The sequence below is a fragment of the Rhinoraja longicauda genome, chromosome 41 (genome assembly GCF_053455715.1).
Source record: "Rhinoraja longicauda isolate Sanriku21f chromosome 41, sRhiLon1.1, whole genome shotgun sequence".
NCBI classification, from domain to species: Eukaryota; Metazoa; Chordata; class Chondrichthyes; order Rajiformes; family Arhynchobatidae; genus Rhinoraja; species Rhinoraja longicauda.
In genome coordinates this window covers 15258048-15402226 of record NC_135993.1, presented here as the reverse complement: position 1 = coordinate 15402226, position 144179 = coordinate 15258048, and the positions used below count along the sequence as shown (strand labels likewise).

The 144179-nt window shown below is 48.2% G+C and overlaps 1 protein-coding gene across 1 annotated transcript; it reads left to right on the top strand.

Annotated features, from left to right (window-relative positions):
- Nucleotides 1-38445: 38445 nt before the first annotated feature.
- Nucleotides 38446-109787, top strand: LOC144611845 (adhesion G protein-coupled receptor E2-like). The gene is made up of 14 exons (XM_078431147.1): nucleotides 38446-38611; nucleotides 38893-38973; nucleotides 45650-45687; nucleotides 46831-47008; nucleotides 56803-56922; nucleotides 74586-74770; nucleotides 76964-77128; nucleotides 95909-96109; nucleotides 98292-98512; nucleotides 103777-103843; nucleotides 105143-105234; nucleotides 106037-106205; nucleotides 107833-107910; nucleotides 109169-109787. Exons 1-14 carry the CDS (start codon nucleotides 38446-38448, stop codon nucleotides 109199-109201), a joined length of 1794 nt encoding a protein of 597 aa, XP_078287273.1. The 3' UTR covers nucleotides 109202-109787.
- Nucleotides 109788-144179: the final 34392 nt, after the last annotated feature.

The window sequence follows — 144179 nt, the reverse complement described above, 5'->3', positions numbered from 1 at the left end:
GGGTCTCTATTCCATGGACCACAGGAGGATGAAAGGAGATCTTATAGAGGTATACAAAATCATGAGAGGAATAGATAGGGTAGATGCACAGAAACTTTTGCCCAGAGTAAGGGAATCGAGGACCAGAGGACAGAGGTTCAAGGTGAAGGGGAAAAGATTTAATGGGAATCTGAGGGTTAACCTTTCATACGAAGGGTGGTGGGTGTATGGAACAAGCTGCCAGGGGGGGGTAGTTGAGGCTGGGACTATCCCATCATTTAAGAAACAGTTAGACAGGTACATGGATAGGACAGGTTTGGAGGGATATTGACCAAGCGCAGGCAAGTGGGACTAGTGAAGCTGGGACATTGTTGGCCGGTGTGGGCGAGTTGGGCCGAAGGGTCTGTTTCCACATTGTATCACTCTATGACTCTATGACTAGTCGGGAATACGGAGCTGTACTGGACTTGATCTTAGGAAGTCCACACGTTCTAGGAGCAGCATTAGGCCATTCGGCCCATCAAGTCTACTTTGCCATTCAATCACGGCTGATCTATCTTTTCTCTTCAACCCCATTCTCCTGCCTTTCCCCCATAATACCTGAACCTATTCATCAAGAATCTGTTAGTCTCCATTATCCATTGATTACCCCCACAGCCGTCTGTGGCATTGAATTCCACAGATTCACCTGAGAGATTCCTCCTCATCTCCTTTCCAAATGATGTCCTTTTATTCTGAGGCTCTGGCCTCTGGTCCTAGACTCTCCAACTCATGAAAACATCTTTTCTACATTCACTCTATCCAGGCCTTTACTCTTTAAATCCAGCGTTGCCCTTTCACGTGTGGCCCTCCACATACTGCTCAAGAAAACTCTCCTAAACACTTTTGAGGAATTGCACCCCATCTAGACCCTTCACGCTATGATTTTCCCAGTCTCTATCGGGAAAGTTAAAACCCTCTACTACAACAACTTTATTTGACCTGCAGCAGTCTGCAATCTCCCGGCACATTTGTTTTTCTATTTCCCGTTGACTATTCGGGGGTCTGTAGTTCACCCCCAATAAGGTGACCATCCCTTTCTTGTGCCTCAGCTCCACCCACTATGGCCTCACAGGATGAACCGTCCGTAATGTCACCTCTGAACACAGCCGTGACATCCTCCTTAACCAACAATGCAAACCCCTCCTCTTTTTCCCTCACCCCTGTCTCTCCTGGAGCTCCTGTACCCCGGAACATTGAGCTGCCAGTCCTGCCCGTCCCTTAACCAGGTTTCAGTCATGGCTCCAACGTCCCAGTCGCTCGTACATATCCATGCCCTAAGCTCATCTGCCTTCCCCGTCAGGCCCCTTGCATTAAAATACATGCAGTTTAAACCAACCCTCCTTCCTCGCTCTCTGCCTTTCACCTGCCTATTCTGTCCACTAACCTTTCCCACACCACCCTCCATACCAACTTCTAGCGTCTCACGTGCCTCTGTCCTGCTCGAGATCCCACCCCCTGCCAATCCAGTTTAAACCCTCCCGTGTAGCATTAGCAAACCTTCCCGCTGGGCTACACATGTGTGTGCATGTGTGTGTCTGCTTGTGTCTGTGTGTCTGTGTGTGTCCGTACGTGTGTGTGTGCATGTGTGTTCTGTGTGTTTCCGTATGTGTGTGTGCACATGTGTGTGCATGAGTGTGTGTTTGCGTGCGTGCATATGTGTGTGTGTGTGCGCATATGTTTGTGCGTGTGCATGTTTGTGTGTCTGCATGAGCGTGTGTTTCTGTGTGTGTGCATGTGGGTATGTGTGAATATGCGTGTGCGTCCATGAGTGTGTGTATGTCTGTGTGTGTTTTTGTGTGTGTGCTTGTCTGTGTGCATGTGTGTGCGTGTGTGTCTGGATGTATGTGTCTTTATGTGTGTGTGCATGTGCTTGTCTGTATCTGTGTGTGTGTGTGCGTGTGTGGGTGTGTGTGTGCGTATTCGTGTGCGTGTGTGTGTGTGTGTGTGTGCGTGTGTGGGTGTGTGTGCGTATGAGTGTGCGTGTGTGAGTGTCTGTGTGTGTGTGTGTGTGGGTGCGTGCGTGTTTGTGTGTGGGTGTGTGTGCGTATAAGTGTGTTTGTGGGTGCGTGTGTGTGTGTGTGTGTGTGTGTGTGTGTGTGTGTGTGCGTGTGTGTGTGTGTCTGTGGGAGGGTGCAGTGAGCATTTGCAGTGAGCAGCTGCTTCAGGTGGGGAACAAGAGGCTGGGGACATGAGCTGAACTTGACATTAACACGGTACATCAATCTGTCCCTCAGCCACAGACTCCACACTGGGTGACCCGTGTGTGATCCACACCGTCCTGGATCAGCCCTGGAGGAGCACGGGTTGTTCCGGCACTGGGTGCATCAGTGGGATATGGATGGGTGATGGAAATCTCGCAGTGGGATGGTACAGATTTAACAGGTAACGTGAGTTGATCATTGCTGGGAAATTGGGCACTGATGGAGAATGTAAACGGGGTAACGAGGGGGTGTGAAGGGGAGATGTAGGGAGATGGGAATCATCAGTTGGTGCAATGGGACGGGGCATCAATACTGAGAATGGGGAGATCCCACATTGTGGAGAGAGACCGGGGAAGACGGGAGCGGAGGGAAAACTACATTGGATTGTGGGGAATGATGAACGGGACGGGCAGGGTGAGAATGGCCCTGATTCTGGGTCTTTCTCTGGGTGAACAAACTCCCTCAGTTCAGGGGCTGACTCTCTGATTGTTGTTTCAGTTCCGGTGGATGGAAGATTCCGGAGACTGTCGTCACAGGAGATCACTGCTCCGGGCAGTACCCAGGCTGGCTAGCCGGTAGGGTCAGAGTTTACAACAGATGGTCTCAGTTATTGTGGGGGAGGGTCAGACTGACGACCCAGATCTCTCCAGAGGGCCCCTCACACAGACACGGACCCCAACCTCCCAGAGCGGGTCCCCCACAGTCACACAGACCACGCTCCGGCCCTGGATCCTCACGGAGTGCGGTGGGGAAGCTCCAGCTTCCTGGAGTTTCGTGGCAGTGGGGCTACGGATCCCACCCGCCCACTGTCCCCGCTCCAGATCAGCAGTTTCAGTGGAGGAGCCGCTCCCAGGGAGCTGGGCCCGTCTCAGGACACACACAGTTCAGCAACGAGGCGGAGAAATTAAATACACACAACATTTAGCACAAATGTGCTCATGCTGTGTGATTGAAGCGTTTGTGATGTGTCCTGGTTAAAATTATTGTAACCAACCCAGTGACATTTCCCATCAGGCTGATCTAAATACTATATAATTAGTCATTGGTCACACGGCACAGAAACAGGCCCTTCGGCCCATACTGACCATGATGTCCCATCTGAGCTACTGATTCGGCCCGTGTCGCTCATCACCAGCTGTCAGCACCCATGGGGGGGGGGGGGGCTTGTGTTTCCAGTCCAGACCCCGGCACCCCAGGGTGTCAGCACCAGGAGCCGGTCTCAGGGAGCAGGGGCTGCTGTGGGGAGTGTGGGTGGGGAGGGTGAGGGCAGCAGTTCACCACTGACTGAGGCAGGTCAGACCCGACCGTGGCTTGTGATCACTGCCTTACACTGGCTCCACATTCACATTCCCCACCGCACTGTGACCGGGTACATTTTACAATGTTTATAATCCTCATTCCAGGTCCCCATCCCAGCGTGGGAGACGGGGAGGTGACCAGGACAGTCTGTTTCACCACGGGCAGTTACATCTGCAACTGGAACTGGGGGATCAGGGTGAAGAACTGCACCGGTTACTTTGTGTATCAGCTGTGGCCGTCACCCCTCACCAACGCTGTGTATTGTACAGGTAGGTCCCCGTTCCACAGTCACACGGGCTGTTGGGGTTGTGGAGATATTCTGGGATGTCCCGAGTCACCAACACACACAGTGGGCTGAGTGTTCAGGTCAACTGTCCCCTCTCCCCCTCCCCCTGCCCCTAGACCTGTCCCCTCCCCTCCCACCCTGGTCCCAGCTTCATCCCCTCCCATCTTTGCCTCAGCACGGCTACTCCACCCCCTCCCCCCACCCACCTCACTCCTGGCTCAGACCCCTGCACTTCCACCCTGACCCCAGTGTAGTTCCCACTCCCTGGCCCCACACAGTCCCCTCCATGCCCTCCCCCCTCACTCTGCAAGACCCTCACTCATGGACCTATCTCTCCCCTCCCACCTCGCTCCAGCATCGCAACTTCCCTTCTCTCTCCCATGCTCCGTTGGGACTTCCCCATTCATCTTGCCGGGTTCACAGTATGTGATGGACTTCCTATGATTAAGTCCAGTACAGCTCCATATTCCCGACTCTGATCGAGGGTCCCAGCCTGAAATGTCTCCTATCCATTTCTGCCACAGTTGCTGCCTGACCCACTGAGTTACTCCAGCGTTTGTGTTTTGCTGAACATTCCTGCATCTGCCATTACTCGTGTCTCCAACCCCATATCTGGTAGGATCATCTACATATTGGCTCAATAACCTCTCCTGAGCGCACTGTACAAATTTCACCCAAACAAAGCTCTTCATACAAAGTCACTCCAAGGATGTGCTGGCATTGGAGAGGGTCCAGAGGAGGTTTGTGAGAATGATCCCAGGAAGTCACTCCAGGCCAATATTGTGGACGTTAAATCCCCCCACTACTGTAACCTGTTGCACTTACAGCTTCCTGTGATGAGTTGACCATTTGCCTCTGACTATCAGGGTGGGGGAACTATACGACACTCCATCAATGTGTCTGCCTCACGTTAACCCACATGTTCTCATGTGTCCATCATTCTGGTGCCTCGTCCCTCCTCACATTGTATTTTCCTCAGCTCAACCCTCTCCTGTTTTACAATCTGAAACCCTGTGAGCTGGAATGTTCCACACCACCCTGACATTGATTGAACCCAGTTGCAGTCATGGACACCCCTCACTCACCCACGTTCCTATCTGTGGCCTCAGTACATTGCCTTCATTCCCCAGGCATTAAATTACCAGCAGTCGACACTGGCCATAAACAAAACCTTGTTACCTCCACCCACCACACGTGTGTCCCTGCCTTCCAGCTCGTTCCCTGAACCCTTGCCTCCCACATCCTCCCCCTTGAGCCCCTGTCACTTCCCTCGGTGCTGCCTCTCTGCCCCAACCCCTGTGCCTCACTGGTAGCTGCGGGCTCTGCTTCACCATTCAATCGAGGCAACGAGGACGTTTCACTTTTCAACGTGAGTCCGCATTGTGTAACAGATCTGTGTGCGCTTGTGTGTGTGTGTGTGTGTGTGTGTGTGTGTGCGCTTGTGTGTGTGTGTGTGTGTGTGAGTGTGTATGTGTGTGTGTGTGTGTGTGTGTGTGCTTGTGTGTCTCTACGTGTGTCATAGAGTGACACAGTGTGGAAACAGCCCTTCGGCCCAACTCGCCCACACCGGCCAACAATCACCCGGCTTCATTCCCCGAACTTTAACTTTCCCAATATAGACTGGGAAAAGCATAGCGTGAAGGGTTTAGATGGGGTGCAAATCCACAAAGTGTTCAGGAGAGTTTTCTCAAGCAGTATGTGGAGGCCCCCACATGTGAGAGGGCAATGCTGGATCTAGTATTGGGAAATTGGGAAGGGCAAGTTAATGAAGTGTGTGTGGAGAAGCCTTTTGGGACCAGTGACCACAGTTCGATTAGGTTTAAGACAGTTATGGATATGGACAGAGATGGTCCACGTGTTAAAATGCTCAACTGGGGTAAGGCCAACTTTGAGGGGATGAGAGAAGGTCTCGCTCAAGTTTTCTGGAGCAGGTTATTAGAGGGGAAAAGAACATCGGCCATGTGGGATGTTTTTAAACGTGTGCTGAAGAAAGCTCAGGATGTGTACGTCCCCATTAGAGTGAAGGGCAAAACGAAGTCACCAACACACACAGTGGGCTGAGTGTTCACAAACCCCCCTCACCCCAACACACACCCCCCCCCCCCAACACACACCCCCCCACCCCAACACACCCCCCCCCCCAACACAGACCTCTCCCGCAACACAGACCCCCCCCCCTCCAACACAGACCCCTCCCCAACACAGATCCCCCCTCCCCAACACAGACCCCCACCCCAACACAGACCCCTCCCCAACACAGACCCCCACCCCAACACAGACCCCCCCCCAACACAGACCCCCACCCCAACACAGACCCCCCCCCAACACAGACCCCCCCCCAACACAGACCCCCCCCCCAACACAGACCCCCCCTCCCCAACACAGACCCCCCCCAACACAGACCCCCCCCAACACAGACCCCCCCCAACACAGACCCCCCCCAACACAGACCCCCACCCCAACACAGACCCCCCCACCCCAACACAGACCCCCACCCCAACACAGACACCCCCCCAACACAGACCCCCCCCCCAACACAGACACCCCCCCAACACAGACACCCCCCCAACACAGACCCCCCCCCAACACAGACCCCCCCCAACACAGACCCCCCCCAACACAGACCCCCCCCCAACACACACCCCCCCCCCAACATAGACCCCCACCCCAACACAGACCCCCCCCCCAACACAGACACCCCCCCAACACAGACCCCCCCCCCAACACAGACCCCCCCCAACAAAGACCCCCCCCAACACAGACCCCCCCCCAACACAGACCCCCCCCAACACAGACCCCCACCCCAACACAGACCCCCCCAACACAGACCCCCCCCAACACAGACCCCCCCCAACATAGACCCCCACCCCAACACAGACCCCCCCCCAACACAGACACCCCCCCAACACAGACCCCCCCCCCAACATAGACCCCCACCCCAACACAGACCCCCCCCAACACAGACCCCCCCCCAACACAGACCCCCCCCAACACAGACCCCCCCCAACACAGACCCCCCCCCCAACACAGACCCCCCCCCAACACAGACACCCCCCCAACACAGACCCCCCCCCAACACAGACCCCCCCCAACACAGACCCCCCCAACATAGACCCCCACCCCAACACAGACCCCCCCCCAACACAGACACCCCCCCAACACAGACCCCCCCCAACACAGACCCCCCCAACACAGACCCCCCCCAACACAGACCCCCCCCAACACAGACCCCCCCCCCAACACAGACCCCCCCCCAACATAGACCCCCCCAACACAGACCCCCCCCAACACAGACCCCCCCCCAACATAGACCCCCACCCCAACACAGACCCCCCCCCAACACAGACCCCCCCCAACACAGACCCCCCCAACACAGACCCCCCCCCCAACACAGACCCCCCCCCAACACAGACCCCCCCCAACACAGACCCCCCCCCAACACAGACCCCCACCCCAACACAGACACCCCCCCAACACAGACCCCCCAACACAGACCCCCCCCCAACACAGACCCCCACCCCAACACAGACACCCCCCCAACACAGACCCCCCAACACAGACCCCCCCCCAACACAGACCCCCCCCCAACATAGACCCCCACCCCAACACAGACCCCCCCCAACACAGACCCCCACCCCAACACAGACACCCCCCCAACACAGACCCCCACCCCAACACAGACCCCCCCCCCAACACAGACCCCCCCCAACACAGACCCCCACCCCAACACAGACACCCCCCCAACACAGACCCCCACCCCAACACAGACCCCCACCCCAACACAGACACCCCCCCAACACAGACCCCCACCCCAACACAGACCCCCCCCCAACATAGACCCCCCCCAACACAGACACCCCCCCAACACAGACCCCCACCCCAACACAGACCCCCCCCCCCAACACAGACCCCCACCCCAACACAGAACCCCCTCCCCAATACAGACCCCCCTCCCCAATACACACCCTCCCTCTCCCCAACACCCCCCCTCCCCAACACCCACCCCCTCCCCAACACAGACCCCCCCTCCCCAATATAGACCCCCCTCCCCAATACACACCCTCCCTCTCCCCAACTCCCCCCCCTCCCCAACACCCACCCCCCTCCCCAACACACACACCCCCCTCAGCCCAACACACACCCCCCTCAGCCCATCACAGACCCCCCACCCCAACACACACCGCCCCCCCCCTCACCCCAACACACCCCCCTCACCCCAACACACACCCCCCCACCCCAATACACAACCCCCCCTCACCCCAACACACACCCCATCACCCCAACACGCACCCCTCACCCCAATACAGACCCCCCTCACCCCAACACACACCCCCCCACCCCAATACACAACCCCCCCTCACCCCAACACACACCCCATCACCCCAACACGCACCCCTCACCCCAATACAGACCCCCCTCACCCCAACACACACCCCCCCACCCCAATACACAACCCCCCCTCACCCCAACTCCCCCCCCACCCCAACACAGTCCCCCTCCCCCAACACGGTTCCACCCCCCCCCAAAACCGTCCCTCCTCCCCCTCACCACAAAACGGTCGACCCCTCCCCCTCACCCCGACACGACCCTTTCAATCTTTTATTATTGTCGGAAGGAACTGCAGATGCTGGTTTACACCAAAGATCAATACAAAATGGTGGAGTTACTCAGCAGGACAGGCAGCATCAGTGGATAGAAGGAATGGGTGATGTTTCTGTTACCCGGCCAGGTTGAAGAAGTGTCTTGACCCAAAAGGTCACCCATTCCTTCTATCCAGAGATGCTGCCGGTCCCGCTGAGTTACTCCAGCATTTTGCATTTTTTCCATCAGCTGTTCCCAACCTGTATTGATACTCACCACATCCTGTTTCCCACTTTCCCATGAAACGTACAATGGAGAAACAATGAACGAGAGATGCTGGCTCACACCAAAGAACAGAAATGATATAAAATTACAAGAGGCATAGAGCAGACAGTCAGAACCTTTCTCACAGGTTTGAACATTGAATTCTCCAATTTTAGGTGCCCTGGAACAAACCCCCACACCCTCCCTTTCTCCTTTCTTCTTCCTCCCATGTGCCCCACTTGGACTTGCACCTATTTCTCCCGTCCCACACCCCTCCTCTGGCTCCACAAGTTGTAACTCTACAGGATACTCTGGGAAGCGAGGGAAGAAACTACAGGATCATCGTTAGACTTGGGTGCATTGCCGATGATGGAGGATGACTTCTGTTGTACCTCTATTTACAAAGAACTGCAAGGAAACGCCTGGGAACTGTTGACCAGAGGGGTGAATATCTCTGAGAGAGTTATTGGACAGGATTCTGAGGGATAAGAAGGTCAGTTTGCAGAGGATCCAGGAGAAATATCTGACTGGAAACAAATCTTATTTGATGGAAGGAAACAGCGGATGGTGGTGGAAGTTTGTTTATATGGACTGGAAGCTTGTGACACATTGGTATATATAGGGAGGAACTGCAGATGCTGGTTTACACCAAAGACAGGCACAGAAAGCTGGAGTAACTCAGCGGGACAGGCAGCATCTGTGGAGAAAATGAATACATTACTGTTTCTGGTCGAGACCTTTCTTTAAAATGAGAGTCAGGTGAAGGGGAAAGTCAAGTCAAGTCAATTTTATTTGTATAGCACATTTAAAAACAACCCACGTTGACCAAAGTGCTGTACATCTGATTAGGTACTAAGGAAAAAATGAAACATACAGTAGCACACAAACAGTTCACAGCGCCTCCTCAATGAGCCTCAAACGCTAGGGAGTAGAAATAGGTTTTGAGCTTGGACTTAAAGGAGTCGATGGAGGGGGCAGTTCTGATGGGGAGAGGGATGCTGTTCCACAGTCTAGGAGCTGCAACCGCAAAAGCGCGGTCACCCCTGAGCTTAAGCCTAGACCGCGGGATAGTGAGTAGCCCCAAGTCAGCCGATCTGAGGGACCTGGAGTTAGAGAGGTGGGTTAGAAGATTTTTGATGTGGGGGGGGGGGGGGGATGTCCATTTAGGGCTTTATATGTGAATAGGAGGAGCTTCAATTGGATTCTGTACCGTACAGGGAGCCAGTGGAGAGAGGCCAGAATCGGGGTGATGTGGTCCCTTTTACGGGTACCCGTCAGGAGTCTTGCTGCGGCGTTTTGGACCAGTTGCAGGCGGGACAGGGATGATTGGCTGATCCCAGTGTATAGGGAGTTGCAGTAGTCTAGGCGGGAGGAAATGAAAGCGTGAATGATTTTTTCAGTGTCGTCGAATTTGAGGAAAGGTTTGATTTTAGCTATGGTACGAAGTTGGAAGCAGCTGGCTTTTACCACAGCGTTGACTTGCTTGTCAAATTTTAATGCAGAGTCAAATATTACGCCGAGGTTTTTGACATGCGGTTTGACTAGGCAGGATAGGCTTCCAAGACTGCCTGTTATTGATTTGATGGAGTCGGGGGGGGCCGAATAGGATGACCTCAGACTTGCTCTCGTTTAATTGGAGGAAGTTCTGTGCCATCCAACATTTGATGTCCTCAAGGCAGTGTAAGAGGCTGTTTAAATTTGACTGGTTGTTGGGTTTCAGGGGGAGGTAAAGCTGAGTGTCATCGGCATAGCAGTGGAAAGAAATGCCGTGCCTTTGAATGATTTGGCCAAGGGGGAGCATGTATAGAGAGAAGAGAATGGGGCCTAGGATGGAGCCTTGTGGAACTCCGCAGGAGAGGCTAGCTGGAGAAGAGGAATAACTGCCTATGTTCATGGCGAAACTCCTATCTTTGAGGTAAGCAACGAACCAGCTCAGGGCAGTGCCATCAACGCCAACCGCGTACCGGAGACGGTCAATAAGGATGGTGTGGTCCACTGTATCGAACGCTGCGCTGAGGTCGAGAAGGAGCAGGATTGCACAGTCGCCGGTGTCGATGGCGAGAAGCAGGTCGTTGTGTACCTTCAACAAGGCAGACTCTGTGCTGTGGTGGGCCCTGAAACCTGACTGGAATCTTTCCAGGATGGTGTTTATAGATGATATAGATGTTACTCTGGAGAATATAGATGTGAGATATAGATGTTAGATATAGATGTTACTCTGGAGAAATACATGGAAGGTATGCAAAAAGCACACAATCAATGAAATGTCCTTGTAGGTGAGGCAGAGGTTCACTTGCACCTCCACCAACCTCATCTACTGTATCCGCTGTTGCAGGTGTGGACTCGTGTGTACCGGCGAGACCAAGTGCAGGCTCGGCGATCATTTCGCTGAACACCTCCACTCAGTCCGCCTTGGCCTACATGATCTCCCAGTTGCCAAACTCTTTAACTCCCCCTACCATTCCCACATTGAACTTTCAGTTCAGTTCAGTTTAATTTATTGTCACTTGTACTGAGGTACAGTGAAAAGCTTTTGTTCCTCACTACACAGTCAACTGAATGAAAATACATGATTACAATCGAGCCATTTACAGTGAATAGACACATGATGAGGGAATATCGTTTAGTGCAAGGTAAAGCCAGCAAAGTCCGATCAAGTAATGTCCAAGGGTCACCAAAGAGGTAGATAGTAGTTCTGCACTGCTCTCTGGTTGTCGTAGGATGATTCAGTTGCCTGTTAACAGCTGGGAAGAAACTGCCCGTTAATCTGGAGGTGTGTGTTTTCACACTTCTACACCTTTTGTCTGATGGGAGAGGGGAGAAGAGGGAGTGTCCAGGGTGTTACTTGTACATGATTATGCTGCTGGCCTTGCCGAGGCAGCGTGAGGTATAAATGGAGTCAATGGAAAGGAGGTTGGTTTGTGTGATGGTCTGGGCTGTGTCCACAATTCACTGCAATTTCTTGCAGTCTTGGATGGAGCTGTTCCCAAACCAAGCTGTGATGCATCCTGATTTCTGTCCTCGACCTCCTCCATTGTCAGATTGAGGCCAAATGTAAGTTGGAGGAACAGCTTCTCATATTTCGCCAGGGCAGCTTACAGCTCTGCGGTATGAAAATGTCTCCAAGTAACCCTTGTATCCCCTCTCCATCTGTCCCTCCCACACTCTAATCATCGTACTAGTTTTACTGTTGTCTAATTGAGTTCCTCTGTTTACTCGTTGTCACCCATCCCATCAACAATGGTTTGCCATTGTGTGCCCGACATTTCCATGATTATTATTGCTTTTTGCTTATCTTCCATTCATTTCTCCCAAGTACCTGAATGCATATTTCTCCTTTCCTTTTCCTTTTCTGCAGAGTTGCTGCCTGTCCTGCTGAGTGACACCATCTTTCTGTGTGTGACTCAGGGATTGATGTTGGGCCCATTGCTAATTGTGGTTCAGATCAAAGGGTTTGATGAGAAGGTATAAGATGTTTAGTAAGTTTTCAGACGATACTAAAGTAGATGGTATCATAGATAGTGAGGATGGTTATCAAAAACCCCTCTCTCCCCTCCCTCCCTCCCTCCCTCTCTCCCCTCCCTCCCTCCCTCCCTCCCTCTCTCCCCTCCCTCCCTCTCTCCCCTCCCTCCCTCTCTCTCTCCCCCTCAAATGGAGAGTATTGAGTGCCGACTGGAATGAAGGGGTGAGGAGCAGAGGGAGAGGGGAGCAGAGCAGAGTGACGCAGGGATGTCTCCCAATATGTGAGGTGTGTGGGGTGCAGAAACTGGGAGGCAGTAACGGTCACTCCACTGTGGAGTAGATGTACTGGGGGTGTCAGGGTGCAGGGTGCAGGAGAGGGCTGGACCCTTGTGGTCACCAGAGACCAGTGTCGGCCATGCACTTCCCCCCGCTCCCATCCCACACAGCTGCTGGATCACTTCCACACGACACCCACTCTCTGTCCACACTTTATTACAGATCCAGCCTCTGTCCCAACTGAGGAACCCCAGCAAACAACATCCCAACCCCAGGAAACAACATCCCAACCCCAGGAAACAACATCCGAACCCCAGGAAACACCCGAACCCCAGGAAACAACATCCCAACCCCAGGAAACATCCGAACCCCAGGAAACATCCCAACCCCAGGAAACAACATCCCAACCCCAGGAAACAACATCCGAACCCCAGGAAACACCCCAACCCCAGGAAACACCCCAACCCCAGGAAACATCCCAACCCCAGGAAACATCCCAACCCCAGGAAACAACATCCCAACCCCAGGAAACAACATCCGAACCCCAGGAAACATCCGAACCCCAGGAAACAACATCCGAACCCCAGGAAACACCCCAACCCCAGGAAACATCCCAACCCCAGGAAACAACATCCGAACCCCAGGAAACACCCCAACCCCAGGAAACAACATCCGAACCCCAGGAAACACCCCAACCCCAGGAAACATCCCAACCCCAGGAAACATCATCCGAACCCCAGGAAACATTATCAGAACCCCAGGAAACAACATCCGAACCCCAGGAAACACCCGAACCCCAGGAAACAACATCCGAAACCCAGGAAACATCATCCGAACCCCAAGAAACAACATCCGAACCCCAGGAAACAACATCCGAAGCCCAGGAAACACCTGAACACCAGGAAACAACATCCGAACCCGAGAAAACATCACCCCAACCCCAGGAAACAACATCCGAACCCCAGGAAACAACATCCGAACCCCAGGAAACAACATCCGAACCCCAGGAAACAACACCTCAACCCCAGGAAACAACATCCGAACCCCAGGAAACATCACCCCAACCCCAGAAAACAACATCCGAACCCCAGGAAACAACATCCGAACCCCAGGAAACATCATCCAAACCCCAAGAAACAACATCCGAACCCCAGGAAACAACATCCGAACCCCAGGAAACATCACCCCAACCCCAGGAAACAACATCCGAACCCCAGGAAACAACATCCGAACCCCAGGAAACAACATCCGAACCCCAGGAAACACCTGAACACCAGGAAACAACATCCGAACCCCAGGAAACAACATCCGAACCCCAGGAAACATCATCCGAACCCCAGGAAACAACACCTCAACCCCAGGAAACAACATCCGAACCCCAGGAAACACCCCAACCCCAGGAAACATCATCCGAACCCCAGGAAACAACATCCGAACCCCAGGAAACATCATCCGAACCCCAGGAAACATCCGAACCCCAGGAAACAACATCCGAACCCCAGGAAACATCATCCGAACCCCAAGAAACAACACCCGAACCCCAGGAAACAACATCCCAACCCCAGGAAACATCCGAACCCCAGGAAACATCCCAACCCCAGGAAACAACATCCCAACCCCAGGAAACAACATCCCAACCCCATGAAACATCCGAACCCCAGGAAACAACATCCCAACCCCAGGAAACAACATCCGAACCCCAGGAAACACCCCAACCCCAGGAAACACCCCAACCCCAGGAAACATCCCAACCCCAGGAAACAACATCCCAACCCCAGGAAACTACATCCGAACCCCAGGAAACATCCGAACCCCAGGAAACAACATCCGAACCCCAGGAAACACCCCAACCCCAGGAAACATCCCAACCCCAGGAAACAACATCCGAACCCCAGGAAACACCCCAACCCCAGGAAACACCCCAACCCCAGGAAACATCATCCGAACCCCAGGAAACATCATCCGAACCCCAGGAAACAACATCCGAACCCCAGGAAACACCCGAACCCCAGGAAACAACATCCGAACCCCAGGGAACATCATCCGAACCCCAGGAAACATCCGAACCCCAGGAAACAACATCCGAACCCCAGGAAACATCATCCGAACCCCAAGAAACAACATCCGAACCCCAGGAAACAACATCCGAACCCCAGGAAACACCTGAACACCAGGAAACAACATCCGAACCCCAGAAAACATCACCCCAACCCCAGGAAACAACATCCGAACCCCAGGAAACAACATCCGAACCCCAGGAAACAACATCCGAACCCCAGGAAACAACACCTCAACCCCAGGAAACAACATCCGAACCCCAGGAAACATCACCCCAACCCCAGAAAACAACATCCGAACCCCAGGAAACAACATCCGAACCCCAGGAAACATCCGAACCCCAGGAAACATCCCAACCCCAGGAAACAACATCCCAACCCCAGGAAACAACATCCGAACCCCAGGAAACATCATCCGAACCCCAGGAAACAACATCCGAACCCCAGGAAACACCCGAACCCCAGGAAACAACATCCGAACCCCAGGGAACATCATCCGAACCCCAGGAAACATCCGAACCCCAGGAAACAACATCCGAACCCCAGGAAACATCATCCGAACCCCAAGAAACAACACCCGAACCCCAGGAAACAACATCCCAACCCCAGGAAACATCCGAACCCCAGGAAACATCCCAACCCCAGGAAACAACATCCCAACCCCAGGAAACAACATCCCAACCCCATGAAACATCCGAACCCCAGGAAACAACATCCCAACCCCAGGAAACAACATCCGAACCCCAGGAAACACCCCAACCCCAGGAAACACCCCAACCCCAGGAAACATCCCAACCCCAGGAAACAACATCCCAACCCCAGGAAACTACATCCGAACCCCAGGAAACATCCGAACCCCAGGAAACAACATCCGAACCCCAGGAAACACCCCAACCCCAGGAAACATCCCAACCCCAGGAAACAACATCCGAACCCCAGGAAACACCCCAACCCCAGGAAACACCCCAACCCCAGGAAACATCATCCGAACCCCAGGAAACATCATCCGAACCCCAGGAAACAACATCCGAACCCCAGGAAACACCCGAACCCCAGGAAACAACATCCGAACCCCAGGGAACATCATCCGAACCCCAGGAAACATCCGAACCCCAGGAAACAACATCCGAACCCCAGGAAACATCATCCGAACCCCAAGAAACAACATCCGAACCCCAGGAAACAACATCCGAACCCCAGGAAACACCTGAACACCAGGAAACAACATCCGAACCCCAGAAAACATCACCCCAACCCCAGGAAACAACATCCGAACCCCAGGAAACAACATCCGAACCCCAGGAAACAACATCCGAACCCCAGGAAACAACACCTCAACCCCAGGAAACAACATCCGAACCCCAGGAAACATCACCCCAACCCCAGAAAACAACATCCGAACCCCAGGAAACAACATCCGAACCCCAGGAAACATCCCAACCCCAGGAAACATCCCAACCCCAGGAAACAACATCCCAACCCCAGGAAACAACATCCGAACCCCAGGAAACATCATCCGAACCCCAGGAAACAACATCCGAACCCCAGGAAACACCCGAACCCCAGGAAACAACATCCGAACCCCAGGAAACAACATCCGAACCCCAGGAAACAACATCCGAACCCCAGGAAACAACATCCGAACCCCAGGGAACATCATCCGAACCCCAGGAAACATCCGAACCCCAGGAAACAACATCCGAACCCCAGGAAACATCATCCGAACCCCAAGAAACAACATCCGAACCCCAGGAAACAACATCCGAACCCCAGGAAACATCACCCCAACCCCAGAAAACAACATCCGAACCCCAGGAAACAACATCCGAACCCCAGGAAACATCCGAACCCCAGGAAACATCCCAACCCCAGGAAACAACATCCCAACCCCAGGAAACAACATCCGAACCCCAGGAAACATCATCCGAACCCCAGGAAACAACATCCGAACCCCAGGAAACACCCGAACCCCAGGAAACAACATCCGAACCCCAGGAAACAACATCCGAACCCCAGGAAACACCCCAACCCCAGGAAACATCATCCGAACCCCAGGAAACAACATCCGAACCCCAGGAAACATCATCCGAACCCCAGGAAACAACATCCGAACCCCAGGAAACACCCGAACCCCAGGAAACAACATCCGAACCCCAGGGAACATCATCCGAACCCCAGGAAACATCCGAACCCCAGGAAACAACATCCGAACCCCAGGAAACATCATCCGAACCCCAAGAAACAACATCCGAACCCCAGGAAACAACATCCGAACCCCAGGAAACACCTGAACACCAGGAAACAACATCCGAACCCCAGGAAACATCACCCCAACCCCAGGAAACAACATCCGAACCCCAGGAAACAACATCCGAACCCCAGGAAACAACATCCGAACCCCAGGAAACAACACCTCAACCCCAGGAAACAACATCCGAACCCCAGGAAACATCACCCCAACCCCAGGAAACAACATCCGAACCCCAGGAAACAACATCCGAACCCCAGGAAACAACATCCGAACACCAGGAAACAACACCTCAACCCCAGGAAACAACATCCGAACCCCAGGAAACACCTGAACACCAGGAAACAACATCCGAACCCCAGGAAACAACATCCGAACCCCAGGAAACATCATCCGAACCCCAGGAAACAACACCCGAACCCCAGGAAACAACATCCGAACCCCAGGAAACACCCCAACCCCAGGAAACATCATCCGAACCCCAGGAAACAACATCGGAACCCCAGGAAACATCATCCGAACCCCAGGAAACAACATCCGAACCCCAGGAAACACCCGAACCCCAGGAAACAACATCCGAACCCCAGGGAACATCATCCAAACCCCAGGAAACATCCGAACCCCAGGATACAACATCCGAACCCCAGGAAACACCATCCGAACCCCAAGAAACAACACCCGAACCCCAGGAAACAACATCCCAACCCCAGGAAACATCCGAACCCCAGGAAACATCCCAACCCCAGGAAACAACATCCCAACCCCAGGAAACAACATCCCAACCCCAGGAAACATCCGAACCCCAGGAAACAACATCCCAACCCCAGGAAACAACATCCCAACCCCAGGAAACACCCCAACCCCAGGAAACACCCCAACCCCAGGAAACATCCCAACCCCAGGAAACAACATCCCAACCCCAGGAAACAACATCCGAACCCCAGGAAACATCCGAACCCCAGGAAACAACATCCGAACCCCAGGAAACACCCCAACCCCAGGAAACATCCCAACCCCAGGAAACAACATCCGAACCCCAGGAAACACCCCAACCCCAGGAAACACCCCAACCCCAGGAAACATCATCCGAACCCCAGGAAACATCATCCGAACCCCAGGAAACAACATCCGAACCCCAGGAAACACCCGAACCCCAGGAAACAACATCCGAACCCCAGGGAACATCATCCGAACCCCAGGAAACACCCCAACCCCAGGAAACATCATCCGAACCCCAGGAAACAACATCCGAACCCCAGGAAACATCATCCGAACCCCAGGAAACAACATCCGAACCCCAGGAAACACCCGAACCCCAGGAAACAACATCCGAACCCCAGGGAACATCATCCGAACCCCAGGAAACATCCGAACCCCAGGAAACAACATCCGAACCCCAGGAAACATCATCCGAACCCCAAGAAACAACATCCGAACCCCAGGAAACAACATCCGAACCCCAGGAAACACCTGAACACCAGGAAACAACATCCGAACCCCAGGAAACATCACCCCAACCCCAGGAAACAACATCCGAACCCCAGGAAACAACATCCGAACCCCAGGAAACAACATCCGAACCCCAGGAAACAACATCCGAACCCCAGGAAACATCACCCCAACCCCAGGAAACAACATCCGAACCCCAGGAAGCAACATCCGAACCCCAGGAAACAACATCCGATCCCCAGGAAACAACACCTCAACCCCAGGAAACAACATCCGAACCCCAGGAAACACCTGAACACCAGGAAACAACATCCGAACCCCAGGAAACAACATCCGAACCCCAGGAAACAACATCCGAACCCCAGGAAACATCACCCGAACCCCAGGAAACAACATCCGAACCCCAGGGAACATCATCCGAACCCCAGGAAACAACATCCGAACCCCAGGAAACAACATCCGCACCCCAGGAAACAACATCCGAACCCCAGGAAACAACACCTCAACCCCAGGAAACAACATCCGAACCCCAGGAAACACCTGAACACCAGGAAACAACATCCGAACCCCAGGAAACAACATCCGAACCCCAGGAAACATCATCCGAACCCCAGGAAACAACACCTCAACCCCAGGAAACAACATCCGAACCCCAGGAAACACCCCAACCCCAGGAAACATCATCCGAACCCCAGGAAACAACATCCGAACCCCAGGAAACATCATCCGAACCCCAGGAAACAACATCCGAACCCCAGGAAACACCCGAACCCCAGGAAACAACATCCGAACCCCAGGGAACATCATCCAAACCCCAGGAAACATCCGAACCCCAGGATACAACATCCGAACCCCAGGAAACATCATCCGAACCCCAAGAAACAACACCCGGACCCCAGGAAACAACATCCCAACCCCAGGAAACATCCGAACCCCAGGAAACATCCCAACCCCAGGAAACAACATCCCAACCCCAGGAAACAACATCCCAACCCCAGGAAACATCCGAACCCCAGGAAACAACATCCCAACCCCAGGAAACAACATCCCAACCCCAGGAAACACCCCAACCCCAGGAAACACCCCAACCCCAGGAAACATCCCAACCCCAGGAAACAACATCCCAACCCCAGGAAACAACATCCGAACCCCAGGAAACATCCGAACCCCAGGAAACAACATCCGAACCCCAGGAAACACCCCAACCCCAGGAAACATCCCAACCCCAGGAAACAACATCCGAACCCCAGGAAACACCCCAACCCCAGGAAACACCCCAACCCCAGGAAACATCATCCGAACCCCAGGAAACATCATCCGAACCCCAGGAAACAACATCCGAACCCCAGGAAACACCCGAACCCCAGGAAACAACATCCGAACCCCAGGGAACATCATCCGAACCCCAGGAAACACCCCAACCCCAGGAAACATCATCCGAACCCCAGGAAACAACATCCGAACCCCAGGAAACATCATCCGAACCCCAGGAAACAACATCCGAACCCCAGGAAACACCCGAACCCCAGGAAACAACATCCGAACCCCAGGGAACATCATCCGAACCCCAGGAAACATCCGAACCCCAGGAAACAACATCCGAACCCCAGGAAACATCATCCGAACCCCAAGAAACAACATCCGAACCCCAGGAAACAACATCCGAACCCCAGGAAACACCTGAACACCAGGAAACAACATCCGAACCCCAGGAAACATCACCCCAACCCCAGGAAACAACATCCGAACCCCAGGAAACAACATCCGAACCCCAGGAAACAACATCCGAACCCCAGGAAACAACACCTCAACCCCAGGAAACAACATCCGAACCCCAGGAAACATCACCCCAACCCCAGGAAACAACATCCGAACCCCAGGAAGCAACATCCGAACCCCAGGAAACAACATCCGATCCCCAGGAAACAACACCTCAACCCCAGGAAACAACATCCGAACCCCAGGAAACACCTGAACACCAGGAAACAACATCCGAACCCCAGGAAACAACATCCGAACCCCAGGAAACAACATCCGAACCCCAGGAAACATCATCCGAACCCCAGGAAACAACATCCGAACCCCAGGAAACACCCGAACCCCAGGAAACAACATCCGAACCCCAGGGAACATCATCCGAACCCCAGGAAACAACATCCGAACCCCAGGAAACAACATCCGCACCCCAGGAAACAACATCCGAACCCCAGGAAACAACACCTCAACCCCAGGAAACAACATCCGAACCCCAGGAAACAACATCCGAACCCCAGGAAACATCATCCGAACCCCAGGAAACAATACCTCAACCCCAGGAAACAACATCCGAACCCCAGGAAACACCCCAACCCCAGGAAACATCATCCGAACCCCAGGAAACAACATCCGAACCCCAGGAAACACCCGAACCCCAGGAAACAACATCCGAACCCCAGGGAACATCAGCCGAACCCCAGGAAACATCCGAACCCCAGGAAACAACATCCGAACCCCAGGAAACATCATCCGAACCCCAAGAAACAACACCCGAACCCCAAGAAACAACATCCCAACCCCAGGAAACAACATCCGAACCCCAGGAAACATCCGAACCCCAGGAAACAACATCCCAACCCCAGGAAACAACATCCCAACCCCAGGAAACAACATCCGAACCCCAGGAAACATCCGAACCCCAGGAAACAACATCCGAACCCCAGGAAACATCCGAATCCCAGGAAACATCCCAACCCCAGGAAACAACATCCCAATCCCAGGAAACAACATCCGAACCCCAGGAAACATCATCCGAACCCCAGGAAACAACATCCGAACCCCAGGAAACAACATCCGAACCCCAGGAAACATCACCCCAACCCCAGGAAACAACATCCGAACCCCAGGAAACAACATCCGAACCCCAGGAAACATCCGAACCCCAGGAAACATCCCAACCCCAGGAAACAACATCCCAACCCCAGGAAACAACATCCGAACCCCAGGAAACATCATCCGAACCCCAGGAAACAACATCCGAACCCCAGGAAACACCCGAACCCCAGGAAACAACATCCGAACCCAAGGGAACATCACCCCAACCCCAGGAAACAACATCCGAACCCCAGGAAACAACATCCGAACCCCAGGAAACATCATCCGAACCCCAGGAAACACCCGAACCCCAGGAAACAACATCCGAACCCCAGGGAACATCATCCGAACCCCAGGAAACACCCGAACCCCAGGAAACAACATCCGAACCCCAGGGAACATCATCCGAACCCCAGGAAACATCCGAACCCCAGGAAACAACATCCGAACCCCAGGAAACATCATCCGAACCCCAAGAAACAACATCCGAACCCCAGGAAACAACATCCGAACCCCAGGAAACACCTGAACACCAGGAAACAACATCCGAACCCCAGGAAACATCACCCCAACCCCAGGAAACAACATCCGAACCCCAGGAAACAACATCCGAACCCCAGGAAACATCATCCGAACCCCAGGAAACAACATCCGAACCCCAGGAAACACCCGAACCCCAGGAAACAACATCCGAACCCCAGGGAACATCATCCGAACCCCAGGAAACATCCGAACCCCAGGAAACAACATCCGAACCCCAGGAAACATCATCCGAACCCCAGGAAACACCTGAACACCAGGAAACAACATCCGAACCCCAGGAAACATCACCGCAACCCCAGGAAACAACATCCGAACCCCAGGAAACAACATCCGAACCCCAGGAAACAACATCCGAACCCCAGGAAACAACACCTCAACCCCAGGAAACAACATCCGAACCCCAGGAAACATCACCCCAACCCCAGGAAACAACATCCGAACCCCAGGAAACAACATCCGAACCCCAGGAAACAACATCCGAACCCCAGGAAACAACACCTCAACCCCAGGAAACAACATCCGAACCCCAGGAAACACCTGAACACCAGGAAACAACATCCGAACCCCAGGAAACAACATCCGAACCCCAGGAAACATCATCCGAACCCCAGGAAACAACACCTCAACCCCAGGAAACAACATCCGAACCCCAGGAAACACCCCAACCCCAGGAAACATCATCCGAACCCCAGGAAACAACATCCGAACCCCAGGAAACATCATCCGAACCCCAGGAAACAACATCCGAACCCCAGGAAACACCCGGACCCCAGGAAACAACATCCGAACCCCAGGAAACATCATCCGAACCCCAAGAAACAACATCCGAACCCCAGGAAACAACATCCGAACCCCAGGAAACACCTGAACACCAGGAAACAACATCCGAACCCCAGGGAACATCATCCGAACCCCAGGAAACATCCGAACCCCAGGAAACATCATCCGAACCCCAAGAAACAACATCCGAACCCCAGGAAACAACATCCGAACCCCAGGAAACACCTGAACACCAGGAAACAACATCCGAACCCCAGGAAACATCACCGCAACCCCAGGAAACAACATCCGAACCCCAGGAAACAACATCCGAACCCCAGGAAACAACATCCGAACCCCAGGAAACAACATCCGAACCCCAGGAAACAACATCCGAACCCCAGGAAACAACATCCGAACCCCAGGAAACAACACCTCAACCCCAGGAAACAACATCCGAACCCCAGGAAACACCTGAACACCAGGAAACAACATCCGAACCCCAGGAAACAACATCCGAACCCCAGGAAACATCATCCGAACCCCAGGAAACAACACCTCAACCCCAGGAAACAACATCCGAACCCCAGGAAACACCCCAACCCCAGGAAACATCATCCGAACCCCAGGAAACAACATCCGAACCCCAGGAAACATCATCCGAACCCCAGGAAACAACATCCGAACCCCAGGAAACACCCGAACCCCAGGAAACAACATCCGAACCCCAGGAAACATCATCCGAACCCCAAGAAACAACATCCGAACCCCAGGAAACAACATCCGAACCCCAGGAAACACCTGAACACCAGGAAACAACATCCGAACCCCAGGAAACACCACCCCAACCCCAGGAAACAACATCCGAACCCCAGGAAACAACATCCGAACCCCAGGAAACAACATCCGAACCCCAGGAAACAACACCTCAACACCAGGAAACAACATCCGAACCCCAGGAAACATCACCCCAACCCCAGGAAACAACATCCGAACCCCAGGAAACAACATCCGAACCCCAGGAAACAACATCCGAACCCCAGGAAACACCCCAACCCCAGGAAACACCCCAACCCCAGGAAACATCATCCGAACCCCAGGAAACATCATCAGAACCCCAGGAAACAACATCCGAACCCCAGGAAACACCCGAACCCCAGGAAACAACATCCGAACCCCAGTTAACATCATCCGAACCCCAGGAAACATCCGAACCCCAGGAAACAACATCCGAACCCCAGGAAACATCATCCGAACCCCAGGAAACAACATCCGAACCCCAGGAAACATCATCCGATCCCCAAGAAACAACATCCGAACCCCAGGAAACAACATCCGAACCCCAGGAAACACCTGAACACCAGGAAACAACATCCGAACCCCAGGAAACATCACCGCAACCCCAGGAAACAACATCCGAACCCCAGGAAACAACATCCGAACCCCAGGAAACAACATCCGAACCCCAGGAAACAACACCTCAACCCCAGGAAACAACATCCGAACCCCAGGAAACATCACCCCAACCCCAGGAAACAACATCCGAACCCCAGGAAACAACATCCGAACCCCAGGAAACAACATCCGAACCCCAGGAAACAACACCTCAACCCCAGGAAACAACATCCGAACCCCAGGAAACACCTGAACACCAGGAAACAACATCCGAACCCCAGGAAACAACATCCGAACCCCAGGAAACATCATCCGAACCCCGGGAAACAACACCTCAACCCCAGGAAACAACATCCGAACCCCAGGAAACACCCCAACCCCAGGAAACATCATCCGAACCCCAGGAAACAACATCCGAACCCCAGGAAACATCATCCGAACCCCAGGAAACAACATCCGAACCCCAGGAAACACCCGGACCCCAGGAAACAACATCCGAACCCCAGGAAACATCATCCGAACCCCAAGAAACAACATCCGAACCCCAGGAAACAACATCCGAACCCCAGGAAACACCTGAACACCAGGAAACAACATCCGAACCCCAGGGAACATCATCCGAACCCCAGGAAACATCCGAACCCCAGGTAACAACATCCGAACCCCAGGAAACATCATCCGAACCCCAAGAAACAACATCCAAACCCCAGGAAACAACATCCGAACCCCAGGAAACACCTGAACACCAGGAAACAACATCTGAACCCCAGGAAACATCACCGCAACCCCAGGAAACAACATCCGAACCCCAGGAAACAACATCCGAACCCCAGGAAACAACATCCGAACCCCAGGAAACAACACCTCAACCCCAGGAAACAACATCCGAACCCCAGGAAACATCACCCCAACCCCAGGAAACAACATCCGAACCCCAGGAAACAACATCCGAACCCCAGGAAACAACATCCGAACCCCAGGAAACAACACCTCAACCCCAGGAAACAACATCCGAACCCCAGGAAACACCTGAACACCAGGAAACAACATCCGAACCCCAGGAAACAACATCCGAACCCCAGGAAACATCATCCGAACCCCAGGAAACAACACCTCAACCCCAGGAAACAACATCCGAACCCCAGGAAACACCCCAACCCCAGGAAACATCATCCGAACCCCAGGAAACAACATCCGAACCCCAGGAAACATCATCCGAACCCCAGGAAACAACATCCGAACCCCAGGAAACACCCGAACCCCAGGAAACAACATCCGAACCCCAGGAAACATCATCCGAACCCCAAGAAACAACATCCGAACCCCAGGAAACAACATCCGAACCCCAGGAAACACCTGAACACCAGGAAACAACATCCGAACCCCAGGAAACAACATCCGAACCCCAGGAAACAACATCCGAACCCCAGGAAACAACATCTGAACCCCAGGAAACAACATCCGAACCCCAGGAAACAACATCCGAACCCCAGGAAACACCTGAACACCAGGAAACAACATCCGAACCCCAGAAAACATCACCCCAACCCCAGGAAACAACATCCGAACCCCAGGAAACAACATCCGAACCCCAGGAAACAACATCCGAACCCCAGGAAACAACACCTCAACCCCAGGAAACAACATCCGAACCCCAGGAAACATCACCCCAACCCCAGAAAACAACATCCGAACCCCAGGAAACAACATCCGAACCCCAGGAAACATCATCCAAACCCCAAGAAACAACATCCGAACCCCAGGAAACAACATCCGAACCCCAGGAAACACCTGAACACCAGGAAACAACATCCGAACCCCAGGAAACATCACCCCAACCCCAGGAAACAACATCCGAACCCCAGGAAACAACATCCGAACCCCAGGAAACAACATCCGAACCCCAGGAAACAACACCTCAACCCCAAGAAACAACATCCGAACCCCAGGAAACATCACCCCAACCCCAGGAAACAACATCCGAACCCCAGGAAACAACATCCGAACCCCAGGAAACAACATCCGAACCCCAGGAAACAACACCTCAACCCCAGGAAACAACATCCGAACCCCAGGAAACACCTGAACACCAGGAAACAACATCCGAACCCCAGGAAACAACATCCGAACCCCAGGAAACATCATCCGAACCCCAGGAAACAACACCTCAACCCCAGGAAACAACATGCGAACCCCAGGAAACACCCCAACCCCAGGAAACATCATCCGAACCCCAGGAAACAACATCCGAACCCCAGGAAACAACATCCGAACCCCAGGAAACAACATCCGAACCCCAGGAAACACCCGAACCCCAGGAAACAACATCCGAACCCCAGGGAACATCATCCGAACCCCAGGAAACATCCGAACCCCAGGAAACAACATCCGAACCCCAGGAAACATCATCCGAACCCCAAGAAACAACATCCGAACCCCAGGAAACATCACCTCAACCCCAGGAAACAACATCCGAACCCCAGGAAACATCACCCCAACACCAGAAAACAACATCCGAACCCCAGGAAACAACATCCGAACCCCAGGAAACATCCGAACCCCAGGAAACATCCCAACCCCAGGAAACAACATCCCAACCCCAGGAAACAACATCCGAACCCCAGGAAACATCATCCGAACCCCAGGAAACAACATCCGAACCCCAGGAAACACCCGAACCCCACGAAACAACATCCGAACCCCAGGAAACAACATCCGAACCCCAGGAAACACCCCAACCCCAGGAAACATTATCCGAACCCCAGGGAACATCATCCGAACCCCAGGAAACATACCAACCCCAGGAAACAACATCCCAACCCCAGGAAACAACATCCCAACCCCAGGAAACAACATCCGAACCCCAGGAAACATCATCCGAACCCCAGGAAACAACATCCGAACCCCAGGAAACACCCGAACCCCAGGAAACAACATCCGAACCCCAGGAAACATCATCCGAACCCCAGGAAACATCCGAACCCCAGGAAACAACATCCGAACCCCAGGAAACATCATCCGAACCCCAAGAAACAACATCCGAACCCCAGGAAACAACATCCGAACCCCAGGAAACACCTGAACACCAGGAAACAACATCCGAACCCCAGGAAACAACATCCGAACCCCAGGAAACACCCCAACCCCAGGAAACACCCCAACCCCAGGAAACATCATCCGAACCCGAGGAAACATCATCAGAACCCCAGGAAACAACATCCGAACCCCAGGAAACACCCGATCCCCAGGAAACAACATTCGAACCCCAGGGAACATCATCCGAACCCCAGGAAACATCCGAACCCCAGGAAACAACATCCGAACCCCAGGAAACATCTGAACACCAGGAAACAACATCCGAACCCCAGAAAACATCACCCCAACCCCAGGAAACAACATCCGAACCCCAGGAAACAACATCCGAACCCCAGGAAACAACACCTCAACCCCAGGAAACAACATCCGAACCCCAGGAAACATCACCCCAACCCCAGAAAACAACATCCGAACCCCAGGAAACAACATCCGAACCCCAGGAAACATCATCCAAAACCCAAGAAACAACATCCGAACCCCAGGAAACAACATCCGAACCCCAGGAAACACCTGAACACCAGGAAACAACATCCGAACCCCAGGAAACATCACCACAACCCCAGGAAACAACATCCGAACCCCAGGAAACAACATCCGAACCCCAGGAAACAACATCCGAACCCCAGGAAACAACACCTCAACCCCAGGAAACAACATCCGAACCCCAGGAAACACCTGAACACCAGGAAACAACATCCGAACCCCAGGAAACAACATCCGAACCCCAGGAAACATCATCCGAACCCCAGGAAACAACACCTCAACCCCAGGAAACAACATCCGAACCCCAGGAAACACCCCAACCCCAGGAAACATCATCCGAACCCCAGGAAACAACATCCGAACCCCAGGAAACATCATCCGAACCCCAGGAAACAACATCCGAACCCCAGGAAACACCCGAACCCCAGGAAACAACATCCGAACCCCAGGGAACATCATCCGAACCCCAGGAAACATCCGAACCCCAGGAAACAACATCCGAACCCCAGGAAACATCATCCGAACCCCAGGAAACAACATCCCAACCCCAGGAAACAACATCCGAACCCCAGGAAACACCCCAACCCCAGGAAACACCCCAACCCCAGGAAACATCCCAACCCCAGGAAACAACATCCCAACCCCAGGAAACAACATCCGAACCCCAGGAAACATCCGAACCCCAGGAAACAACATCCGAACCCCAGGAAACACCCCAACCCCAGGAAACATCCCAACCCCAGGAAACAACATCCGAACCCCAGGAAACACCCCAACCCCAGGAAACACCCCAACCCCAGGAAACATCATCCGAACCCCAGGAAACATCATCCGAACCCCAGGAAACAACATCCGAACCCCAGGAAACACCCGAACCCCAGGAAACAACATCCGAACCCCAGGGAACATCATCCGAACCCCAGGAAACATCCGAACCCCAGGAAACAACATCCGAACCCCACGAAACATCCGAACCCCAGGAAACATCCGAACCCCAGGAAACATCCCAACCCCAGGAAACAACATCCCAACCCCAGGAAACAACATCCGAACCCCAGGAAACATCATCCGAACCCCAGGAAACAACATCCGAACCCCAGGAAACACCCGAACCCCAGGAAACAACATCCGAACCCCAGGAAACAACATCCGAACCCCAGGAAACACCCCAACCCCAGGAAACATCATCCGAACCCCAGGAAACAACATCCGAACCCCAGGAAACATCATCCGAACCCCAGGAAACAACATCCGAACCCCAGGAAACACCCGAACCCCAGGAAACAACATCCGAACCCCAGGGAACATCATCCGAACCCCAGGAATCATCCGAACCCCAGGAAACAACATCCGAACCCCACGAAACATCATCCGAACCCCAAGAAACAACATCCGAACCCCAGGAAACAACATCCGAACCCCAGGAAACACCTGAACACCAGGAAACAACATCCGAACCCCAGGAAACATCACCCCAACCCCAGGAAACAACATCCGAACCCCAGGAAACAACATCCGAACACCAGGAAACAACATCCGAACCCCAGGAAACATCACCCCAACCCCAGGAAACAACATCCGAACCCCAGGAAACAACATCCGAACCCCAGGAAACAACATCCGAACACCAGGAAACAACACCTCAACCCCAGGAAACAACATCCGAACCCCAGGAAACATCCGAACCCCAGGAAACATCCCAACCCCAGGAAACAACATCCCAACCCCAGGAAACAACATCCGAACCCCAGGAAACATCATCCGAACCCCAGGAAACAACATCCGAACCCCAGGAAACACCCGAACCCCAGGAAACAACATCCGAACCCCAGGAAACAACATCCGAACCCCAGGAAACACCCCAACCCCAGGAAACATCATCCGAACCCCAGGAAACAACATCCGAACCCCAGGAAACATCATCCGAACCCCAGGAAACAACATCCGAACCCCAGGAAACACCCGAACCCCAGGAAACAACATCCGAACCCCAGGAAACATCATCCGAACCCCAAGAAACATCCGAACCCCAGGAAACAACATCCGAACCCCAGGAAACACCTGAACACCAGGAAACATCATCCCAACCCCAGGAAACATCCGAACCCCAGGAAACATCCGAACCCCAGGAAACAACATCCGAACCCCAGGAAACATCATCCGAACCCCAAGAAACAACATCCGAACCCCAGGAAACAACATCCGAACCCCAGGAAACACCTGAACACCAGGAAACAACATCCGAACCCCAGGAAACATCACCCCAACCCCAGGAAACAACATCCGAACCCCAGGAAACAACATCCGAACCCCAGGAAACAACATCCGAACCCCAGGAAACAACACCTCAACCCCAGGAAACAACATCCGAACCCCAGGAAACACCTGAACACCAGGAAACAACATCCGAACCCCAGGAAACAACATCCGAACCCCAGGAAACATCATCCGAACCCCAGGAAACAACACCTCAACCCCAGGAAACAACATCCGAACCCCAGGAAACACCCCAACCCCAGGAAACATCATCCGAACCCCAGGAAACAACATCCGAACCCCAGGAAACATCATCCGAACCCCAGGAAACAACATCCGAACCCCAGGAAACACCCGAACCCCAGGAAACAACATCCGAACCCCAGGGAACATCATCCGAACCCCAGGAAACATCCGAACCCCAGGATACAACATCCGAACCCCAGGAAACATCATCCGAACCCCAAGAAACAACACCCGAACCCCAGGAAACAACATCCCAACCCCAGGAAACATCCGAACCCCAGGAAACATCCCAACCCCAGGAAACAACATCCCAACCCCAGGAAACAACATCACAACCCCAGGAAACATCCGAACACCAGGAAACAACATCCCAACCCCAGGAAACAACATCCCAACCCCAGGAAACACCCCAACCCCAGGAAACACCCCAACCCCAGGAAACATCCCAACCCCAGGAAACAACATCCCAACCCCAGGAAACAACATCCGAACCCCAGGAAACATCCGAACCCCAGGAAACAACATCCGAACCCCAGGAAACACCCCAACCCCAGGAAACATCCCAACCCCAGGAAACAACATCCGAACCCCAGGAAACACCCCAACCCCAGGAAACACGCCAACCCCAGGAAACATCATCCGAACCCCAGGAAACATCATCCGAACCCCAGGAAACAACATCCGAACCCCAGGAAACACCCGAACCCCAGGAAACAACATCCGAACCCCAGGGAACATCATCCGAACCCCAGGAAACAACATCCGAACCCCAGGAAACATCATCCGAACCCCAAGAAACAACATCCGAACCCCAGGAAACAACATCCGAACCCCAGGAAACACCTGAACACCAGGAAACAACATCCGAACCCCAGAAAACATCACCCCAACCCCAGGAAACAACATCCGAACCCCAGGAAACAACATCCGAACCCCAGGAAACAACATCCGAACCCCAGGAAACAACTCCTCAACCCCAGGAAACAACATCCGAACCCCAGGAAACATCACCCCAACCCCAGGAAACAACATCCGAACCCCAGGAAACAACATCCGAACCCCAGGAAACATCCGAACCCCAGGAAACATCCCAACCCCAGGAAACAACATCCCAACCCCAGGAAACAACATCCGAACCCCAGGAAACATCATCCGAACCCCAGGAAACAACATCCGAACCCCAGGAAACACCCGAACCCCAGGAAACAACATCCGAACCCCAGGGAACATCACCCCAACCCCAGGAAACAACATCCGAACCCCAGGAAACAACATCCGAACCCCAGGAAACACCCCAACCCCAGGAAACATCATCCGAACCCCAGGAAACAACATCCGAACCCCAGGAAACATCATCCGAACCCCAGGAAACAACATCCGAACCCCAGGAAACACCCGAACCCCAGGAAACAACATCCGAACCCCAGGGAACATCATCCGAACCCCAGGAAACATCCGAACCCCAGGAAACAACATCCGAACCCCAGGAAACATCATCCGAACCCCAAGAAACAACATCCGAACCCCAGGAAACAACATCCGAACCCCAGGAAACACCTGAACACCAGGAAACAACATCCGAACCCCAGGAAACATCATCCGAACCCCAGGAAACAACATCCGAACCCCAGGAAACAACATCCGAACCCCAGGAAACAACATCCGAACCCCAGGAAACACCCCAACCCCAGGAAACATCATCCGAACCCCAGGAAACAACATCCGAACCCCAGGAAACATCATCCGAACCCCAGGAAACAACATCCGAACCCCAGGAAACACCCGAACCCCAGGAAACAACATCCGAACCCCAGGGAACATCATCCGAACCCCAGGAATCATCCGAACCCCAGGAAACAACATCCGAACCCCACGAAACATCATCCGAACCCCAAGAAACAACATCCGAACCCCAGGAAACAACATCCGAACCCCAGGAAACACCTGAACACCAGGAAACAACATCCGAACCCCAGGAAACATCACCCCAACCCCAGGAAACAACATCCGAACCCCAGGAAACAACATCCGAACACCAGGAAACAACATCCGAACCCCAGGAAACATCACCCCAACCCCAGGAAACAACATCCGAACCCCAGGAAACAACATCCGAACCCCAGGAAACAACATCCGAACACCAGGAAACAACACCTCAACCCCAGGAAACAACATCCGAACCCCAGGAAACATCCGAACCCCAGGAAACATCCCAACCCCAGGAAACAACATCCCAACCCCAGGAAACAACATCCGAACCCCAGGAAACATCATCCGAACCCCAGGAAACAACATCCGAACCCCAGGAAACACCCGAACCCCAGGAAACAACATCCGAACCCCAGGAAACAACATCCGAACCCCAGGAAACACCCCAACCCCAGGAAACATCATCCGAACCCCAGGAAACAACATCCGAACCCCAGGAAACATCATCCGAACCCCAGGAAACAACATCCGAACCCCAGGAAACACCCGAACCCCAGGAAACAACATCCGAACCCCAGGAAACATCATCCGAACCCCAAGAAACATCCGAACCCCAGGAAACAACATCCGAACCCCAGGAAACACCTGAACACCAGGAAACATCATCCCAACCCCAGGAAACATCCGAACCCCAGGAAACATCCGAACCCCAGGAAACAACATCCGAACCCCAGGAAACATCATCCGAACCCCAAGAAACAACATCCGAACCCCAGGAAACAACATCCGAACCCCAGGAAACACCTGAACACCAGGAAACAACATCCGAACCCCAGGAAACATCACCCCAACCCCAGGAAACAACATCCGAACCCCAGGAAACAACATCCGAACCCCAGGAAACAACATCCGAACCCCAGGAAACAACACCTCAACCCCAGGAAACAACATCCGAACCCCAGGAAACATCACCCCAACCCCAGGAAACAACATCCGAACCCCAGGAAACAACATCCGAACCCCAGGAAACAACATCCGAACCCCAGGAAACAACACCTCAACCCCAGGAAACAACATCCGAACCCCAGGAAACACCTGAACACCAGGAAACAACATCCGAACCCCAGGAAACAACATCCGAACCCCAGGAAACATCATCCGAACCCCAGGAAACAACACCTCAACCCCAGGAAACAACATCCGAACCCCAGGAAACACCCCAACCCCAGGAAACATCATCCGAACCCCAGGAAACAACATCCGAACCCCAGGAAACATCATCCGAACCCCAGGAAACAACATCCGAACCCCAGGAAACACCCGAACCCCAGGAAACAACATCCGAACCCCAGGGAACATCATCCGAACCCCAGGAAACATCCGAACCCCAGGATACAACATCCGAACCCCAGGAAACATCATCCGAACCCCAAGAAACAACACCCGAACCCCAGGAAACAACATCCCAACCCCAGGAAACATCCGAACCCCAGGAAACATCCCAACCCCAGGAAACAACATCCCAACCCCAGGAAACAACATCACAACCCCAGGAAACATCCGAACACCAGGAAACAACATCCCAACCCCAGGAAACAACATCCCAACCCCAGGAAACACCCCAACCCCAGGAAACACCCCAACCCCAGGAAACATCCCAACCCCAGGAAACAACATCCCAACCCCAGGAAACAACATCCGAACCCCAGGAAACATCCGAACCCCAGGAAACAACATCCGAACCCCAGGAAACACCCCAACCCCAGGAAACATCCCAACCCCAGGAAACAACATCCGAACCCCAGGAAACACCCCAACCCCAGGAAACACGCCAACCCCAGGAAACATCATCCGAACCCCAGGAAACATCATCCGAACCCCAGGAAACAACATCCGAACCCCAGGAAACACCCGAACCCCAGGAAACAACATCCGAACCCCAGGGAACATCATCCGAACCCCAGGAAACAACATCCGAACCCCAGGAAACATCATCCGAACCCCAAGAAACAACATCCGAACCCCAGGAAACAACATCCGAACCCCAGGAAACACCTGAACACCAGGAAACAACATCCGAACCCCAGAAAACATCACCCCAACCCCAGGAAACAACATCCGAACCCCAGGAAACAACATCCGAACCCCAGGAAACAACATCCGAACCCCAGGAAACAACTCCTCAACCCCAGGAAACAACATCCGAACCCCAGGAAACATCACCCCAACCCCAGGAAACAACATCCGAACCCCAGGAAACAACATCCGAACCCCAGGAAACATCCGAACCCCAGGAAACATCCCAACCCCAGGAAACAACATCCCAACCCCAGGAAACAACATCCGAACCCCAGGAAACATCATCCGAACCCCAGGAAACAACATCCGAACCCCAGGAAACACCCGAACCCCAGGAAACAACATCCGAACCCCAGGGAACATCACCCCAACCCCAGGAAACAACATCCGAACCCCAGGAAACAACATCCGAACCCCAGGAAACACCCCAACCCCAGGAAACATCATCCGAACCCCAGGAAACAACATCCGAACCCCAGGAAACATCATCCGAACCCCAGGAAACAACATCCGAACCCCAGGAAACACCCGAACCCCAGGAAACAACATCCGAACCCCAGGGAACATCATCCGAACCCCAGGAAACATCCGAACCCCAGGAAACAACATCCGAACCCCAGGAAACATCATCCGAACCCCAAGAAACAACATCCGAACCCCAGGAAACAACATCCGAACCCCAGGAAACACCTGAACACCAGGAAACAACATCCGAACCCCAGGAAACATCACCCCAACCCCAGGAAACAACATCCGAACCCCAGGAAACAACACCTCAACCCCAGGAAACAACATCCGAACCCCAGGAAACATCACCCCAACCCCAGGAAACAACATCCGAACCCCAGGAAACAACATCCGAACCCCAGGAAACAACATCCGAACCCCAGGAAACAACACCTCAACCCCAGGAAACAACATCCGAACCCCAGGAAACACCTGAACACCAGGAAACAACATCCGAACCCCAGGAAACAACATCCGAACCCCAGGAAACAACATCCGAACCCCAGGAAACAACATCCGAACCCCAGGAAACAACATCCGAACCCCAGGAAACATCATCCGAACCCCAGGAAACAACATCCGAACCCCAGGAAACACCCGAACCCCAGGAAACAACATCCGAACCCCAGGGAACATCATCCGAACCCCAGGAAACATCCGAACCCCAGGAAACAACATCCGAACCCCAGGAAACATCATCCGAACCCCAAGAAACAACACCCGAACCCCAGGAAACAACATCCCAACCCCAGGAAACATCCGAACCCCAGGAAACATCCCCACCCCAGGAAACAACATCCCAACCCCAGGAAACAACATCCGAACCCCAGAAAACATCCGAACCCCAGGAAACAACATCCCAACCCCAGGAAACAACATCCGAACCCCAGGAAACTCCCCAACCCCAGGAAACATCCCAACCCCAGGAAACAACATCCCAACCCCAGGAAACAACATCCGAACCCCAGGAAACATCCGAACCCCAGGAAACAACATCCGAACCCCAGGGAACATCATCCGAACCCCAGGAAACATCCGAACCCCAGGAAACAACATCCGAACCCCAGGAAACATCATCCGAACCCCAAGAAACAACATCCGAACCCCAGGAAACAACATCCGAACCCCAGGAAACACCTGAACACCAGGAAACAACATCCGAACCCCAGAAAACATCACCCCAACCCCAGGAAACAACATCCGAACCCCAGGAAACAACATCCGAACCCCAGGAAACAACATCCGAACCCCAGGAAACAACACCTCAACCCCAGGAAACAACATCCGAACCCCAGGAAACATCACCCCAACACCAGGAAACAACATCCGAACCCCAGGAAACAACATCCGAACCCCAGGAAACATCCGAAACCCAGGAAACATCCCAACCCCAGGAAACAACATCCCAACCCCAGGAAACAACATCCGAACCCCAGGAAACATCATCCGAACCCCAGGAAACAACATCCGAACCCCAGGAAACACCCGAACCCCAGGAAACAACATCCGAACCCCAGGGAACATCACCCCAACCCCAGGAAACAACATCCGAACCCCAGGAAACAACATCCGAACCCCAGGAAACACCCCAACCCCAGGAAACATCATCCGAACCCCAGGAAACAACATCCGAACCCCAGGGAACATCATCCGAACCCCAGGAAACATCCGAACCCCAGGAAACAACATCCGAACCCCAGGAAACATCATCCGAACCCCAAGAAACAACATCCGAACCCCAGGAAACAACATCCGAACCCCAGGAAACACCTGAACACCAGGAAACAACATCCGAACCCCAGGAAACATCACCCCAACCCCAGGAAACAACATCCGAACCCCAGGAAACAACATCCGAACCCCAGGAAACAACATCCGAACCCCAGGAAACAACACCTCAACCCCAGGAAACAACATCCGAACCCCAGGAAACATCACCCCAACCCCAGGAAACAACATCCGAACCCCAGGAAACAACATCCGAACCCCAGGAAACAACACCTCAACCCCAGGAAACAACATCCGAACCCCAGGAAACACCTGAACACCAGGAAACAACATCCGAACCCCAGGAAACAACATCCGAACCCCAGGAAACATCATCCGAACCCCAGGAAACAACACCTCAACCCCAGGAAACAACATCCGAACCCCAGGAAACACCCCAACCCCAGGAAACATCATCCGAACCCCAGAAAACAACATCCGAACCCCAGGAAACATCATCCGAACCCCAGGAAACAACATCCGAACCCCAGGAAACACCCGAACCCCAGGAAACAACATCCGAACCCCAGGAAACATCATCCGAACCCCAAGAAACAACATCCGAACCCCAGGAAACAACATCCGAACCCCAGGAAACACCTGAACACCAGGAAACAACATCCGAACCCCAGGAAACATCACCCCAACCCCAGGAAACAACATCCGAACCCCAGGAAACAACATCCGAACCCCAGGAAACAACACCTCAACCCCAGGAAACAACATCCGAACCCCAGGAAACATCACCCCAACCCCAGGAAACAACATCCGAACCCCAGGAAACAACATCCGAACCCCAGGAAACAACATCCGAACCCCAGGAAACAACACCTCAACCCCAGGAAACAACATCCGAACCCCAGGAAACACCTGAACACCAGGAAACAACATCCGAACCCCAGGAAACAACATCCGAACCCCAGGAAACAGCCGAACCACAGGAAACACCCGAACCCCAGGAAACAACACCTCAACCCCAGGAAACAACACTCGGAGCCCGGGAGGCTTTGTCCACCGTCCCAGAATCAGATACAACCTCAGGTATGGATGTGGGGATCATTGGAACAGGTTCATCCCCCAAACCTCCAGGGGAGGGGGGTGGGGGCTTTTGGGGAGGGGGGAGGGGGCTTGTGGGGAGGGGAGCGGGGGTTGTGGACTGAGGGGCGGGGATTGTGGGGAGTTGCGGGGGTTGTGGGGAGGGGGGTTGTGGAGAGAGGGGCGGAGGGTTGTGGGGAGGGGATGGGGGGTTGTGGGGAGGGGCGGGGGGTTGTGGGGAGGGGATGGGGGGTTGTGGGGAGGGGATGGGGGGTTGTGGGGAGGGGCGGAGGGTTGTGGGGAGGGGATGGGGGGTTGTGGGGAGGGGCGGAGGGTTGTGGGGAGGGGATGGGGGGTTGTGGGGAGGGGCGGGGGTTTGTGGGGAGGGGGCGGGGGGTTGTGGGGAGGGGGCGGGGTGTTGTGGGGAGGGGGCGGGGGGTTGTGGGGAGGGGGCGGGGGTTGTGTGGAGGGGCGGGGGGTTGAGGGGCGGGGTGTTGTGGGGAGGGTGGGGAGGGGGGCGGGGGGTTGAGGGGTGGGGGGGGTGGGGAGGGGGGCGGGGGGTTTCTGGGGGGGTTGTGGGGAGGGGCGGGGGGTTGTGGGAAGGGGGCGGGGGTTGTGGGGAGTGGCGGGGGGTTGTGGGAAGGGGCGGGGGGTTGTGGGAAGGGGCGGGGGGTTGTGGGGAGGGGGCGGGGGGTTGTGGGGAGGGGGGCGGGGGGTTGAGGGGAGGGGGCGGGGGTTGTGGGGAGGGGCGGGGGGTTGAGGGGAGGGGGCGGGGGTTGTGGGGAGGGGCGGGGGGTTTCTGGGGAGGGGCGGGGGGTTTTGGTGAGGGGCGGGGGTTTCTGGGGGGGTTGTGGGGAGGGGGGCGGACGGCATGGATATGTACAGGGTGGTGTGACGAGGGAGGGCTGCACGGAAGCTGTGCGATTGCAGATTGAACAGTTTCAGACGGTCGACCCTCCCCAACCCTCAGGATCAGTGATCCGGCAGGGACCCGAGTGTGGAGTGAGATCCTGACTCACCCTGAGGCAACAGATCCAAGCATCACTGCCCTGTGGGGCCCAGTCTACACACACAGCATCACTGCCCTGTGGGGCCCAGTCTACACACACAGCATCACTGCCCTGTGGGGCCCAGTCTACACACACAGCATCACTGCCCTGTGGGGCCCAGTCTACACACACAGCATCACTGCCCTGTGGGGCCCAGTCTACACACACAGCATCACTGCCCTGTGGGGCCCAGTCTACACACACAGCATCACTGCCCTGTGGGGCCCAGTCTACACACACAGCATCACTGCCCTGTGGGGCCCAGTCTACACACACCGCTGCCCACAGCAGAACTGCAGCAGAGAGGATGGCCAATGGTCACTTGGTTTTAACTGTGGTGTCTCTGCTGCCAGTGGACATGGGCACAGTGAGCGAGGGGAATGACAGTCCTGACTCAAACACACAAATGTGGGTCGTAAAGAACACCAGGCTGCTGGTGCGGGAGCAATATGTGGCTCAGGATTTGCCTCTGAGTATCCCTAGTCTGGACATTTCCGGCTGACCCCTGGGGGCGGTGTGCTGAGGGGGAGGTGGTACAGCTCTGCCCGCTCCATCTTCCCACAGAATCACAGGGAACTGGGACCACCACTGTCCTCGTTTCAGGACCAGGACCTTTCTTTAGTCCCAACACGATACGTCACCTACCATGTCCTCCAGAGATGCTGCCTGACTCATTGAGTTCCTCCAGCAGTTTGTGCCTTTTTTTGGTAAACCGGCATCAGCAGTTCCTTGCGTCTACTTTTTTGTGTTTCAGTTGGAGGATCTGGAAAAGCTCCGGGAACCGCTGACTCAGCATCCTCCTGCAGGAAACTTAACGATCAGTCTGGTGATGAAGGTGAGAACGTTGCAACATTCCCTCTGTCCACAGAAGTTAAACTCCTCCCTCAGTCATGGTCCATCACACGAGCCTGTCCTTGTGGGACCCCATGGCTCTGTACAAGGACACCTGGTCCCCAAAACTGACTGCCTCATTAGTGCCGAGGGTGGGTGAAGGAGTGGGTAAAGGCACAAATACATATTCTCATCACATCTGCACCATTCCATTGCATTTATCTTTCCACCAAAGTTCCAAGGTCAGTTTATTGTAACATGGACCAATTAATGTACAGTGAAATACGAATTATCATGCAGCTATACTAAAAAAAAGTATCAAGACACACAACTACATAAAAGTTAACATAAACCACCACTGCGGATTCCCCACATCCTCACGGTGATGGAAGGCAATAAAGTTCAAGCTTCTTCCTGTCAAGGAATAGTGACATATCTAAACATTATTGGAGGTTACTACTCTCGAACATTATTATGACATCTTCACATCACCACTCTTCCCACCTTCTACAGAGACTGCATTGGCTCACATCCCTTCCCATCCAAGCCAGCCCCTCATCAGGTACTTTCCCCTGCAACTGCATTCAGTGTTCCAGATGTGGCCTCTATTACATTGGCGAGACCAACCGCAGACGAGGTGACCGTTTCACCGAATAGTTGTGTTCAATCCTATTGTATTGGATCTCCAGGTAGTTAACCGTTTTAACTCTGTTTCCCAATCCCATCCTGACCTTTCTGTCCTGGGCCTCATCCATTGCCAGAATGAGGCAACATGCAAGCTGGAAAAAAACACAACCTTATATTCCACTTACAACCCAACAGTGTGAATATTGAATTCTCCAGTTTTAGAGAACTAATCTATAAATAAAACCGACCCTCGCCCCTCTTTTTCCCCCTCTAGTCCCTGTGTCCCACCTGGTTTTGTTCCCATTTCTCTCCTGCCCCCACTCGGTTCCTTTCCACTTCTATTTCTTTAGCTGGCTTCACAATTGGCACCTCCTATGTATAAAATATATAAATGTCATAGAGACATGTCAGCCCAACTGCCAACAAATGGGAGAAGGTAGACTTTGTCTCCACAAGGATTATGCAGGGGCCACTTCTGCCTTAAATCCTCATGGACAGATCCAGCAGCCACATCCTGATTGCTGAGGATGAGGTTCAGTCGGTTCAACATTTAGGAGGTTGTGGCACACCAAGGCAATTAACCTACATATCTGTAGGTTACAAATTGTGGGAGGAAACCGAAGATCTTGGGGAAAACCCTTGCAGTCACATGGAGAAGATACAAACTCCATACTGACAGCAGCCGTAGTTGGGATCGAACCAGGGTCTCCGGCGCTGCAAGCACTGTAAGGCAGCAACTCTACCGCTGTGCCACCATGGCTGCTCTTCTGATCTTCTGAAGATACAAATCTTCTCTGCACTCGTTCCAACCCAATAACATCCATCCGATAGCAGGGTGAGCAAACCTGAACGCACTGCTCCAGAGGCGGCTTCACAAACAGTTTGTACAACTATAACATAACATTCCAACTTCTGTGCTCAATACTCTGACTGATGATAGCGAATGTACCAAACCCTTTCTTCATCACCCTAACTACCTGTGACTCCACTTTCTGGGGACGATGTACCTGTAACCTTCATCCCTCTGCTCTTCAGTGCTTGCCATTGTCTGAGCATTCACTGTGAAGGGCCTGCTCAAGAAACACAGAAATATAGGTGCAGGAGGAGGCCATTTGGCCCTTTGAGCCAGCACTGCCTTTCATTGTGATCATGGCTGATCATCCACAATCAGTAACCCGTGCCTGCCTTCTCCCCATATTTCTTGATTCCGCTAGCCCCTAGAGCTCTATCTAACGCTCTTTTAAATTCATCCAGTGAATTGGCCTCTCTTCTGTGGCAGAGAATTCCACAAATTCACAACGCTCTGGGTGAATTTTTCTCATCTCAGTTTTAAATGGCCTCCCCTTTATTCGTAGATTGTGGCCCCTGGTTCTGGAATTCCCCAACATTGGGAACATTTTTCTCAAAGTGCAACTCCTCTCCATCAGCCATTTATCAGCCCACTTGTCCAACTGATCAAGAACCTGCTGCAATTTTTGATAGGAATCTTCACCGTCCACAGTTCTACCTACTTTCGTGTCCTCTTCAAGCTTACTAATCATGCCTTGTACATTCTATCCAAATTGTTGGGAAAACACACAAATAGCAATGGGCACAGCACATTGTGGCACACTACTAGCCACAGGCCTTTAGTCTGAAAAACAATCTTCCACCACCACTATCTGATTCCTTTCATGAAGCATACTCTGTATCCAGTTGGGTAGTTCTCCCAGGAACCCAGACAATCTCACCTTCCAAAGCAGCCTACCATGCGGAACCCTTCTCAAAGGGAGGAAAAATGGAGTCCTGAGAGGAGACCACATGGGTAGAGGAGAAAGGTGCAAACTCCACAATCTTCAATGGTCAGGACCCTCCCTAGGTCATTGGCTGCAGTCGGGCAGCAGCACTTTTCTCTTAAATGTAAAGATAAAGGTTTCATGAAAGTAAGGTCATGAGGTCATAAGTGATAGGAGCAGAATTAGGTCGTTTGGCCCATCTGCAGTCTACTACGCCATTCAATCATGGCTGTTCTATCTCTTCCTCCAAACCCCATTCTCCTGCCTTCTCCCCATAATCCCTGACACCCGCACTAATCAAGAATCTATCTATATCTGCTTTAAAAGTATCCATTGACAGCCTCCACATCCTTCTGTGGCTAAAAAATCCACTGATTCACCACCCTCTGACTAATGAAATTCCTTCTCATCTCCTTCCTAAAGGAACGTCCTTTAATTCTGAGGCGATGACCTCTAGTCCTAGACTTTCCCACCAGTGGAAACATCCTCTCCACATCCACTCTATCCAAGCCTTTCACTATTCGGTTCGTTTCAATGAGGTCACCTCTCATTCTTCTAAACTCCAGCGAGTTCAGGCCCAGTGCTGTCAAACGCTCATCATATGTTAATCCACTTATTCCTGGGATCATTCTTGTAACCTCCTCTGGACATTCAAGGCCAGCACATTCTTCCTCAGATATGGTGCACAAAATTGCTCACAATGCTAGCATGCTTACCGGAAGCAGATGGTGATGGTGGACGGTCCTTTATAACTACATAGCCTCCTGATAGCTGCTGCAGCTGTCTTCTTCTTGAAACAAAGAACTACAGATGCTGGTTTACCAAAAAATGACACAAAATGCAGGAGTAACTTAGAGGGTCAGGCAGCATCCCTGCAGAATATGCATAGGTGACATTTCTGGTTGGGACCCTTCTTCAGACTGTTTGTAAGGTGGGGAGATGAAAACTGGAAGAGAGGAGAGGCAGAACAAAGCAAGGCTGGTAGTAGGTAAGCACAAGCGAGGGAGGGTTGATAGGCAGATGGGTGGACAAAGGCTAGAGATGAAAACACACAGGCTGGGGGACAAAAGGATTAAAGAGTCGCGATTTAAGAATCCGGAGGATGAAATGTCGGGGGAGGGGAAGGGGAGTAAGTGGTGCACGGCCAGTTGTGGCTCAGGGCAGCGGAGGGAAGAAGAAAGAGGGTAGGCTGGGGGTGAAAGGGGAGGGGATTCCACTGGGCCCCACCTGGCCTTGTACCTATTCCTTCCCTGTCCCTTCTTTTGTCCAACCATTTGCCCATCAAAAAGCCCTTAGCGTGTGTTCACCCATCGCCAACCATGCTTTGTCCTGCCCCTCATTCCTTCCAGTCCCCCCACCCCCCCCCCCCTTCATACAATCGGTCCAAAGAAGGGTCCCAACCCGAAATGCCTCCTGTCTAAATTCTCCAGGGTAGTGCCTGACCCTCTAAGTTACTCCTGCATTTTGTGTCATTTTTTGGTAAACCAGCATCTGTAGTTCTTTGTTTCAACAAGAAGACAGCTGCAGCAGCTATCAGGAGGCTATGTAGTTATAAAGGACCGTCCACCATCACCATCTGCTTCCGGTAAGCATGCTAGCATTGTGAGCAATTTTGTGCACAATATCTGAGGAAGAATGTGCTGGCCTTGAATGTCCAGAGGAGGTTATAAGAATGCTCCCAGGAATAAGTGGGTTAACTTATGATGAGCGTTTGACAGCACTGGGCCTGAACTCACTGGAGTTTAGAAGAATGAGAGGTGACCTCATTGAAACGAACCGAATAGTGAAAGGCTTGGATAGAGTGGATGTGGAGAGGATGTTTCCACTGGTGGGAAAGTCTAGGACTAGAGGTCATCACCTCAGAATTAAAGGACGTTCCTTTAGGAAGGAGATGAGAAGGAATTTCATTAGTCAGAGGGTGGTGAATCAGTGGATTTTTTAGCCACAGAAGGATGTGGAGGCTGTCAATGGATACTTTGACCCCACACTACTAAGCTGGGGGGTAGTGTGAATTGTGAGGAAGATGCAATAAGGCTGCAGGTTGACTTGGACAGGTTGTGTGAGTGGGCGGATACATGGCAGATGCAGTTTAATGTAGATAAGTGTGAGGTTATTCACTTTGGAAGTAAGAATAGAAAGGCAGATTATTATCTGAATGGTGTCAAGTTAGGAGGAGGGGGAGTTCAACGAGATCTGGGTGTCCTAGTGCATCAGTCAATGAAAGGAAGCATGCAGGTACAGCAGGCAGTGAAGAAAGCCAATGGAATGTTGGTGTTCATAACAAGAGGAGTTGAGTATAGGAGCAAAGAGGTCCTTCTGCAGTTGTACCGCACCTGGAGTACTGTGTGCAGTTTTGGTCTCCAAATTTGAGGAAGGATATTCTTGCTATGGAGGGCGTGCAGCGTAGGTTCACTAGGTTAATTCCCGGAATGGCGGGACTGTCGTATGTTGACAGGCTGGAGCGATTGGGCTTGTATACACTGGAATTTAGAAGGATGAGGGGGGATCTTATTGAAACATATAAGATAATTAGGGGATTGGACACATTAGAGGCAGGAAACATGTTCCCAATGTTGGGGGAGTCCAGAACAAGGGGCCACAGTTTAAGAATAAGGGGTAGGCCATTTAGAACGGAGATGAGTAGGAACTTTTTCAGTCAGAGAATGGTGAAGGTGTGGAATTCTCTGCCTCAGAAGACAGTGGAGGCCAGTTCGTTGGATGCTTTCAAGAGAGAGCTGGATAGAGCTCTTAAGGATAGCGGAGTGAGGGGGTATGGGGAGAAGGCAGGAACGGGGTACTGATTGAGAGTGATCAGCCATGATCGCATTGAATGGCGGTGCTGGCTCGAAGGGCTGAATGGCCTACTCCTGCACCTATTGTCTATTGTCTATTGTCTATTGTCTACTTTTAAAGCAGATATAGATAGATTCTTGATTAGTGCGGGTGTCAGGGATTATGGGGAGAAGGCAGGAGAATGGGGTTTGGAGGGAGAGACAGAACAGCCATGATTGAATGGCATAGTAGACTGCAGATGGGCCAAATGACCTAATTCTGCTCCTATCACTTATGACCTCATGACCTTACTTTCATGAAACCTTTATCTTTACATTTAAGAGAAAAGTGCTGCTGCCCGACTGCAGCCAATGACCTAGGGAGGGTCCTGACCATTGAAGATTGTGGAGTTTGCACTGTTCTTCTGTACTCACGTGGTCTCCTCTCAGGACTCCATTTTTCCTCCCTTTGAGAAGGGTTCCGCATGGTAGGCTGGAAGGTGAGATTGCCTGGGTTCCTGGGAGAACTACCCAACTTCTGTGCTCAATACTCTGACTGATGATAGCGAATATACCAAACCCTTTCTTCACCACCCTAAATACCTGTGACTCCACTTTCTGGGGACGATGTACCTGTAACCTTCATCCCTCTGCTCTTCAGTGCTTGCCATTGTCTGAGCATTCACTGTGAAGGGCCTGCTCAAGAAACACAGAAAAATAGGTGCAGGAGGTGGCCATTTGGCCCTTTGAGCCAGCACTGCCTTTCATTGTGATCATGGCTGATCATCCACAATCAGTAACCCGTGCCTGCCTTCTCCCCATATTTCTTGATTCCGCTAGCCCCTAGAGCTCCATCTAATGCTCTTTTAAATTCATCCAGTGAATTGGCCTCTCTTCTGTGGCAGAGAATTCCACAAATTCACAACTCTCTGGGTGATTTTTTTTTCTCATCTCAGTTTTAAATGGCCTTCCCTTTATTCGTAGATTGTGGCCCCTGGTTCTGGAATTCCCCAACATTGGGAACATTTTTCTCAAAGTGCAACTCCTCTCCATCAGCCATTTATCAGCCCACTTGTCCAACTGATCAAGAACCTGCTGCAATTTTTGATAGGAATCTTCACCGTCCACAGTTCTACCTACTTCCGTGTCCTCTTCAAGCTTACCAATCATGCCTTGTACATTCTATCCAAATTGTTGGGAAAAAACACAAATAGCAATGGGCACAGCACCGATCCCTGAGGCACACTACTAGCCACAGGCCTTTAGTCCGAAAAACAATCTTCCACCACCACTATCTGCTTCCTTTCATGAAGCATACTCTGTATCCAGTTGGGTAGTTCTCCCAGGAACCCAGACAATCTCACCTTCCAAAGCAGCCTACCATGCGGAACCCTTCTCAAAGGGGGGAAAAATGGGGTCCTGAGAGGAGACCACGTGGGTACAGAAGAACGGTGAGTTATTCCAGCATTTTGGGTATTTATTCAACTATTTTCTGTTCTCTTCACAGATTTGATCAATCTTTGCCCAAAGAGTTCATCTGTTGTGGTAAGCTCATGTTTTTCACAGGTGCGTACTGGGGTCAGGAAAGGTGGGAGGAAGAAAAAATCATTTGGGTTGTTACTATGAATTGGAGAATTCAATGTTTTTACTGTTGAGTTGCAAACTACCCAAGCAGTATTTGAAGTGTTGTTCCTCCAGTTTGAGTGTGGCCTTATTCTGACAATGCTGGAGGCCCAGGACAGAAAGGTTGGTACGAGAATGGGGAGTTAAAATGGTTAACAGCTGGGAGATCCAGTCAGTCTTGGCAGACCGAGTGAAGGTGTTCAGCGAAATAATCACTTTGTCTACACCTGGTCTCGCTGGACACCTGTAATGTAATGCTGAATGCAGTAGATGAGTTTAGAGGGGATGCATCTCACCTGAAAGCACAGCTGGAATCCTTGAATGGTGGTGAGCGAGGAGGTATAGGCCAAGTGTTACATCTCTTGCGGTTGCAGGGGAATGTACCTGAGGATGGTGCGGTTTAGGTGGGACAGGATGAGGAAACCAAGGAGGGAGATGTTGCTGGAAATTGAGGGCGTGTGCTGTAGGGGGAGATTGGGCAGGCAGGGAGTGTGGGAGACTGAGAGGTAATCTTACAGAGGTGTATAAAATCATGAGGGAAATAGATAGGGTGAATGCACACAGTTCTTTCTCCCCAGGGCTGAGGAATTAAGAACTAGAGAACCATGATGAGAGGGAAAAGATTTAATAGGAACCTGAGGGGCAACATCTTCATATATAGGGGGTGGTACATATATAGAATAAGCTGTGAGAGGAAATAATTGAGAGAGGCGCAATAACAACATTTAAAAGACATTTGCATTGGTACACAGACTGGAAAGGGTCAAATATACATTAATGGGACGAGCTTAGATGGGGCATCTTGGTCAGCATGAACAAATTGGGCCAACGTGCCTGTTATTTTAGACTTCAGTGTGGAAACTGGTCCAGCCTGCCAAGTCCACACTGACCAGCGTTTCTATGCTTGTACATTGGATGGAAGGAGGGAGATGATTACAAATGAGTAAGAGAATATGCAATAAATTGAAGGATATGGATCGGTGCAGAGGAATGGATAAAGTGCATGTTCACAGATGCTTGAAGGTTGATCAAGTGGTGATAAAGGCACTATCTCTATCCCAACAGGATATTCATTCATTTGCTGAGTTTTTCACCATGGGTTTGTCAAAGCTTTACAAGACAAGTTCAACAGAATTCTCCAAGTTGTTTTCATATTTCCTGGAAATCATGGAAAATTACACATTAGCATCTGCCCGGAATTTGCATCACCAACAAAAGGCAAACTTCTCTTCCAATACCTTGGGTAATGTAATAATCTTGTTTTTTTTCTAGCAGTATTGAATAAAGTTCTGTATTAGCCATTGGTTTCAGATACACAGTTGTTACCACCAGCCATTGAAACTGTTTATGTCTGGCAGTGAGGTGTACACCTGGATCCAATGTTCTGTCTCATGGGTAACGTGTCAATGTTGACTGATGGCATCACTGCCTGGTCCTGTAACTCAAACGCCCAGGAACATAGGAAGTTACAAAAAAGTGTGGTCTGATACGATACAATAGAACTTTATTTATCCCAGGAGGGAAATTGATCTGCCAACAGTCATAAAACACAAAATACATGAAACATGAACTTAAAGTGACGAGTGGAAAGGATTGGGGATGTGCAAAGATTGGAGGGGGGGGGGGGGGGTGGGGGTGGTAGTCAGTCTCAGTCGACCCCACGACAGAAGGGGGAGGAGTTGTACAGATTGATTGACAGCCACAGGGAAGAAGGATCTCTTGTGGCGTTCTGTGCTGCATCTTGGTGGAACCAGTTTGTTGCTCAAGGTGCTCCTCAGGATGGCCAGTGTGTCATGGCCGTATTGTCCAGGATGCTCCGCAGATTGAGGAGCATCCTCCCCTCCAAGACCACCTCCCATGAATCCAACTCCACCCCCAGGGCAGAGCCAGCCTTCCTGATGAGTTTGTTGATCCTATTGGTGTCCGCGACCTTCGCCCTGCTGCCCCAGCGTACTGCAGTGAAGAAGATGGCACCGGCTACCACCGATTGGTAGAACATCTGCAGCATCTTACTGCAGACATTGAAGGAGCAGAGCCTTCTCAAACAGTACAGCCGGCTCGGTCTCTTCTTGTACAGGGCCTCAGCATTCCTGGACCAGTCCAGTTCACTGTCCAGGTACACTCCAAGGTATTTGTACTCCCTGGTATACTGCGCATCCACACTATTGATGGAGACAGGAGACAGGGGTATTCCTCTCCTCTTAAAGTCCACCACTAACTCCTTAGTCTTGTCGGTGTTGAGCTGCAGGTGATTCCACCCAGACCATTCAACAGTCGTTGACTACACCTCTGTATTCAGCTTCCTTCCCCTCACTGATGCAGCCCACAATTGCAGAGACATACAAAACCTTCTGCAGGTGGCAGGAGTCCAGATTATATCTGTGGTCCAAGGTGTAGATGGTGAACAGGAAGGGAGAAAGGCCATCCCTTGTGGGGCCCTGTGTTGCTCAATACCATGTCCGAGACACAGTTCTGTAGCCTGACATACTGTGGTCATCCAGTCAGGTAGTTGGTGATCCAGGACACCAATGGGGCATCCACCTGCATCTTTGTCAGTTTGCTCCCTAGCTGCCCGGCCTATCCACTTGAGCATTGGAACAATGGAGCAGGTGGATGATGGTGTCCTCAACCCCCACCTGTGTTTGATAAGTGAACTGCTGGGGGTCCAGGTAGGGTTTAACCAGGGGTCACAGGTGAATGAGCACCAGCCTCTCCAAGGACTTCATGATGTGTGAGGTCAGCACCACTGGTCTGTAGTCATTGGAGGAGCTGGGACACGTCCTCTTTGGTACAGGAACCAGGCAGGATGTCTCCACATCACAGGAACCCTCTCCAGGCTCAGGTTGAAGATATGCTAGAGTTCTCCGCACAACTGGCTGGCACAAGCCTTGAGCACCATCAGGACCCGTGGCTTTGCCAGAGAAGTCTACTCAGCTCTTTCCTCACCTGCTCAACCTTGATGGTCAGATGCGACAAAGAAAAGGCAGAGGAAGTAGATGTTGTACATGGACTTCAGTAAGGCATTCGACAAGGTTCTGCATGGTAGGCTGCTCTGGAAGGTTTGATCGCAGGGGATCATAGGAGAGATAGCTGAATGGATAGCAAATTGGCTCCATGGAAGGAAGCAGAGGGTGATGGTGGAAGGTTGCTTCTCAGACTGGAGGCCTGTGACTAGTGGTGGGCCTCAGGGTTCGGTGCTGGGCCCATTACTGTTTGTCACCTACATCAATGATTTGGATGAGAACATACAGGGCAAGATTAGCAAGTTTGCTGATGATACAAAAGTGAGTGGATTTGCAGATCGTGAAGATGGTTGTGAAAGATTGCAGCAGGATCTGGATTGATTGGCCAGGTGGGCTGAGGAATGGGTGATGGAATTTAATACAGGTGTTGCATTTTGCAACGTCTCACAAGGGCAGGGCCCACACAGTAAATGTTAGGTCTCTGGGTAGTGTTGTAGCACAGAGGGATCTAGGAGTACAGGTGCATGGTTCCTTGAAGGTCGAGTCGCAGGTAGATAAGGTGATCATAGAAACATAGAAACATAGAAAATATGTGCAGGAGGTGGCCATTCGGCCCTTCGAGCCAGCACCGCTATTCATTGTGATCATGGCTGATCGTCCACAATCATTAACCCGTGCCTGCCTTCTCCCCATATCCCTTGATTCCACTAACCCCTCGAGCTCACTGGGTGAAAAAGTTTCTTCTCACCTCAGTTTTAAATGGTCTCCCTTTTATTCCAAGAATGTGGCCCCTGATTCTGGACTCGCCCAACATTGGGAACATTTTTCCTGCATCTAGCTTGTTCAGTCCTTTCATAATTTTATATGTTTCTATAAGATCCCCTCTCATCCTTTTAAACTCCAGTGCATACAAGCCTAGTCTTTTCAATCTTTCCTGATATGACAGTCCCTCCATCCCAGGGATCAATCTCGTGAACCTACGCTGCACTGCCTCAGGTGTCCTTCCTCAAATTAGGAGACCAAAACTGTACACAATACTCCAGATGTGGTCTTACCAGGGCCCTATACAACTGCAGAAGAACCTCTTTACTCCTATACTGAAATCCTCCTGTTATGAAGGCCAACATTCCATTAGCTTTCTTCACTGCCTGCTGTACCTGCACGTCAACTTTGAGTGACTGGTGTACAAGGACACCCAGATCTCACTGGATCTCCCCCTTACCTAACCTAACACCATTGAGATAATAATCTGCCTCCTTGTTTCTGCCGCCAAAGTGGATAACCTCACATTTATCTATATTATACTGCATCTGCCACGCATCTGCCCACTCACTCAACTTGTCCAGGTCAGCCTGCAACCTCCTAACATCTTCTTCACAGTTTACACTGCCACCCAGCTGTGTGTCATCCACAAACTTGCTGGTGTTGCTTCTAATTCCCTCTTCCAAATCATTAATATATATGGTAAAGAGTTGCGGCCCCAACACCGAGCCTTGCGGCACTCCACTCACCACTGCCTGCCATTCCGAAAAGGACCCGTTTACTCCTATTCTTTGCTTCCTGTCTGCCAACCAATTCTCTATCCATGTCAATACCCTACCTCCAATACCATGTGCTGTATCCCGTGCAGGACCTTATCAAAGGCTTTCTGAAAGTCTCGATACACTACATCCACTGGCTCCCCTTCATCCATTTTACTTGTCACATCCTCAAAAAATTCCAGAAGATTAGTCAAGCATGATTTCCCTTTCATAAATCCATGCTGACTTGGACTTATCATTTTACTGCTATCCAAATGCACCGTTATTACCTCTTTAATAATTGTTTCCAGCATCTTTCCCACCACCGATGTCAGGGTAACTGGTCTGTAATTCCCCGTTTTCTCTCTCGCTCCTTTCTTGAAAAGTGGGATAACATTAGCCAATCCACATAAACTGCTCCTGAATCTATTGAACATTGGAAAATGATCACCAATGCATCCACTAGTTCTAGAGCCACCTCCCTGAGGACCCTGGGATGCAGACCCAGGGGATTTATCATCCTACAGTCCCATTAGTCTACCCAATACTATTTCTCGCCTAGTGAAAATTTCATTCAGTTCCTCTACCCCCCCCCCCTAGATCATCTGTCCTCTAGTACATCTGGGAGATTGTTTGTATCTTCCTTAGTGAAGACAGATCCGAAGTACCTGTTCAACTCTTCTGCCATTTCCTTGTTACCCATAATAATTTCACCTGTGTCTGCCTTCAAGGGACTCACATTTGACTTTGCTACTCTTTTTCTCTTAACGTACCTAAAGAAGCTTTTACTGTCCTTCTTTATATTCTTGGCCAGCTTCCCCTCGTACTTCATCTATTCAGCCCGTTTTGCCCGTTTTGTTACCTTCTGTTGTCCTATGAAAGTTTCCCAATCTTCTGGCTTCTGGCAACTCTTTGCTGTGTTATACATCTTTTCTTTTAGTTTTATTCCATGTTGCCTCCTACTCCCCTCAGAATCTTTCTTCCTTTTTGGAATGAAATGATCCTGCGTCTTCTGGATTATGCCCAGAAATTCCTGCCATTGCTGTTCCACCATCATGAGGATGTTGCCAGGACTAGAGGGTGTGAGCTATAGGGATAGGTTGAGTATGCTGGGTCTCTATTCCATGGAGAACAGGAGGATGAGGGGATATGTTAAAGAGATATATAAAATCATGAGGGGAATAGATCGGTTAGATGCACAGAGTATCTTGCCCAGAGTTGGGGAATTGAGGACCAGAGGACATGGGTTCAAGGTGAAGAGGAAAAGATTTAATAGGAATCCGGGGGGTAACCTTTCCACACAAAGGGTGGTGGGTGTATGGAACAAGCTGCCAGACGAGATAGTTGATGCATTGTAGACTATCCCATTGTTTAAGAAACAGTTAGACAGGTACATGGATAGGACAGATTTGGAGGGATATGGACCAAGCACAGGCAAGTGAAACTACTATAGCAGGGACATTGTTGGCCAGTGTGGGCAAGTTGCGCCGAAGGGCCTGTTTCCCACATTGTATCACTCTATGACTCTATGACTCAATGACTCTATGAAGTGGAGCAGGGGGATTGAAGGGGAGAGTCTGCCAAGGGGCAGGGGGGAGGGTGGGCAGAGGCCCCACCAGCAAATCTGTTAATAAACAGGTTTAGCTCGTTGGCCCAGTCCTGATTGCTTTCCCTCCCCAGGCCACTGGTCTTCTTGTAGCCTGTAATGCTCTTCATATCGCTCCACACATATGTTGTTCTGCTGAAGTTTCAGCTGCCGCTTCTTCCTGCAGTCATCCTTGCCCTGTCGTAGTCTCACCTTCAGTTCTTTCTGCACCTATTTCACTTCCTCCCTGTCACCTGGTTGAGAAGGGCCTTTATGTCACTGGGCTTGTTGTTGAGGAAACAGCATACAGTCTCCTTAGGGACAACGTTATCCACACGGAACTTTATGTAGCTGTAATACAGTCCTTACGTCCATCAATGTCCTCTCCATGGGGACTACAAAGTGCGCCAGTCTGTGACCTCAAAACAACCCTGTAGAGCATCACAGGCCTCCTGTGACCACCTCCTCACTGAGCTTGTGGTCACAGGCAGCTTCTGGACCATTGGCATATACCTGGGTAGGTGGTGAACCAGGTTGTGGTCAGATCTTCCCAGCGGCTGAAGGGCTATGGAGCTTTACGCCTCTTTAACATTGGCATACAGCAATGTCTTCACTAAGGAAGATCTGTCTTCACGAAGGAAGACACAAACAATCTCCCAGATGTACTAGTGGACAGTGGATCAAGGGAGACAGAGGAACTGAAAGAAATTTGCATTAGGCGAGAAATAGTATTGGGTAGACTGATGGGACTGAAAGCTGATAAATCCCCAGGGAACTCCAGGGGGTGGCTCAAGAAATTGTGGATGCATTGGTGATCATTTTCCAATGTTCAATAGATTCCGGATCAGTTCCTATAGATTGGAGGGTAGCTAATGTTATCCCACTTTTCAAGAAAGGAGCGAGAGAGAAAACGGGGAATTACAGACCAGTTAGTCTGACATCGGTGGTGGGGAAGATGCTGGAGTCAACTATTAAAGAGGTAATAACGGCACATTTGGATAGCGGTAAAAGGATAAGTCCAAGTCAGCATGGATTTATGAAGGGGAAATCCTGCTTGAATAATCTTCTGGAATTATTTGAGGATGTGACAAGTAAAATGGATAAAGGAGAGCCAGTGCATGTAGTGTAACTAGACTTTCAGAAAGCCTTTGATAAGGTATCACACGGGAGGTTGGTGAGCAACATTAGGGCACATGGTATTGGGGGTAGGGTATTGACATGGGTAGAGAATTGGTTGGCAGACAGGAAGCAAAGAGCAGGAATAAACTGGTCCTTTTCAGAATGGCAGGCAGTGGAGAGTGGAGTGCCGCAAGGCTCGGTGCTGGAGCCGCAAGGCTCGGTGCTGGAGCCGCAAGGCTCGGTGCTGGAGCCGCAAGGCTCGGTGCTGGAGCCGCAAGGCTCGGTGCTGGAGCCGCAAGGCTCGGTGCTGGGGCCGCAAGGCTCGGTGCTGGAGCCGCAAGGCTCGGTGCTGGAGCCGCAAGGCTCGGTGCTGGAGCCGTAAGGCTCGGTGCTGGAGCCGCAAGGCTCGGTGCTGGGGCCGCAAGGCTCGGTGCTGGAGCCGCAAGGCTCGGTGCTGGAGCCGCAAGGCTCGGTGCTGGAGCCGCAAGGCTCGGTGCTGGAGCCGCAAGGCTCGGTGCTGGAGCCGCAACTATTTACAATATATATTAGTGATTTGGATGATGGAATCAGAAGTAACACTAGCAAGTATGCAGGTGACACAAAGCTAGGTGGCAGTGTGGACTGCGAAGTGGATGTTAGGAGGTTGCAGGGTGACTTGGACAGGTTGAATGAGTGGGCAGATGCGTGGCAGATGCAGCATCATGTAGATAAATGCAAGGTTATCCACTTTGGCGGCAAAAATAACGAGGCAGATTATTATCTCAATGGTGTCAGATTAGGTAAAGGGGAGGTGCAACGAGACTTGTGTCCTTGTACACAAGTCACTGAAAGTAAGCATGCAGGTACAGCAGGCAGTGAAGAAAGCTAATGGCATGTTGGCCTTCATAATGAGAGGATTTGAGTACAGGAGCAAAGAAGTCCTTCTGCAGTTGTATAGGGCCCTGGGAAGACCACATCTGGAGTATTGTGTGCACTTTTGGTCTCCTAATTTCAGAAGGACGTCCTTGCTATTGAGGCAGTGCAGCATAGGTTCACATAGTTAATCTTTTTTGTTTGTTTATTATAATCAATGAGTAGTGTGTTTACAAATTTCAATACTGTCAGTACAGACCAGAATTGAACACTCTTGTCTCATGACGTTTAAGTGTTATAGTCTGGGGAGCAGGGAGAGGCTGGTGGAAATGGAAAATGAAAAGAGTGCAATGTGAACAGGCTGCCACTGACGTCATGTGAAGAAACAAGAGATCAGGCAGGAAGGGGCACATTCTGGAGAGGAAAAATATTTACTTGAAATCCGCACAGAACATCAATGCTGGATTAATCCCTCCTCCCTCGACTCTGTCCAGGGACCCCAACAGTCCATTCAGGTTAGGCAGTGGTTCACTTGAACCTCCTCCACCTCATCTACTGTATCCGTTGTTCAAGATGTGGACTCTTATGCATCGGCAAGACCAAACGTAGACTGGCCGATCGTTTCGCTGAACACCTTCACTCAGTCCGCCTGGACTTACCTGATCTCCCGGTGGCTAAACATTTTAATTCTCCTTCCCATTCCCACACTGACCTTCCTGTCCGAGATTTCCTCCATTGTCAGAGTGAGGCTAAATGCAAATTGAAGGAACAGCATTTCATATCCCTCCCCCCCTCAAGTCGCACCAGCTTCTCATTTTCACCCAACAATCAGCTAACAATGGCCCAGTTCCTTTATCATCATTACTTTTCTGGATATCTTTCATTCCTTGTTCTTTATCTCTCTACATCATCGTCTATATCTCTCGATTCCCTTTCCCCTGACCAATCTGAAGAAGGGTCTCAACCCGAAACGCCACCCATTCCTTCTCTTCAAAGGTTCAAAGGTTATTTTATTGTCACGTGTACCAATTAAGGTACAGTGAAACTCGAATTACCTTATAGCCATACTATAAAAAGCAACAAGATACAACTACATAAAAGTTAACATAAACACGGATTCCCCACATTCCTCACTGTGATGAAAGGCAATAAAGTCAAATCTGCTTCCTCTTTATTCTCCCGTGGACCGGGCGGTCGAACCATCCGCGTCGGGGCGATCGAAGCTCCCGCGTCGGGGATATCGAAACTCCCGCGTCGGGGAGATCGGAGCACCCGCGCGGCGAGCTTCCGAAGTCGGTCTCTAACCAGGGACCGCGAGCACCAAGATGTTAAAGTCCGTAGGCTCCCGTGGATGGAGCTCCACATTCGATCCCCGACAGCGATCGCTAGCTCCATGATGTTATGTCCTGCAGGCTCCCGCAATTGGAGCTCCCAAAGTCGGTCTCCAGCAGAGGCCACCAGCTCCTCGATGTTAGACTGCAGTGTGGACAGAGATACGGTACAGAAATAAATTGCATCTCCATCGAGATAAGAGATTAAAGAAAGTTTTCCCCACCACCCCCACATAAGACAAGCTAAAGAACACTAAAACATACATTTAACACATACTAATAAAAACAACAAAGAAGGAAGGGACAAGACAGATTTTTGGCGAGGCAGCCATTGCTGGCGCCATCCAGTGGTTCAGAGATGCTGCCTGAGTTACTCCAGCTATTTGTGTCTATCTGCTGGATATTTAATGTATTTTTTGTGAAAGCTTTAAACAAAGACCTTTATGGTTTAAAGAAGATAGACACAAAAAGTTGTAGTAACTCAGCGGGACAGGCAACATCTCTGGAGAGAAGCAATGGGTGACATTTCTTCTTTTGAGGCCCTGTCCCACTTAGGCGATTTTCTAGGTGACTGTGGGCGACTGTCAAAGTCGTAGCAGATCGCCGAAATTTTCTTTTACCCGACGACAATGACCACGACAATGACCACGACAATGACCACGACAATGCCGAGTCAGGTCGAGATTACACTGTCTTCGGAAACATCGCAAAATTTCCACGCTTATCAATGCTTCTCCGACGTCCTAATTTTCGCTAAAATCACTGACAAGTCTGTAATTACTTGAGAGTTTTGAAATATAACATCTTGCCCGGGTTACTTGAAAACCAATCTTCATGGTAACAAGGCATAAACTAGATTGACTTCCAGTTTACTAATAGCAGTATTAAGAAATTTAATTTTAAACGTGGCTAAATGGACTTTTCTGCAGAGTGTGGGCATTCTTTGAAAATGTAAGGGAGATGCATATCTGGTTTCTGGGTTGCATATCTGGGTTGGGAGCCTACTTTAAATGTAATCGCTGATGGCCATAAACATCACAAAAATTCCCACACTTACCTGACCGTCAAACGGTCGCCTCCAATCTACCTGTCAAATGACCTGACGGTAAATAAATTGGTTAAACACAAGTATTTTATGGTATCTTCAAATGACTTTACTTAATTTAATATTACGTGCTTCTAAATGCATCTAAGAGAACCTAGCAAACCTGGGACAGCATGCGACAGCGCCCACAATAAGCAACGATACCTGGCGATAAGCTAGCTGTCACCGAGAAATTTCAATCCGATTGATTTCTCAGACACTGAGCTCCACTATGATTCTTTGAAGATTCCTCACGATCATGCCCGCGACACACCAGCGAACTGTCGGTGACAGCCTAGTCGCCGGCAGTCGCCTTAAAATCGCCTAAGTGGGACAGGCCCTTTAAAGACCTTGCTCCACTCATAATGGAAATCACAAATGAGTTATTAGAAAAAGACATTGACAATCTCTGTGTCCAGGGTATTGCGAGCAAGTTGTTGTCTTTCTGGAGAAAATAGGATTGAGAACCTTTGGAAAGATTAAAAGTTATTTTCTATACAAAGATATGACAAAGTTCCAATCACTGTGTGTCATTTTATTCCCTGTTTGTAATGCTGACTTTCCTGTCTCTCCATTTTCAAAGAAATCTTCATGCAAGCATTTCGGAACAGCACAATCCCAAAGGATAACAGATCAAAGTTATCCACTGCCAAAAACAGCCTGGACATTGGCTGGAAGAGCGTGGCAGGGAAAGAGAATTTTGGTAAGTCCAAGCTTAGCGTCAACCCTATTCATGGCTTTTTGGTAAGCTAAAATACTACTTTTGATGTAGTTTCCTTTGTTGGACAGGTGAATGTCTCTTTGTTTTGTCCCAATACATGGGGAGAAATTCCAGCCAATGGGAAAGAGAGTGCACAATATAAATGCTTCATTACACATCAATAATATCCTGATATTATGGAGCATCTTTTGTAATGGAGAAGGACAGGTTTAGGAGATTTCGGAAACAAACCCTTTTACCCAGGTCCTTTTGCCCAGAGGACATAGGTTTAAGGTGAGAAGGGGATGATTCTACAGGAACCTGCGGAGCACCCTTTTCACAAAGAGGAGTGGTGAGTCTATGGAATGAAGTGCCAGAGAAGGTACTTGAGGCAAGTAGATTAACAACATTTAACGGAGACTTGGACAGGTACCTGGATAGAACAAGTTGAGAGGGATATGGACTAAGTTTGGGCAAATGGGACTATCTTAGATCAGGCTTCTTGGTCAGTATAGGAAGACGGGCCAAAGGGCTTGTGTCCGTACTATATGACTCTATGAAATGGTTAATATAGGAATGGATCAGATTGGAGACAATCTGGATGTTGTCGGTAGGAACTGCAGAAGCTGGTTTAAACCGAAGATGGACTCAAAATGCTGGAGTAACTCAGCTGGTCAGGCAGCATCTCTGGATAGAAGGAATAGGTGACATTTCGGGTCGAGAGCCTTCTTCAGACTGAATCAGAGGAGAGGGAGATAGAAAGATAAGGAAATGTAAAATGCGAAAAAGAGACAAAGGTGGTGGAGATCAAGGACAATGAGGAATAGATCATTGTTATAACATATAACATATAACAATTACAGCACGGAAACAGGCCCGTTCGGCCCTACCAGTCCACGCCGACCATTCTCCCTGACCTAGTCTCATCTACCTGCTCTCAGACCATAACCCTCTAATCCCCTCTTATCCATATACCTATCCAATTTACTCTTAAATAATAAAATCGAGCCTGCCTCCACCACTTACCCCGGAAGCTCATTCCACACAGCCACCACCCTCTGAGTAAAGAAGTTACCCCTCATGTTACCCCTAAACTTTTGTCCCTTAATTCTGAAGCTATGTCCCCTTGTTGGAATCTTCCCCACTCTCAAAGGGAAAAGCCTACCCACGTCAACTCTGTCCGTCCCTCTTAAAATTTTAAAAACCTCTATCAAGTCCCCCCTCAACCTTCTACGCTCCAAAGAATAAAGACCCAACCTGTTCAACCTCTCTCTGTAGCTTAAGTGCTGAAACCCAGGCAACATTCTAGTAAATCTCCTCTGTACCCTCTCCATTTTGTCGACATCCTTCCTATAATTCGGCGACCAGAACTGCACACCATACTCCAGATTCGGCCTCACCAATGCCCTGTACAATTTCAACATTACATCCCAACTTCTATATTCGATGCTCTGATTTATAAAGGCAAGCATACCAAACGCCTTCTTCACCACCCTATCCACATGAGATTCCACCTTCAGGGAACAATGCACAGTTATTCCCAGATCCCTCTGTTCCACTGCATTCCTCAATTCCCTACCATTTACCCTACATGTCCTATTTTGATTTGTCCTACCAAAATCCAGCACCTCACACTTATCAGCATTAAACTCCATCTGCCATCTTTCAGCCCACCCTTCCAAAAGGCCCAAGTCTCTCTGTAGACTTTGAAAATCTACTTCATTATTAACTACACCACCTATCTTAGTATCATCTGCATACTTACTAATCCAATTTGCCACACCATCATCCAGATCAAAAACAAATACATGACAAACAACAGTGGACCCAACACAGATCCTTGGGGCACTCCACTAGACACTGGCCTCCAACCTGACATACAGTTGTCAACCATTACCCTCTGGTATCTCCCATTCAGCCATTGTTGAATCCATCTTGCAACCTCACTATTAATACCCAACGATTTAACCTTCTTAATCAACCTTCCATGTGGAAACTTGTCAAATGCCTTACTGAACTCCATATAGACAACATCCACAGCCTTGCCCTTATCAATTTCCCTGGTAAACTCTTCAAAAAATTCATGAAGATTAGTCAAACATGACCTTCCAGGCACAAATCCATGTTGACTGTTTCTAATCAGGCCTTGTTTATCCATGTGATTATATATATTGTCCCTAAGTATCTTTTCCATTAATTTTCCCACCACAGACGTCAAACTAATAGGTCTATAATTGCTAGGTTTACTTTTAGAACCTTTTTTAAACAAAGGCACAACATGCGCAATGCGCCAATCTTCCGGCACCATCCCCGTTTCTAATGACGTTTGAAATATTTCCGTCATAGCCCCTGCTATTTCTGCACTAACTTCCCTCAATGTCCTAGGGAATATCCTATCAGGACCTGGAGACTTATCCACTTTTATATTTTGCAAAAGTGTCCGTACCTCCCCTTCTTTGATCCTCATAATTTCCATCACTACTCTACTTGTTTCGCTTACCTCACATAATTCAATATCCTTCTCCTCGGTGAATACCGAAGAAAAGAAATTGTTTAATATCTCCCCCATTTCTTCCGGCTCAGCACATAGCTGTCCACTCTGACTCTCTAATGGACCAATTTTATCCCTCACTATCCTTTTGCTATTGACATATCTGTAGAACCCCTTGGGGTTTACTTTTACATTACTTGCCAAAGCAGCCTCATATCTTTTTTTCGCTTTTCTAATTTCCTTCTTAAGATTCCTTTTACATTCTTTATATTCCTCAAGAACCTCATTTACTCCCTGCCGCTTATATTTATTGTATATCTCCCTCTTTTTCCGAACCGTGTCCAATTTCCCTGGAAAACCACGGCTCTTTCAAATTATTATTCTTTCCTTTCCACTGAACAGGGACATAAAGACTCTGTACTCTCAAAATTTCACCTTTAAATATCCTCCATTTCTCTATTATATCCTTTTCATAAAACAAAATGTCCCATTTCACTCCTTTTAAATCCTTTCTCATCTCCTCAAAATTAGCCTTTCTCCAATCCAAGATCTCAACCCTTGGTCCAGATTTGACCTTCTCCATAATTATATTGAAACTAATGGCATTGTGATCACTAGACCCAAAGTGCTCCTCAACACATACCTCCGTCACCTGACCCGTCTCATTTCCTAACAGGAGGTCCAACACTGCCCCTTCTCTGGTAGGTACCTCTACGTATTGCTGCTAAAAACTATCCTGCACACATTTCACAAACTCCAAACCATCCAGCCCTTTAACAGAATGTGATTCCCAGTCTATGTACGGAAAATTGAAATCACCCACAATCACTACTCTGTGCTTACTACTAATATCTGCTATCTCCTTACATATTTGCTCTTCCAATTCTCGTTCCCTATTTGGCAGTCTATAAGTGTTGCTAAGCCTTTCTCATTTCTGAGTTCCACCCAAACAGCCTCCATAATCGAGCCTTCTAGTCTGTCCTGCCAAAGCACTGCTGTGATATCCTCCCTGACAAGCAATGCAACACCCCCACCTCTTGCCCCTCCGATTCTATCACATCTGAAACAATGAAATCCTGGAATATTTCATTGCCAATCGCAACCCTCCTGCAACCATGTTTCACTGATCGCCACAACATCATACTTCCAGATGTCAATCCAGGCTCTAAGCTCATCCACCTTTCTTACAATGCTCCTAGCATTAAAATATACACATTTAAGGGACCCATCATTTCTTATTCTCAGTTTATTTCTTTTCACTTCTTTCTCTCCTACATATTGGGTCTGAGTGTTTCCCCTTTCTGCCTCCTGCCTCACACACTGCCTGTTAGCTATCTGTGTTTGAGTCCCTCCCCCCAACCGTACTAGTTTAAAGTCTCCGCAATTACCTTAGCAAATCTCCCCGCCAGGATATTGGTTCCCCTCAGGTTCAGATGCAACCCGTCCTTTTTGTACAGGTCATACTTCCCACAGAAGAGGTCCCAATGATCCAGAAACTTGAAACCCTGCTCCCTGCACCAGTCCCTCAGCCACGTATTTATCGTCCACCTCACTCCATTCCTATTCTCACTATCGCGTGGCACAGGCAGTAAGCCTGAGATTATCACTTTGGAAGTCCTTTTTTTTAACTCTCTTCCTAGCCCCCTAAATTCTCCTTTCAGGACCTCTTCCCTTATCCTACCTATATTGTTGGTATCTATATGTACCACGACCTCTGGCTCCTCTCCCTCCCTTTTCAGGATATCTTGGACACGTTCAGATACTTCTCGGACACCGGCACCAGGGAGGCAAACCACCATCCGGGTCTCCCGACTGCGTCCACAGAAACGCCTATCTGACCCCCTCACTATAGAGTCCCCTATCACTATCGCTCTCCTCTTCCTTTCCCTACCCTTCTGAGCAACAGGGCCGGACTCCATGCCAGAGGCCCGGGCGCTGTCGCTGCCCCCAGGTAGGCTGTACTCCCCAACAACACCTAAACAGGAGTATTTATTGCCAAGGGGTACATCCACTGGGGTACTCCCTAGTCCCTGCCTCTGCTCCTTGCCCCCCCTAACCGTGACCCACTTGTCTACCTCCCGTGGTCTTGGAGTGACCACCTCTCTATACCTCCTCTCTATAACCTCCTCACTCTCCCTGACCAGACGGAGGTCATCAATCTGCCGCTCCAGGTTTCTAATACGGTCCCTTAGGAGCCCCATCTCGTCGCACCTGGCGCAGATGTGGATGTCTGGAAGACTATCAGACTCCCAGATTCCCCACATCCGACACCCAGAACAATAAACTGCCCTGGCACTCATACTCCCCCTTAACTGGGAACGTTGCAGAGTCAAGTCAAGTCAAGTCAATTTTATTTGTATAGCACATTTAAAAACAACCCACGTTGACCAAAGTGCTGTACATTTGATTAGGTTCCAATAGAAAAAAAAATGAAAACATACAGTAGCACGCAAACAGTTCACAGCGCCTCCTCAATGAGCCTCAAACGCTAGGGAGTAGAAATATGTTTTGAGCCTGGACTTAAAGGAGTCGATGGAGGGGGCAGTTCTGATCGGGAGAGGGATGCTGTTCCACAGTCTAGGAGCTGCAACCGCAAAAGCGCGGTCACCCCTGAGTTTAAGCCTAGACCGCGGGATAGTGAATAGCCCCAAGTCGGCCGATCTGAGGGACCTGGAGTTAGAGAGGGGGGTTAGAAGATTTTTGATGTAGGGGGGGGAGTGTCCATTTAGGGCTTTATACGTGAATAGGAGGAGCTTGAAGTTGATTCTGTACCGTACAGGGAGCCAGTGGAGAGAGGCCAGAATCGGGGTGATGTGGTCCCTTTTACGGGTACCCGTCAGGAGTCTTGCTGCGGCGTTTTGGACCAGTTGCAGGCGGGACAGGGAAGATTGGCTGATCCCAGTGTATAGGGAGTTGCAGTAGTCTAGGCGGGAGGAAATGAAAGCGTGAATGATTTTTTCTGTGTCGTCGAATTTGAGGAAAGGTTTGATTTTAGCTATGGTTCGAAGTTGGAAGAAGCTGGCTTTTACCACAGCGTTTACTTGCTTATCAAATTTTAATGCAAGGTCAAATATCATGCCGAGGTTTTTGACATGCGGTTTGACTAGGCAGGATAGGCTTCCAAGACTGCCTGTTATCAATTTGATGGAGTCGGGGGGCTGAATAGGATGACCTCAGACTTGCTCTCATTTAATTGGAGGAAGTTCTGTGCCATCCAACATTTTATGTCCTCAAGGCAGTGTGAGAGGCTGTTTAAATTTGACTGGTTGTTGGGTTTCAGGGGTCTGCTCCAACCGCTCCAACCGCTCCTGGGCCTCTGTAAGAACAAAGCCCCGCGCTCGGTTTCCAAAAACTACCGCCCGGACGCTATTCCAACCGCTCCAACCGCCCACCCAAAAGAACCGAGTGATCTCCTGGGAGAGGTGAAAAACCGGATTAAAAACCCAGGCCAATTTGGGAAAACAAATCCGGGAAATTCCTCTCCGACCCCAAGCTAGGCGATCGAAACTTGTCCCGGAGATCACACAGGTCTTACTCCTTACTATCTCCACACAATACTACGGTCTCTGCTCTCTCTCACGCACACTGATTGCTGCTGCCGCTGCTGCCTGGCTGCTGCCTGACTGCTGCCTGACTGCTGCCTGACTGCTGCTGACTGCTGATTGCTGCTACTGCTATTGTTAGCTAGGAGAAGGTAACAACAAAGCAAACAGAGATAAAATGTACACAAGGGCAGTCAGACTAGTTGGAGAACTGGGAAAGGGGGAGATATGGAGAGAGAGGGAAGGCAAAGGTTACTTGAAGTTAGAGAAGTTAAAATCCATATCACTGGGGTGTAATCTGCCCAAGTGAAATATGAGTTTTTGTTCGTCTCATTTGCACTGGACCTCATTCTGACAATGGAGGAGACCCAGGACAGAAAGGTCAGTGATGGAATGGGAACGGGAGTTAAAGTGTTTAAGAACCAGGAGATCAGGTAGGTTTAGGCGGACTGAACGGAGATGTTCAGCGAAACGATCGCCGATTCTGCTCTTGGTCTCGTCGACATATAGGAGTCCACACCTGGAACAGCAGATACAGTAGATGAGGTTGGAGGAGGTACAAGTGAACCTCTGCCTCACTTGAAAAGACTGTTAGGGTCCTTGGACGAACTCGAGGGGGGAGGTATAGGGACAGGTGTTGCTTCTCCTGCAGTTTGCAGGGGAAGTTACCTGGGGAGGGGATGGTTTGGGTGGGAAGGGACGATTTAACCAGGGAGTTGCGGAGGGAATGGTGCCGGGGGAGAGCAGAAAATGGTGGAGATGGGAAGATGTGGCTAGTGGTGGGATCACGTTGGAGGTGGTGAAAATGCTGGAGGATTATGTGCTGTAAATGGTGAATGGGGTGAAAAGTGAGGACAAGAGGGGCTCTGTCCCTGTTGTAACTGGGAGGGGGGAGCAAGAGCGGAGCTGCGGGATATAGAGGAGACCCTAGTGAGGGCCTCATCAATGATTGAAGAGAGGAAGCCCCGTTCCCTAAAGAATGAGGACATCCCAGATCTCTTGGTATGGAACACCTCATCTTGGGTACAGATGCGGCGTAGATGGAGGAATTGGGATAGAATCTCTACAGGAAGTTCTAGGCTTGTATTCACTGGAGTTTAGAAGAATGAGAGGGGATCTTATAGAAACATATAAAATTATAAAAGGACTGGACAAGCTAGATGCAGGAAATTTTTTCCCAATGTTGGGGGATTCCAGAACCAGGGGCACAGTTTTAGAATAAAGGGGAGGCCATTTAAAACTAAGGTGAGAAGAAACTTTTTCACCCAGAGAGTTGTGAATTTGTGGAATTCTCTGCCACAGAGGGCAGTGGAAGCCAAATCACTGGATGGATTTAAGAGAGTTAGATAGAGCTCTAGGGGCTAATGGAATCAAGGGATATGGGGAGAAGGCAGGCACGGGTGATTGATTGTGGACGATCAGCCATGATCACAATGAATGGCGGTGCTGACTCGAAGGGCCGAATGGCCTCTTCCTGCACCTATTTTCTATGAAGCCGGGTGAGAAGAAGTAGTCTAGATAGCTGTGGGAGTCAGTGGGTTTATAATAAATGTCAGTCAATAATCTATCTCCTGTGATGGAATCAGTGAGATCAAGAAACGGTAGGGAGATGTCAGAGATGGTCCAAGTAAATTTGAGTGCAGAATGGAAATTAGCAGTAAAGTTACTGAAGTCATGGGTGCAGGAGTGGGAGAGTGCAGTATTTGTGCAGGAGGTAGCATCGACGCATTCATCAATGTATCATAGGGGATAGGGCCAGTGTACGCCTGGAACAAGATTGTTCAACGTACCCAACAAAGAGGCAGGCATAGCTGGAGCCCAGGCTACGCCTTGGATTTGGAGGAAGTGGGAGGAGTTGAAGGAGAAGTTATTAAGAGTAAGGACCAGCTCTGCCAGGCGAAGGAGAGTGTTGAGGGAAATTGATGTTCCACATGTAAAAAAAACCTTTAATATAAATAACAAAAAAAATTCCAGCAAGGAGGATATTTGATATTACAAAAATAGAGGCAGTAATAACGCCACAAATACAGCTTTCTGTATTGCTAGATTTAGAACAGACCATCAGAAGTTGTCTTTACTGAGTACTTAAATCCCCACGCTCTGGTACTTGGTTTGATGTTGAGAGCTTGAGTCAGTCCTATCTCAACCACTGTGTCTCCCCGACAGTAACTATATTCTATGTTTGGCCTCCCTGTTGACAGAAATCAAATCCATTTCAATCTCAAATGTCCAAACCTGATTGATTGATTGAAACAGGTCCTTCAGCACACCAAGTTCACACTAACCATTGGTTTATCCATTCACATTAGTTTTATGTTATCCCACTTTTGCATCCACTCCCTACACACCGGGGGCGATGTATGAAGATCAATTAACATAGAACATAGAACAGCACAACACAAGAGAGGCCCCTTGGCCCACAATGTCTGTGCTTCAACATAATGCCAAGACATTTATCTGTCTGCACATAATTCCCTGCATATCCATGTGCCTAGCCAAAAGTCTCTTAAATGCCATCTTGGTATCTGCCTCCACCACCACCAACCTCAGCAGTAAACTACAACCTAGAAACCTACAAACTTGCATATCTTTGGGAAGCAAGTGCACCCAGAGAAAACCCACACACTCACAGGGAGAACGGACAAACTCCACACAGACAGCAGCCGGAGTCAGGATCGAACCCGGGTCTCTGGCGCTGTGAGGCAGCAACTTGACCAGCTGCACCACCGTACTGTACATCAGTATTATTTTCAAAATAAGAGATCATCCACAGGGCAGGAATGAGAAGAAATTTCTTCAGGTGGTAGGTCAGAACCAGGGACCACAGTTTAAGAATAAGGGGTAGGTTATTTAGAACTGAGATGAAGAAAAACTTTTTCATGCAGAGAGTTGTGAATTTGTGGAATTCTCTGCCTCAGAAGGCGCTGGAGGCCGATTGACTGGATGCATTCAAAAGAGAGTTAGATAGAGCTCTTAGGGCAAGCGGAATCAAGGGGAATTAAGGAGAAGGCAGGAATGGGTTACTGATTGTAGATGATCAGCCATGATCATATTGAATGGCGACGCTGGCTCAAAGGGCCGAATCGCCTCCTCTTGCACCTATTGTCTATGTATCAATGTATCTAAGTCACCAGCCTCAGAAGTTCCTGTCTAAGAAGGCTGTGACTGGTCAGGTCCAGAGGGATGTTGCTGCTAGATTGTGTCTCTGAATCGTGAACAAATCGACACGAGGGATAAACCTTGTTCCCCACCTTATTTACCTGTCCACAATAGCATTGGTACAAGTGACCTACACGGTCCTTGTGGAGATCAACTACTCAGCACAGTGGCGCAGCGATAGAGTGGTTGCCTTGCAGTGCCAGAGACCCGAGTTTAATCCTGACAATGCGTGCTGTTTGTACAGATTGAGTACGTTCTCCCTGTGACCACGTGGGTTTTCTCTGGGTACGCTGGTTTCCTCCCACATTCCAAAGACGTGTAGGTTTGTAGGATAATTGGCTTCTGTGAATTGTCCCTAGTGTGTAGGATAGAACTAGCGTACCACTGATCGTGGGTCAGCATGAACTTGGTGGGCCGTAGGGCCCGTTTCCACTCTGTATCACTAAACTAAGCTAAACTAAACCAACTTTTGTGAAGCACTGGTAATTTCTATATAATAGAGAGTCAGGGCCCATCTGGCAGCTCCAAGTTGTGCAACATGAGACACGGTGGGACTTCAATGGCATAGACATTCACCAGCACCATCTGTAACCATATGGCCCATACACCCTCACTTGATTAATTCTCTCCAACCAGAGAGTCAACGTTGGCTCAGGCAGGGCAACTGTACCTGATGTACCCAGGAATTAGGTGCTAGACTAATAAAACTGCAAAGTTATACCATGCAGAAGACCGGGTCAAGTAGTCTCATAGTGGATCTTTCTGAAGATCAACATGCCTACTACACCTAGTCATGAATGATGCTCATGAATTGAATGCTGAAGGCAACGCTGAAGCTTTGCGCCAGACCCAGTTAGAAGAAACCAGTGACTGATGTATCTTAGTTCCTCCTGAGATCTCCAGTCTCTCAGAAGCTGATCTTCAGCCAATTCAGTTCACTTGAGCTGATAAGGAAACGGCTGTAAGCCTTGGACAGAGTGAAGGTTGGATGATTAGATAACATCCTTGCTGTAGTATTAAAGAGCTGCTCTCTGAAACAAGCTGTGCCTATAGTGAACCAGTTCCAGTGTAGGTCTAGCATTGGTATCTACCCTACAGTGGGGTGAATTGCCCAGGTGATGTCCATTCACAGACAAATGAATGCAGCTACTTGTTGCGTGATCATCATCAGAGTGATGCGAGGAGACATAGACAGTGCTTTCATCAATCACCCATGAGCTGATTCCCACTTTGGGATTCACAAACCCAAGTATGGACCAAAGAGGCCTCTAGCGAGTGGCCCTGGCAACAAAGCAGTATTTGATGGTGTGTGGCGTTAAGCAGCATCTGGTAAACCAGGTCAGTGTGCATCAAAGGGAAAACACTCCAATGGATGGAGTCAAATGTCGCTCGTGGGGAGGCAGCTGTGGTCATTGGAGGTCAATAACCCCACCCCAGGGTCATCACTGCAGGAGTGGCTCATGGCAGTATCCTCAGCACAACCATCTCAGCTGCTTCCATCAGGAGGTCAGAAGTTGAAATGTTTGTTGCTGGATGCACAATGTTCCATTCCTGTGACAACTCCTCAGCAAATGAAGTGGCTGCAGGCAGCAAGGTGGAGACAACATTCAGTGTCACATGACACTCCACAAATGCCAGGTCATGGCTGTCTCCAGTCACACCACACGGCTGGACATCTCCTGCCATCTGCATCAGCTCTGGACACCACAAAGCCTTTTCACCATCTACATGGGATGTCAGGAATGTGGACAAATACATGGCCAACATCTCTCAAGAGTTCAGCACCAACCACAATGAAGCAATCCCCTTGATTAGTACCCCACCTATAGTACAGAACACTTACTTTCTCCATCATTGGTGCCAAGTGACTTTGAGTATCATTCATCAGTTACTCACCCAGGCTGCTCCAAACCCATGGCATTTACCACCAAGAAGCACAGGAGTTTCCAGCACATGGGAACATGACAACTTCTGTCCCCGTCTAAATTACACCCCCTCCTGACTTGGGAATAACCTTCAGTGAATTAAGCAATGCTTCATAAGATACTTAGGTACAATATATATAAACATATGGATAAACAAGGCCTGATTAGGAACAGTCAACATGGATTTGTGCCTGGAAGGTCATGTTTGACTAATCTTCTTGAATTTTTTGAAGAGGTTACCAGGGAAATTGATGAGGGCAAGGCTGTGGATGTTGTCTATATGGACTTCAGTAAGGCATTTGACAAGGTTCCACATGGAAGGTTGATTAAGAAGGTTAAATCGTTGGGTATTAATAGTGAAGTTGCAAGATGGATTCAACAATGGCTGAATGGGAGATACCAGAGGGTAATGGTTGACAATTGTATGTCAGGTTGGAGGCCAGTGTCTAGTGGAGTACCCCAAGGATCTGTGTTGGGTCCGCTGTTGTTTGTCATTTACATCAATGATCTGGATGATGGTGTGGCAAATTGGATTAGTAAATATGCAGATGATACTAAGATAGGTGGTGTAGTTAATAATGAAGTAGATTTTCAAAGTCTACAGAGAGACTTGGGCCTTTTGGAAGGGTGGGCTGAAAGATGGCAGTTGGAGTTTAATGCTGATAAGTGTGAGGTGCTGCATTTTGGTAGGACAAATCAAAATAGGACGTACAGGGTAAATGGTAGGGAATTGAGGAATGCAGTGGAACAGAGGGATCTGGGAATAACTGTGCATTGTTCCCTGAAGGTGGAATCTCATGTGGATAGGGTGGTGAAGAAGGCGTTTGGTATGCTTGCCTTTATAAATCAGAGCATCGAATATAGAAGTTGGGATGTAATGTTAAAATTGTACAAGGCATTGGTGAGGCCGAATCTGGAGTATGGTGTGCAGTTCTGGTCGCCAAATTATAGGAAGGATGTCAACAAAATAGAGAGAGTACAGAGGAGATTTACTAGAATGTTGCCTGGGTTTCAGCACTTAGGCTACAGAGAGAGGTTGAACAGGTTGGGTCTTTATTCTTTGGAGCGTAGAAGGTTAAGGGGGGACTTGATAGAGGTTTTTTAAATTTAAAGAGGGACGGACAGAGTTGACGTGGGTAGGCTTTTCCCTTTGAGAGTGGGGAAGATTCAAACAAGGGGACATAACTTCAGAATTAAGGGACAAAAGTTTAGGGGTAACATGAGGGGTAACTTTTTTATTCAGAGGGTGGTGGCTGTATGGAATGAGCTTCCGGTGGAAGTGGTGGAGGCAGGCTCGATTTTATTATTTAAGAGTAAATTAGATAGGTATATGGATAGGAGGGGATTGGAGGATTATGGTCTGAGAGCAGGTAGATGGGACTAGGTCGGATAAAGTGTTCGGCATGGACTAGAAGGGCCGAACTGGCCTGTTTCCGTGCTGTAATTGTTATATGGTTATATGGTTATCACTGGGTCTAATTCTGAGAACTTCTCCCCACTGCAAGCATGTGAGCAGTAAAGTGGTGCAGCTGGTAGAACTACTGCGTCACCACGCCAGAGACCCGGGTTTGATCTTGTCCTTGGGTGCTGACTGTGTGGAGTTTGCATGTTCTACACATAGGTTTGCTCCGGGTGCTCTAGTTTCGTCCCACATCCCAAAGACGTGCTGGTTTGTAGATTAAGTTGCAAGAGTTGTTAACGGTAAGAACCAGCTCTACTAGGCGGAGGAGAGTGTTAGTAGATGTTAGAGTGTTAGCATTTGTAGGTTCATTGGACTGTAAATTGACCCCAATGTGTGGGTAATGGATGTGCAAGTGGGATAACATAGACCCAGTGTGAACATGTGATCGATGGTTATCGAGGACTAGATGGGCCACAGGACATGTTTCCATGCGGTATCTTTCAATCAATTTAATCAAACACTGTGGAAGCAGCTTCAACAGGGTTGCATAGTTTATGATATTGCCACCACCACCATGAAGAAACATAGAAGCATAGAAAATAGATGCAGGAGGAGGCCATTCGGCCCTTTGAGCCAGCACCGCCATTCATTGTGATCACGGCTGAACGTCCCCAATCAATACCCCGTGCCTGCCTTCTCCCCATATCCCTTGATTCCACTAGCCCCGAGAGCTCTATCAAACTCTCTCTTAAATCCATCCAGTGATTTGGCTTCCACTGCCCTCTGTGGCAGAGAATTCCACAAATTCACAACTCTCTAGGTGAAAAAGTTTTTTCTCACCTCAGTTTTAAATGGCCTCCCCTTTAATCTAAGACTGTGGCCCCTGGTTCTGGGCTCCCCCAACATTGGGAACATTTTTCCTGCTTCTAGCTTGTCCAGTCCTTTTATAATTTTATATGTTTCTATAAGATCCAGTCTCATCCTTCTAAACGCCAATGAATACAAGCCTAGTCTTTACAATCTTTCCTCATATGACAGTCCCGCCAACCCAAGGATCAATCTCGTGAACCTACGCTGCACTGCCTCAATTACAAGGATGTCCTTCCTCAAATTAGGAGACCAAAACTGTACACAATACTCCAGATGTGGTCTTACCAGGGCCCTATACAACTGCAAAAGAACCTCTTTACTCCTATACTGAAATCCTCTTGTTATGAAGGCCAACATGCCATTAGCTTTCTTCACTGCCTGCTGTACCTGCACGCCAACGTTCAGTGACTGGTGTACAAGGACACCCAGGTCTCGCTGCACCTCCCCCTTACCTAACCTAACACCATTGAGATAATAATCTGCCTCCTTGTTTCTACCACCAAAGTGGATAACCTCACATTTATCTATATTATTCTGCATCTGCCACGCATCTGCCCACTCACTCAACCTGTCCAGGTCACCCTGCAACCTCCTAACATCCTCTTCACAGTTTACACTGCCACCCAGCTTTGTGTCATCCGCAAACTTGCTAGTGTTGCTTCTAATTCCCTCTTCCAAATCATTAATATATATGGTAAACAGTTGTGGCCCCAACACCGAGCCTTGCGGCACTCCACTCGCCACTGCCTGCAATTCTGAAAAGGACCCGTTTACTCCCACTCTTTGCTTCCTGTCTGCCAACCAATTCTCTATCCATGTCAACACCCTACCCCCAATACCATGTGCTCTAATTTTGCTCACAAATATCCCGTGCGGGACCTAATCAAAGGCTTTCTGAAAGTCTAGATACACTACATCCACTGGCTCCCCTTCATCCATTTTACTTGTCACGTCCTCAAAAAATTCCAGAAGATTAGTCAAGTATGATTTCCCTTTCATAAATCCATGCTGACTTGGACTTATCCTTTTACTGCTATCCAAATGCACCGTTATTACCTCTTTAATAATTGACTGCAGCATCTTTCCCACCACCGAAGTCATGCTAACTGGTCTGTAATTCCCCGTTTTCTCTCTCTCTCCTTTCTTGAAAAGTGGGATAACATTAGCTATCCTCCAATCCACAGGAACTGATCCCGAATCTATTGAACATTGGAAAATGATCACCAATGCGTCCACTATTTCTAGAGCCACCTTCCTGAGGACCCTGGGATGCAGACCATCAGGCCCTGGGGATTTACCATCCTTCAGTCCCATTAGTCTACCCAATACTATTTCTCGCCTAATGAAAATTTCTTTCAGTTCCTCTACCCCCCTAGATCCTCTGTCCTCCAGTACATCTGGGAGATTGTTTGTGTCTTCCTTATTGAAGACAGATTCAAAATACCTGTTCAACTCTTCTGCCATTTCCTTGTTACCCATAATAATTTCACCCGTGTCTGCCTTCAAGGGACCCACATTTGACTTTGCTACTCTTTTTCTCTTAACATATCTAAAGAAGCTTTTCCTGTCCTTCTTTATATTCTTGGCCAGCTTCCCCTCGTACTTCATCTTTTCAGCCCGTTTTGCCCATTTTGTTACCTTCTGTTGTCCTATGAAAGTTTCCCAATCCTCTGGCGTCCGGCTACTCTTTGCTGTGTTATACATCTTTTCTTTTAGTTTTATTCCATCCCTCACTTCCCTTGTCAGCCACGTTTGCCTCCTACTCCCATTAGAATCTTTCTTCCTTTTTGAAATGAAATGATCCTGTGTCTTCCGGATTATGCCCAGAAATCCCTGCCATTGCTGTTCCACCGTCAATCCTGCTGAGATCCCTTTCCAGTCTACCTTGGCCAGCTCCTCTCTCATGCCTTCATAGTCCCCTTTGTTCAACTGCAACACTGACACTTCCAATTTAACCTTCTCCTTCTCAAATTGCAGATTAAAATTTATCATATTATGATCACGACCTCCTTTACCTCGAATCAAATCTGGTTCATTGGACAACACTAAATCCCAAATTGCCTTTTCTCTGGTAGGCTCCATTACAAGCTGCGCTAAGAATCCATCTCGGAGGCACTCTGCAAACTCTCTTTCTTGGGGTGCAGAACCAACCTGATTTTCCCAGTCTACCTGCATATTGAAATCGCCCATCACCAGAGCTACCCCACTGCCTCTGCCCACCTGCCTGTCCTTTCTATAGGATGTATAACCCTGAATATTAAGTTCCCAGGCCCGATCCTCCTGCAGCCACGTCTCTGTAATCTGCACAATGTCGCATCTACCAACCTCTAACTGACCCTCAAGCTCATCTACTTTACTTCTTATACATCGTGCATTCATATACAATACTTTTAATTCCTTACTCATCTCGCCCTTCACATCGATCCCTATTACACTTGGCCATACTCTCCTATCCCTTTGTGAGCTGTCTTTCCCGTTAATTCTGGGGTCATTAACTATCCCTTTACTCTCTTTCCCTTTAACTCCATCCTTGACTATCCCATTTGACACCCCCCCCCCCCCCCCCCTCCCTTATTTAGTTTAAAACCACCCGTGTAGCAGTGACAAACCTGCCTGCCAGAATGCTGGTCCCCCACCTGTTAAGGTGCAATCCGTCCCTTTTGTACAATTCCCCCTTACCCCAAAACAGATCCCAGTGATCTAAGAATCTAAATCCCTGCCTCCTGCACCATTTCCTCAGCCACACATTCAGGTCCTGTATCTCCCTGTTCCTGCTCTCACCAGCACGAGGAACTGGAAGCAAACCGGAGATAACCACCCTGGAGGTCCTGCTTTTCAGCATTTTTCTGAGCTCTCTAAAGTCACGCTGCAGAATATTCATCCCCTTCTTTCCGACATCGTTTGTGTCGACATGCACCACCACTTCTGGCTGTTCACCTTCGCCCTTGAGGATTTTATACACTCTGTCCGTGATATCCTGGATCCTGGCACCAGGGAGGCAGCACACCATCCTTGAATCCCGCCTGTCGCCGCTGAAACCCCTGTCCGTACCTCTCACAATGGAGTCCCCTACTACCAAGGCGTTGCCTGACGTCGGCCTCTTTGGTTTTGGCTCAACAGCACTTTTTGCTTCGCAAACCAGTCTGCCGCTCAGTGTGGTATCGTCTTCTTCCCCGACAGCTTCCAAGTAGGTGAACCTGTTCTCAAGAGGTACAACACCCGGGGACCTTTGCACTCCAAGTTTCCTTCCCTTTCTCACCGTCACCCACCTTCTCTCTTCCAGTACCTTTGGTGTAACAATCTCACTGTAGGACTTGTCCAGGAACGACTCCGTTTCTCAATCAAACCTGAGATCATCCACTTGCTTCTCCAGTTCCCCAACACGGGTCTCTCTAGCCAATGCCCGGGAGTTACATAATGATTCTGGGCCGGTGCAGGTAAGTGGCTGTGAAGTAAAGGACAGTATTGGTGAATGGTGGAGTAGAGATATGGGCTAAATGGCCTACTCCTGCTTCTGTTTCTTGTGTCTTTCCAATTTGGTGCAATTTTGTTGCAATAGATTCACACGGGAAGGGGCAATGGAAAACAACATCACAATGATCATCACCAGGCCTGAGAGGTTGATGGTGCAAAAATCCCAGCCCAATCCTGAATCCTGAGAGCAAAATCATCCAGTTCCGGGTTTTGAAGCCAATTGAATCCCAGACATTAAGGAGAGCAGATCGAATGCTATCCAGATCTACAGTAAATCCACCCCCAAGTATTGAGCAGGTTCCATCAGCTCAGCACTGGATTATGATCGGGGTAAATGCCACATGTTGTATATTGAATGGAAACATTCAGACAGGTTATTCCATTTGCTGGCTTGCCAACTATAAACGTTTGCTTCATCTGCTCTGACTCCTGTGGTCATCCAGTCACAGCTCTGGCTCCTCACACTCCGCACTGTTTCATCACTTGAGCTGCTGCATCCATTCAGCCCCACGCTGCTGACCCTCGTCACGTGACATACCCAGAATGCAACTGAAGGAAGGCAAGGGAGCTGCCATGAACCAATCATCAGCCTGCACTCACCTCTAATCACATTTAACTGATAAACAGATACATTTCTCCAAAGTCGGAAAGATAAGGATCCACCTGAAGAATTTTATTCCGCGATTGCTCACAATGACCAGGAAATTAATCTTTGTGTCTCTGCTCCTGAATCACACTTGATGTCTGCCCGTTGCCATGGCGATGAGGGTAAGCGCTCAATGTTTAACATTTCCTTTGTACAGATGTTGCTGCCGTCGTCCTTATCTCCTACAAACATCTGGACTCTCTTATGGAACCGAACCTTTTGGAAGGCAGTGAGAATGAAGGCAAGCTGGGGCTGATCTCGGAAGTTGTTACTGCTGCAGTAACAAACACAGGCAGGAGCCACCTCCTGGAACCAATCACTCTCACCTTCAGCAACAAGAAGGTTTGTTCAGGAACAGCAGCTGGGAATCTGAAATAAAATTAGAAAGTGCTGGAGATATTCAGCAGTTCAGTCAGAATCTGTGGAGGCGGAGGAGCTAATATTTCCCAATATTGTTTGGAATTCCATGATTTAGACTCAGTAATGTAGGAGGAATAGCAGGGGGTGGACGAGTCATGGAGGGAAACCTGTGCCCTTGCCCTTCTGACTGGAACAGGTTTGGCAGAAATTCAGCAGCCTAGGGGAATTAAAACTTAGAAACATAGAAACATAGAAAATAGGTGCAGGAGGAGGCCTTTTGGCCCTTCGAGCCAGCACCGTCATTCATTGTGATCATGGCTGATCATCCACAATCAGTAACCTGTGCCTGCCTTCTCCCCATATCCCTTGATTCTGCTAGCCCCTAGAGCTCTATCCAACTCTCTTTTAAATTCATCCAGTGAATTGGCATCCACTGCCTTCTGTGGCAGAGAATTACACAAATTCACAACTCTCTGGGTGAAAAAGTTTCTCCTCACCTCAGTTTTAAAGGGCCTCCCCTTTATTCTTAGACTGTAGCCCCTGGTTCTGGACTCCCCCAACATTGGGAACATTTTTCCTGCATCTAGCTTGTATAAGTTTATAAGTTTCTATAAGATCACCCTTCTAAATTCCAGTGAATACAAGCCCAGTCCTTCCAATCTTTCCTCATATGACAGTCCCGCCATCCCGAGGATGAACCTTGTGAACCTATGCCTCAATAGCAAGGATGTCCTTCTTCAAATTAGGAGACTAAAAGTGCACACAATATTCCAGATGTGGTCTTTCCAGGGCCCTGTACAACTGCAGAAGGACCATTTCTCCATTTTTATCTTTCATAGTTTCCTGCAGCATACACGAGAAATACTTCTCATAAATCATAATACCTCTGTGATGTTCCATTACAAAAAAAACCACTCGTAGCCTCTCCTGTCTTTCAGAGCTGAAACTTCATCCCAGACAACATCCTGGTGAATCTTCTCAGCACCCTTTCAATAAAGAAACTTATAAAAGTGAGGTAGCATGATTAGTAAGTTTGCAGATGATACTAAAGTGAGTGGTATTATATAGAAACATTGAAACATAGAAAATAGGTGCAGGAGTATTGTAGTCAGTGAAGACAGTTAGCAAAAATTACAGCAGCATCGTGATCAGTTGGGCATGTGGGCTGAAGTTAATTACTAATGGAGTTCAATGCAGATAAATGAGACGTGTAGAATTTTGGGAAGCCAATCTAGGGCAGGACCTTTTCAATGAATGCTAGGGCTGAACAAAGGGATCTCAGGAGTATAGATGCACAGTTCTCTGAAAATGACATCGTAGGTAGATAGGGTGGTGAAGGTTTTAGATTCATTGGCCTTCATCGATCAGTGTATTGAGTATAGATGTTGGGATGTTATGCTACAGTTGTACAAAATGTTGGTGAGGCTGCATTTGGAATATTGTGTTTCGTTTTGGTCATCCTGATATTAGAGAAGATTTACAAGGATGTTGCTAGAGCCTAGAAGGCCTGAACTATAGGGAGAGGTGGGCAGGCTAGAACTTTATTCCTTGGCATGTAGGAATATGAGGGGTGATCTTATAGAGGTGTAAGATGATAGAACAGATTGGATAAATGCAGGAGGCTGAGCAGTGATCTTAGACAGGTGCATCAGATCTTGAGGGGAATAGATCGGGTGGATGCACAAAGTCTTTGCCCAGAGTAGGGAAATCAAGAACCAGATGAAATAAGTCTAAGGTGATAGGAAAAAATGTAAAGGAAACTGAAGGGCAATATTTCCACACAGAGAGTGATGGTATATGGAAAGAGCCGCCAGAGGAGGTAGTTGAGGCAGCTACTAGAACAGCTTTTATAAGGCATTTGGACAGGTACATGGATGGGAATGGTTCAGAGGGATTTGGAGCCAAACATGGGCAGGTGGGACTAGCGTAGATGGAACACCTTGCACGTCATGGGCTTGTTAGACCAAGGGCCTGTTTCCAAACAGTATGTCTCTGACTCTAAGGGTTCCGACCTGAAATATCACCTATCCATGTTCCCCAGAGATGCTGCCTGGCCCTTTGAGTTTGTCCAGCACTTCCTGTTGTTTTAAGTAAACTAGAATCTGCAGTTCCTTATGTCTCGTGTAGATGGTTATCTTAAGTGGTATTCTTAAATATTTTTTTCTCTCTCACCAGCTTGGTGCTAATGATAAAAGAGCAAAGTGTGTCTTCTGGAACAGGTCAGCCCTCAGCTGGTCCACACAAGGCTGCCAATTGGTCGAGTTCAAGGCGACATACACAGTGTGCAGCTGTACGCACCTGACAAGCTTTGCTGTGCTCATGGCCCTGGTTGAAGTCGAGGTACAGTCCACAAGGATCAGGGTTGTGAGTGGGAAGTGTGGTGGTGGGGTGGGCTGGGAGGTTGGCCATGCCACTCGGGAGCTGTGGAAGGTCAACATTTGGAGGCGACGTGACAAGACAGCGCGGCTGCAGGCATGGGGCAGAGTTGTCCTTGGACCCTGTCCATGGAGGAATAAATGAAACACGCCATGGCACCTTCTGCTCATTTGCTCATGATTCAAGTGTAGACGATAAACAAGGCCAGAATCAACCTCAAACAGGGACAACTGAAGGGGAAAGCTGGTTCACCAACTGCCTGCCATCTGATGGTACTTGCACCATGATAACCAGGAAGCTGGCAGACCACAAGCCCACCCACCAATCCTCCTGCCAGAGGAAGCACGGGTCAATAAAGGGAAAGATGCTCCAGAAACATTCCCTTTGTAATTCCTTCAGCCCGTGAGAAATGCACGAGGAAATATGAACAGAAGGCCACCTTGACTCTCAAGCCTGCCCGACACCCACTGCGATCATGGCTAATCTCCCCTCAGCCTCGGCTCCTTCCCTGAGTCAAATCCCCAGCACCCTGAACTCCCCAATCTTACAAACACCTTCTCTCAAGTATCTCCATGACTTTGACATAAGTAGACGGGATAGGCCAGGACAATTATCCACCAGGGTAGGAGGCTGAGGTGTCTAAAATTGTGAGGGCTGTCGTTAAGGTGAATAGCCACAGACTGTTCCCCAGGGTTGGGGAGTCTAAACCTAAACACACAGGTTTAAGGGGGGAGGGGACAGATTGAAATGAGACAGGAAGGGCAATGGTGTGCTTATGGAACAGGCTGCCAGAGAAAACAATTACGCTACTTAATAGACACGTACAGCTACTTGGAAAGGAGAGGTTTGGAGGGATGTGGGCAAATACAGGCAAATGGGACCAGCTCAGTTAGACAACATGGTCAGCATTGACCAGTTGGGCCGGGGTTCCTATTTCTATCCTCTATGGCTCCATGAACCTTTGTGATAGAGTGATACAGCAAGACAACATGGAAACTGGTTGCTCGGCCTACATTGTCCAGGTTGGTATTTGCGCTAGTCCCATTTTGCTAAATATGGCCCCCAGCACTCCTAAACCTTTCCTATCCTTATATCTGTCCTAAACCCTTTTGGAAGTCCTAATTGTATCCACTTCTATTGCTTTCTCTGACAGCTCATTCCAGATACTGACTCCCACTTGAGTGAAAAAGCTGCCTCAGAGGATCCTCTTAAACCTCTCCCCTCTCAACTTATGCCTATGCCCTCTAGTTTTAGTATTCTCTATCTTGGGATAAAGACTGAGCCACTAAGGTCACCCCTCAGCCTCCGACACTCCAAAGAATAAAGACCCAGCCTCTCAAACCTCTCCCTATATCTCAAGCCAACACGTCCAGGCAACATCCTGGGGAATCTCTGCACCCTTTGCAGCATAGTGACATCCTTCCTGCAGCTGGCAACCAGAACTGCATAGAGTGTTCCATTTGTGATCTCACATTGACGCACACAGCTGTATCATGATAAACCAACCATTGTACTGAATACCCTTCCCAATGAAGGCAAGCATGCCAAATGCTTTCTTTATTACCCTGTCGACCTGAACCATTACTCTCAAGGAACCATTCACCAAGATGTTCTATTAGCTTTAAAATAGTTATGGATAAAGATGGGGTGGGGGATTGGCCACAAGCCTTGCCCTTCACCCTAACAGGAACATGCTGCCCCTGTACTCATGCTCTCTCATGTTTGGAAGCCTCCCACTTGCCAGTTGTCACCTTACCTGCAAACAGATCCTCCTCATTGACCTCTGCAAGTTATCACCTCATGGCTTTGAAATGACCTTGCCCCAATTGGGCGGCACGGTAGCGCAGCGGTAGAGTTGCTGCTTTACAGTGAATGCAGCGCCGGAGACACAGGTTCGATCCTGACTACGGGTGCTGCACTGTAAGGAGTTTGTACGTTCTCCCCGTGACCTGCGTGGGTTTTCTCCGAGATCTTCGGTTTCCTCCCACACTCCAAAGACGTACAGGTATGTAGGTTAATTGGCTGGGTAAATGTAAAAATTGTCCCTAGTGGGTGTAGGATAGTGTTGATGTACGGGGATCACTGGGCGGCACGGACTTGGAGGGCCGAAAAGGCCTGTTTCCGGCTGTAGATATATGATATGATATGATATGATAATTTAGGACCTTAACTTTGAGGTTGTCCTACACAACTACTTTAAAACTAATAGAAGTATGGTCCCAAAAGTCTCCCCTCCGTCCCCACCACGACTGAAACTTCAGCCACTGACCTTGTTCCCTGAGAGGAAGTCCAGTGTTTTTTCCTCTCCTTTGGCCCCATACAGGGCTTTCTTTGACAGCTTTAACCAATTCAATACTGTCCAGACCTTTTATACCATGGGAAACCCAGTCATTTAGGGAAGTTGGAATCTCCCACCAATACAATCCTATTATTTTTATAGCCATCTGCAATCTCCCGACACATCTCCACTGGCATCAAGGCCATCCACCCAGCAACTGATGCTGCCCTGGCCTGGATGTCTACCCTTGGCCTACAACTTTAGGCTGTGCACGACATATGCAAGAAGACATCTCCTCTAATTCCCATTGACTCTCGGAGGCCTATAACACTGTTCTATCAAAGTGATCATTCCCTTCCTGTTTAAGTTTTACCCAGATAGCCTCACTAAATGATATCCCTAGAATACCCTCTCTAAGCACTGTAGTTATCTCCTCTCTGATCAAAAAGGCAACTCCCCCGCCAGTCCTCTCTTATCTGCGTCTCTATCAGCTCTGGAGCATTTGTCCCCTGGACACACTGAGCTGCCAATCCCGCCTTTCTCTCCAGGGAATTCCCACAGGGAATTCCGGGAACTCACCACCTTCTGTGAGAAGAAATTTCATGCAACTTAGCTATAAGTGGTGCCCCCTGTCATGTATCTGTCTCCTTATTCATATCTCCCCACTGATGGAAACATCTCAATGGCTGCCTGTCACGCCCCAAGGATAATGAACGTTTCAATTCGATCAGCTTGCATTCTTCTAAACTACACCCAATACAGATTCAATTTCTGCAGATTCAAGCTGCTTATAATAAAATAACACTCTCAGAGAACCAATCCCATTAACTCTTTAGATAGACACAAAATTCTGGAGTAACTCAGCGGGACAGGCAGGATCTCTGGAGAGAAGGAATGAGCGTTGTTTCGGTTTGTGACCCTGAGAATGAGAGTCAGAGGAGAGGGAGACAGAGACATGGAACGGTACGATGTGACTCCAGCATTTTGTGTCGATCTTTAGTGTCAACCAGCATCTCCAGTTCTTTCCTGCATGATACCCATTAACTATTTACTGGACTTTCTTTAATACCACTGGGTCATTTTTAAATAAAGGAAGCAAAAACTGTGCACAGCTGATAACCAGGGCAGAGGATCAGCAAGGAGTGATGGGAAGATAGTGGTTATGACCAGTAAATCTTCAAGGAAGGACAGGCAGGAAGAGGATTAACTGGTTTACTGATGGGAGACAGAGGGTTGTGGGGGAGGACGATATTCAGGCTGTAGATCTGTGACCAATAGTGTTCCACAGGGAACAGTGCTGGGACATTTGGTGTTTAGTTTATAGTTTAGTTTAGAGATGCAGTGAGGAAACAGGCCCTTTGGCCCACAGGGTCCCACAGACTAGTGATCCCCACACATTAACACTATCCTACACACACTAGGGATATTTTTTACATTTACCAAGCCAATAACCTACTTACCTGCACGTCTTTGGAGTGTGGGAGGAATCCAAAGATCCCGGAGAAAACCCACACAGGTCACGGGGAGAACGTACAAACTCCGTACAAACACCTGTAGTCAGGTTCAAACCTAGCACTCGGGCACTGCGAGCGTTGTAACGCAGCAACTCTATCTACACTGTGAGGCCACTACCCTGCCGCCCTGGTGTTTGCGATATACATAAATGACGTTGGTTTGTACGTTTGCCAATAACATTGGGGCAGCACAGTGATGCAAGGGTAGAGGTGCTGCCTTATGGCGCCAGACACCCACATTTGATCCTGACTATGGGTGCTGTCTGCAGGGCGTTTGTACGATCTCCCCGTGACCTGTGGGTTTTCTCCAGGTGCTCCGGTTTCCATCGGATTCAAACCCCCCAAAGACAATCAGGTTTAAGTTAACTAGCTTCGGTAAAAATTGTAAATTGTCCTTGGTGCATAAAAAAGTGTGAGTATATAGGATGATCTATAAACATGGAGTCGATGGGCCTGTATCTCTAAACTGTAAAGACACCAAGATTGTAGGGTCACAGACTATGAGGAAGGGTATTGTAGTATACAGTGGGAGATAGATCAGCTGCAAAAATGGGCAGCAAAATTGCAGATGGAGTTTAATGAGAGCATATGTGCTTTGGGATGTCGAATGTACGTGGAAAATATGTAATTAATGTTCTCACCCTTAACAGCAAAGAGTGCAGGAAAATAACTGCAGATGCTGGTACAAATAGAAGGTATCACAAAAAGCTGGAGTAACTAAACAAAAAGCTGGAGTTCCCCTCCCCCTTCCCAGTTCTCCCACTGTCTTCCTGTCTCTAACTACATCCTTTCTTTGTCCCGCTCCCTCCCCTGACATCAGTCTGAAGAAGGGTCTCGACCCAAAACGTCACCCATTCCTTCTCTCCTGAGATGCTGCCTGACCCGCTGAGTTACTCCAGCTTTTTGTGATATCTTAACAGCATAGATGTGCAAAGGGATCTTGGGGTCCAAATCCCTAACGTGGCGACATAAGTTGATAGAGTGGTAAAGAAGGATATGTTGTGCTTGCCTTCGTTGGTCGTAGCATGGAGTAAATGAGTCAGGAAGTCACGATGCATCATTATGGAACTTTGGTCAGGCCATATTTGGAATATTGCATGCAATTCCGGTTGCTCCATCACAGGAATGATGTGGAGGATTTGGAAAGGGTACCGAGGTTTACCTGAATGATGTCTGGATGAGGGGGTATTAGCTACAGGGAGAGAGGGTGGACCGAGTGCGACTGTTTTCTCTGGAATGTCATAGGATGCGGGGAGACCTGGTAGATGTGTACAAAAATACTGAGTGGCATAGATAGTGCAGGCAGTCGGAAGCTTTTCCCCAGGATGGAAATATCAAATACTACAGGTCATAGCTCTAGAGGTGAGAGGGGCAAAGTTTAAAAGAGATGTGCAGGGCAAGTTGTTCTACACAGAGTGGTGAGTGCCTGGGGTGGTGGATAGTGAGTACACTAATACACATGGCACAACTGACATACAGGTATGTAGGTTAATTGGCTGGGTAAATGTAAAAATTGTCCCTAGTGGGTGTAGGATAGTGTTAATGTACGGGGATCACTGGGCGGCATGGACTTGGTGGGCCGAAAAGGCCTGTTTCCGGCTGTATATATATGATATGATATGATATGAACTGGTCAAGCTGTGTCAGGAATAGTGCCAGAAACCTTGCTTCAGTCCTGACCTAGGGTGCTGTCTGTGAGGTTCATAGGTTCTAGGAACACAATTATGCCATTCTGCCCATTAAGTCTACTCCGCCATTCAATCATGGCTGATCTGTTTTCCCTCTCAATACTTTTCTCCTGACTTCTGCCCATAACCCCTGACACCCTTAGTAATCAAGAATCTGTCAATCTCTGCCTTAAAAATATCCATTGACGGCTTCCACAGCCTTCTGTGGCAATTAATTCCACAGAATCACCACCCTCTCACTAAACAAAGTCCTGCTCATGTCCTTTCTAAAGGTACGTCCTTTTATTGAGGCTGTGGCCTCTGGTCCTAGACTCTCCCACTAGTGGAAACACCCTCTCCACATTCATTATATCCAGGCCTTTCACTATTTGGGATGTTTCAATGAGGTTTCCCCTCATCGTTCTAAAATCCAGAGAGTACAGGCCCAGTGCCGTCAAACACTCATCATATGTTAACCCAATCATTCCTAGGATCAATCTCGTAAACATCTTCTGGACCGTCTCCAATGCCAGCACATCCTTCCTCAGATATGGGGCTCAAAACGGCAAACATGCTTGCACATTCTCGCTGTGACCACAAGGGGGGACCACTGAGTGCTCCGGTTTCCTCCTACATTGCAACGCTCTTATGTTTATGTCATTGGAGCAGAATTAGGCCATTTGACCTATCAAGTCTACCGTGCCATTCAATCAAAGCTGAACTATCTTTCCATCTCAACCCCATTCTACTGCCTTGACCCTATGACCTCTGGTATCCTTACTAATCAACAATCTGCCAATCTCCGCTTTAAAAATACCTGCTTTAAAGTGGCAAACTGCTTTAAAGTGGCAATAAATTACACAGATTCACTACCCTCTGACAAAAGAAATTCCACCTCATCTCCTTTGTAAAGGTACATCCTTTATTCTGAGGCTGTGCCCTCTGGTCCTAGACTCTCCTAAACTCATGGAAACATCCTCTCCACATCCACTCGAACCAGACCACTATTCGATGTTTCAAAGTCCCCCTCATCCGAGACCTCAGGACTGCTCTCTCGTTGTTAGTAGGATGGTTCGGTTATCAGGCAATTGAACCATCCTACCAACTACTAGAGTAGTCCAGAGCTACGATCTACCTCATTGGAGACCCTCAGACTATCTTTGATCGGACTTTATTGGACTTTATCTTGCACTAAACATTATGTATTTGTACACTGTAGATAGCGTTATCTTTCCGCTGACTGGTTAGCACGCAATGAGTTTTTCACTGTACCTTGGAACACATGACGATAAAGTAATCCTAAACTCCAGCGAGAACATGTCCAGTGCTTGTCATCATATGTTAAGCCAATTATCCCCGGGATCATTCTCATAAACCTCTGACCCTCCAATGGCAGAACATCCCTCCTCAGATAAGGGACACAAAACTGCTCACAATACTCATAAAGCCTTAGCATTACATCCCTATTTTTATATTCTAGTTCTCTGGAAATAAATGCTAACATTGCATTTGCTTTCCTTACTACCAATTCAGCGTGCAAATTAACCTTGTGGGAATTCTGCTCCAGCACTCCCAAGTCCCTCTGCACCTCCGATTTCTGAATCCTCTGCCCATCTAGAAAATAGTCCACACTTTCATTCCTACTACCAAAGTGCATGCCTGCACACTTTGCTATGCTGTATTCCCTCTGCCACTTCTTTGGCCACTCTCTCAACCTATCCAAGACCTTCTACAGAATTTATGCTTCCCTGACACTACCTCCCCCTCCACCTATCTTCGTATCATCCACAAACATGGCCACAAAGCCTTCAATTCCCTCATCCAAATCATTAATATACGATGCAAAGTGTAGCGCCCCAACACTGACCCCTGCGGAACTCCGTTAGTCTCTGGCAGCCAACCAGAGAAAGCCCCCTTAATTCCCACTCTTTGCCTCTAAAATCTTAACAACCATTGAATTCAGGCGAGTCGGCCTATAGATTCCCCTCGTTTGCTTCGCTACCTTCTTGAACAGCAGAGTAACACTTGGCAATTTCCAATCTTCTGGAACCACTCCTGCGTCTAGTGATTCTTAACCAGAAACATAGAAACATAGAAAATAGGTGCAGGAGGAGGCCATTTGGCCCTTCGAGCCAACACCACCATTCATTGCGATCATGGCTGATCGTCCACAATCAGTAACCCGTGCCTGCCTTCTCCCCATATCCCTTGATTCCACTAGCCCCTAGAGCTCTATCAAACTCTCTCTTAAATCCATCCAGTGATTTGGCTTCCACTGCCCTCTGTGGCAGAGAATTCCACAAATCTCTGGGTGAAACAGTTCCTTCTCACATCAATTTTAAATGGCCTCCCCTTTATTCTAAGACTGTGGCCCCTGGTTCTGGACTCGCCCAACATTGGGAACATTTTTCCTGCATCTGGCTTGTTCAGTCCTTTTATAATTTTATATGTTTCTATAAGAACCCCTCTCATCCTTCTAAACTCCAGTGAACACAAGCCTAGTTTTTTCAATCTTTCCTCATATGACAGTCCCGCCATCCCAGGGATCAATATCGTGAACCTATGCTGCACTGCCTCAATTACAAGGATGTCTTTCCTCAAATTAGGAGACCAAAACTGTACACAATACTCCAGATGTGGTCTTACCAGGGCCCTATACAACTCCACAAGAACCTCTTTACTCCTCTACTCAAATCCTCGTGTTATGCCATTAGGCCATTAGCTTTCTTCATTGCCTACTGTAACGGCATGCCAACTTTCAGTGACTGGTGTACAAGGGCACCCAGGTCTCGCTGCACTTCCCCATACCTAACACCATTGAGATAATAATCTGCCCTTTGTTTTTGTCGCCAAAGTTGATAACCGCAAATTTATCTGTGTTAAACTGCATCTACCACGCATCTGCCTACTACCTCAACCTGTCCAGGTCACCCGGCAACCTCCTAACATACACTTCGGAGTTCACACTGCCACCCAGCTTTGTGTCATCCGCAAACTTGCTAGTGTTGCTTCTAATTCCCTCCTCCAAATCATTAATATATATGGTAAACAGTTGCGGCCCCAACACCGAGCCTTGCGGCACTCCACTCGCCACTGCCTGCCATTCTGAAAAGGACCCGTTTACTTCTACTCTTTGCTTCCTGTCTGCCAACCAATTTTCTATCCATGTCAACACCCTACCCACAATACCATGTGCTCTAATTTTAGTGACCAATCTCCCATGTGGGACCTTATCAAAGGCTTTCTGAAAGTCTAGATACACTACATCCACTGGCTCCCCTTCATCCATGTTACTTGTCACATCCTCAAAAAATTTTGTTACCTTCTGTTGTCTTATGAAAGTTTCCCAATCCTCTGGCTTCCAGCTACTCTTTGTGTTGTACATCTTTTCTTCTAGTTTTATTCCATCCCTAACTTCCCTTGTCAGCCACGGTTGCCTCCTACTCCCCTTAGAATCTTTCTTCCTCTTTGGAATGAAATGATCCTACGTCTTCCGGATTATGCCCAGAAATTCCTGCCATTGCTGTTCCACCATCATTCCTGCTAGGATCCCTTTCCTGTTGACCTTGGCCAGCTCCTCTCTCATGCCTTCATAGTCTCTTTGTTCAACTGCAACACTGACACTTCCGATTTAACCTTCTCCCTCTCAAATTGCAGAGTAAAAGTAATCATATTATGATCACAACCTCCAAGTGGTTCCTTCACCTCGAGTTCTGTTACCTTGAAAGATCACCATTGATGAATGGCTCCACAATCTCGAATGCTATCTCTTTCAGAACCGTGGCATGTTGTGCATCTGATCCAGGTGACGTATCCACCTTCAGACATTTCAGCTTCCCAAGTACCTTCTCTTTAGTAACAGCAACTCCACGAACTTCTACCCCCTAACTCTCTTGAAATACAGACATTTTGCTGGTGTCTTCTTCTGTAAAGACTGATACAAAAAACCTATTTAATTCATCTGCCATTTCTTTACTCCCCATTATTACTTCCAAGAACATTACTACAAAGAAGGGAAGTAGAGGAAATTCCAGGCTTTGAACCTCACGTCAGAACTTTTTTCGCAGTGTGGAAATGTCAATAGCTAGATGGCACAACATTAAGGTGTGAGATGCCTTAACACCTTAAGTTTAATGAAGATGAACAGGGCAAGGTTTTTTACACAGAGCGGTTAGTGCCCAAAACACACTGGTGGTGGTAGATATGATAGTGGCATTTAAGAGCTTTTTGATAGGCACATGATATGCTGAGAATGGAAGGATATGGATCATGTTCAGGCAGAGGAAATTTGGTTCAGCATCATGCTTGGCATGGCCATTGTTGGCCGAAGGGACTGTTCCTGTGCTTCTAATACTCCAAATGCTGCCTCACCACTATGATGGACCATAGTCAGAGAGCTTCCTTATTTCTAAACATAAACGTTTTTACAATAAAGGTCAAAGTATTATCTTACTTTCCTAATCACTTTCTTCAGCATGCTAACATTTTGCAACTCCTGCACAAGAACTCATGACTCCTCTCTTCTTTAGAAACATAGAAAAGAGGTGCAGGAGGAGGCCATTCGGCCCTTCAAGCCAGCACCGCCATTCATTGTGATCATGGGTGATTGTCCCCAATCAATAACCCCTGCCTGCCTTCTCCCCGTATCCCTTGATTAGCCCATAGAGTTCTATCTAACTCTCTCTTAAATCCATCCAGTGATTTGGCTTCCACTGCCCTCTGTGGCAGAGAATTCCACAATTCACAACTCTCTGGGTGAAAAAGTTTTTGCTCACCTCAGTTTAAATGGCCTCCCCTTTATTCTAAGACTGTGTCCCCTGGTTCTGCACTCGCCAAACATTGGGAACATTTTTCCTGCATCTAACTTGTCCAGTCCTTTTATAATTTTATATGTTTCTATAAGATCCCCTCTCATCCTTCTAAACTCCAGTGAATACAAGCCTAGTCTTTTCAATCTTTCCTCATATGACAGTCCCGCCATCCCAAGGATCAATCTCGTGAACCTACGCTACACTGCCTAAATTACACTGCCTCAACTGCATCAGTGACACTCCCGATTTAACCTTCTTCTTTTAGTCATAGAACATACATAAAAGATTGAACATAAAATAGTACAGCACAGGAACAGGCTCTTCTGCCCACGAGGTTTGTGCCTAACATGATGCCAAGATCTGCATAATCCATATTTGTCCATAGTCTGCTTATCCATGTGTTTATCCATAAGTCTCTTAAATGCCACTATCGTAACTGCCTCCATCTCCACCCCCGGAGACTTGTTCCAGGCACCCACCATCGTTTGTTTAAAAAAAAGCCTTGTCCCACACATCTTCTTTACACTTTGCTTACACTTACCCTCTTACTTTAATGCTATGCCCTCTAGTATTTGACATTTCCATCCTGGAAAATAGGTTCTGACTGTCTCACCTATCAATGCCTCATTTGCAACTCGCCTCCATTTAGATAATGTTCCATCTTTGAATTCTTCTTCCAGTGCATGACCTCACACCTTCCACATTAAACTCCATTTGGTAGCGTTTGGTTCTTCAATCTCACCATAGAGTCACAGTCATGGAGTGATACAGTGTGGAAACAGGCCCTTCGGCCTAACTCGCCCACACTAGCTAACAATGTCCCAGTTACACTAGTCCCACTTGCCTGCGCTTGGTCCATATCCCTCCAAACCTGTCCTTTCCATGTACCTGTCTAACTGTTTCTTAAATGATGGGATAGTCCCAGCCTTAACTACCTTGTCTGGCAACTTGTTCCATACATCCGCCACCCTTTATGTGAAAAAGTTACCCCTCAGATTCCTATTAAATCTTTTCCACTTCACCTTGAACCCATGTCCTCTGGTCCGCGATTCCTCTACTCTGGGCAAAAAACTCTGTGCATCTACATCATTTATTCCTCTGATGATTTTGTACACCTCAAGAAGATCACCCCTTATCATCCTGCGCTCCATGGAACAGAGACCCAGCCTACTCAACCTCTCCCTATAGCTCACACCCTCTAGCCCTGGCAACATCCTCGTAAATCTTTTCTGAAGTCTTTCAAGCTTGACAATATATTTGCTATAACATGGTGCCCAGAACTGAACACAATATTTTAAATGCGGTCTCACCAACGTCTGATACAACTGCAACATGATACTCTGAGTGATGAAGGCCAAAGTGCCCAAAGCCTTTTTGACCACCTTATCTACCTGCGACTCGACCTTCAAGGAACCGTGCACATGTACTCCTAGATCCCCCTGCTCTACAACACTACCCAGAGGCTTACCATTTACTCTGTAGGTCCTGCCCTTGTTTGATGTTCCAAAATGCAACACCTCACACTTCTCTGTATTAAATTCCATCAACCATTCCTCCGCCCACCTGGCCAATCGATCCAGATCCTGCTGCAATCGTTCACAACCATCTTCACTATCTGCAAAACCACTAACTTTTATAGAAAAATAGAAAATAGGTGCAGAAGGAGGCCATTCTGCCCTTCGAGCCAGCACCGCCATTCATTGTGATCACGGCTGAACGTCCCCAATCAATACCCCGTGCCTGCCTTCTCCCCATATCCCTTGATTCCACTAGCCCCTAGAGCTCTATCAAACTCTCTCTTAAATCCATCCAGTGATTTGGCTTCCACTGCCCTCTGTGGCAGAGAATTCCACAAATTCACAACTCTCTAGGTGAAAAAGTTTTTTCTCACCTCAGTTTTAAATGGCCTCCCCTTTAATCTAAGACTGTGGCCCCTGGTTCTGGGCTCCCCCAACATTGGGAACATTTTTCCTGCTTCTAGCTTGTCCAGTCCTTTTATAATTTTATATGTTTCTATAAGATCCCGTCTCATCCTTCTAAACGCCAATGAATACAAGCCTAGTCTTTACAATCTTTCCTCATATGACAGTCCCGCAATACCAGCGATCAATCTTGTGAACCTACGCTGCACTGCCTCAATTACAAGGATGTCCTTCCTCAAATTAGGAGACCAAAACTGTACACAATACTCCAGATGTGGTCTTACCAGGGCCCTATACAACCTCTTTACTTTTATACTGAAATCCTCTTGTTATGAAGGCCAACATGCCATTAGCTTTCTTCACTGCCTGCTGCACCTGCACGCCCACGTTCAGTGACTGGTGTACAAGGACACCCAGGTCTCGCTGGACCTCCCCCTTACCTAACCTAACTCCATTGAGAAAATAATCTGCCTCCTTGTTTTTGCCGCCAAAGTGGATAAGCTCACATTTATCTATATTATACTGCATCTGCCACGCATCTGCCCACTCACTCAACCTGTCCAGGTCACCCTGCAACCTCCCAACATCCTCTTCACAGTTTACACTGCCACCCAGCTTTGTGTAATCCGCAAACTTGTTGGTATTGCTTCTGATTCCCTCTTCCAAATCATTGATATATATGGTAAACAGTTGCTGCCCCAACACCGAGCCTTGCGGCACTCCACTCGCCACTGCCTGCCATTCTGAAAAGGACCCGTTTACTCCTACTCTTTGCTTCCCATCTGCCAACCAATTCTCTATCCATGTCAACACCCTACCCCCAATACCATGTGCTCTAATTTTGGTCACCAATCTCCCCGTGTGCAACCTTATCAAAGGCTTTCTGGAAGTCTAGATACACTACATCCACTGACTCCCCTTCATCCATTTTACTTGTCACATCCTAAAGAAATTCCCGAAGATTAGTCAAGCATGATTTCCCTTTCATAAATCCGTGCTGACTTGGACTTGTCCTTTTACTGCTATCCAAATGCACCATTATTACCTCTTTAATAATTGACTGCAGCATCTTTCCCACCACCGATGTCAGGGTAACTGGACTGTAATTCCTCGTTTTCTCTCTCGCTCCTTTCTTGAAAAGTGGGATAACATTAGCTATCCTCCAATCCACAGGAACTGATCCTGAATCTATTGAACATTGGAAAATGATCACCAATACATCCACTATTTATAGAGCCACCTCCCTGAGGACCCTGGGATGCAGACCATCAGGCCCTGGGGATTTATCATCCTTCAGTCCCATTAGTCTACCCAATACTATTTCTCGCCTAATGAAAATTTCTTTCAGTTCCTCTACCCCCCTAGATCCTCTGTCCCCCAGTACATCTGGGAGATCGTTTGTGTCTTCCTTAGTGAAGACAGATCAGAAGTACCTGTTCAACTCTTCTGCCATTTCCTTGTTCCCCATAATAATTTCACCCGTGTCTGCCTTCAAGGGACTCACATTTGATTTAGCTACTCTTTTTCTCTTAACATATCTAAAGAAGCTTTTACTGTCCTTCTTTATATTCTTGGCCAGCTTCCCCTCGTACTTCATCTTTTCAGCCCGTTTTGCCCATTTTGTTACCTTCTGTTGTTCTATGAAAGTTTCCCAATCCTCTGGCGTCCGGCTACTCTTTGCTGTGTTATACATCTTTTCTTTTAGTTTTATTCCATCCCTAACATCCCTTGTCAGCCACAGTTGCCTCCTACTCCCCTTAGAATCTTTCTTCCTTTTTGGAATTAAATGATCCTGCGTCTTCCGGATTATGCCCAGAAATTCCTGCCATTGCTGTTCCACCGTCAATCCTGCTAGGATCCCTTTCCAGTTTACCTTGGCCAGCTCCTCTCTCATGCCTTCATAGTCCCCTTTGTTCAACCGCAACACTGACACTTCCGATTTAACCTTCTCCTTCTCAAATTGCAGATTAAAACTAATCATATTATGATCACTACCTCCAAGCGGTTCTTTTACCTCGAGTTCTCTTTATCAAATCTGGTTCATTGGACAACACTAAATCCAGAATTGCCTTTTCTCTGGTAGGCTCCATTACAAGCTGCTCTAAGAGTCCATCTCAAAGGCACTCTACAAACTTTCTTTCTTGGGATCCAGAACCAACCTGATTTTACCAGTCTACCTGCCTATTGAAATCCCCCATCACCACAGTGGCATTACCTTTGTTACATGCCAGCTTTAACTCCTGCTGCATCTTACAACCTACATCCGGGCTACTATTTGGGGGTCTGTAGATAACACCAATTAGTGTCTTCTTGCCTTTACAATTCCTCAACTCAATCCACATTGACTCTACCTCGTCAGTCCCTATGTCTTCCCTCGCAAGGGACTGAATTTCATCCCTCACCAGCAGAGCTACCCCACCGTCTCTGCCCACCTGCCTGTCCTTTCTATAGGATGTATAACCCTGAATATTAAGTTCCCAGGCCCGATCCTCCTGCAGCCACGTCTCTGTAATCCCCACAATGTCATATCTACCAACGTCTAATTGAGCCTCAAGCTCATCTACTTTACTTCTTATACTTCCTGCATTCATATACAATACTTTTAATTCCTTACTCATCTCACATTTTTCATCGATCCCTATTACACTTGGCCATACTTTCCTATCCCTTTGTGAGCTGTCTTTCCCGTTAATTCTGGGGACATTAACTATCCCTTTACTCTCTTTCCCTTTAAATCCATCCTTGACTATCCCATTTGACACCCCACCCCCTTATTTAGTTTAAAACCACCCGTGTAGCAGTGGCAAACCTGCCTGCCAGAATGCTGGTCCCCCACCTGTTAAGGTACAATCCGTCCCTTTTGTACAATTCCCCCTTACCCCAAAACAGATCCCAGTGATCTAAGAATCTAAATCCCTGCCCCCTGCACCATTTCCTCAGCCACACATTCAGGTCCTGTATCTCCCTGTTCCTGCTGTCGCCAGCACGAGGAACTGGAAGCAAACCGGAGATAACCACCCTGGAGGTCCTGCTTTTCAGCATTTTTTCGAATTCGCTGCTGCTTTGCCCGACCTGCACTCAAAGACTTTGTGTCATCAGCAAACTTTCTAATCTTGCCCTGTATGTTCTCATCCAAATTATTGATGTGGATGACAAACAATAAGGGACCCATCATCGAACCCTGAGGCACATCACTAGTCCCAGGCATCCAGTCTGAGAAGCAACCTTCCACCATTACCCTCTGCTTCCTTCCATGGAGCCAATTTGCTATCCATTCAGCTATCTCTCCTTGGATCCTATGCGACCTAACCTGCCAGAGCAGCCTACCATGCGGAACCTTATCGAATGCCTTACTGAAGTCCATGTGCACAATATCTACAGCTCTGCCTTCATCAACCTTTATGGTCACATCTTCAAAAAAATCAATCAGATTTGTGAGACACGACCTCCCACGTACAAAACCATAATGACTATCCCTAATCAGCCCTTGCCCATCCAAATGCCTGTATATCCTATCCCTCAGAATACTCTCCAGTAACTTACCAACTACAGATATTAAGCCTATAGTTCCCAGCATTTTCCCTGCAGCCCTTCTTGAAAAGAGGCACAACATTTGCCACCCTCTAGTCTTCCGGCACCTCTCCTGTATTGAAGGACGACTCGTAAATTTCAACCAGGGCTCCCCCAATTTCCTCTCTAGTTTTTCACAATGTCCTTGGATATATCTGATCAAGCCCTGGAGATTTGTCTACCTTCAAACACGACAGTACCTTCAGTACTACTTTGAAAGTAATCCTGACTGCTTACAAACAACTTCCAGTGACTGCTCCAATTTCCTCCGTCCAACTGTCTTTCTCCTCGGTATATACAGGAGAGATACTCATTGGGGACTTAGCTCCCAAAACTCCTCCAGGGATGCACTTGATCCCAGCTGCTTATACTTGTCCCATGCATCGGTTTTGACTAACGTCTCAATTTCCCTCGTCAGCCAAGCTTCCTTTGCCCTTCACTCTAATGGGGACATAGAAAATATAGAAAATAGGTGCAGGAGGAGGCCATTTGGCCCTTCGAGCCAGCACCACCATTCATTGTGATCATAGCTGATCATCCACAATCAGTAACCTATGCCTGCCTTATCCCCATATCCCTTGATTCCACTAGCCCCTAGAGCTCTATCTAACTCTCTTTTATATTCATCCAGTGAATTGGCCTCCTGCCTTCTGTTGCAGAGAATTCCACAGCTCTCTGGGTGAAATTTTCGTTTCTCACCTCAGTTTTAAATGGCCTCCTCTTTATTCTTAGACTGTGGCCCCTGATTCAGGATGTACACATCCTGAGCTTTCTTCAGTACACTTTTAAAAACATCCCAATTGTCCGTTGCTCCTTTCCCCTCTAATAACCTGCTCCAGTCAACTTGAGCGAGACCTTCTCTCATCCCCTCAAAGTTGGTCTTACCCCAGTTGAGCATTTTAACATGTGGACCATCTCTGTCCATATCCATAACTATCTTAAACCTAATCGAACTGTGGTCACTGGTCCCAAAAGGCTCCTCCACACACACTTCATTAACTTGCCTTTCCCAATTTCCCAATACTAGATCCAGCGTTGCCCTCTCACATGTGGGGGCCTCCACATACTGCTTGAGAAAACTCTCCTGAACACTTTTGAGGAATTGCATCCCATCTAAACCCTTCAGGCTATGATTTTCCCAGTCTATATTGGGAAAGTTATAATCCCCTACTACAACAACCTTATTTGACCTGCAGCTGTCTGCAATCTCCCGGCACATTTGTTCTTCTAATTCCCGTTGACTATTCGGGGGTCTGTAGCACACCCCGAACAAGGTGACCCTCCCTTTCAGTCTGAAGAAGGATCTCAACCCGAAACGTCTCCCATTCCCTCTCACCTAGATGCTGCCTGACCTGCTGAGTTACTCCAGCATTTTGTGATATCCCTTTCTTGTTCCTCAGCTCCACCCACTATGGCCTCACTAGACGAACCGTCCGTAATGTCACCTCTGAACACAGCCGTGACATCCTCCTTAACCAACAATGCAAACCCCCTCCTCTTTTCCCCTCACCCCTGTCTCTCCTGAAGCTCCTGTACCCCGGTGCATTGAGCTGCCAGTCCTGCCCGTCCCTTAACCAGGTTTCAGTCATGGCTCCAACGTCCCAGTCGCTTGTACCTATCCACGCCCTAAGCTCATCTGCCTTCCCCATCAGGCCCCTTGCATTAAAATATGTGCAATTTAAACCAACCCTCCTTCCTCGCTCTCCACCTTTCACCTGCCTATTCTGTCCACTAACCTTTCCCACACCATCCTCCATATTAACTTCTAGCCTCTCATGTGCCTCTGTCCTGCTCGAGATCCCACCCCCTGCCAATCTACTTTAAACCCTCCCGTGTAGCATAAGTAAACCTTCCCGCTAGGATGTTGGTGCCCCTCCAGTGTAGGTGCAACCCGTCCCTTTTGTACAGGTCACCCCTGCCCCAGAAGAGATCCCAATGATCCAGATATCTGAATCCCTGCTCCTTGCACCAACTCCCCAGCCACACATTCATTCCCCCTCTCTTCCTGTTCTTACCTTCACCAGCACGAGGTACTGGAGGCAATCCTGAGATCACTACCGTGTAGATCCTGCTTTTCAGTCTTCTCCCAATTCCGTAAATTCTTGTAGCAGAACCTCCTTCCTCTTCTGACCTGCACAACAACCTCCGGCTGCTCCCCCTCGCTCTTGAGGATACTGTGCAGCCGTTCTGAGATGTCCTGGACGCTGGCACTAGGGAGGGAACACACCATCCTGGAGTCTCGCCTGCTGCAGAGTCCAAGCATAATTCAGCATCTTCTTTCATCTGCTCCATGGTGACGCAGTGATAGATTTGCTGCCTTAGGGCGCTTGCAGTGCCAGAGAAGCAAGTTCGATCCTGACTAAGGGTGCAGTCTGTTCAGGGTTTGTACATTGACCGCGTGGGTTTCCTTCGAGATCTTCCATTGCCTCCCACACTCCAAAGACGTACAGGTTTGCAGGTTAATTGGCTTGGGTTTATATACTTAGTATAAGTGTAAGTTGTCGCTAGTATGTGTAGGATAGTATTAATGTGCGGGGATCGCTGGTCGGCTGGCCAAAGGGCCTGTTTCCATGCTATATGTCTAAACAAGCTAAAAACTATTATAATCTTAGCGGCAAACTGAGTCCACTTCCCCAGGTCTTTAATATAAATTCTAACTAGCCTAATCCAAGAACTGACCTGAACATACCTGAGTTGCAGACTTCCAGCCTGGAAAAGATTCATTCATTCTTATTCTGTTAACCGTGGCTATTTTACAGGTATGGTTTCAAGGATGAAATTTGTATGAATGGAATGAATGAAAATAGTATGTAAAACAGTGCAGAAACAGATCCTGCAGTCACAAAGTCGGTGCCGATTGAGATACCAATTTAAACCACACGTCCCCCTCAGGTGGTCTGTAACCAGCCATCCCCACTGTTCATGTGCCTGTCTGAATGCCTCGAACATTGCTGTCATTTAGAATGGCTCTTTTCTCCTCAGGGGAATGATGCTCACAATCTGCGTCTGATCACCCTGGTCGGCGTTCCTGTCTCTCTGGTATGCCTCGCGATGTCAGTCCTCACCTTCACCCTGTGTCGGGCCCTTAAAAGTATCAGGACCACCATCCACACTCACCTGTGCATCAGCCTCTTTTTGGCAGAACTGCTGTTCATCGTTGGAGTGGACAAGACCGAATACAGGGTAGGTGAAGATAATGGTGTCCACTTCTCCCAGTGATCTCACGCAGGATTGGGCCACTGTGCACACGACCAGGTGGGCAGTGAGCCACATCACTGTTCGTGACTGCGCTCAACACATGCTACTGTTTGGCCCCGTCACTGTACTGGCCCAGTGTATAATCCAGTGCTTCACCCAGTGTATAACCCCATGTATCAATGCATTCGTGTGTAGGAAGGAACTGCAGATGTTGGTTTAAACCGAAGATAGATACAAAAAGCTGGAGTAACTCTGGAACGGGCAGCTTCTCTGGAGAGAAGGAATGGGTGACGTTTTGGGTTGAGACCAATCTGAAGAAGGGTCTTGACCCGAAACGTCACCCATTCCTTCTCTCGTGAGATGCTGTCTGTCCCTCTGAGTTACTCCAGCGTTTTGTGTCTATCTTCGTTCCAATGCATTATCCCTTATTATGTATCTGTACACTGTGAATGGCTCAGGTTGTACCGATTCAATTGTAATCATGTATTGTCTTTCCGCTGGCTGGTGAGCTTGCAACAAAAGCCTTTCACTGTACCTCAGTACACGTGACAATAAACTAAACTGAAACTGAAACTGCAGTGTACAACCAACCAAGTGTACTGGCCTAGTGTACTGGCCTAGTGTACTGGCCCAGTGCACTGATCCAGTGTACTGATGTAGTGTACTGTCCCAGTGTACTGACCTAGTGTACTGGCCCAATCCACTGATCCAGTGTATTGATGGATCCTATTCGGCCCCCCCGACTCCATCAAATCGATAACAGGCAGTCTTGGAAGCCAATCCTGCCTAGTCAAACCGCATGTCAAAAACCTCGGCATGATATTTGACTCTGCATTAAAATTTGATAAGCAAGTCAACGCTGTGGTAAAAGCCAGTTTCTTCCAACTTCGTACCATAGCTAAAATCAAACCTTTCCTCCAATTCGACGACACAGAAAAAATTATTCACGCTTTCATTTCCTCCCGCCTAGACTACTGCAACTCCCTATACACTGGGATCAGCCAATCTTCCCTGTCCCGCCTGCAACTGGTCCAAAACGCCGCAGCGAGACTCCTGACGGGTACCCGTAAAAGGGACCACATCACCCCGATTCTGGTCTCTCTCCACTGGCTCCCTGTACGGTACAGAATCAACTTCAAGCTCCTCCTATTCACGTATAAAGCCCTAAATGGACATTCCCCCCCTACATCAAAAATCTTCTAACGCACCTCTCTAACTCCAGGTCCCTCAGGTCGGCCGACTTGGGGCTACTCACTATCCCGCGGTCTAGGCTTAAGCTCAGGGGTGACCGCGCTTTTGCGGTTGCAGCTCCTAGACTGTGGAACAGCATCCCTCTCCCCATCAGAACTGCCCCCTCCATCGACTCCTTTAAGTCCAGGCTCAAAACCTATTTCTACTCCCTAGCGTTTGAGGCTCATTGAGGAGGCGCTGTGAATTGTTTGTGTGCTACTGTATGTTTCATTTTTTCCTTAGTACCTAATCAGATGTACAGCACTTTGGTCAACGTGGGTTGTTTTTAATTGTGCTATACAAATAAAATTGACTTGACTTGATGTAGTGTACTGTCCCAGTGTACTGACCTAGTGTACTGACCTAGTGTACTGTCCCAGTGCTCTGATCCAGTGTACTGACCTAGTGTACTGGCCCAGTGCACTGATCCAGTGTACTGATGTAGTGTACTGTCCCAGTGTACTGATCCAGTGTACTGACCTAGTGTACTGGCCCAGTGCACTGATCCAGTGTACTGACCTAGTGTACTGGCCCAGTGCACTGATCCAGTGTACTGATGTAGTGTACTGGCCCAGTGCACTGATCCAGTGTACTGATGTAGTGTACTGTCCCAGTGTACTGATCCAGTGTACTGACCTAGTGTACTGGCCCAGTGCACTGATCCAGTGTACTGATGTAGTGTACTGGCCCAGTGCACTGATCCAGTGTACTGATGTAGTGTACTGTCCCAGTGTACTGATCCAGTGTACTGACCTAGTGTACTGGCCCAGTGCACTGATCCAGTGTACTGACCTAGTGTACAGGCTTAGTATACCAACCCAATATGCTGACTCAGCGCACTGGCCCAGTGTATCAACCCAGAGAACCAGCCAGTGTACCCCCCTGTGCAGCACAGCCCAGGCTCATTAATCCCTTGTGGCTCTTTCATCATTTCCAGACTCTTTGTGCGGTCATCGCTGGATTCTTGCATTATTTCTTCCTGGCCTGTTTTTCCTGGATGCTTCTGGAAGGTGTGCAGCTTTACCTCATGCTAGTGAAAGTCTTCAATGCAAATAGTCTGAGACCAACGTACATGTACTTGTTTGGCTACGGCTGCCCCCTGATTGCTGTTGGCATCTCAGCGGCCGTGTTTTCCCAGGGATTTGGAACTGAGAAGTAGTAAGTATGGAAAACTGTGGATTCTTTTGCAGACATTGCACTCAGGTACATTGAGTTTCTGTGACAGGAATAAACATGGTTGCCGGAATGAGGCCATTCGAACCTTTGCACCCGTGCTAACATTCAGTTGGACCATGACCAACCTACAACCTCAGAACTGTTTTTTTGCACTGACCCCATTTTCCCCATTTCAATAGACAATAGACAATAGACAATAGGTGCAGGAGTAGGCCATTCGGCCCTTCGAGCCAGCACCGCCATTCAATGTGATCATGGCTGATCATTCTCAATCAGTACCCCGTTCCTGCTTTCTCCCCATACCCCCTGACTCCGCTATCCTTAAGAGCTCTATCTAGCTCTCTCTTGAATGTATTCAGAGAATTGGCCTCCACTGCCCTCTGAGGCAGAGAATTCCACAGATTCACAACTCTCTGACTGAAAAAGTTTTTCCTCATCTCTGTTCTAAATGGCCTACCCCTTATTCTTAAACTGTGGCCCCTGGTTCTGGACTCCCCCAACATTGGGAACATGTTTCCTGCCTCTAACGTGTCCAACCCTTAATAATCTTATACGTTTCGATAAGATCCCCTCTCATCCTTCTAAATTCCAGTGTGTGCAAGCCTAGTCGCTCCAGTCTTTCAACATATGACAGTCCCGCCATTCCGGGAATTAACCTAGTAAACCTACGCTGCACACCCTCAATAGCGAGAATATCCTTCCTCAAATTTGGAGACCAAAACTGCACACAGTACTCCAGGTGCGGTCTCACTAGGGCCCTGTACAACTGCAGAAGGACCTCTTTGCTCCTCTTTCCTTGATATCCATCTCTGTCTGAAAACACTCAGCAAATGAGCCTGCAAAACCCACTTGGGGAGAGGATTCCAAAGGTTCACCACTCACTGAGTGAAGCTATTTCTTCACATCTCCCCATGGAAATTGGGAACAGGCCCTTCATCCCATGAGGTCAACCATCAAGCAGCCTTTTATCCCAATCCTACACCAATCCCACTTTCTCCTCCCAAATTTCTATCTACTGCTCCAGATCCCCAAGTCCCATTCTGGAATTGTACTGTTCCATGTTCCATGGTATCATTCATGGGATAGTTTACAGCTCCCTATCAACCTACACATGTTTGGGATGTTGATGGAGACTGCAGCACCCAGAGGGAATTGGCGTGGATTGAGGTGGAACGTGCAAACTCCACATAGGCATCACCCTAAGTCGGGATCGAACCCAGGTCTCTGGAACTGAGGCAACAGTTCCATTAGACACTCTAATTATGGTCCCCGGTTGCAGACACCACAGCCAGGAGAAATACTATCCTTGCATCTATTCTATCGCCATAGGAATTTCACATATGTTAATGGCATTTCATCCAACTCTTCTGAACTCTGGAGAGTATAGGCCCAGTCTGCTGGTCTCACTCCAGGCATCGCACTGGTGAACCTACTTTTCACTCAGTACATCAGAAGTGTTCTCTTCCTTGGATAGAGAAACCCGGCTGATGTACCCACGTATTTGTATCTTCGAGTCAGATGTGCAGCACAGAAATGGGACCTTTGGCCCACCACGAAATCAGTCATGGTTCTTGAGGAATACGAAGAAATCAGGATAACACAAACAAGAAATTAGGAGGAGTAAAGGGGGCTTGGCAAATAGGGTCGAGGAGAGTCCCCTGGCATTTTGTATGTCAAGCGAAAGGGTCACTTGGAAAACGGTAGGTCCACTCCAGGACAAAGGTGGGAATTTCTACCTGAAGCCAGAGAAGTGCACAAGGTCCTTAATGTGTACTTAACATTAGCATTCCCCAAGAGGAAGGACATGGGTGATGTTGAGATTCAGGAGGGGTGCATTGATATTCTAGGGCATCATTATTGAGTCATAGGATCATATGGCAGAGAAACAGGCCCTTCAGCCCAACTACCCCATGACAACCAAGGTGCCCCATCTACACGAGTGCAACCTGCCCATGTTTGGCACATCCTGTCCATGCACCTGTCCAAATATCTTTTAAATTTTGTTACAGTACCTGTCTCAACTATCCCCTCTGGCAGGCCATTCTATATAACCACCCTCTCTGTGAAAAAGTCACCCCTCAGGTTCCTATTAAATCTTTCCCCTCTCACCTTAAACAAATGTTGCTTGGTTCTTGATTCTCGTACTCGAGATAAACTCCAGAAATGCATTCACCTTACCTATTCCGCTCATGATTTTATACACCTTCACAAGATCACCCCTCTACCTCCTGAGTTTCAAGGGATAAAGATCTAGCCTGTCAACCATTCCCTACAGCTCAGGGCCTTGATTGCCAACATCTCACCACACAGGTGAGGTGCCGCAAGACTGAAAGGTGTGCCTGTATTTAAGAAGGACTCTAAGGAGGAGAGTATTCTGAGGGATAAGATATATATGCATTAGACAGGGACTAATTAGTCAGCATGGTTTTGTCCATGGAAGAGTATGACTTACCAGTCTACTTAAGTTTTTGAAGTAATCAAAGAGGTTGAAAAGGACAAAGCCGTAGACATTGTCTATATGGACTTCAGCAAGACATTTGATGAGGTTCCACATGGTAGGCTGCTCTGGATCATTAGATCGCATGGGATCCAGGGAGAGCCAACTGACTGGATAGAGAATTAGCTTTGTGAAAGGAAGCAGAGGGTGATGGTGGATGGTTATCATTCAGAATGGAGGTGTGTGACTAGTGGCATGCCAGAGAATTTTGAAGCCATGATGAGTAAATTTGTAGATGACACTAAACTGGGTGATATAATAGATAGCGAAGATGCTATTAATAAAATGCAGTGGTTCAAGACATTGCTACAAGACATTTACAGTATTGTGTTCAGTTTTGGTCACCTATTCTCACAAACAAATCTCCTTTATATTCAGAGTGTAGTGGGTGCCTGGTACTTTGTGCAGTGGAGATGGTGGAAGCAGATGTGATAGCATGTTTCAGGGCATTGAAACAAACACATGAGAAGATAGGGAATGGTGGGATACAGACCATGTGCAGACAGATGGGAATTGTTATGTTTTCATCACGGTCCGCACGGACATGGTGGGATGAAAGGCCTCTTTCAGTGATGTACTGTTCGTTGTTCAATGTTTTATGTCTGTGCCAACCTTTGTATTCATCTACATGAATCCCATTTGCCTGCATTAGTGCTGTGTCCATCTAGGCTGTGCCTAGTTATTTACTACAAACAAAGGTCCCAGCACCTGTCCCTACGGTGCAACACTTTATATACACCCAGTCAGAAACACCTCATTCACCAATAACCTCTGCATCCTATCACCAAACCCATTGTGGCTCCAGTCTAGGCCCCAAATAGAGTCATGAAGTGAAACAGTGTGGAAACAGGCCCTTCGGCCCAACTCGCCCACACCAGCCAACAATGTCCCAGCTACACTAGTCCCACTTGCCAGCGACCTATGTACCTTAATCTTCTGGATCCTATGTACCTTAATCTTCTGGATCAGCCTATCATGTGGGGCTTTGTCAAATGTCTTGCTAAAGTCCATATGGGCAACATCTTCTGCCCTGATTCATCAATCTCTGTTGCCTCCTCAAAAACTCCATCAAATTAGTGAGACAAGATTTCCCTGCACAAATCCATGCTGACCATACCTAATCATTCCTAACTTTCCAAATATTTCCTGCCCCTCAAAACTCCCTCCAATATGTTCCCTACCACTGATATAAGGCTCACTCACCTGTAGTTACCTGGCTTGCCCCTTCTGCCCTAAAACAAAATCTTCATGCGGTCAAAGCAAAATAGTTTGCCTTCCTGACTGCCCCCTGCACCAGCACATTAGCTCCCAGTGGTCTGTCTAGAAACATAGAAAATAGGTGCAGGAGTAGGCTATTCGGCCCTTTGAGCCAGCACCACCATTCAATATGATCATGGCTGATCATCCAGAATCAGTACCCCATCCCAGCTTTCTCCCCATATCCCTTGATTCCGTTAGCTCTAAGAGCTAAATCCAACTCTGTCTTGAAAACATCCAGTGAATTGGCCTCCACTGCCTTCTGTGGCAGAGATTTCACAACTCTCTGGATGAAAAAGTCTTTCCTCATCTCAGTCCTAAATGGCCGGACCCCATATTCTTAAACTGTGACCCCTGGTTCTGGACTCCCCAACATTGGGAATATTTTTCCTGCATCTAGCCTGTCCAATCCCTTAAGAATTTTATGTAAGATCCCTTCGCATGCTTCTAAATTCCAGTGAACATAAGCCCAGTCGATCCGATCTTTCATCATATGTCAGTCCCTCCATCCCGGGAATTAACCTGGTGAACCTACACTGCACTTCCTCAAGAGCAAGAATGTTCTTCCTCAAATTAGCAGACCAAAACTGCACACAATAATCCAGGTGCGGTCTCGCCAGGGCCCTGTACAACTGCAGTAGAACCTCCTTGCTCCGAAACCTAAATCCTCTCGCTATGAAGTCCAACTGCCATTTGCTTTCTTTCACTGCCTGCTGTACCTGCTTACTTTCAGTGACTAATGTACAAGGACACCCAGATTCGTTGCACCTCCCCTTCTCCTAATCTGACACCATTCAGATAATCTGCCTTCTTGTTTTTGCCACCAAAGTGGATATCCTCACATTTATCCACATTATACTGCATCTGCCCACTCACCCAACCTGTCCAAGTCACCCTGCAGCCTCATAGCATCCTCCTCGCAGGTCACACTGCCACCCAGCTTTGTGTCATCCGCAAACTTGGAGATGTTATATTTCGTCTAAATCGTGAATATATATATTGTATATTGTGAATCTAGTCTATCAAGGAAAGAGCAAGAGTTTCCACCAACAGCCCCAACGTCCTCAAGGAGGTCACACGTGGCCTCTCTCCGGCTCAGGGGGAGGTGAGTTGGGGTGGGATAGGGAGACTGAGAGGCAGATACAAGGGGTGCAGTGGAGATGGATGGAGTAAGGTTACTGAACAATCATCAGGGGAGAGCACATAGCTAAGGATGAGAAAGCCCTTCCCCAGCCACAACTTCCTGCAGTACAAGGACAAAGACCAGATCCATTCACCAGGTTGTTACCCAAAGACCAACAGTGCAACGCTGGGTCCACACAGAAATGAGTGTGGCAGCAATGTACCCATGACCGGAATAGTCGTTTCCAGTCAAGCCCCACACATAGCAGGAATGTTACTGGTGTGGGAATATACATGTGTGCATGTGGGTGCAGAGTGTAAACATTTTACCGTGTCATTTGGAAACAACAGCTTTTGCCTCTTTCCCCAGTTGTTGGTTGGATCTAAAGTCGGGATTTCTCTGGGCTTTCCTGGCTCCGGTCTGTGTGATTATTCTGGTAAGTCTGGAAAAATATGAAGCAGAGAGAATGTCTGTTGAATTCAGGAAATGTGAGCTGATGCGTTTTTGAACCACGTATGAGGATAGGACATCAACCATGAATGGCAGGGTCTTAGTGAGTGCGGAGGAACAGAGGGTCCTTAGAGCAAGGCACAGATCTGGTATGGTGACACCTACTAAACCTGCAGGTTAGCCTGTGCTGAAATCTGGGGTATTAATATTTAGCAGTATCGGATTGGATGAAAGTTCTCCAAAGAGCATTGGTAAAGATTATATCTTTTATTACTGATTATCATGATCAATCTTTAGACCGACCATAAATATTTGTAGATTCACAATGCACATGATTAGATTTGAAGTCATCCACTCAGGACTGATGGAACACTACAGAAATATCTACATCACTGTCTTTTTTTAAATGAGTGTTGAGGATCAAAGGGCAGACTATGCATAGAAACATAGGCATAGAAACAAAGAAAATAGGTGCAGGAGGAGGCCATTTGGCCCTTCGAGCCAGCACCGCCATTCATTGTGATCATGGCTGATCATCCACAGTGAGTAATTCGTGCCTGCTTTCTTCCCATATCCCTTGATTCTGCGAGCCCCTAGAGCTCTATCTAACTGAGCACCTGGAGTACTGTGTGCAGTTTTGGTCTCCAAATTTGAGGAAGGATATTCTTGCTATTGAGGGCGTGCAGCGTAGGTTTACTAGGTTAATTCCCGGAATGGCGGGACTGTCGTATGTTGAAAGGCTGGAGCAATTAGGCTTGTATACACTGGAATTTAGAAGGATGAGGGGGGATCTTATTGAAACATATAATTAGGGGATTGGACACATTAGAGGCAGGAAACATGTTCCCAATGTTGGGGGAGTCCAGAACAAGGGGCCACAGTTTAAGAATAAGGGGTAGGCCATTTAGAACGGAGATGAGGAAGAACTTTTTCAGTCAGAGAGTGGTGAAGGTGTGGAATTCTCTGCCTCAGAAGGCAGTGGAGGCCAGTTCGTTGGATGCTTTCAAGAGAGAGCTGGATAGAGCTCTTAAGGATAGCGGAGTGAGGGGGTATGGGGAGAAGGCAGGAACGGGGTACTGATTGAGAGTGATCAGCCATGATCGCATTGAATGGCGGTGCTGGCTCGAAGGGCTGAATGGCCTACTCCTGCACCTATTGTCTATTGAGATGCACTGCAAGATGTTTCTGTGGAAATGTAAATGAATTAAAGATCACATCAAGAAAATATTATTTCAATAAACCACTACTTTTCTTGGAATAATGTGGCTTTTTCTTTTCTTGGAAGGTCAATGGAGGATTTTTTATTATCACTGTGTTGAAACTGGTTGAAAAGTTTTCAAGTGTCAATCCTGATACGGGCCAGTTGAAGAAAATCAGGTGAGAACAACTGGTCTGGCTGCTGGTACCTTCCTTGGTTGATACGGTATCTAGGTCATGCAAATGGCCAGTACTTGCACCCTACACATCCTTTTCCCCATGATTCACATGAAGCTGCTGATGCTGACAGGTCCTAGAGTCATACCGCATGGAGACAGGCCCTTTGGCCCAACTCGTCCTTGCTGACCAAGATGCCCCATCTAAGCCATTCCTGTTTGCTGTTCTGATTTGGGATTCGCGCACTAACAGATGGAGCCCTTTCCAAACTTACCAAAAGGGGAAATAACACCAGGCAGATGGAGAGGACCTTGACGGTTGCAGAGAGAACAATTGGCTCCAGGGTCATAGGTTGGGTACCACATGTGGAAGGCCAAGCATATGAATCATTCAGTTGCCATTCCTGTCCTGCTATCTGTCGAGGCATCTGAATGTGTGTTGGAGATGGGCATACTCTGCTTACTCAGCATTATTCTGTTTGAAACAAACATTTCTCAGCAGAGGCCAACATCATATTTTATTCTTTTCCAATAAAGCCTTTGACGTTTGGTGTGCCACAGGTCATGGCTCACTTATTGTATCAGCTGACTGGCTGATATCTCTACCATTGCAGTCTGTGCATTGAAGTCTCGCTGTTTCGTTTGATGGGGATTTCAGGATTTTAACCCCAGTCAACACAAATAACTGCAAGAAAAGGATCCAGAAGCAGCAGGAAGTTTATATTGGACTTTAAAGTATGCACTGCAGTGAGTGAGACAAAGCAAAGTATTGCCTTGCATTCAGCTTCTCGTGCTTCTCGTTTTAGGGTCTTTACCTTCACCGCTGTTGCTCAGCTCTGCCTCCTGGGATGTACTTGGATATTTGGCATGTTGCACTTCCAGAAGGAAACAATTGTCATGGCCTACATCTTTACCGTGATCAACAGCATGCAAGGAATGTTCATCTTCATCCTGCACTGCCTCCTTAACAAGCAGGTAAGTCCCCTTGAATTTGTTCAGTGTGTCCAGCACCATTCACTCAAATGGTATGTAGATGGCCAACCAGAGAGAGGGCAACCCTGGACCTTCCATTGGGGAATGAGGCAGGCAGTTCACTGGCCTGTGTGGGCGAGCACGTTGTGACCCGTCACCAGAATGATGGACTCAAGTCAACAGTGTAGCCATGGGCACTCACATAGGCCCCAGCTGTGCCTGCCTTTATTGAAAATGGCAGCTACAGGACTAATAATGTTATCATAGAAGGGGTTTTAACTTTCTAAATATTAACTGGGAATATCATAGCGCAGAAGGTTTAGACAGGGTAGAATTTGTCAAAGGTATTCAGGAACATTTCCTCTGGCAATATAAAGAGAGCCCTTCACCAAAGAAGGCAACACTTGATCTTGTCTTAGGAAATTGGAAGTGACAAGTGGATGAGCTGTACATGGATGGGGCTTTTGGGACCAGCGACCGTGGTTTATATGGTTTAGATTAGAAGTTGGAACATTATGTTAAAGTTGTACAACATGTTGGTGAGGCCTTTCGCTGTCCGGCGGGGGCTTCAACGTCGGGAGCCCCGACCGCCCCGACGTGGCAACTTCAACAGCCTGACCGCGGGAGAAGACGGCAGGGGAAGAGAAAAGACATTGTGGCCTTCCATCACAGTGAGGAGGGGACTGGAGGAGACTCACTGTGATGGATGTTTCTTTTTGTTTGGTGTTAGTTTGTGTGTTTGGTGTTAGTTTAGTTTGGTGTTATATGTGTTATTGCATTTTTATTGATTATTCTTATTGGTCTTATTGGTAATTTCATCGTGTATTTATGTGTATGTGACAAATAAACGACTATTGACTATTGACTGTACTGTCTTCAGTTTTGGTCACCCTCTAGGAAGGAGGTCATTCAGCTGGAAAGAGGGCAGAGAAGATTTGTGAGGATATTGCTCAAACTTGAGTGGGGTGAGATACTGGAAGAGGTTGGGCAGGCTGGTTCATGTAAACCTCCTTCACACCCTTTGCAAAGTTTCCACATCCTTTGTGTAATGGGGAGACAAGCAAATGTATACAATACTCCAAATGCTGCCTCACCAAAGTCTAATAAAGCTGCCTGACCAAGTGTATCCAATAACATTGTGGGAACCAAGGGAAAAACGGGTGTCCACTGGTTGGCATGGATACCGTGGGCCGAATGGCCTGTTTCCATGTTATAAGGCTCTATGACAATGATGGACAACATTATTAACCATAATATCTACTCAGCTGAATGTCACAGAGGAATCTGTAGATGTCACAGAGTTCCAGGATCTGGCAGATATTAGCAACTACTGGGTCACCAATACTGAGCTCAGTTGTGGAACTGAGAATGGTGTCAGGTGCAGGATGGAAACTGGAGCAGGAGCTACCTAGGCAGTGTGGCTGACTAATCCACTCACTGCAGATAATGCTGGAGTGACCCTTTGTCCTGGTGCTGATCTCTTGCCTTCTGCTTTGGCAATAAGAGTGAGGCACCCAGAAGCCAGCAGCTGGGGGCCTGGATCATGAGCTCCATGGACAGCCCTGGTGTAATGGCCACTGGCAATGGTGTGGACAGGATTGTACACACTCCATGTCACCTTGTCTTTCAGGTGAGGGATGAGTACGCCAACTTCTTCCTCCGTTTCTACCGATTCAAAGACTCAAAATACTCAACTTCTTTGACGCAGGTATGGTTACGATTAGTCGTGCTCTGTCTGTCACGGGGGAGTGATTGTACCCATGTCCAGAGTGATGTGACCGGATAGCTCAGCTATGTTTCTCACAGCGTCTCTGTACACGTGATTATAAGGACCAGTACCATGACCAATTCCCATTAAGTGGCCTGTTTTCACCTGTATCTCTTCCGTAAATGGGCTGTTTTTAGCTGTCTCTGCCTCGAGGGAACCTGAATCTTCCAGGATCAGTCTTGATTGACTGAATTGAAAGATACAGCAGGAAACAGGCTCTTCAGCCCACTGATTTCACTCTAACCACCAGTCACCCGTTCATACTATATTCTATGTTATCCCATTTTCGCATCCACTCCCTGCACACGATGGGCAAATTGACAGCGGCCAATTAACCAACATGTCTTTGGGTAGGGGAGGAACGTGGAGCACATGGAGGAACCTCTCACCATCACAGGGAGAACATGCACATTTCACACACAGAGCACCCGAGGTCAGGATGGAACCCGGGACTCTGGCACTGTAAGGCAGCGGCTCTACCCACTGCCCCTCTCTGCCTCCCTGGTCATTGTTTTTCCTTTTACCGGGGATGTACAGCACCTTCTCTGACACCCACAATGTCACATTGACCTGTAGCTGTTGATGTAAGGTGCTCACTCCATTCACACGCCACCCTGTACTTATACACAGGTCTGCACTCACCCACCCAAATCCCAATGAACCTGTCCACTGCTCCAGTCATTGGCCTAGCGATGGCCCACACTGCCCAGATCAGGTCACACTGTGGTGCTACACAGCATGGCCAGCCATTCCCTACACCCTGCCCCATACACTGTCTCCCACACTCCCACGTACAAACCTGCACCATCGGCCAGATATCCACCCACTCAGTGTCACACATGCTGTCACACACAGTCCCCACACTCATTCACACACCCACCCCACCCGCAAACCGTAAACATGTGCCCCCAAATATTCATCCTCCCACTCAGCCACAAACTGTTCCCCACACACCGAGACCCTCGCTCTCCTCGGCCTTTGCCCCCATCCATCCCCTCAGACAGCCCGAGGTGCAGTGATGGTCTGTGTTGGCCTGCTGTAACATGGTGGGGGTTGGCAGGGCTGGTGTGCCCGTGTCTTGCCCATGAGAACATTAGTTCTCTGCTGCCTCAGCCAAAGCCAGCAGGTTCCCTGGCCCCGACAGGCTGCCACTTGGGGTTGAGTTTCTGATCCTGATGTCTTGTCTGATTCCTTGCAGGGCCTGCAAAGCACTCATGAGACGGGAATGTGATTGAAAGCACGAGAGCCCTGCAGAGCTAGCTAGCTACAGCTGCTTCTAAAGCAAGAGGCACAGAGCACAAGAGCAGCAGCGCCCTGACTCGCTTCGCATGGGACTGTAACTCGCCTCTCTGCTGGGACTGACGGCCCCACTGCTGTTGCCACCCTCTCCCCAATCTCACCTCCATCGCTCTGTTTCAATCTGCTACAAACTTCGGAAGAAAGAGGCAAGAGGCTGCAGCTGAGAGTTGAGCTGTTTCTATTGAGCATGTACATTGCAGTTCATAGCTTCTACATTCCTTCACTGTGTACCTCGACCCGAAAGTCACCCATTCCTTCTCTCCAGAGATGCTGCCTGTCCCGCTGAGTTCCTCCAGCTTGTGTCTATCTTTGAATTAAACCAGCATCTGTAGTTCTTTCCTATCCTTAATCACAAATGGAGAAAGCTACAATGCAGTACAGAATGCCACAGGAGATTCTTCTTCCCTGTTGCCGCTGGACAGACACGGAGACCAGGTGCAGTATTTGCTCTCGCTGGCAGTCTGTTTGTCCTTTTTGTTTGTGTGTTGGTGGTGGGGTGTTTTGTTTTGGTTGTGTATGTGGTGGTGGGGGGGGGGGGAATCTTTCTTTTTTTTTTAGGTCTCTTCCGCTGGGCCTTCCATCGCCCGGTGCGGCTCGGCCGCGGGACTGAACAGCGCCCGGTGCGGCTCGGCCGCGGGGCCTTCCATCGCCCGGTGCGGCTCGGCCACGGGGCCTTCCATCGCCCGGTGCGGCTCGGCCGCGGGACTGTACAGCGCCCGGTGCGGCTCGGCCGCGGGGCCTTCCATCGCCCGGTGCGGCGCGGCCGCGGGACATCATTCTGCTTTAGTTAAACATTTTGTTCAAGATGACCGCGCCGTTGTGTTTGGCTTCCTGCCACTGTATGTTTCTTTTTTTTCCTAATCAGATGTGCAGCACTTTGGTCAACGTGGGTTGTTTTTAAATGTGCTATATACAAATAAAATTGACTTGACTTGACATTGTGAACCAGACTGTCCATTAATAAGCATGGCAGCACCTAGCCTGGATTCCAGGGGACTGACGAGTTACCTTTCACTTCAAGCACCTCCCTGGGTAGATGGGATGATGTTCGTCTGGCTTCAAGATTGCTTGATTGGTGATCCTTTAGCTGCTGGCTATTGGACAATGGTTGGACAAATGTAAATGCAGCCTGTGCTGAGTACGGCTGTGGTTCCAAGTGCCCTGGGTTTGCCCAATACCTGCCACAGGTGAGACAAAGGAGGTTTCAATGCCTCATACAGAGGAAGCAGGAAGGGCAATCTGGTCACACCTTGTTACTGTGCACTGATACATAGAAATGCAAACTTCTTAAAAATGCAAGGCCTTTATTTATTAAAAGTATCACCGTGATCTGTGGGTCTTGTTAATATGTTCACATTCCTCATATTAATAATTGTTTCTCATAACTTATTAGAGGGTGTGGTCTAAACGTGAAATATTCAAGGCGTTACTGAATGAGGGCGGTTTAGACCAAATGTGCCTTTGAAATCCTTGGTTATGGGGAGAAGTCAGGAGAATGGGGATGAAAGAGAAAAATTGATCTGTCATGATTGAATGATAGAGTAGAGTTGATGGGCTGAATGCCCTAATTCTTCTCCAATGTCTTATGGTCTTATGCCCTGGGGAATGAGAAGTCATTCCTAAAACCTGGGACTGAGATCCCTTCCTGCACTTGGCCACATGCATCAATTGCTCAGAACGTGTAGAACATCTGTGGTTACTAAAAACTGTCTACACCAGTGTCTACAGTTAGTACCCACTGTCTACAGCAGTGTCTACAGTTAGTACCCACTGTCTACATCTGTCTAGTTAGTACCCACTGTCTACATCTCTGTCTACAGTTAGTACCCACTGTCTACAGCAGTGTCTACAGTTAGTACCCACTGTCTACATCTGTCTAGTTAGTACCCACTGTCTACATCTGTCTACAGTTAGTACCCACTGTCTATACCAGTGTCTACAGTTAGTACCCACTGTCTACACCAGTGTCTACAGTTAGTACCCACTGTCTACATCTGTGTCTACAGTTAGTACCCACTGTCTACACCAGTGTCTACAGTTAGTACCCACTGTCTACACCAGTGTCTACAGTTAGTACCCACTGTCTACACCAGTGTCTACAGTTAGTACCCACTGTCTATATCAATAGATATCGGGTAGCCGGAGTGCAGATAAGGATTGGCGGTGGCGGTGGTTTCGGTGCCAAGTGCAGTACGCCGATGGCGTTCCCTGCCAGGGTGCCAACGGCGGCAAAGACAGGGAATGTGTGGGAACAGCCGGGGTGTTAGCTGCCTACCATGGCGATGGTAGGTGCGGCCGGAGCGGTGGTGATGGCGGCGTCGCAAGCAGTGGGAGAGGCACCGCAGGCCAGCCGGCGCTGCGAATGGTGAGGAAGGCATGGATGGACGGCACTGCGGGCGGCCAGGGTGTTGGCATGAGCTGGGGGCGGCTAACACTGCAAATGGCATACTTGGATACTTTATCTTGCATTGAGCATCTACAATGTACCACTCCATAATTGTCTCGATTAAACTCCACCTGGAATTTATCTGACCATATTTTCAGCTGAACTATATCCTGCTGCTTTCATTGGCAACCTTTCTCACTCTCCACAATTCCAATTTTTATGTCATCTGTAAAGCTATCATTCAGTTCCTTTACATTTTCATCAGTCATTGGCCAAAGCACTGCTTCTTACAGAACAGCATTGGTCACAGACCTCCAGTCAGAGAACACATCTCCAGGGGTAGTCCCTCTGGCGTCTGTGACCAAGCCAACATCGATCAAATCGACCAAATCTCTAGGGATCCCATGTGATTTAATCTTCTAAACCCACCTACCATGAAGAACATTGTCAAATGATTTACTAACGTCTATGTAGACTACAGCCATTACCCAACTCTCATCACGTAATTTTGTCACCTCGAAAAACGCAAACAAATTTGTAAGATAGGACCTGCCCCACAAAAAAAGCCACTCTGAATAACTATATACTAAAACTCTCATTTGTTTGTTTGTTCCTGAACTATAGCCAAAATGGTACATGATAGTGCAACAATTTTAGGCTCAACTTACTCACCGTTGTCCCTTTGGTGCTAATGGAAGATGTTTCATTGAAATCGATGTTATATTTTTTAAGTTATTCACATTTTAAAGTTTAAATCTATCTCCAAGGGAGCGAGGGGGAGGGAGGGATGGAGGGGGGATGATAAGGGTAGTTGAGGGGGATGGAGTGGGGGGGAGGGGAAGTGGGGGAGGGGAATGTGAGGGTTCTGCACCAATGTAGGAGAGGTTTGGTCTAGTTACTAATAAATCAATGATTTTCCAAAAACAAATTCCAAATCCTGTCCTTTAAAAGCTTCTTCAATAATTGTTTTATGACAGATATAAAGCTTACTTGCCTATAGTTTCCCAGATTATCCCTGTCAAGCCTCGAGTATCTCCTTCCTTGCGTCTATCAGTATCCTTGGATAGATTCTATCAGGCCCCGGCCTTGTCTTCCTTAAATATATATCTATATATAATGTACCTTTATTGTCATTCAAAAACATGTTTTTGGACAAAATGAGAGGCAATAAAAAAGCAATAAAATACACAATCACAAAACCCAACATAAAATAAAGAAACATCCATCACAGTGAGTCTCCTCCAGTCACCTCCTCACTGTGATGGAAGGCCAGAATGTCTTCTGCCTTCCCTGCCATCTTCGAAATTGCCGTGGTTGGGGCTCCCGGCAATGGACGGTGAAAGGTCCGCAGCGGGCCACACAAGCCTCGCGATTCAGGGCGGACGAAGACACTGCTGCTCCCGAAGTCGGCCCCCACCCAGGGACCTGCGAGCTTCCGACGTCTACGCAGCCCGCGGCCGAAGCCTCAGGAGCTTCCGAAGGCGAGTCACAGCTGGACCCGCAGCGCCACCACAGCCTCCGAAGACAGCCAGTCCCGCCCGCGGGCTCTGCGATCCAGAGCCCCAGGTGGTCCCAGCTAGACGCCGCCAGCTCCAGGTGTTTGGCCGATGGTAGGTCTCAGCGTGAACGGAGGGAGACACCACCCAGAAAAAACATTGTGTCTCCGTTCGGAAGAGACAATTTTTAGTTTCCCCCCTCCCCCCTCCCCCCCCACCCCACCCCACCCCACCCCTCCCTCCCCCTCCCCCCCACCCCACCACACATAGTACACAACCACAAAAAAGACTACATCACATCCAACGCTTACAATTAAGACAAAAAACAAAAAGACAAACGGGCTGCAGGTGAACCACAGCTGTGCGCAGCGCCGCCACATAATGGTTCCCAAGACTGTCTCTCATAATGGTTTCCAAGACACACAATAGCTCTTCTTCCTTAATATCGACATGCCCAAGAATATTAAACATTCACTAATGTTTGTCCTTGCTCAATTCCGATGCATAGTATTTGTATAGAACCTCACCCACTTGCCCGAATCCATGAATAAATTCCCTCCTTTGACCTGCCTTTTCCCTGCTCCCTACACATGTATCAAATGCCTTGGAATAATCCCTAGAAGTTTAAGAAGTTTAAACCTTTATTTGCAAACAACGGCTGAAACAATCAAGGAGTAAATTGCCTGACTGTTCACCGGTACAATGAGTAGTTTCCTTTTACAGCACGCTTTCATTTCCAATGCCTTTCCTACCCAATCACGTTCAAGCATTTCCTTTACAGCCAATTACTTGCAAGGCATTCCTCCTTAGCAACCAATTACTTGCAAGTGCATTCCTCCTTAGCAACCAATTACTTGCCTATTCTTATGTCGCCATCCTTATTTGTCCCAATACACATACAAGATGTGCAGTGAAATGAAAGTGGCAATGCCTGCGGATTGTGCAAAAAATTACAATTACAGCATAAAAATTAAAATTAATACAGAAAACAATTTAGTCCCTAGAGTTATAATAGTTAACAGTCCTGATGGCCTGTGGGAAGAAACTCCGTCTCATCCTCTCCGTTTTCACAGCGTGACAGCGGAGGCGTTTGCCTGATCGTAGCATCTGGAACAGTCCGTTACTGGGGTGGCAGGGGTCCCTCATGATCTTGCTTGCTCTGGATCTGCACCTCCTGATGTATAGGTCCTGCAGGGGGGTGAGTGTAGTTCCCATGGTGCGTTCTGCCGAACGCACTACTCTCTGCAGGGCCATCCTGTCCTGGGCAGAGCTGTTCCCAAACCAGACTGTAATGTTACCGGACAGGATGCTCTCTACAGCCTCAGAGTAGAAGCAATGAAGGATCCTCAGAGACACTCTGAATTTCCTCAGCTGTCTTGCCTTACCCACCAGTGCGGCAATGTGCGTTGCCCATGTCAGATCCTCATTAATGTGGACTCCCAGGTATTTAAAACTGCTCACCCTATCCACAGTAGACCCATTTATCTCGAGTGGCTTGTACGTCCTTGGATGTTGAGCCCTTCTCAAGTCCACAATCAGCTCCTTAGTTTTTTATGACATTCAAGAGGAGGCTATTGCCCTGACACCAGAGTGCCAGATCAGCCACCTCCTCCCGGTAGGCCTTCTCATCGTTGTTGGAGATCCGGCCCACCACCACCACAGTGTCATCAGCAAACTTGATGATGGAGTTTGAGCTGAACCTGGCCACACAGTCATGTGTGTATCGGGAGTACAGTAGGGGACTAAGGACGCAACCCTGGGGGGATCCTGTGTTCAGGGTGAGGGGGCTAGATGTATGATCCCCCATCCTGACCACTTGGGGCCTGGCAGTGAGAAAGTCCAGGACCCAGGCACACAGAGGGGTGCTAAGCCCTTGTTCCAGCAGCTTCTCAACCAGTCTGGTGGGGACTATTGTGTTGAATGCTAAACTAAAGTCAATGAACAGCATCCTCACATAGCCCCCCTGGCTGTCCAGATGAGAGAGGGTGGTGTGTAGAACCTGGGAGACCGCATCATCCGTGGACCTGTTCGGACGGTATGCGAACTGTAGTGGGTCCATGTTGCGAGGAAGGAGGGCGCAAATGTGTTTCTTGACTAGCCTCTCAAAGCATTTCATGACAACCGAGGTGAGGGTCGGTAGTCATTTAAACACGCTGGAGAGGCATTCTTTAGCACTGGTACGATGATGGATCTTTTGAAGCATGCAGGGACCACAGACTTGGCCAAGGAGAGGTTGAATATTGTGGTGAGCACTGGAGCAAGCTGAGTAGCACAAGACTTTATCACTCGCCCAGATATGTCATCTGGGCCTCCAGCTTTCCTCGTGTTCACACGCGTCAGAGCCCTCCTCACATCGTGCTCGGACACCGAGAATGTGTGCACATCCCCGGCGGTGGATCCCCCTCCAGCCTCGCTAGCCAGCGCGCTGGTGGTGTTGTTTTTAGACGGCGAGCTAGGGGTAATGTTACCCGTCTCGAACCGTGCGTAGAAGGAGTTCAAGACATCAGCTAAGGAGGTGCCGGCACTTCCAGTTGAGGGGGGGCTGGACCTGGACCTGTAGCTAGTTATTGTCCGTAGCCCCTGCCAAAGGCGTCTGCTGCTCCATCTGTGACTCCATCCTGTCCCTGTACCTCCTTTATGCATCCTTCACTGCCCTTCGCAGTCGGTAGGACTCTACCTTGTAGTCGTCCATATTGCTGGATGCCAGGCCGGAGATGTAAGCAGTGGTGCGAGCATTCAAAGCTACATGAATAGAGGGGGAGGGTGAACAGCCAGTTGTCGTGGTGCACATTGGCACCAACGATATAGGTAAAAAACGGGATGAGGTCCTACAAGGTGAATTTAGGGAGCTAGGAGATAAACTTAAAAGTAGGACCTCAAAGGTAATAATCTCTGGATTACTACCAGTGCCACGTGCTAGTCAGAGTAGGAATAGGAGGATATTTCAGATGAATACGTGGCTTGAAAAATGGTGCAAGGGGGAGGGATTCAAATTTCTAGGACATTGGAACCAGTTCTGGGAGAGGTGGGACCAGTACAAACAGGACGGTCTGCACCTGAGCTGGAATGGAACCAATGTCCTTGGGGGAGTGTTTGCTAGTGCTGTCGGGGAGGATTTAAACTAATATGGCAGGGGGGTGGGAGCTGGAGCAGAGAGACAGAGGGGTAAGTTGAAAAGTGGCCCTTTTTGATCTTTGCCCTGGATTTGTCTGCCTGCCACTTTTACTTTTCACCTTGCTACCTATTTCACCTTGCTACCCTCATTTTACACCCCTATTTCCAATCCCCCCCCCCCCCCGCTTTCCTCGATGTTTTCTCCGACTTTTCCTCGGAGCTGCCCTCCCACTGCTGCTGCCGCAACGTACTGTTTTGGTGATCTCTATCGGCCACGTTGAATCGGTGAGTACAGTGTTTAATAGTCCTTCGGTTGTGCTAAAGTTGAATTTTACAAGCGTTTCCTGGTCATACATTTTGGAAATTTTGTGTCGAGACCCTTCTTCAGTGATGGGAGTCAGTAGGTTTGTAGTAGATATCAGTTAATAGTCTGTCTCCTGTGATGGAGACGGTGAGATCCAGAAATGGTAGGGAGATGTCGGAAATGCTCCGTGAATTTGAGTGGAAATTAGTGGTGAAGTTGATGAAGACAGTGAGTTCTGCATAGGTGCAAGAGGCAGCACCGATGCAGTCGTCAATGTAGCGGAGGTAGAGTTGGGGGATAGGGACAGTGTATGCCTGGAACACGGATTGTTCGATGTAAAGAGGCAGGCTTAGCTGGGTCCCATGCAAGTGCCCATAGCTACGCCTTGGATTTAGAGGAAGTGGGAGGATTCGAAGGAGAAGTTGTTGAGGGTAAGGACCAGCTCTGGTTGGCGGAGGGGAGTTTTAGTAGACAGAAATTGGCTGGTTCTGTGGTCCAGGAATAAACGGAGGGCTTTAAGACCTTCCTGGTGGGGGATGGATGTGCAGAGTGACTGGACATCCATGGTAAAGATGAGGGAATGGGGGCCTGGAAAACGGAAGTCATTAAAGAGATGAAGTGCGTGTGAGTTGTCTTGGACATAGGTAGGGAGGGAGGGATTGGAGCAGGGGGGATAGGATGGAGTCGAGGTAGGTGGAAATTAATTCGGTGGGACATGAACAAGCAGAAACAATGGGTCTGCCAGGACAGTTCTGTTTGTGGATTTTGGGGAGAAGATAAAATCAGGCCGTGCGGGGCTGGGGAACAATAAGGTTGGAGCCTATGGATGGCAGAGAGGCGGAAGTAATATAAGCAGAAATGGTGTGTGATATTAAGGTCTGATGCTTGTCTGTGGGGTCATGGTCCATGGATAAGTAGGAGGAGGCATCTGAGAGTTATCGCCGTGTCTCACAAATCTGATTGAGTTGTTTGAAGTCGTGGCTAGAAAGATCGAAGAGAGCAGAGCTGTATGTAGGGACTTCAGCAAAGCATTCGACAAGATGCAACATGGCCGGCTGCTCTGGAAGGTCAGATCACACGGGGTACAAAGAGAGATAGCTGAATGGATAGAAAATTGGCTTCATGGAAGGAAGGTGATGGTGGAAGGTTGCTACTCAGACTGGAGGCCTGAGACTCGTGGTGTGCCTCAGGGTTCGATGCTGGGCTCGTTACTGTTTGTCATCTATAGCAATGATTTTGATGAGAACACACATGGCAAGATTAGCAAGTTTGATGATAATACAAAACTAGGTGGTTTTGCAGGTAGTGAAGATGGTTGTGAAAATTTGCAGCAGTGTCTTGATCGAATGGCCAGGTGGTCTTAGGAATGGTTTAGTTTAGTTTAAAGATACAATGTGGAAACAGGCCCTTCGGCCCACCGACTCCACAATGACCAGCGATCTGCGCACACTCACACTATCCTACACACACTGGGGACAATTTTACATATCCCAAGCCAATTAAGCTACAAAGATAGAAGTATATAAAACTGGCATTGATAGGGTAGACGTTCAGAATCTTTTTCCCAGGATGGCAATGTCAAAGACTTGGGGGCATAGATGTAATGTGTGAGGAGGAAGGTTTAAAGGAGGTGTGGGACTAGATTTGGAGTGTGGGAGATCTACATCTTTGGAGTGTGGGAGGAAACCGAAGATCTCAGATAAAACCCCCGTGGTCATGGGGAGAACGTACAAACTCCATAAAGACAGCACCCACTGTCATGATTGAACCTGGGTCCCTGGCGCTGCAAGCGCTGTAAAGCAGCAACTCTACCGCTGTGCCACCATGCAGCCCCGTTGATGGAATTTAATACAGCGAAATGTGAGGTGTTGCATTTTGGGACGTCTAACATGGGCAGGACATATACAGTGAATGATAGGACTCTGGGGAGTGGTGAGAAATCTAGCAGTGCAGGTTAATGGTTCCTTGAAGGTCGAGTCACAGGTAGATAAAATGGTCAAAAAAGCTTGTGGCACATTGGCCTTCATCAGTCAGAGTATCGAGTATAGAAGTTGGGAGAACATGTTGCAGTTGTTTAAGATGTTGGTGAGGCCACATTTAAAGTATTGTATTCTGTTCTTGGCGCTATATTAAAGGAAAGATGTTGTCAAACAGGAAAAGGTACAGAGAAGATTTACGAGGATATTGCCAGGTCTAGAGGGTCTGAGCTGTAGGGAGAGGTTGCGTAGGCTGGGTCTCTATTCCATAGAGCGTAGGAGGATGAGGGGAGATGAGAGGAAAGGTATACAAACTCATGAGAGGAATAGATCGGGTAGGTGCACAGAGTCTTTTACCCAGAGTAGGGGAATCGAGGACCAGAGGACAAAGGTTCAAGGTGAAGGGGAAAAGATTTAATAGTAATCTGAGGGGTAACTTTTTCACACAGAGGGTGGTGGGTGTATGGAACAAGCTAGAGAGGCTGCAGAAGTTTCACAAGGATGTTGCTGGGACAGGAAGGTGCGAGATATAAGGTCAGTGTCCTTTTTTCTTGGAGTGAAGGAGACTAAGTGGTTTATTAAATCAAGAGGGGCATAGATAAGATTTGTGATCGCATTCATTTCACCAGGGTAGAGGAGTTTAATTGTACAAAGTCTGCCTGAACTGGGTGGTATTAATGACAAGGATAGGTTCGAATGATTTGGATCGTTTTCTTTGGAGTACTGGAGGTTGAGGGGAGAACTGATAGAAGTATATAAAATTGGCACTGATAGGGTAGACGTTCATGCCACCTCATGGCGCGCAAGCGCAAGGAGGTCGAATGGACTGACGTTGCGGTGGCGGCGTTCCAACATGCCAAGGAAGCCCTGGCTACGGCCACGATGCTCGTGCACCCATGGGCGGATGCACCAACCAGCCTGACGGTCGACACTTCGGATGTGGCGGTTGGGGCGGTGCTCGAACAGTGGATTGATGGGTGATGGAAGCCTCTCGCTTTCTTCAGTCGGCACCTCAGCGGCGCACAGTGGAACTACAGTGCCTTTGACCGCAAGCTCCTTGCCCTTTACCTTGCAGTCCGCCACTTCCGCTACTTCCTCGAGGGGCGAACCTTCACCTCGTACACTGACCACAAGCCCCTCACCTTAACGTTCGCCAAGGTGTCTGACCCGTGGTCAGCTGGCTTTCATCTACTTCCATCCGTTTCATCGGGGGTAAAGATAACAGAGTGGCCGACGCCTTACCTCGACCCGTGGTCCACGCCGTCCTGCAAGTGGCCGATGGCATCGACTACTCAGTCCTGGCGGCGGCCCAGTTGGTGGACGATGAGATGTCCGCCTATCGTACCACCGTTTCGGGCCTGAGGTTGGAGGACGTTCCCTGTGGCACTGGGGGCGCAACGCTGCTGTGCGATGTATCCACTGGGCAGCCGCGTCCCATCGTTCCCGTTGCCTGGCGGTGCAGGGTGTTCGAGGTGCTCCACGGGCTGGCCCACCCTTCCATTCGGGCGACAACGGCCCTCGTTGCTTCCCGTTTCGTGTGGCATGGGTTGCGTAAACAGGTTGGGCATTGGGCGCGCACCTGCATCCCGTGCCAAACTGCCAAAGTACAGCGGCATGTGCGAGCGCCGCTCCAGGAGTTCATCGTCCCTCGACAGCGATTCGACCACATCCACGTGGACATCGTGGGGCCGCTGCCGCCTTCTCGGGACTTCACCCACCTCCTGACTGTGGTTGACCGTTTCACGCGGTGGCCGGAAGCAGTTCCACTGCCGGACACCTCTGCCTCTACTTGGGGCCGCCGCCAGAGCTGAGTAGTCAATAGAAAATAGACAATAGACAATAGGTGCAGGAGGAGTCCATTCGGCCCTTCGAGTCAGCACCGCCATTCAATGTGATCATGGCTGATCATTCGCAATCAGTACCCCGTTCCTGCCTTCTCCCCATACCCCCTGACTCCGCTATCCTTAAGAGCTCTATCTAGCTCTCTCTTGAATGCATTCAAAGAATTTGCCTCCACTGCCTTCTGAGGCAGAGAATTCCACAGATTCACAACTCTCTGACTGAAAAAGTTCTTCCTCATCTCAGTTCTAAATGGCCTACCCCTTATTCTTAAACTGTGGCCCCTTGTTCTGGACTCCCCCAACATTGGGAACATGTTTCCTGCCTCTAACGTGTCCAACCCCTTAATAATCTTATACGTTTCCATAAGATCCCCTCTCATCCTTCTAAATTCCAGTGTATACAAGCCTAGTCGCTCCAGTCTTTCAACATATGATAGTCCCGCCATTCCGGGAATTAACCTAGTAAACCTACGCTGCACACCCTCAATAGTCGATGCCATCGACCACGTGCAGGATGGCGTGGACCACAGGTCGAGACAAGGCATCGGCCACTGCGTTGTCTTTGCCCCCGATGAAACGGATGGAGGTAGTGTACTCCGAGACGAAAGCCAACTACCGCTGCTGGCGAGCTGACCATGGGACGGACACCTTGGCATACGCAAAGGTGAAGGGCTTGTGGTCCGTATATGCGGTGAAGGTTCGCCCCTCGAGGAAGTAGTCGAAGTGGCGGACTACAAGGTAAAGAGCAAGGAGCTCACGGTCAAAGGCACAGTAGTTAATTATCGTTATCGTTATCGCTATTGCTATCGCTATCGTTATCGTTATCATTATCATTAACGTGATCGTTATCATTATCGTTACTGATATTATTGGTATTAATAATTATCATTATTATTGTTAAAATTATTATTAATATTATTATTATTACTTTTCATTATTATTATTATTTATCGTTATCGTTATCGTGATCGTTATCGTGATCATTATCATGATCATGATCGGGATCGTTATCGATATCGTGATCGTTATCGTTATCGTGGTTGTGATCGTGATCGTTATCGTCATCGTCATCGTTATCATTATCGTTAACATTATTGTTATTATTAATATTATTAATATTCTTTTAAATTATTATTATTATTTTTTATTTATTTTTTATTATTATTATTATTATTAGTAGTAGTAGTAGTTGTATTAGTATTATTATTAATTATTATTATTATTATTATTATTATTATTATTATTATTATTATTATTATTATTATTATTATTATTATTGTTATCGTTATCATTATTGTGATCGTTATCGTTATCGTTATCGTTAGCGTTATCGTTAGTGATATTATTAGTATTATTAATTATCATCCTTATTAATAATATGATTATTAGTATTGTTATTATTATTATTACTATTATTATTATTATTATTTATCGTTTTCGTGACCGTTATCGTTATTGTGATCGTGATCGTTATCGTCATCGTCATCGTCATCATCATCATCATTATCATTATCGTTAACGTTATTGTTATTGTTATTATTAATATTATTAATTATCATTTTTAGTATTATTATTATTATTATTTATTTATTTTAAATTATTATTATTAGTAGTAGTAGTAGTTGTATTATTATTATTATTATTATTATTATTATTATTATTATTATTATTATTATTATTATTATTATTATTATTATTATTATTATTATTATTATTATTATTATTATTATTATTTATTAATATTATTATTATTGTTATTATTATTATTATTAATATTCATTATTATTATTATTATTATTATTATTATTATTATTATTATTATTATTATTATTATTATTATTATTATTATTATTATTATTATTATTATTATTATTATTATTATCTATCGTTTTCGTGACCGTTATCGTTATCGTTATCGTTATCATGATCGTTATCGTGATCATGTTTCCTGCCTCTAACGTGTCCAACCCCTTAATAATCTTATACGTTTCGACAAGGTCCCCTCTCATCCTTCTAAATTCCAGTGTATACAAGCTTAGTCGCTCCAGTCTTTCAACATATGACAGTCCCGCCATTCCGGGAATTAACCTAGTAAACCTACGCTGCATGCCCTCAATAGCAAGAATATCCTTCCTCACAATTGGAGACCAAAACTGCACACAGTACTCCAGGTGCGGTCTCACTAGGGCCCTGTACAACTGCAGAAGGACCTCTTTGCTCCTATACTCAACTCCTCTTGTTATGAAGGCCAACATTCCATTGGCTTTCTTCACTGCCTGCTGTACCTGCATGCTTCCTTTCAGTGACTGACGCACTAGGACACCCAGATCTCATTGTACGTCCCCTGTTCCTAACTTGACACCATTCAGATAATACTCTGCCTTCCTATTCTTACCACCAAAGTGGATAAGCTCACACTTATCCACATTAAACTGCATCTGCCATGCATCCGCCCACTCACACAATCTGTCCAATTCACCCTGCAACCTCATAGCATCTTCCTCACAGTTCATACTACCACCCAGCTTTGTATCATCTGCAAATTTGCTAATGGTACTTTTAATCCCTTCATCCAAGTCATTAATGTATACAGCACAGAAACAGGCCTTTCGGCCCACCCAGCTCACGATCGATGTCCAATCGCACTAGTTCTATATTATCCCATTTTCTCATACATTCCCAACACACTAAGGAGCAATTCACAGAGGACCAACTAACCTACAAACCCGCACGTCTTTCGGATGTGGTGAGAATCTATGCTATTAGCTGATATAGTCAATTAGAGATATTGTATTTTGTTGTAGTAGAGATGGTTTCTTTTGTTGTTTTAACTAATATAAAATGAATGCTTATTTTAGTGGAAAGCAGTAAGATGGATGCTTGTGGCAGAAATGTTATCCTTGGGAACAGAATGTGTTTGTCCCTTTACGAATGATAAGGAGTGTACAGAAGAGATGGGGCTATTGTCCTCTCCCACTACTCTGTCTGACTGTGAGTGCGAGATTGCTCGTCTATAGAGATAAGAAAGTTTCTTTCTTAGTAACGGTGGCACGATAGTAACGGCGGCACGGTAGCGCAGCGGTAGAGTTGCTGCTTTACAGCGAATGCAGCGCCGGAGACTCAGGTTCGATCCTGACTACGGGTGCTGCACTGTAAGGAGTTTGTACGTTCTCCCCGTGACCTGCGTGGGTTTTCTCCGAGATCTTCGGTTTCCTCCCACACTCCAAAGACGTACAGGTATGTAGGTTAATTGGCTGGGTAAATGTAAAAATTGTCCCTAGTGGGTGTAGACGGGGATCGCTGGGCGGCACGGACTTGGAGGGCCGAAAAGGCCTGTTTCCGGCTGTATATATATGATGATGAGTAACAACTCCTTATTTGGGTGCGTGTGAAAGTAGGAAAGGTTTTGAATCCACTCTAGGTAAATTGATGCGTTTCTCTAAAAACATGTGACTTATATTAATGGTTTGGTTTCTGAGCATGTGACCTGTATCAATGATTTTGTCTTCTCTGTAACCATGGGAATTGTATTAGATGTGTAATTGGTCCTTGTATTAGATGTGTAATTGGTCCTTGATTTCTTTTTGTCACACCTCTCTTTTTCTGTATAAAAAAGTAAACAATCGTGGAGAAGTTGTTCTTCCCCTCCCCTGAGTTGAGATCTTTTCAGACACTAGTATTGAGTCTGGAGATCCTCTTGGGGAAGAACCCCATGGTGGAATAAATCTGATGTGCTAATCCAGTATCACGTGTGATTATTCAGACTGAAGGTAAGGAATTTGATTTAACATTTTGGTGGCAGCGGTGGGATTTCAAAAGACAATTACCACGAGTTCGCGGCCAAGGAGCTGAGAAGTCTCGGAGGCAGAGAGAGGAATTGGGCCCCCGATGCAAGTGGTTTGTTTTACTGCATCGGTTTCCTCTGATCTGTCGTCTGATGACGAATTGGCCATTCGCTAACTCTTGTGTGATATCTTGACGAAATCAGGTCAGTCTGGTGAATACTGGAAGCGGCAGATATTTTGGTCAGTGATTGGTATCACTGGGAGTCGATTATAATTAAATTATATCGATATCAATACCACTGGGTCAGGTTTCAGTCCTGAGAGAGTGGGGCACAGGTCAGGTTTCAGTCCTGAAAGTGCGGACGTTGTTCAGGTTTCAGTCCTGAAAGCGTGGGTTACAGTCGCTGTAAGATTGGGTCCGATTGTGTGTATGAAAGTGTTGTGAGGTGTGTGAGCTTGTGTGTAGTGTTGTGGGGGGTATTAAGATTTGTGACGTTTGGAATGCGACTGTGTAATTTGTGTCATTTGCAACGCACTGTGTTGAATTATCAGTCAGCAAGATGGGTAATCGTTTGGATGCAATGTTAGAATGAATAATTATTTGATTTAATAAGAGGCAGCGTCAAACAGAAGTCTTCAGCCTCGATTTAAAGGAACTGAGTGTTGCAGCGAACCTGCAGTTTTCTGGGAGTTTGTTCCATGTATGTGGTGCATAAAAAATTAAACGCTGCTTCTCCAGGTTTATTTCTGACTCTGGGACAGAGAGCAGATCTGTCCCAGAAGGCCTGGGAGGTCTGGATGGTTTATAGTGTAGCAGAAGATCAGAAATGTATTTTGGCCCTAAACCATTCAGTGCTTTATGAATCAACAGTAGTATTTTGAAATTAATTCTTTGATAGATTGGATGCGTGTGTGAGACCTCAGAACTGGAATGATGTGATTCACTTTCTCGGCCTTAGTGAAACTCGAGTGGCTGTTTCTGAAACCGCTGCAGCTATCCTCCTGAGCCATAAGTCCTTTAACCCGTGAGATATTCTTAAGGTGATAGTAGACTGACTGAAGTCAGTAAGCAGGCGGAGTAGGTGCTATGAGAGAGAGAGAGAGAGAGAGAGAGAGAGAGAGAGAGAGAGAGAGAGAGAGAGAGAGAGAGAGAGAGAGAGAGAGAGAGAGAGAGAGAGAGAGAGAGAGAGAGAGAGAGAGAGAGAGAGGCAAGAAATGGGAAAAAGGTGTGGGAGGAGTTTCTAAGTTGTAGAGGGATAGAGTTACATACGAAGGAAGGCATATTGAAAGGTCGGGATGTATTATTGGCAGAGTGCCAACGGCATGATGATCAGGAGGTAAAATGCAGTTGGCCAACAGGATTGTAAACAATTGGTAATGCAAAAATGGAAACCTAAGCGAAATAACCCCGAGGACTCCTTGTCTGGCATGGCGACCCTGTTTATAGAAGAGGAGGATGAGGAGTAAATTGGGAAAGTCGGGAATGGTGTAGAACACCTCCCCCATATGCCCCTAGTCACCTGTCCCCAAGAGCAGGAACTGCCCCACTAAGATCCCATGGGGGGGGGGGGATCGGCACCCCCACAGGGAAGGGCACCCCCAGAGGAAGATGATACCAATAGCGACCGGGAAACTGAAAAGGAGGACGAAAGGAGGGGAAGGGCTGAGGCAGAAGAGGAAGGAGCAGCAGTAATTGAATTCATCAGTGAGAGAGTGCAACGAAGAGCAAAGGAAACGCGAGGCTGAGAACCAGCAGGAAACTAAAAAGACTAAAAAGATAATGCTACTGAGAGCAATGCCAAATCCATTAGCAGGACAGAATGGGGCCAGGCAGTGATGCATGTATACACCCCATGGAAGTTGCAGGAAATGATGAAAATTTCTAGGAATGCCCCAGACTGCGTTTGGATTTGTGAATTGTATAAGATCAACATTAACCATGTACGAAACAGTCGCAAGAGATGTGTTCACCCTAACGTCTGCTATCCTGAATCCAACCGAGGGGGTACGATGGAGAACCCTTTGGGAACCATACCAGCCCGACCACCTCTAGACGGATGAGGGGGTTTTCTGGGCTTGGTGAATTTCTGCCGGAGTGGATCCCCAACGTGGCAGTGTACACTAAATTACTGTCACCCTTGCCTCCGCCAAGGCACCGCAGCAATACACTCTCTCACCCCAACAAGAAGAAGCATGCCGCAATCTAAAACAGTGCTAGTCACTGCACCAGACATTGGATGTTCCTTATAAGATTGCCCATTTTCAGCTTTATGTGATCAACCTATTGCAAGCCCCAGCCCTCCCAACACAACTGGCCATTATCAAGTGCAATGCCCATCCGGGTGGCCGCGACTAAAATTGCCAGGGAAATGCCCTTTGCTGACATCACTGCCTGCACCGTAGCTTGCGAATCCTGCACTATGGTCCCCACAGAACCAAAGATTCTAATGGGCAGAACGGCCTTGCCAGACATGGGTGATGTAGGGTTAATGCAGGGGGATGCCTCTGCTGGGCAACGTGATCTTGGAAATGAGAGGATTGTGCCATTGACTCCTTGACTGGGCTCTGGCTTACCCCTCTTGGGCAAATTTGTGTACCTGATGTTTTTCTGCCCGTTCCTTTCAACTGTGTGAGATGTAAAATGTGAGTGCTCACAATCACGATGCCAGAGACAAAGTCGTGGAAACAGGAATTTTATTCACGAGTCTGCAGAACCGGGTGCCTCCCTAAACTGAGACACACCGAGACAAAGACAGTGCCTTCTCTTTATACAGTACAACTTCGTTGAATTTCCCTCCCTTCTGCTGAATCCTCCTCCCCTTCGGGCTCCTTCCAATCAGAGCGCTGAGGTGCACAATCTTCTGTACCACCCCCAGGTACCCCCCCAGATCATACATTGTATGTGCATGGCAATTGGCAGTTCCCCACTCAGGGGCGTATTTGCAATATTCATTTACAAAGCCTGAGCATGTGCAGTAGTTATCCACATAACCCTTAGTTACCTTCACAACCCATTTCAACCCATCCCTGCTGCTTTGACACTCTCCTAAATTTATGGCCCTTTGTCCAGTCTGCCTCTCTCCCCGTACCACACTCTCAGTGCTCCAACGAACATGTGGTAGTTCAATCATCCAATCTGTCTCTACCCCCTGACGGTTTAATAGCCCTGTCCCCGGCATCATGGTAGTTCAATCATCCAGCCTATCTCTACCCCCGGACAGTTTAATAGCCCTGTCCTTGGTAGAGTGGTTGTTCCAGTATCCTGTTTCTGGTGGTTTAATTATCCTGTTTCTCACAACTGTGTACACTTCCTTACGCATGCTAGTAAGGAGGGTATGGTCAGGATGGCAAAGGAAACATGGTGGCATCCGGAAATTCACCAGGAGGCGTTAAAACAAGCCTCAGATTTTGAAATTTGCAGATGAAATAATCCCGGAAAGACAAAGGGAATGACACTCATATTGGACTGACCATCAGTCACTGAAAGAAAGTATGCAGGTACAGCAGGTAGTGAAGAAAGCCGGGGGGGCGTGTCCAATGTCTGGCTGAGTAGACATAACTTTTCAGCACTCCCGAAAATAAAGCCCTAAACTACCAAAAAAAGACGCACTAAAAGAATTCAAGTACTTTAAATTAAAGTTAAAAGTATAAAGAATGTACTGATGACTCCCAAGAAAGAAAAGAAGGAGCACAGCTGCCACTGAAGCAAAGAAATCCACCAAAGGAATCAAGAAAAAAAATCTAAGGTCGGCCTACAGCCCCGACGGATTTGAGGAGCCCTCAGCAGGCGGAGAGGCATGGCCCTCTGTTGGCCGAGAGGCTGAAGTTTTGGAAACGAGTGACGAGGAGGGAACTAGCAGTGGAAGTGGAAACAAGGAAGACGGAGATCAAGAAGATTCAGAGATTAAAATTAAAGCGATGCTTGAAGAAATTATTAACAGGCTCAAGAAAATGGAAGGAGCTCACAAAGTGATGGAAAATGAAGTGAAAGCATTGAGGAGAGATAATAAGGAACTGCATAAGGATAATAAGGAAATATATAAGACTTTGAAAAAAATGGAGGAGAATTTTCAAACAGTGATAAACAGAGTGGATAATATAGAAACGGAAAATGAAATGTTAAAATCGAGTGGAAAAAAATGAAGATAGTATTACTGCTGCAACAATTGAAAGCAGAAAGATCGTGGAGAAGTTGGACGCCTTGGAAAACTACAGCAGGAGGAATAATGTTAAAATTGTTGGCTTGCCAGAGGGAGTTGAGGGGGAAGACCCAATCAATTTTTTTCAAGATTGGATAGTGACTAGTCTGGGAATAGATAAACAAGGACCGATGGAAATAGAAAGAGCACATGGGGCTCTAAGACCAAAACCTTCGACTAATCAAAAGCCAAGATCTGTGTTGATTAAATTCTTAAGATACCAAGATAGAGAATTGGTCCTCAAATCAGTCGGGATGAATATAAGACAGGGAAAACCAATAGAGTATGAAGGTACAAAAATAATTTTTTACCCAGATATTAGTAATGTCTTGTTGAGCAGGAAAAAAGAATTTAATAAGGCAAAAAATATTTTATGGAAGAAAGGTTATAAGTTCATTTTACTGCATCCTGCTACTTTGAAGATCATGATCAACATTGGAGAAAATAATTTCAATAGACAAAAGGACAGGAAAAGCAGATAAAGTCCAGTCGAGTTAATTCAAGACAATAGACAATAGACAATAGGTGCAGGAGGAGGCCATTCGGCCCTTCGAGCCAGCACCGCCATTCAATGTGATCATGGCTGATCATTCTCAATCAGTACCCCGTTCCTGCCTTCTCCCCATACTCCCTGACTCCGCTGTCCTTAAGAGCTCTATCTAGCTCTCTCTTGAATGCATTCAGAGAATTGGCCTCCACTGCCTTCTGAGGCAGAGAATTCCACAGATTCGCAACTGAAAAAGGTTTTCCTCATCTCAGTTCTAAATGGCCTACCCCTTATTCTTAAACTGTGGCCCCTTGTTCTGGACTCCCCCAACATTGGGAACATGTTTCCTGCCTCTAACGTGTCCAACCCCTTAATAATCTTATACGTTTCAATAAGATCCCCTCTCATCCTTCTAAATTCTAGTGTATACAAGCCTAGTCGCTCCAGTCTTTCAACATATGAGAGTCCGCCATTCCGGGAATTAACCTAGTAAACCTACGCTGCACGCCCTCAATAGCAAGAATAGCTTTCCTCAAATTTGGAGACCAAAACTGCACAAAACTGCTGTTTCACTAGGGCCCTGTACAACTGCAGAAGGACCTCTTTGCTCCTATACTCAACTCCCCTTGTTATGAAGGCCAACATTCCATTGGCTTTTTTCACTGCCTGCTGTACCTGCATGCTTCCTTTCAGTGACTGATGCACTAGGACACCCAGATCTCGTTGTACGTCCCCTTTTCCTAACTTGACACCATTCAGATAATACTCTGCCTTCCTATTCTTACCACCAAAGTGGATAACCTCACACTTATCCACATTAAACTGCATTTGCCATGCATCTGCCTACTCACACAACCTGTCCAAGTCACCCTGCAACCTCATAGCATCTTCCTCACAGTTCACACTACCACCCAGCTTTGTATCATCTGCAAATTTGCTAATGGTACTTTTAATCCCTTTATCCAAGTCATTAATGTATATTGTAAATAGCTGCGGTCCCAGCACCGAGCCTTGCGGTACCCCACTAGTTACTGCCTGCCATTCTGAAAGGGACCCATTTATCCCCACTCTTTGCTTTCTGTCTGTCAACCAATTTTCTATCCATGTCAGTACCCTACCTCCAATACCATGTGCTCTAATTTTGCCTAGTAATCTGCTATGTGGAAGCTTGTCGAAGGCTTTCTGAAAGTCAAGGTACACCACATCCACCGGCTCTCCCCTGTCAATTTTCCTAGTTACATCCTCAAAGAATTCCAGAAGATTAGTCAAGCATGATTTCTCCTTCGTAAATCCATGCTGACTTGGAATGATCCTGTTACTACTGTCCAAATGCACCGCAATTTTGTCTTCTATAATTGACTCCAGCAACTTCCCCACCACTGATGTAAGACTAACTGGTCTATAATTTCCCGTTTTCTCTCTCCCTCCTTTCTTAAAAAGTGGGACAACATTAGCTACCCTGCAATCCACAGGAACTGATCCTGAATCTATAGAACATTGGAAAATGATCACCAATGCGTCCACAATTTCTAGCGCCACCTCCTTAAGTACTCTGGGATGCAGACCATCAGGCCCTGGGGATTTATCAGCCTTCAGTTCCATCAGTCTACCCAACACCATTTCATAGAAACATAGAAAATAGGTGCAGGAGTAGGCCATTCGGCCCTTCGAGCCTGCACACAAGTTAGGCCATACACTCGACCGAGTGTTATCGTCCGGATTCCCAATCAACAACATTGAAACTACTGAGGCCTGTCTATCGGACCACAGCGCTATCATTTTTAACGCATCTCTGCCGCAAAATCTCATCTCCCTGTTCGTTACTCCCGCGACATAAATTCATTGACTGCCAGTAAATTCTCCGAGGCTCTCACAGCTGCCCCCAACATCTGCACTATTGAGGCTTCTCCCCCCCATCTCAGCACTGAGGATCTCACCTCTTTATTTAATATCACTTGCACTTCCATCCTGGATTCTATCGCTCCCCTTAAAATGAAAAAGCCTAAGCCCAAAGGTCGTCCTTGGCTCAATGACACCACCGGAGCCCTAAGAAGGGAGTGCAGAAAATCAGAACGGAGGTGGAAATGTGACAAGCTTCAAATTTCCTTCGAAATTCTGAGAAACAATCTTCTCAAATAACAGGAAGCAGTAAAGTCTGCGAGAGCACAATACTTCTCCGACCTTATCTCCAAAGACTCTCATAACTCCAAGGTCCTATTTAGCACTATTACCTCTGTCATATGGCCCGCCCCCAGTACCAGCTTAGTTAGGTCCCCTGCTAAGTGCGAAGAATTCGCTAAATTTTTCACCAGCAAAGTTGAGAACATTAGAATGAACATTTCCCCTCCCACCCGTGACCTAGCTGTCTCACTAGTCTGTTCATCTAAATTGGACTGTTTCCAACCCTTGCAAAGCTTGTCTCCGCTATGAAACCTGCAACCTGCCCCCTTGATCCTGCCCCCACTGCCCTTCTGAAGGATGTCATTGCAATAGCCGGTCCCAGCACCCTCTCTATTATCAACAGTTCTCTGGCCACTGGCACTGTTCCAACCCGTTTCAAGCACGCGGTGGTCCAGCCCCTACTGAAAAAACCTAACCTAGACCCCACCTTGCCTAGCAACTACAGACCCATTTCCAAACTGCCATTCCTGTCAAAAGTCCTTGAAAAGGCAATTCTAAACCAATTAGTGCCCTACCTGCACCAAAACACCATCCTGGAAAGTTTCCAGTCAGGTTTCAGAGCCCACCACAGCACAGAGTCTGCCTTGTTGAAGGTACACAACGACCTGCTTCTCGCCATCGACACCGGCGACTGTGCAATCCTGCTTCTTCTCGATCTCAGCGCAGCGTTCGATACAGTGGACCACACCATCCTTATTGACCGTCTCCGGTACGCGGTTGGCATTGATGGCACTGCCCTGAGCTGGTTCGTTTCCTACCTCAAAGATAGGAGTTTCGCCATCAACATAGGCAGTTATTCCTCTTCTCCAGCTAGCCTCTCCTGCGGAGTTCCACAAGGCTCCATCCTAGGCCCCATTCTCTTCTCTCTATACATGCTCCCCCTTGGCCAAATCATTCAAAGGCACGGCATTTCTTTCCACTGCTATGCCGATGACACTCAGCTTTACCTCCCCCTGAAACCCAACAACCAGTCAAATTTAAACAGCCTCTTACACAGCCTTGAGGACATAAAATGTTGGATGGCACAGAACTGCCTCCAATTAAACGAGAGCAAGTCTGAGGTCATCCTATTCGGCCCCCCCGACTCCATCAAATCGATAACAGGCAGTCTTGGAAGCCTATCCTGCCTAGTCAAACCGCATGTCAAAAACCTCGGCGTGATATTTGACTCTGCAATAAAGTTTGACAAGCAAGTCAACGCTGTGGTAAAAGCCAGCTGCTTCCAACTTCGTACCAGAGCTAAAATCAAACCTTTCCTCCAATTCGACGACACAGAAAAAATCATTCACGCTTTCATTTCCTCCCGCCTAGACTATTGCAACTCCCTATACACTGGGATCAGCCAATCATCCCTGTCCCGCCTGCAACTGGTCCAAAACGCCGCAGCGAGACTCCTGACGGATAACCGTAAAAGGGACCACATCACGCCGATTCTGGCCTCTCTCCACTGGCTCCCTGTACGGTACAGAATCAAATTCAAGCTACTCATATTCACATATAAAGCCCTAAATGGACATTCCCCCCCCTACATCAAAAATATTCTAACCCACCTCTCTAACTCCAGGTCCCTCAGATCGGCCGACTTGGGGCTACTCACTATCCCGCGGTCTAGGCTTAAGCTCAGGGGTGACCACGCTTTTGAGGTTGCAGCTCCTAGACTGTGGAACAGCATCCCTCTCCCCATCAGAACTGCCCCCTCCATCGACTCCTTTAAGTCCAAGCTCAAAACCTATTTCTACTCCCTAGCGTTTGAGGCTCATTGAGGAGGCGCTGTGAACTGTATTGTATGTGCTGTTATGTTTGCGTGCCACTGTATGTTTCTTCTTTTTTTTCCTTAGTACCTAATCAGATGTACAGCACTTTGGTCAACGTGGGTTGTTTTTAAATGTGCTATACAAATAAAATTGACTTGACTTGACTTGCACCGCCATTCAATATGATCATGGCTGATCATCCAACTCAGTATCCCGACCTGCCTTTTCTCCATACCCCCTGATCCCTTGTAAGGGGTTTCTGCGCCGAGCTTTCGCCCGACCTAGGGTCCCCGTGCCTTGCTCTAATCCCTTGACCAGGCCGCGCACACTGGTTCCCCCTGAGTGGTTCGACCCACTCACCCCCTACGGTTCTAGACACTGGACTTAGATGCAGGAGCGTTTATAGTGCAGAAAAATTCAACCAGACCAGATTTGAAAACCAGGGTTTAAATGAAAAGGCTTTTATTCAGCACTTGGGACTATTGTCCATGAATACTTATACAGTTCTATAATACATGTCTATGAAACACATACCGAATCACACGAATACTTATAACTATGAATCATAAAACACACACAGTTCTATAAGACATATACACGAATACCTTTTACTTATGAATTCTTAAAACACACAGTTCTACAAGACATATACACGACTGTAAGATGGGGAACGTACGACGCATCACAACCTTGACCAACACATATTTTAATACACACCCAACGTTTATTCACAACCACCCTACACTAAACTATGTCCAGGATATGTAGGATTTGGAGTGCATGCTCACCATGGGGCTATTACTGGGGTTACCGGCTGTTCGTTTTGCAGTATTTCTTCTCGAGTTGCGTGCCTGTTCCTCTCTCTTGCATCCGTTCTTCTTGCCTGTCGTTTCTTCCTCCTGCATTCGTTTGACTTCCTTCTGTCTTGCCTGCTTGCGTTTCCTTGCAGGTTTTCTTCTCGAGTTGACTTAACTTTTTCACCCAAAAGTAGTGGCCAGTTATACTGTTTCTGACCCGTCCTATCTCCCGCCAGATCTTGGAATCTCTTTGTTCAAAAAAATATGTATGAGGTTTTCTTCTGATCTGCGCTTATGTTCGGGGATACCGGGGATGGCCAGACGGTGTTAATTGGGATTTCGTTGTGAGGTGATGGGTGTTAACTGGTTTCCCATCACCTACCAGGTAGTTTTCTATGGGCTATTGTGCCCCCTCACCGAGATGAACTGTTTAGGTCGGCTTGGGGCATTGTGAGTATGCTGATGTCAGCGCCCCAGTGTCTGGACTCCGACCTGGTTTCGTAGGTTTCTGCATGGCCAATACCCATCCTTTGTTCTGGCCGTAGCTTTGCAGAAACCTAGAGACTGGGTTGTAAGGTTTTTTTACCTTTTGTGGCTGGTCACGAGGTCCTGCAGCCATTTTAGGACCCACAGATTGTGACATCCTTTGGTAAACTGACTGCAGCCTTTCTCCGCTATCAGCCCCAGTCTCCCGTTTAAAATGTCCAAACTGCAGCTCTTTGGTTTTGTGTTGATTTCAGAATGAGGGAAAACTTCTCAAATCTTACACCCTTTAGCCATAAGGGCCACATCTAACTCCCTCTTAAATATAGCCAATGAACTGGCCTCAACTACCTTCTGTGGTAGAGAATTCCACATGTATAGCACATTCATGAACATAGACTGGATAGACTCGGCTTGTACTCGCTGGAATTTAGAAGATTGAGGGGGGATCTTATAGAAACTTACAAAATTCTTAAGGGGTTGGACAGGCGAGATGCAGGGAGATTGTTACCATATAACCATATAACCATATAACAATTACAGCACGGAAACAGGCCCGTTCGGCCCTACCAGTCCACGCCGACCACTTTCTCTGACCTAGTCTCATCTACCTGCTCTCAGACCATAACCCTCCAATCCCCTCCTATCCATATACCTATCCAATTTACTCTTAAATAATAAAATCGAGCCTGCCTCCACCACTTCCACCGGAAGCTCATTCCACACAGCCACCACCCTTTGAGTAAAGAAGTTACCCCTCATGTTACCCCTAAACTTTTGTCCCTTAATTCTGAAGTTATGTCCCTTTGTTGGAATCTTCCCCACTCTCAAAGGGAAAAGCCTACCCACGTCAACTCTGTCCGTCCCTCTTAAAATTTAAAAAACCTCTATCAAGTCCCCCCTCAACCTTCTACGCTCCAAAGAATAAAGACCCAACCTGTTCAACCTCTCTCTGTAGCTTAAGTGCTGAAACCCAGGCAACATTCTAGAAAATCTCCTCTGTACCCTCTCCATTTTGTCGACATCCTTCCTATAATTTGGCGACCAGAACTGCACACCATATTCCAGATTCGGCCTCACCAATGCCCTGTACAATTTCAACATTACATCCCAACTTCTATATTCGATGCTCTGATTTATAAAGGCAAGCATACCAAACGCCTTCTTCACCACCCTGTCCACATGCGATTCCATCTTCAGGGAACAATGCACAGTTATTCCCAGATCCCTTTGTTCCACTGCATTCCTCAATTCCCTACCATTTACCCTGTACGTCCTATTTTGATTTGTCCTACCAAAATGCAGCACCTCACACTTATCAGCATTAAACTCCATCTGCCATCTTTCAGCCCACCCTTCCAAAGGGCCCAAGTCTCTCTGTAGACTTTGAAAATCTACTTCATTATTAACTACACCACCTATCTTAGTATCATCTGCATACTTACTAATCCAATTTGCCACACCATCATCCAGATCATTAATGTAAATGATAAACAACAGTGGACCCAACACAGATCCTTGGGGTACTCCACTAGACACTGGCCTCCAACCTGACATACAGTTGTCAACCATTACCCTCTGGTATCTCCCATTCAGCCATTGTTGAATCCATCTTGCAACCTCACGATTAATACCCAACGATTTAATCTTTTTAATCAACCTTCCATGTGGAACCTTGTCAAATGCCTTATTGAAGTCCATATAGACAACATCCACAGCTGGTAACCCCTTCAAAAAATTCAAGAAGATTAGTCAAACATGACCTTCCAGGCACAAATCCATGTTGACTGTTTCTAATCAGGCCTTGTTTATCCATGTGATTATATATATTGTCCCTAAGTATCTATCCCGATGTTGGGGGAGTCCAGAACAAGGGGTCACAGTTTAAGGATAAGGGGGAAGTCTTTTAGGACCGAGATGAGAAAGTTTTTTTTCACACAGAGAGTGGTGAATCTGTGGAATTCTCTGCCACTGAAGGTAGTTGAGGCCAGTTCATTGGCTATATTTAAGAGGGAGTTAGATGTGGCCCTTGTGGCTAAAGGGATCAGGGGGTATGGAGAGAAGGCAGGTACTCCCGTACTTCTACTGAGTTGGATGATCTACTGAGTTGGATGATCAGCCATGATCATATTGAATGGCTCGAAGGGCCGAATGGCCTACTCCTGCACCTATTTTCTATGTTTCTATGTTAATAAGCATTTGGATAGCAGTGAAAGTTCAGTGACCAGGTCAGCATGGATTTATGAAAGGGAAAAAAGGGAAATCATGCTTGACTAATCTTCTAGAATTTTTTGAGGATGTGACAAGTAAAATGGATGAAGGGGATCCAGTGGATGTAGTGTGTCTAGACATTCAGAAAGCCTTTAAGGTCCCACACGGGAGATTGGTGAGCAAAATTACAGCACATGGTATTTTGGGTAGGGTGTTGACATGGATAGAAAATTGGTTGGCAGACAGGAAGCAAAGAGTAGGAGTAAACGGGTCCTTTTCAGAATGGCAGGCAGTGGCGAGTGGAGTGCCGCAAGGCTCGGTGTTGGGGCCACAACTGTTTACCATATATATTAATGATTTGGTAGAGGGAATTAGAAGCAACACTAGCAAGTTTGCGGATGACACAAAGCTGGGTGGCAGTTTGAACTGCGTAGAGGATGTTGGGAGGCTGCAGGGTGACCTGGATTGGTTGAGTGAGTGGGCAGATGTATGGCAGATGCAGTATAATATAGATAAATGTGAGCTTAGTGGGAATTGCAGCGAGACCTGGGTGTCCTTGTACACCAGTCACTGAAAGCTGGAGTGCAGGTACAGCAGGCAGTGAAGAAAGCTAATGGCATAGTTAGATAGAGCTCTAGGGGCTAGTGGAATCGAGGGATATGGGGAGAAGGCAGGCACAGGTTATTGATTAGGGACGATCAGCCATGATCACAATGAATGGCGGTGCTGGCTCGAAGGGCAGAATGGCCTCCTTCTGCACCTATTTTTTATGTTTCTATGGCATGTTGGCCTTCAAAACGAGAGGATTTCAGTATAGGCCCAACCGGGCGATCGGGTGTTATTTGTGTGAGGGGGAAAAAAGAATCTCTCGGCCTCTCACTTCACAAGGGAAGCTGGCTAGAGGCTGGGCCTCGAGTGTCTTTCAACCTCTCCCGCCTCATATTTTTGTTACTATTCTTATTTTTTGTTATTTTGGGTGAAGTTCACCCCTTCTGTCTCACTTTTATATGTTTGTTGCTATTTTCATTTTTTTGCTGTTGTTTTGGGCGACGTTTTGATTTTGTTCTTCAGTGAGTCGAGCAAGCTGCTGACCTTTAACTGAACTGGTGGGCACCTGGATCTGGTGGGCACCTGGATCTGGTGGGCACCTGGATCTGGATGGGCACCTGGATCTGGTGGGCACCTGGATCTGGTGGGCACCTGGATCTGGTGGGCACCTGGATCTGGTGGGCACCTGGATCTGGTGGGCACCTGGATCTGGTGGGCACCTGGATCTGGATGGAGTGCAGGTAGAAATGAGCTTATCTTGGGTATAGACACTGCGGGCCGAAGGGCTGGCTCCTGTGTACTGCTCTGGGTTGTGTTTTGTTTTTGTTTTGTAACAGTGCAGGGCTGCTGGACAACAGCAACACGACCCTGAACACACTCGTAGCCAGTTGCTAACGTGCTTCTTGTTTTATTTCCCCCATCGCAGCTTCTAGCTTTGTGACAGCAGACTCTTGAGGTAACAGTTGTGCTAATTTCATCGCACTGTGTATGTGAGCTGGTGGTTGGCATCTCACCGGTGAGGGAGCGAGAGAAATATATATACAGACACAAAGTACAAAGAATTTATTAGCCAGGTATTTAAGAACATACAATATATATAAAATGAGATATATAAAAATGAAAGGAACACTGAACTTTTTATTATTTATTCTGGTTTGTAATGATACTATATTAAACAAATAAAAAGTCCAGTTCCTCTCATTATTTATATATATGAATGTATATTTATAACTTCTTTGCTATTGAGGCTATTAAACACTACAACCTCCAAATAGGCTCCAAACTATACTGTCTTGGGGCATTATTTTTGACTTTGCTCTATTGTTTATTTGTCTGTGTGTGCGTCTGCATGGAATACTGAACACTGAGCGTTTTTGATATTTATTATAATAGTATTATTATAACACATAATAAACAAAAACGTCTAGCATAAATATATCTAGAAATTTTGTTTATTGTAAACAAGAAAGTTCAGTTCCCCTCATTTTTTGTATGTATATATATTTTTTGTGACTTTTTTGTTTATAATAAGCATCAAAGTTAATTGTCTATATATCAGGACTTTTTTGTTTTGTTATGGGTTTTAAAATTACTATTATTTTTGTTTATCATGGGTTTTAAGAATGCTATTAAATTGCATAACAAAAAAAAGTTAAGTTCATTCTTTCATGTGCATGCACACACATATATATAACATATAACAATTACAGCACGGAAACAGGCCCGTTCGGCCCTACCAGTGCACGCCGACCACTTTCTCTGACCTAGTCTCATCTACCTGCTCTCAGACCATAACCCTCCAATCCCCTCCCATCCATATACCTATCCAATTTACTCTTAAATAATAAAATCGAGCCAGCCTCCACCACTTCCACCGGAAGCTCATTCCACACAGCCACCACCCTCTGAGTAAAGAAGTTACCCCTAAACTTTTGTCCCTTAATTCTGAAGTTATGTCCCCTTGTTGGAATCTTCCCCACTCTCAAAGGGAAAAGCCTACCCACGTCAACTCTGTCCGTCCCTCTTAAAATTTTAAAAACCTCTATCAAGTCCCCCCTCAACCTTCTACGCTCCAAAGAATAAAGACCCAACCTGTTCAACCTCTCTCTGTAGCTTAAGTGCTGAAACCCAGGCAACATTCTAGTAAATCTCCTCTGTACCCGCTCCATTTTGTCGACATCCTTCCTATAATTTGGCGACCAGAACTGCACACCATACTCCAGATTCGGCCTCACCAATGCCCTGTACAATTTCAACATTACATCCCAACTTCTATATTCGATGCTCTGATTTATAAAGGCAAGCATACCAAACGCCTTCTTCACCACCCTATCCACATGAGATTCCATCTTCAGGGAACAATGCACAGTTATTCCCAGATCCTTCTGTTCCACTGCATTCCTCAATTCCCTACCATTTACCCTGTACGTCCTATTTTGATTTGTCCTACCAAAATGCAGCACCTCACACTTATCAGCATTAAACTCCATCTGCCATCTTTCAGCCCACCCTTCCAAAAGGCCCAAGTCTCTCTGTAGACTTTGAAAATCTACTTCATTATTAACTACACCACCTATCTTAGTATCATCTGCATACTTACTAATCCAATTTGCCACACCATCATCCAGATCATTAATGTAAATGACAAACAACAGTGGACCCAACACAGATCCTTGGGGTACTCCACTAGACACTGGCCTCCAACCTGACATACAGTTGTCAACCATTACCCTCTGGTATCTCCCATTCAGCCATTGTTGAATCCATCTTGCAACCTCATTATTGATACCCAACGATTTAACCTTCTTAATCAACCTTCCATGTGGAACCTTGTCAAATGCCTTACTGAAGTCCATATATCATCATATCATATCATATATCTACAGCCGGAAACAGGCCTTTTCGGCCCTCCAAGTCCGTGCCGCCCAGTGATCCCCGTACATTAACACTATCCTACACCCACTAGGGACAATTTTTACATTTACCCAGCCAATTAACCTACATACCTGTACATCTTTGGAGTGTGGGAGGAAACCGAAGATCTCGGAGAAAACCCACGCATGTCACGGGGAGAACGTACAAACTCCTTACAGTGCAGCACCTGAGTCTCCGGCGCTGCATTCGCTGTAAAGCAGCAACTCTACCGCTGCGCTACCGTGCCAGACAACATCCACAGCCTTGCCCCTATCAATTTCCCTGGTAACCTCCTCAAAAAACTCAAGAAGTTTAGTCAAACATGACCTTCCAGGCACAAATCCATGTTGACTGTTTCTAATCAGGCCTTGTTTATCCATGTGATTATATATATTGTCGCTAAGTATCTTTTCCATTAATTTTCCCACCACAGACGTCAAACTAACAGGTCTATAATTGCCAGGTTTACTTTTAGAACCTTTTTTAAACAAAGGCACAACATGCGCAATACGCCAATCTTCCGGCACCATCCCCGTTTCTAATGATGTTTGAAATAGTTCCGTCATAGCCCCTGCTATTTCTGCACTAACTTCCCTCAATGTCCTAGCGAATATCCTATCAGGACCTGGAGACTTATCCACTTTTATATTTTTCAAAAGTGTCCGTACCTCCTCTTCTTTGATCCTCATAATTTCCATCACTACTCTACTTGTTTCGCTTACCTCACATAATTCAATATCCTTCTCCTCGGTGAATACCGAAGAAAAAAAATTGTTTAATATCTCCCCCATTTCTTCCGGCTCAGCACACTCTGAATGAGTCCACTCTGACTCATTCAGATAATGGACCAATTTTATCCCTCGCTATCCTTTTGCTATTGACATATCTGTAGAACCCCTTGGGGTTTACTTTTACATTACTTGCCAAAGCAACCTCATATCTCTTTTTCGCTTTTCTAATTTCCTTCTTAAGATTCCTTTTACATTCTTTATATTCCTCAAGAACCTCATTTACTCCCTGCCGCTTATATTTATTGTATATCTCCCTCTTTTTCCGAACCAAGTGTCCAATTTCCCTGGAAAACCACGGCTCTTTCAAATTATTATTCTTTCCTTTCCACTGAACAGGGACATATTTGTGATCCCGCAGGCACTACGAGCAAGGATCGTGTCATTAGCTCATGAGGGACATTTAGGCATCGTTGGTACCAAACAAAATTTGCGGAGCAAAGTGTGGTGGCCAGGTTATGACAGAGATGCCGAAAAATTTGTCAGGACCTGCCACGGATGCCAAATCACAAGCAGGAGCAACCCACCAGAACCAATTAGAAGTACGAAATTGCCAACAGGACCATGGGTCGACGTAGCTGTTGACTTTCTAGGACCACTTCCAACAGGTGAATCAATTATGGTAGTGGTAGACTACTACAGCAGATACTATGAATATGCGGTGATGAAGACTGTACAGGCATTGGCAGAGATTTTAGCCAGACATGGGTTGCCTGTTACATTGTACTCCGACAATGGACCACAGTTTGTGTCAGAGACGTTTGCTGAGTACATGAGAACCACCGGTATTCATCATCATAGAGTGACTCCTAAATGGCCACAGGCTAATGGAGAAGTCGAGAGACAAAATCAGTCCATAGAGAAGAGGATACGAATCGCCCATGCCGAAGGGAAAAATTGGAAGGAGGCGCTGCTAGCATACGTAGCTGTATATCGGGCGTTCACTCACTCAACAACAGGGAAAAGCCCGGCAGAAGCCTTGTTTGGAAGGAAAATTCGCACTAAAATGCCAGAAGTACCATCACGGAAGTTCAGGAGTTGAGAGACCGTGATGCCGAAAAGAAAGGTGCGGCGAAATGGTATGCCGACTTGAAACGAGGAGCCAGGCACTCAGAAATAATGCCTGGTGATGACGTACTTGTGAGGCGAGATGATGGTGGTAAGATGGACACTCCTTACCATTGTGAGCCATACAATGTTGTATCGAGGAGCGGTAGCAGGGTGACAGTCAAGTCTCCAGAAGGTGTTATGTACAAGAGGAATGTATCGAATGTAAAAAAGTACATGTCGAGAGACAGTCGAATCGAGGGCCAAAGTCCACCGAGAGTTATCGATTCAGAGGGACCAGCAGACATTCCTGAGTTGGTGACCAGAGTTCCAGAGGCAGCAGACTGCGATGCAGGTGTTGAGCAGAGACAGTATCTGGATGACAACACATTAGCAGATTCAACAGACTTTGATGTTCTTGTGCCAGCTAGTAGACCACAACGTGAAAGGAAAGTTCCCAAAAGATACGACGATTTTGTGTTATAGACTATAGTTATAGTTTTGTTTAGTAATTATATGATATTTGTTTAGAGGCAAAAGAAACTTACAAGTTATTATTTGTATTAAGGAAAAATAACATAATAAGTAAAGAATTGTTTAATTGGGGGAAAAGAACACAGTAATTTAAAGTTTAATTCTGGTAAAGGAGGGATGTCATGATGATGATGATATGCAAATATGGTGATGTATGTATCAGGTGAGCGTAGAGCAGGAGAGTGTGCTAAAGGCTGCAAGGCCTAGAAACAATAAACAGTCAAACGAAGCAATGTGTCTGCTTCATTATTACACATCTGAGACGGAGATGTGACACCAACCACCAGCCGACATTGAGAGGGAGAAGGGAAATTGAGAGGGAGAAGGGAAAATCGGAAGTGTCAGTATTACAGTATAGCAAAGGGGATTACAGAGGCATGAGGCAGGAGCTGGCCAGAATTGACTGGAAGGAGGCCCTAGCAGGGAAAACGGTGGAACAGCAATGGCAGGTATTCCTGGGAATAATGCAGAAGTTGCAGGATCAATGAGGAGAGACTGAGCAGACTGGGGTTGTTTTTCCCTGGAGCAGAGAAGGCTGAGAGGGGACATGATCGAGGTGTACAAGATCATGAGGGGCATAGATAAGGTAGATGGCGGGGAACTTCTTCCACTGGTGGAAGGTTCAACAACGAGGGGACATAGATACAGGGTAAGGGGAGGGAGGTTTCGGGGGGATGTGAGAAAGAACTTTTTCACCCAGAGGGTGGTTGGAGTCTGGAACTCACTGCCTGGGGTGGTGGTGGAGGTGGGAACACTCACAACGTTTAAGAGGCATTTGGATGGGTACTTGATATTCAGGGCTACGGTCCAAATGCGGGGAAATGGGATTAAAATTAGACTGTGTTTGGTAACGGGCGGCACGGACACGATGGGCCGAAGGGCCCTTCGGGGCCTCTTTCTGTGCTGTAGGACTCTATGACTCTAATGTATCCCAAAGAGGAGGAAAGATTCTAAGAGGCACCCGTGGCTGACAAGGGAAGTCAAGGACAGCATAAAAATAAAAGAGAAGAAGTACAACAAAGCAAAGAAGAGTGGGAAGACAGAGGATTGGGACTCTTTTAAAGAGCAACAGAAGGTGACTAAGAAGGCAATACGGGGAGAAAAGATGAGGTACGAGGGTAAACTAGCCAATTATATAAAGGAGGATAATAAAAGCTTTTTTAGGTATGTAAAGAGGAAAAACAATAGTCAAGGCAAATGTGGGTCCCTTGAAGACAGAAGCAGGGGAATTTATTATGGGGAACAAGGAAATGGCAGACGAGTTGAACCGGTACTTTGGATCTGTCTTCACTAAGGAAGATACAAGCAATCTCCCAGATGTTCTAGTGGCAAGAGATCCTAGGGTGACGGAGGAACCGAAGGAAATCACATTAGGCAAGAAGACATAAATAATCTGCCGGAAATAGCAGGGGACCGGGGGTCAAATGAGATGGAGGAACTGAGTGAAATCCTGATTAGTCGGGAAGTGGTGTTAGGTAAATTGAATGGATTAAAGGCCGATAAATCCCCAAGGCCAGATAGGCTGCATCCCAGAGTGCTTAAGGAGGTAGCCCCAGAAATAGGGGATGCATTAGTGATAATTTTTCAAAACTCTTTAGATTCTGGAGTAGTTCCTGAGGATTGGAGGGGCTGTGCTGGGGGCTGTGTTGGGGGCTGTGTCGGGGGCAGTGCTGGGGGCTGTGTTGGGGGCTGTGCTGGGGGCAGTGTTGGGGGCAGTGTTGGGGTCAGTGTTGGGGGCTGTGTCGGGGGCAGCGTTGGGGGCTGTGTCGGGGGCAGTGTTGGGGGCTGTGTTGGGGGCAGTGTTGGGGGCTGTGTTGGGGGCTGTGTTGGGGGCAGTGTTGGGGGCTGTGTTGGGGGCCGTGCTGGGGTTATGCTCTCTGGGCCACCCTAGGTGTGTTCTGCAAACGACGATCTTGTGCTCTGCCCCGGGGCGTCTGTGATCAAAGCCGACTCCAAGGGCCAGCTGTGGGTCAGACAGCATCTAGAGCGACTAGGCTTGTATACACTGGAATTTAGAAGGATGAGAGGGGATCTTATCGAAACGTATAAGATTATTAAAGGGTTA

Excerpts from the sequence above, each read along its gene's own strand:
- LOC144611845 (XM_078431147.1), top strand. The coding sequence starts at position 38,446 with ATGGCCAATGGTCACTTGGTTTTAACTGTGGTGTCTCTGCTGCCAGTG. Across the intron at positions 38,974-45,649 it reads CGATCAGTCTGGTGATGAAG|ATTTGATCAATCTTTGCCCA; the intron begins GTGAGAACGTTG and ends TTCTCTTCACAG. Across the intron at positions 77,129-95,908 it reads TGGCCCTGGTTGAAGTCGAG|GGGAATGATGCTCACAATCT; the intron begins GTACAGTCCACA and ends TTTTCTCCTCAG.